Source organism: Pipistrellus hanaki (genome assembly GCF_964339955.1).
Source record: "Pipistrellus hanaki genome assembly, chromosome: 2".
NCBI lineage: Eukaryota > Metazoa > Chordata > Mammalia > Chiroptera > Vespertilionidae > Pipistrellus > Pipistrellus hanaki.
In genome coordinates, this window is record NC_140504.1 from 2,852,125 (window position 1) to 2,986,418 (window position 134,294).

A 134,294-nucleotide genomic window follows, 5' to 3' on the forward strand; every position below is an offset into this window, starting at 1 on the left:
AGTACTATATGCCCTTGACCGGAATTGAACCTGGGACCCTTCAGTCTGCAGGCCGATGCTCTATCCACTGAGCCAAACCAGCTAGGGCTAAAACTTTTTAAAATTAAATTTATTGGGATGAGATTGGTCAATATGGTCAATATGGGTCTCAGGTGTGGGTTTCTATATTGTACCGTGTGGAACAATTAGTTTGCATCACTTTTTTTCTTTTTTTCTGTGCTGGGAGGATATTTCTAAGCGAGAAAGACTGCCAGACAGCGGAGGGAGAATGTAGTCCGCCCCTGCAGGCGTGAGTCACCTGCACGACTCATGGGTGTAGAACTGCTGGTGGAAGACAGAGGCAGAAACAGGCACTCTTTTACCAGGATCATGAAAATGGTGGAGGCTTCTAAAGATCATCTGACTGCCTTAGAGGTTGCTGGGCAGATCTGAAATACGGTGTTATTTTAATAGTCATCACACAGTAATCCTTACAGGCAGATTTCACTTTACAGTTTCAGATATTTCACAAAGTTGCTCAACATCATGAGTCCATATGGAAATGCAAATTAAAACCTCAGTGAGATACTGTCATGCACCCACCAGAATGGAAACCATTTTAAAAGACAGGTAATATACAAGGATCGACAGGGCTGTGTGAATGTAAAATGCTAAGTAGACGGTGTCCCCCAAAATCCATACACACACTTTGAATTATAAAGGTCGGGTTCATGAGAATACATTTCACACTTTAACAACCAATTTGGGGGGAACATCCTGTCGTTTGGAAGAGTTTGGCAGTTCCACAGAAAACGTAAACATAGCTCTAGCCCGGTTTTCTCAGCGGTTCGAGCGGAGACCCAAGGACTGAAGAGTCATGGGTTCAATTAGGGTGAAGGGCATGTGCGTGGATTGCAGGTTCCACCCCAGGCCTCAGTCCAGGGCGTGTGCAGGAGGCAACCGATCGTGTGTCTCTCTCATACTGATGTTTCTCTGTCTCTCCCCCTCCCTTCCACTTCTCTAAAAATCAATGGGGAAAATATCATCAGATGAAGATTGACAACAACAAAAATTAAACATAAATTTACCATATTGCTGTGGGGTCGAACCCTGGGTTCAAAATAAGACCACCGGAGGCTGATGACTGATTAAAAAAGCAGGCAAGGATTTATTGAACTGGCCAGGACGGCCGCAAGAGCACCAAACGCAGGCGGCCACACTCACTGTTTCAGGTGGAGGCAGTCCTTTTAAAGGTCTAATTCACAAGGATTTTCCTATGTTCTAAATTCTAAATTCTAAAGGCTGGGAACAGCTCGCAGGGACATTGGAATGTGGCCCTGTCTTGCGACAGGATAGCCGATAGTACAGAAGCAGAGTTCAGTGGTTAATCTCTAAAGGTTATCTCCAGTTTCTATCCCTGAAGCTACTGAGTCAGATGGAATCAATCTGTAGTTCTCATCCCAGGCCCAGGAAAATTGCCTTAGCCTCCAGGTCTCCACCTGGAAGCTGAGGTAACTACCCTATGTTTAGGCAAGTAAGCGAATGCCGAAGCCAGAATAGCAGGGTTAAAATTCAAACAGAATTTTTACCCAAGTATGGTTGCTACCATATTTCACATACCACCTAGCAATTCCACTCCTAGGAATCTGCCCAGGAGAAACGAAAACACATATTCACGCAAAGATACACACACAAATGTTCATAGCAGCTTGATTCATAATAACCCCACACGAAACAGTCTACATGGACATCAACTGGTGAATGGATAAAAAAAAATGTGGTATATCCATGCAATGGGATATAATTCAGCAATAACATGGGATGGAATGAAGTCTTATTACATGCTAAAGCATGAATGGGCCTTGAAAACAAGCTAAGTGAAAGAAGCCAGAAGCAACAGACTGTATTGTACAATCCCATTGGTAAGAAATGTCAAGAAAAGGCAAATTGATAGCAGTGGAAAGCAGAACAGAAGCTGCTTTGTGCTGGGAGTGGGGGGTGGGATTAACTGTTCATGGGCACAGGAGAAGTTTAGGGGTGATGGACATGCTCTAAAACTGGATGATGGTGATCGTTGCACAAGTCTATACGTTTGCAAAATCATTGAATCACACAGTGCCAAAGGGTGAATATATAGTATACAAATTACAAGACAATACAAGCTGTTTTAAAAGCTTAAAGTCTTACCAAAACCTGTTTGGCTCAATGGATAGAGTGTCGGCCTGTGGACTGAAAGGTCCCAGGTTCGATTCCGGTCAAGGACACGTGCCTTGGTTGCAGGCACATCCCCAGTGCGGGGTGTGCAAGAGGCAGCTGATCAATGTTTCCAATTCTCTATCCCTCTCTCTTCTTCTCTGCAAAAAATCAATAAAATATATATTTTAAAAAATAAAAGCTTAAAGTCTTCAGTTAAAACAATATTTGTGGCCCTGGCCGGGTAGCTCAGTTTGTTAGAATGTCTTTCCAATATGCCAAGGTTGTAGATAATATCTCTGGTCAGGGCACATCCAATGAATGCATAAATGGAACAACAAATCAATGTTTCTGTCTTTCTGCCTCCCTTTCTCTTCCTTCCCTCCTACCTTTCCTCCTTCCCTCCCTCCCATCTTCCGTTTCTAAAACACACACACACACAACACACACACCCCACACACAATATATGTATCTGTTTCTTTAGCCACTGAGTCACTACAGGCATAATACAATCTTTGTGGCGTGACAACAACTTTAATTGAAAAAGTAACCCAAAGGACAAAGTTCCAAAGAAATCCTTTAGTTTCTTCCCCGGCTCTTGGTTTTTCCTTTCCTGGGTCTCCCGGGGCCCGTCTCTGTGCCCTTGCAGTGACCTCGGGGCCATCCATCACAGGAGGAGGTGCAGGTGCACTTTCAGGATGAAGACTTCAGTTCCAAAGGGAGACGTGGAGGGAAGATCAATCGCTGGATCCGGGTCCTCGTCAGCTTAAATTATTCCACATCCCAGGGTTGTGTCATTAAACAACGCCCAGGCTTGTTAGGTGTAAAGTTTGGGGCTTCAGTTATCCACAAGATCAATAAATAGCGGTCACCAACTGTCATAACTGGGGGTCTCTCCAGATACATCAGATACTAACATGCACATTTGGAAGTTTTACATAGCTTTCTACAATATATGGTCCCTAACAATAGTTATAGCTACCATAGAGGTCATTAAAAGACATCTTAACAACATTTATTTAAATACATTTCTTTTTAAAAAAATATATTTTATTGATTTTTCACAGAGAGGAAGAGAGAGGATAGAGAGTTAGAAACATCGATGAGAGGGAGTCATAGATCAGCTGCCTCTTGCACACCCCCTACTGAGGATATGCCCGCAACCAAGGTACATGCCCTTGACTGGAATCGAACCTGGGACCTTTCACTCCGCAGGCCGACGCTCTATCCACTGAGCCAAACCGGTTTCGGCTAAATACATTTCTTATCGACATACGTCAGATACAAAAAAAAGTGAGCAAATTATAAGTGCTTGATGAATTTTAAAAGATAACATACCTGCCCTGGCTGGTGTGACTCAGTGGTTAGAGAGTTGACCTTGGGCCACGGGTTCAATTTGGTCAAGGGCACATACCTGCATTTCAGGTTTGATCCTGTGCAGGAGGCAACCAATTGATGTGTCTCCCTCACATCAATGTTTCTCTCTCTTTCTCTCTCTCTTCTCCTCCTATCCCTCTTTCTAAAAATAAATAGAAAAAATATCCTCTGGTGAGGCTTAATTTAAAAAAAAGATACCCTTGTTACATCCAAAATTAATGTAGTAATATTGTATGTCAACTAGACTTTAATTTAAAAGAAATAAGGGGGGGGGAGGAGAGAGAGAGAGAGAGAGAGAGAGAGAGAGAGAGAGAGAGAGAGAGAGAGAAGGTAATGCTCCCTTTAAGAAACAGCCAGGTTAACAAATAGGTCACCGTCACCCCTGAAGCCCCTCTGATGACCCTCCCAACCCCACTCTCTTCCCCACGGGTAACTATTTTGACTTCTGGTGCCACAAGTTCATTTTCCCCAATGTTGCACCTTATGTAAATGGGCTCACACGGTCTATGTGCTCACGTGTCTCTGGTTTCTTTCACTCAACACTGTGCACACAAGTCCCTGACTGTTCAATGGCATCTGGTTGTAGGACTGTGGTCCCACTCATTTCTCCACCCACGGCCGGTGGACATCGGGGCTGCTGTCCGTGTTCGGCTGCCACAAAGACGGCTGCTATGGACATGGCCGAGGATGCCTCTGGGCACATGTGTACATTCCTGTCGAGGAGATAACCAGGGTGGCTGCTGGGTCAGGGGCATGTGTATGGTTGGCTTTGGTGTAAATCACTTTATTTTGCTAAAATCTAGAAAGCCACCTGCAGTGGTTTGGCAGTAAACATACTAAATGCAGGACTTTCCTCCATGCAAACAGGCGACCGTCCTTCTTCAGCGTCGCCTGCACAGACCCTGCCCCGGCAGGACAGCTGAGGGCCGGCCAGGAGCTGTGGAGGGCGGTGTCTGCCGAGCGGGACTGAAGACACACGGCCTGTGCGTGTCCGGTGACCTTCCTGGCATTCGCTCCTGCAAGCTCAGCCCGAGCCTGGTGGGCATGGCTGGGGTCTGACCCAGAAGCATTCCATTTGTTCCGTTTCCCCCCGGGAGCTGGAGGCCAATGCACTATCATTATTAATTTAAATGTATTTTTATTGATCTCAGAGAGGAAAGGACAGACAAACATCAAAGATGAGAGAGAATCACGGATCAAGGTGGGAACCTGGGCATGTGCCCTGACAGGGAATCAAACTGTGGCCTCCTGGTTCAGAGGGTGACGCTCAGCCACGGAGCCACCGTGGCCAAAGTCATTATTGCAGAGGCTACCGGGCGGATCCTTCCCGTTCCTCGGCGGCCCTTCTCTGCCGTTTTCGGGGGCTCTGTGGACGTCACCGAGGAGGGACACAGGCTCTCCCCTATACCCAGTGCTTCTGGGAAAGCTGCTGGCTCACAGTCCATCGCTGACCTGTCGCCTCGGTATTGGAATTCAGGCAGCAAACCGGATCAGCCACGGCGCTCCGGGAGAATGTTTGCAGGCAGAGGGGAATCTTAGGAAGGCAGGGAGGCCTGCTGGAAGCTGGTGGAGCATCCACATCAGCTCCCTTCCTGGGGGCCGGCTCTGCACCTGGGCCGAGGAGCTGTCTCTGGGGACGGCCCCGGGGGCTGGCTGCCGTGGGAGGGGGCTCCCCGGAATTCCCGGCCTGTGACATCCGTCACGCAGCTGTGGACCAGGCTGCGGGGGGGCCTCCGTCTTGTTCTCTTTCAACTTCTCTTTTTATCCGGCTCCTCCAGATGTTGCTTGAGCTCAGCCAAGCCCCTGCACTGTTGTTGGATCCAGAGGAACTGTTTCCGGAAAGGGCCTGGGTCTCGCTTTCCCTGGGGAGCAGTGGCTGCAGCTTTTACCTCTCCTCCCCAACCCTGGGCCCGCGGGAGGGCTGCCTCCCAGCTCTCAGCTTTAAGGGAGGTTACCATATGCTCTTGAGCATCTGCTGTGGATTGCTTTAAAAATTGCCACAATTTTTAAAAATAATGTGTCTTTATTGACTTCAGAGAGAGGCAGGGAGAGGGAGAGAGGTATAGAAACATCAATGATGACAGAGAATTGATTGGCTGCCTCCTGCAGGCCCCACACTGGCTGGCTGGGCTCCCATCCCCTTGTTGAAATGGATTGTTACAACCATGACCCTTTCTTACTCTTCTGCAGGCTCTTTTAAATAAAAGTAAAATAGGACAGTCCGACGGTGTGGCTCAGTGATTGAGCGTCAACCTATGAGCCAAGGGGTCCCGTGTTCAATTCCTAGTCAGGGCACGTGCTCTGTTTCAGGCTCGGTCTTCGGTAGGGGGAGTGCAGGAGGTAGCCGATCGATCAATGTTTCCATCTCTCTATCCCTCTCCTTTCCTCTCAAAAAAAAAAAAAAAATCAATAAAAACAAACTTTAGAAAATGATGGAGAAATAAGAGATGCATGGAAGAGTTCCTTGATCAGTCCTGAGAGGGAGCACAAGTCCTGTTGTGCACACAAGGGCTGGCAGGAAGCTCATGCGCATACTGCTTCCTGTGTGGGTCACTGTGAACCCGGAGTGCTTTCTGGGTGTCTGACCTTCGCCAAGCATGTCACTTCAGGAAAACATCACACTGGCTTTTGGTCTTTACCTCACACATTCAACAAAGTATTTAAAATGTGGTGAGAAGATAGCAATAGATACAATAAAAGTAAAGTCTTGCCGCCGAAACCAGTTTGGCTTAGTGGTGGAGCGCCGGCCTGCTGAAAAGGTCCCGGGTTCGATTCCGGTCAGGGGCATGTACGTTGGTTGCGGGCACATCCCCAGTAGGGGGTGTGCAGGAGGCGGCTGGTCAATGTTTCTCTCTCATCGACCTTTCTAGCTCTCTATCTCTCTCCCTTCCTCTCTGTTAAAAAAAAAAAAAAAAGTCTTGCCTGGCTGGTGTGGCTCAGTGGCTAAGCATAGACTTATGAACCAGGAGGTCACAGTTAGGCACATGCTGTGTGACCAGGCTGCCAATCAATGATTCTCTCTCATCATTGATGTTTCTCTCTCTCTCCCTCTCCCTTCCTCTCTGAAATCAATAAAAATATATATATTTTTAAAAATCTCAACATAGTTTCTAAATAGTCAAGACCCAAGGAATCAGGACTGTGCCTTTTTTGTTTTTGTTTTTTTAAATTACAGTCTGCCCTGATTGTTATTTAAAGTGCAATCCTTCAAAGTTCAGGTCCGAATAAAAGAAAACATTGCCTTGCGTTAGCACAGAAGCGCCCTGAGTTAATTCTAGTGACCTTCCTGGCACCTCCGCCTCGTCCCAGCAGCCCCTACCCATTTCTCTCTGTCCTGTGTGTTTTGCCAACACTTCTCCTGGCCAGCCTGACAAGTCCAGGAAAGTTCAGTTCCCTTATCTGCATGGCGGGTTTATGTCTGAGCCTGCTCTCTCCTGAAGTCATGTGTCCCTAGCCAGCAGGGGCCAGTCCAGGCTGGACTGAGCTGCTCCTGTGTCCTTCCCCTAGCCCAGGGCCCGGCAGATGGTCTCCGTCTCAGGCCTGAGTCCCCACTGGCCTCTGTCTGGGACCGTGTTCCATGTTTAGGGACCACTCACCAGCAGAGAACTGAGGACCCCATCCCTACCCAACTTGACTCCCACCGTCTCTCTGAATCCTTCCTCAGGCAGCTCCTCACCCCCTCTCGGGTCATGTCAGCAGACTCAAACGGAATTTCCCACCCAGGTCCTCACAGTGCATCTGGGCAGAGCCAGGGGGGCCACAGAGGGGGTCTGGGGCCAGCTGGGTCGCTGCTCAGCCCCCATGATGCCTGCAGACTTCACCCCTGCACCCAGCCACTGGGCCAACAGTGACCAGCCCGCCAAACCGCCCTAGGGCCCTCTCTCTGCGCAGTCTTCCTTTCTTACCGACGGTGGCTCATGCCACTGCTCACGTCAGTCAGTAAAAGTGCACAGAACACGCCTACTCTCCAGGCACCGCTCTAGGCCTCAGGGAGATGTGAATCAGACAGACGAGGTCCCTCCCCAGGGAGCTTCAGACTAGTGGGGACAAGCCAGTGATTATCACAGTGGGGTCTGTGGACGAGGACTGGGCCACAGCCTGTGCCACCAGCCTGAGCCGAGGTGGGGAAGTGTTTCTAAACTCCTAGAGCAACGTGACAGTAATTTTATGTTAGTTTAGTAAAAAAAAAAAAAAAGAAAAAAGAAATCAGGCTTCTGCTATTTGTCTTCTTTTCCATCTCACGTTTCTAATAATAAATTTTTAGGATATTTTGCAGAAGTATAGATCTATAATGAACTGGAAATTTAGAAAAATTCACCCTACACCCCATTTTGAGAAGCGTTTTTCTAAACTACAAATGCAATTTGTGCCCGGGAAAACATGATGGAGAATAACGAGGACAAAGCTGGTCCAAGGAGGGTGGTGCTTGATGGGGCCTGAAGGAACCAGGCAGGCCAAGAGCTGGGGAAGGAGCTTTGCCTGTGCAAAGGCCCTGAGGTGAGCGAGAAGCTGCAGAGCTGGCAGGAAGGAAGCCAGCGGAGCTGGAGCAGGAGCAGGAGCAGGAGCAAGGGGGCGCGGGAGGGTCAGCAGGCAGGCAGGCAGAGGCTTGGTCCGTGGGTGCATTCTGAGGGCAAGGAGGTAGTGAAGGGCCCTCAATGGACACACACTTCCTTCGGGCCCTTTCTGATAACACACGCACAGGGCAACCTCATCCTGGACTCTCTGGGGCACTTACTCATGAGACCCGGGACACTGTGACAGCAGCACCTCAACTCAAGTCCAATCCCAGGACGGGGGTTTGCACGCAAACCCTTTTAAAGAAACTTCTGTGCCTTGACACCAGATGTTGCTGAGATGGAATTTGACTGAAAGACTTCCTCGGGGATAAAATATTTGTAACTTGGGAAAAAGCTATAAGGAATGTAAAAGAGAATTCATAATGTCTTCTGAGAAGAGTAGAGACTGGGTAATAAATTGGCTGATCTGGCCTTTGATCAACAATGGAGTGATGATGGGTACCCTTGACAATGATGCTCAGGCTCTATAAGTTTCTGAATCCTTACCAGCAAGATGATGTGATTTAAGCATGATTTTATTTTATTTTATTTTTAAAAAAATATATTTTATTGATTTTTTACAGAGAGGAAGGGAGAGAGATAGAGAGCTAGAAACGTCGATCGACCAGCTGCCTCTTGCACACCCCCCACCGGGGATGCACTCGCAACCAAGGTACATGCCCTTGACCGGAATAGAACCCGGGACCTTTCAGTCCACAGACCCACGCTCTCTACCACTGAGCCAAACCGGTTTTGGCTTAAGTATGATTTTAGAACTGTGCTTTCTGTATCCCTTTTTTAACAATGTGGCAAGCTGTGATTGAGACGTATTTCACAGGGAGGTCTACGTCTTCGTTAGCTGGTACTTGCCGCAACCAGACCACAGATCTTCTCTGCACCCTGTGCTTTCAACAGGCGAGTTCTCTGGGCACTGACGCTGAGGAAAATGTGTATTACAGGAAGTTGCTGCAAATTGCTTACAGAGATGCCTTAATTGCTGAACCAGCCCCATAATTATTTTTATTTTTGCAAAAGAATCACTCTGCATATGAAGGGAGTTTTCTAGATGAGTTTGAAAGTTTGAGTCATGCCCTCCAAATAAGGGAGGTCTGCCTCCTGCGGCTACTGGGCCGCTCTTGATGTAAATTTGCATATTTAATAAGTCTCAGGAAGTTCAGTAGCTATCCAAACTATACCAAACGACATTTCTCAACTTCTTTGAACTTATCGATATTTTGTTACTCTTGAAATTGAAATATGGTAGCAACCATACTTGGGCAAAACTGCTGTTTGAATTTTAACCCTGCTATTCTGGTTTCTGCACTTGCTTAAACATAGGGTAGTTACCTCAGCTTCCAGATGGAGACCTGGAGGCTAAGGCAATTTTCCTGTGCCTGGGACCAGAACTACTGGAGATTTATTCCCACTGACTCAGTAGCTTCAGGAGTAGAAACTGTAGATAACCTTTAGAGATTAACGGCTCAGCTCTGCTTCTGTACTATCTGCTATCACAAGACAGGGCCACATTCCAATGTCCAGCAGGGTGTGGCTAGGAACGACCCTGCAGGCTGTTCCTAGCATGAAGAATTTAGAATTCAGAACAAAGTAAAATTTTTCTTGTTTAGACCTTTAAAAGGACTGCCTACACCTGGAATGGTGCGGTCATGTGGACTCCACCTGTGTGTGGTGCTCTCGTGGCCATCCTGGCCAGTTCAATAAATCCTTGCCTGCTTTTTTAAATCAATCATCAGCCTCTGGTGGTCTTATTTTGAACCCAGGGTTCGACCCCACAACAGAAATGATCATGGAGGACCCACTGTCATGGTCATGAATAATTATACATGATGCTGAGTAGTGAAAAGTCATGCTTTGCTGGGCAAAGTATAAAATTAAGCATACCTTCCTGGGCAATTTGGCAATAGGTGATCACTTTTAGAAATTTTATATCCCTAACCCTTACAGAAATATTTCCTAAGGATATAATCAGCGATAAATACAAATTTTTTGCACAAGGATAATTGTTAAAATAATACTTATAAAAATGAAAACTTACAATTCATCCTACAATCCAATAACAAGAAATTTGTGAAATAAATTAGTGCATCTATTATATATGATATAATATTATATAGTTGTTAAATGCTCACAATATGATGTTATTTGAAAAATAAGGCAAACATATTTACAGTGTGACTCTGTTGATATTGTTAAACACATCCTTAAAAGGGCTTATGCAAAACTATTCAGATTATCTTTGGGTGATGGATTATAAATAACTGCTTTTTGTTGTTTTCTATAGTTTTAAAATGCTCTACAATGTATTTATATTACTTTAAAAATAAGTGATACTTATTATTTAAAACATTAGTCCTTAGATACTGTTTTATATTATTAATGTAGATTTAAAATGTTATAATCATGAAATAACCTTAGCCATGATCTTATACACTTTTAATCAAGAGTATTTCTGAAATAATCTATAACTAATCCATAGAATGTATGGTTGATGGGCTCCTCAATACCTTTCAATCACCCAAGTTGTTTGGCTCCTGGCATTTTCATGATTTATCCAACAGGAAAACTCTGATTTAGCCCAATGCACTAGCCCTGTTGGTGACAAGAAGATCCTGATTAGGATGGATGGAGAGGTGAAAATGAGGGCAAGTTTTGGGATCTACCTTCACTAGACCCATGTTTTTTGAGGGATTGGATATCTGATCTGATTTCATTTAAGTCAGATCTTTGAACAAATGACTACACAGGTATGTTTGTGAGGGAAGGGGTTAAGTCTGGAAGCAGTGCTTGATTTAAGATTTGTTTTGGAACCACTTATCTCTGGGGTTGCTGACAGCAATGAGCATTTTTTAAATACCTAAAGTAGACTGAAACCTGGTTATTTCTCTATCTTCATTCAGATGAATGTTTGAGTTAAAAAACAACCCAAACCAACACAAAAAAGATCAAAGTTACTTTTAAATTTGTCATGCATCGGCACCAGGTGTGTGGCCTGTTCTAACTGCCAGGATGACCTAAGAAAGGTATTTATTTTGTAAAATAAAGTTCAAAAAGGCAAATACATCACTGACTTAGACCAAAAACACCCAGTAACTCCTGCAATTGGATGGCCAATAGGCATTGACATACATTCCTTATTTTGCCCAGAAAGGGGTAAGAGTTATTCCCAAGGTTAAGTAAAGGTCATCCCTCTCTGCCAACTGCCACTCGGTGGTGATGGAAAGGCAAAGGCGGAGGTGGGGTGACTGGAAATTTCACTTAGGAAACAAATGGCCCCAGTCTGTCTGTTCACTCAGGTCATTTCTGTTAGTTTTCCCATAATTGTACTGGATCAGCAGTCAAGTGAAACGACGGATTCATCACTGATAGAATCTCTGTCCTGGCCGATCATTCTTTGATTTGTGTGTGTGTGTGGCCGGGGCCATTACTCCTCACTGCCTTTTGATCCTGCAGCAGGCCATCTATCTTTCACATTAAACTTAATCTTCACGTTAGATGCTGATGGGGAATTTGACCTGGAGTGGCTATTGGACTAGTTTCACAAATGTTAGTAACTTCAAAAAAATACCTTAAAAGACATTAAAATTTGAAAGTAGAAAGCAAATAATGATGGCTTTCTATTGTAGTAATTTAAGGTTGTTACAAGATCTCCAGTGATAATTCTGATTATTTGGGTTCTTCAATTATTCAACTCCTTAAAAGATGAAAAGTATACACCTCCCTCTCATTACATCATCAAAACAATTGTAATACTTCTTATGATTTCAGATATGAGCCTTTGAACTTTTTTCATTCACCAACTATATACTAGGTCAGTGGCCGGCAAACTCATTAGTCAACAGAGCCAAATATCAACAGTACAATGATTGAAATTTCTTTTGAGAGCCACATTTAAAAAAAAAAAAAAAAAAAAAAATATATATATATATATATATATATATATATATATATATATATATTATTGATTTTTTACAGAGAGGAAGAGAGAGGGATAGAGTTAGAAACATCGATGAGAGAGAATCAATGATCAGCTGCCTCTTGCACACCCCCCACTGGGGATGTGCCCGCAACCAAGGCATATGCCCTTGACCGGAATCGAACCCCGGACCTTTCAGTCCAAAGGCCGATGCTCTATCCACTGAGCCAAACCAGTTTCAGCGAGAGCCACATTTTTTAAACTTAAAACTTCTTCAAACACCACTTCTTCAAAATAGACTCGCCCAGGCCGTGGTATTTTGTGGAAGAGCCACACTCAAGGGGCCAAAGAGCCGCATGTGGTTTGCCGACCACTGTACTAGGTCCTCTGTGCTAGGAGCCAAGGGCCAAGGATGACTCAGGGAAACAGAACTAATGCGATCTATAAAGATAGATGAGAGATTTATCATGGATTTACTGTGGATCGAGCCCACAGCCCCGGCATGTGCCCTGGCCGGGGATCAAACCTTGACCTCCTGGTTCATGGGTCAACACTGAACCACTGAGCTATGCTGGCTGGGCATCCCATACGATTTTTACCTATAAAAGATGTTCGCTGTACTAATTACTTAAAATTGGGGGAGGCAGACAACCAAAGTGGCCAGTGTAAGGGAACGATCTGAAGTATGGTAGCAACCATACTTAGGTAAAAACTGCCGTTTAAATTTTAACCCTGCTATTCTGGCTTTGGCACTCACTTACTTGCTTAAACAATAGGGTAGTTGCCTCAACTTCCAGATTGAGACCTGCAGGCTAAGGCGATTTTCTTGTGCCTGTGGACCAAGACCACAGGAGATTGATTCCCAGTGACTCAAATAGCTTCAGGAGTAGAAACTGTAGATAACCTTTAGAGATTAACCACTCAGCTCTGCTTCTGTATTATCTGCTATCGCAAGATAGGGCCACATTCCAACCTCCAGCAGGACGTGGCTGGGAACGACCCTGCGGGCTGTTCTGTTCCCAGCCCTTTTTAGAATTTAGAACAAAGGAACATTTTTGTTGTTTAGACCTTTAAAAGGATTGCCTACACCTGGAACGGTACGGTTGGGAATGTGGCCACCTGCGTATGGTGCTCTTGCGGCCGTCTTGGCCAGTTCAATAAATCCTTGCCTGCTTTTTTAAATCAATCATCAGCTTCCAGTGGTCTTATTTTGAACCTAGAATTCAACCCCACAACAGATCATCTTTCTTCTCCTGTTTCTGCCTCAGTGACTGAAACCCCCTGCCTTCCTGGGGAAGACACCTCAACCACTCTCTCCACCCCATGCTCCTTATCCTCAGGGGAGATGTGATTTATCAGACGGTGAGAATGGGCACAGGTGACTGGCTGCACACCGAGTTGCCTGCTATCTGCCCCGACCTCCCAGGTTGCAGCCCACCCACCACAATGTCTGTGCATGGCACTGGTTGGGCGAAGTCTCTAGATCAGCGTTTTTCAACCGCTGTTCCGCGGCACACTAGTGTGCCGCGAGATGTTGCCTGGTGTGCCGTAGGTGCAGACAAGAATTTTATAATTTTTCACTATTTTGTTTACTTAATATTTCATAATAAAGTAATTATAAAATACTTTGTGTTTATTTGATTCCTATTCAAGAGAATTACTTTATATATAGTCAATATAGGCACAGAGTTAAATTTTTTAACATTTTCTAATGGTGGTGTGCCTCGTGATTTTTTTCATGAAACAAGTGTGCCTTTGCCCAAAAAAGGTTGAAAAACACTGCTCTAGATCTGCAGGCCCAGCCTCCTCATACCAGATTTAGGGAGGAGAGCCTGGTTTTGGCTTCCAGAACATGCCCATCCATGGTGCATTAACTGAGAAACCAGTCAGAGGGTTGGATGGGGCCTCAGCAGCTGACACAGGTTGACTCAGCTGCTCCTGATATTTGGGAGCCAGATAAATAGGATTTATAACTCGTGGGGCCACCCTGGCTGATTAGGGTGCAAGGCGACATCTGAGTCACTGTGCGTGTTTGGCTGCGTCATCCAGCCCTGGCCACGTGACTCTCTGTGACTACAATCTGTGAAAGCAAAGCTTGGGTGCTAGTGCTGCGCTAGCCCGAGACAGATATTTTATTATTGGCGAGTGTTATGCAAAGTGCTGAGGTCCCAGAAAACCAGCTCCCTCCCACCTGAAAGTCAGTGCTCCGGCTGCTTCACAGCTCACTCTGCCCGCCATTCTTTCTATGACTGGCTCCTGTTTTTGCCAATCAAATCTCAGCCTCATCTGCCACTAACTGAGCGGCCTACTTGAACACATCTAAAGCAGTCACTTTATAAAATTTGTACTATCTTAATTCTCTGCACAGCACTCATTTCCTTATTTGCTTGGTGTGTTTCCACCTGCCTCTAAAATGTAGGCTCTTTGATAATCTCATTGCAACATCCCGTCTGATAAATACCTGGTCCATATGAGTATTCAATAAATAAATATCTGCATCTGAGACAAGAATCTGATGGAAAGGACACACAGTAGATGAACTCTTCCTCCAAACTGGAGTCTGAGTTCTGGGTCTCAAGAATAAACAGTGAGAAAGACACAGCTGCTCTCTGCAGTCAAATGCTCCAGCACTGAGCTATACCCCCCACAGTTGCTCTCTGGAAGTGACAACATGAATGACTCTCTGGAGGGACCTCCTGCTTCTACGGATACTTATTTGGTAAAAACGCCTGCTCTATGGTAATGATCAATGTTTTATTTATTCTGTCCATCAGTAACTAATATTGGAGAACTTTTACAATATTAATGGAGGTCAATCTAAGAGAAGTTCAACTTATGTTTTTCAAAATATTTTAATACTGGGTAATAAGAGAAATGATTATGGTCAAAATTATTATGCCAAAACCTGCAGTAAATGTTTGATGGTAGTGTACATACAACTCAGTTTTTGGTGTAAGATTCTTTGGTAGTCAGAAAGAACATCTGATTTACTTCGCTAATAGGAATATCTCTTAATGCTGGGATGGCCTCTTCCTGGTATTTCTTCTGCTGCTGATTTTTAGCATAGTTATCTGCAAGAGGACAAAAGGCTATGATTACCCAGTGAGTTCTTCTACTGTCATTATGGAGACCCAGTACATTATTTACGAGGCTAATGCTTGGATAATGACAAATACGTTTAAATGTCATTAAAGGATTACTTGAAAGCTCTCTTTAGAAGAAATGTCTCAATTACACTAGAAATTAGCAAAGTACTTTTACTAGAGCCTCGATGCATGAAATACATGCACCAGAGGCAGGGGGTGGGGAGGGGGGAATCCCTCAGCCCGGTCTGCACCCTCTTGCAGTCTGGGCCTAAGCCGGCAGTGAGACATCCCTCTCACAGTCTGGGACCCCTTGCTCCTTAACGCTGCTGTGGAGGCAGAAAGGCTCCTGCCATCGCCACTGCGCTCATCAGCCATGAGCCCAGCTTCTGGCTGAACAGAGCTCCCCCTGAGGGAGTGCGCTGACCACCAGGGGGCAACTCCTGCATTGAACGCCTGCTCCCTGGTGGTCAGTGCATGTCATATCGACGGTTTGTTCTGGTTGTTCCACTGTTCACATAGACTTTTATTATATAGACAAGTGGCCTGGTGTATGAAATTCATGCAAGGGGGGTGGGTATCCCTAAGCTTGGCCTGTACCTTCTCCAATCCGTGATCCCTTGGGGGATGTCCGACTGCCTCTTGCAATCCAGGACCTCTGGCTCCTAACTGCTCGTCTGCCTGTTTGTCTGCCTGTTCGCCCCTAACCCCTCTGTCTGCCTGATCACCCCTAACCACCTCTGCCTGTCTGCCTGATCGCCCCTAACTGCTCCTCTGATGGCCTGATCACTCCTAACCGCCTCTGCCTCACCCTGCACCTGGGACCCAGGATTCCCTCCTCCGGCCAGTCACTGGCATTGGGGACCCGGGCTTCCCTCCCTATGGCCAGCCTCACCTGGGCCAGACGCAGCCACAGGGGACCATGGGTGGGTGGCTTAGCCTGGGCCGCAGCCCCAGGCGCTGGCTCCTGGGACCAGAGGGCGTGCAGCTTGTCCCTTCCTGGGCCGCAACCTGGCTTGTCCCCTTTCCTCTCTCATGAGCTCATTTGTGCCTCGCTGGTCCCCATTCTTCTCCCCCCAGTGTTGAGTGTCTGAGCCTTACTGAGGATGGCATGAGGGTGTAATGATCATGTGCATATTAGCTCTTTATTATATAGGATTGATTTCAAAGAGGAAGAAGGGAAAGGGAGTGATATAGAAACATCAATGATGAGAGAATCATCCATCGGCTGCCCTCTGCACACCCCCTATTGGGGATTGAGCCTGCAACCTGGGCGTGTGCTCTTGACCGAAATCAAACCCAAGACCTTTCAGTCTGAAGTCTGTGTTCTATCCACCGATCCAAACCGGCTAGAGCTAGCAAAGTACATTTTTATGTCGCTAACATGGATAAGAAAGTAATATTTCATTCATCAGTACAATGATGTGTTAAAGTCCCATTTGCACATTTCTCATAGGAACATAATCCTATTCAGGCTGACAGACTATATTTAAATCACCTAAAAACTATTATGTCATTTGGTACAATCATTCATAAAACTCAACACTTTCCCCTTCTGCACAAGTTGTCTTTTTGCCGTGATTCAGTCAAGAGGACAGAAGGTACCAGAAAAGAAGCGTCTTGGTTCGATTCCTGGTCAGGTTGTGGGCTCGATCCCTACCCAGTGTGGGGCATGCAGGAAGCAACCAATCAATAATTCTCTCTCATCATTGATGTTTCTATCTCTCTCACTTTTTACCTTCCTCTCTGAAATAAATAAAAATATATTTAAAAAAATAAATATAAAAGCTATAACTTCCCTAGCTAGTTTGGCTCAGTGAATAGAATGTTAGCCTGTGGACTGCAGGTTCCCAGGTTCGAGTCTGGTCAAGGGCACATGCCTGGGTTGTGGGCTCAATCCCCAATGTGGGGCGTGCAGAAGGCAGCCAATCAATGATTCCCTCTCATCATTGATGTTTCTATTTCTTCTTCTCTCTTCCTCTCTGAAATCAATATAAATACATATTTAAAAACCCCCACTATAACTGATTTGCAGAATACAATGTATAGGCTCATACACACACAAAAATGCTTTAAAAGTTAAAAAATTCATACCTGGAAACTTAAAAAATACTTTACTTTGTAGAATCTAAGCAAGCTTAGGAGTCTCCTATTTTAATCATTAGATTTGAAAAAAAAAAAAAAAAACTTAAAAAAAATAAAACTGCAAAAAACATGCTGTGCCTTGTCTACCCCTTCCTGGAGTCAGGTGTACAGAGATTCTGAGGACCCCGTCCCTCCAAAATCCCTCCTCCTGGACAAGCTCTGCCTGGGCCTGCGTGCACCCCATTAACACTGCCTGCTGAGGAGAAAGGAAGTTCCTGTCAGGGAAGCTCTCGAGGAACATATAATAGACTTGTGGTTTTTGTGGGCAAATGCACCTGTTGACTAGTGTACGAACAGGGTATTCATCAGAACTTACTTCCCACGAAACCTGCCTCTGGTATGACTCTGCATTATGTCTCCCGGTTGGTATGCAAGGTGTCATTTTTGCAGCCTGTTCTTGGTAGCTTTTCTCAATAAAAGCACTAAGAGCCCACTCCTCCGGCCCCCAGCACCGCCCCTTGGTATAACTTACCTGTGACTGTATGAATGGAGTTGAGTGGCGAGGTGCTCATCATGTTTATTCCAAATAAGAGGACATACCCGATGACTATGGTAATGAGGAGGTAGACGGGCAGTGCGACTGCCCAGTACCTGCAGAGGACAAAATTCAGTGGGTAACAGACTTTCCCCAAAGCCATACTTCTTGTTTCAAAGTGATTTTCTTCTGTTCCTTCCGTTAGCTCCCTTTCTTTCAAGTTCCTTTTCTTTTCTTTTCTTTTCTTCTCTTTTCTTTTCTTTTCTTTTCTTTCTTTCTTTCTTATTTCATTTTAGAGGCTTTTATAGAATGGTAAGTTATGTTTGTCCACCGACATTTAAAAATGAAGTACTAACAAGGTTATTGGGAGCCCCGTGTATATGTGGGCCAGGATGGCGAATTGGCGAGTCTCACTGTAGGAGACCCAGCCATTTCACGGGGACCGCCAAATGTCAGGGATTGCAGAAGCTTTCCTTGGGGAGGGGCCTCCGGTTTTGCTGGGAGGAGAGGGCGGTATAGGCTGGCAGCCACAAGCCTGGAGCGTAGTGAGGAAAGGTGCTTGGGGGCATCTTATTAGTCAGCAGTGCAGGGTTTCCATCCTCCTCCCTGTCCTCAGTGAGGGGCCTCATTCCCAGGATCAGACCTCAAGTCTACAGACTCTTACTCAACGTTCCAGAGAGTAAAACTGTCTTCTGCAGAAGAGACAGGGCCAGTCTCCCTGCCTTAAGGGAAAAGGAGGAGGTTTGGGGGTACTGTGCTCCTTAAACACTGTTTTCAGTTCAATCCAGAGTGACCACGTTAAAGAGGTATCTGTACGTCCCATTTCTAGCCTTTCTGGAATTCTAAGGCACAGATATTCTTGCTGGCTTCTCTGCTTCAGCAATGCGAAATAGTGCAAACCACCTCAGTTACGTCTCACCTATGTACAACGCTAAAATTTTGTTACTTCTTACTTGCTATCCCATTATTTGTTACCTTTAAAAAACCTATTTTTTCCCTACAGAGTTACTTCAGCAAGGTGTTGGAAGGACATGCAGACAAACATGCATTCAACACGTCCTTTTTAATTGAGATACATCTACAAAGATCTTTAAAAAGCTTCACATTTCTGTTTGGCTTAAAAGGGTACTTAAGGTTTGAGTAGTCTTAACAAAAAATCTGACCCTTCAAAACAGCATTAATATACTCTTATTTTTATTTAAGCAACCTATTAAACTTACTTTTGAGGCCAATAGGTCAAGCTTAAGGCGTTCAGCCAAGACTCGGGAACGAAGGCCCACACGAGATACAGGACTGTAAGGAGGGGAGAAAAGGCCAGTGAGCTTGCATCTCATCCTCCACAGGTCACATGAAGCAAAAAGCTCCCGAAAAGCCGCCCTGACTCGCTCAGAAATGACTGTGCCCTCCCTCCATCCTCCTAGCTCCTTATTTGCACCACTCTTGCTATCACAATTACCTCATATCTTTTCATTGTGATAAAAAAGTGACAGAAGCCCCACTGGTGTGGTTCAGTGGTTGAGCGTTGACCCATGAACCAGGTCAGGGTTCGATTCCTGGTGGGAGCACAGATTCTCCGACAAGAGGGGCCCCCACAGGCAGCATTGTGAAGTTCACCCAGGGTCTGGGTTCACATGCTAGCTGTTTTTTACGGACGGTGCCTGTCAGTATTCTCATCAGTAAAATGAGGGTAATAATAACAACATCCACCCCACAGGGCTGTCTTGAGAATGATAAGCACTGAATAAACACTGTCCCCAGCTTCTTTACACCCGGAGAACCCGAAGGCTCAAAGAAGTAAATGGTCTCAGACCACACAGCTAATCCATGGAAGAGCCACACTCCAAACCAAAGTTATAACTTCACTGCACAGACTTCTCTACCCAACAGCTTGGCTGATGCATTAAGGTTCACATTCCCCATCTTCCTAGTTTCCACAAAATTCCAAAAAGTTGGACGATGGGTACCCAGTTCTCTCCCTCTTGTCCCCTCATAATTCTCAACTCCTTCAGGGGAGAGCTGTGGGCCTGGTGTGTGTGGGATGTGTCTCCATGAGCATCAGTTTCTTTTACCCATGCAATGGGGTCTTACAGGGATGGAGTGAGAGCCAGGCTATGAATGCACCTGACCTCTCCAGCCTCCTGCCTTCCCTTCACTCCCCAGCTGCCACAGCAGCACAGGAGCCGCGTCCAAGGCCTCATCCGGGGCCTTCCCACTTTCCTCCTCCTTACTGTTGGGAAGAAAGCGAACTGACTCCTAGTCCAGTGGTTGGCAAACCGCGGCTTGAGAGCACATGCGGCTCTTTGGCCCCTTGAGTGTGGCTCTTCCACAAAACACCACGGCCTGGGCGAGTCTATTTTGAAGAAGTGGCATTAGAAGAAGTTTAAAAAATGTGGCTCTCCAAAGAAATGTCAATCGTTCTACTGTTGGTATTTGGCTCTGTGGACTAATGAGTTTGCCCCCCCCCCCCCCCCCCCCCCCCCCCGTCTTAGTCTGTTTCATGTCTCTCCCTGGGCTCCCATGGCACTTCCCACCCTGAGTGTTAAGTGTCCATGACTTGTCTTGTCCATGAGACCATGACCACGGGCCCCAGGTTCTGTTCCCTGTGCAGTCCTACCTGGTGCTGCATAAACAGCAGCTGAGATTAAACCTTTCGGGTTACTACCTGGCTCACAGAACCCTCTGAGCACACATGAGTCCCCTTCAGGTTTTCTCAGAGAGAGGCATAGGCAGAAAGAATCACAGCTCATGTGAGCACCCTAACAGCCAAGGCGGTCATTTCCTTGTCCTTGAACATCAGGGGAAGGCCGTGCGTGGCCATCCATCCATGGGGAAAACGTACTTACTGAAGCCAAATTGGGAGCTTAAGAAAAGAACAAAGCCATAAATGGCTCTTTCTGGCAACGGCGACGGTGAATTTTCCACCATTTTTCCCTTTGAGAAGATCTGTGGGAAGGAAACACAATCTCCGTTAGGGATGTCCTCCCCTCATGGGTCTGTGATACCCTCATGGCTTCGCCACGGGCCGCGGGCGCAGCCTCAGCAGGGTTTGTTTTTCTCCGGCTCACAAGGCGGCGAACGGCCGTCCTGCGCACACACCCCCTCCCGGCGCCCGCCCGCCCGCCCCCCAGCGCCCACGCCGGACCCGCCGCGCACAGCGCTCCAAATCTCGCGGGCTCACGCGCGCACACGCCGGCGCGCGCACACAGGCCGGCGCGCGCACCGCCCGCAGCGGAGCCCGGGGGAGGGCGGGAAGGCGGGGTGAGAGGGCGGGAGGGACGACGCCCCCGCCGGCTGCAGACTTCGCCTCTCCGCGGACGGGGAAGGAGAGCTGCGCCGGGCGCGGCCTCCCCGGGCCTGGGCCGCGGCGCCCCGGTCCGAGCGCCCGCCTCGGAGGGAGCGGCGGGAAGGCCAGCGACTGTCTCACGTACGAGGGGCCAAGGGGGTCCTCGACTTGGACTCCTTCGGGCGCCCACTTGGGCCCCTCCCAGCAGCTGGGCCTCTCGGCGAGGAGTCTCCTGCGCAAGCGCCGGCCCGGCCGTCGCAGAGGCGAGAGAGGAGAAGCCGAGCGAGGAGCCGAGGGGCGACGGCGCCCCCCGCCCGGGCGCAGGCGCGGCGCGAGTTGGTCCGGCCGGGCCTCGCGAGCGCGGGGTCCCGCGGGATCGCACGCTCGCCGCCGCCGCGGAGGAGGGGGCGTGGCGTGGCGGCCGCGCATGTGCAGCGCTGCCCACGTGATGTTCAGCCGCCCGTGCTGCTGCCAGCTGCCGCTCCTGGCTGACGTGGAGGGCCGCAGGCGGCAGCGGCTGCGGCGGCGGCCCTCCTTCGAGACTGGCAGTCGGCGGTCCCGGCACGCGGGGCGCGGCAAGGCCGCCGGATGCCTCACCGTGTCGCAGAGCGGCCGAGATGCCCGCTACGCATCGCCGTGGGTGTGTGGTGAGTGTGGGTGCGCGCGCGCCGCTCGCTGAGGTGCCCGCGGCGGCGTGTCTGCGCGGGAGGATGGGGCGCGGGGGAGGAGGAGGTGCGTGGGATGCGGGTGCGCTGGGGGTGTGGCCGCCTCGGTCGGCCCCAGTGGGTGCGTCCCTTTTGTCTGGCGTCCCCCCTCCTCCCCGGGGTGTTTGTGTGAGGGGAGGAGCAGCCCTTTGTGTGCGCATCCCCCGGCCGCCCGCGCGCCCTCGTCCGGAGGGCGACCCCGCTGCTGGGCGAGGGGCCCCTGGGGCGCCTCCAGCCCTTCGGTGGCGGGCGAGCTCTTCCCAGGGACGGCGTGGCGCCCCCGGCCGGGTGGGTGACCCCGCTTTGTGTCACTGCCCCTCGGGGGGGGGGTGCGCGTCCCCCGCGCGCGTGACCGCGCTTCTTGCGGTCGCTACCCCCCTCGGCCTGCAGCACCCCTCGCCCGGGGGTGCGTTCTCGTGTGTCTCGTGTGCGCCTGGGTCCCGTGGAGTGCGTGGTCCGTGTGTGCGGGTGTTCGGGAACGTTCGTGCACGCCTCGTCCTCCGCGTCTTGTGCCTCCTGTGTCTGCGACACCTGTTTTTCTGTCCGGGCCGGCCCCTCCCGTCCCCGTGGAGGGGCCTGGGGAGGGGGCTGAGCCCCGAGCCCTCCCCTCTGACGCCACCGCGGAGCATCCTCCGCCCCCCGAGGCCAGTGGGGCGGGGGGCTGAGCGGGTCTGGCCAGCTGCTGCGCGGTGCTGACGCCATCGCCTGCGTGGAGCCAGCCCCTGCAGGAGGGGGCCAGCGACCCAAACTGAGCGGAGGCGTGGGTGCCTTTCCCAGAGGCGCCCCCCCCCCCCAAAAAAAAGACTTTCGATTGCAGACTTTTTCCAATATTTGCAAAACCAATAACATTTTAGCCTACCCTGGCATTCTCCATAATGCTTAACGGTCCACGCAGTGTTTTATGGCGTTCACAGAAATCCTCTCTCTTCTTTCTGCCCAACTTTTAAGATTTTACTCCTCCTCCTCTCCATCCGGGAGCAGTTTTCTCATTGTTACAGCTCTAGCTAGGTCTTTTTTTTTTTTATTACAAGAAATTTGCATTTTTATTTTAAGGGAAATGGCATTTATTAATTAGGTATAAGGATATGCAGGGAAAGAAATTTAAAAACCTATTAGGGACCCAACTATTGTGCAAAGGTTCCTGCTCTCCGCTCAAGGGCTGCGTTTTGGTGTTCATTTGCTCGATTGTCTTATTCTTGCCTAATTTTCCTTTTTTTTTTTCTTTTTAACTTATGGTATATTTCATATATGCAATACTAAGGGGGATCTAACCAATCCATGACTCAGATTTACAGATGTAAAAAATTTACTTTAGATCCGTGGTTTTTTTTAATAAATAAAATTGGAGGTATTGGAGATGGTTTCATTTCCTCTCCTTCCTTCCGTGTTTAGGTTTGTGAACATCATTCCTTTGCATATTTTATTAGTATACTTGGATCACGGTGAATCCATAAGCAATAATATAGTGTGTTTTTAAACTTCAATGGTATGAAAAATATGTATCTTTTTGCAACTTGCTTTTTTATCAATCAGCATTACCTTTTGATATTTATAAACAAATTGGAAATTTGAGCTATCTTTCGTTCATTTTAATTGCTGGTATGCAAAACCATTGTATGAATATACCATTATTTATCCATTTCTCTGGTGATGGACTTTTGAGGTGGTTTCTGGTTTTTTACCCTAAAAGCAAACCCACAATAAACAGCTTTGTACTTCTATGCTTGTGCACACATCTGGAAATTTCTCCGGGAAATACACCCAATCCTTTGCTGGATAGTAGTGATATGTGCATCTTCAGCTTAACCAAAAATCACAGAAGCTCTCAAAATGGTGGTTCTAATTCTGACTCTCACTGGTATTGAGTGAGGATGCTCATTTTCGCACATCATTGCTTTGCTAACTTTTACGTTTTTGCCTTCTCTTTAATGACCAGCTACCTTATAACTTGAGCTTGCGGCTAAATTTGGCTTCTCCTCTAGCCGGGTTTATCTCGAGCAGCTAACTGCCTCAGTCTTCATCTAATTTGTCCTCATAAGATTAATTGCAATAAACATTTACTCTGTACCTAAGGTATGTCAGTTCCTATGGTTGATATAAAGCTAATAATTTCCATCTTGTACCTCTCTAGTGGCAGGTGAGGTGATTTAATTACTTTTTTTTATATGAATTGTCTTTAAAAACCTTTATTTTCTTTATTTAATGTCATATTTAATACATTCAGGATATATATAATTTATTTAGGTTGTGAAGCAAAATAATAAAATGAACACCTATTAATCTACCACTGTTCCAAAAACACACACAAAATAACCTGTATTGAATGTGCTCACCTCCACAGTGACTTCTGAATTGTGTCATTCATTGCTTGTTAAAAAATAATTTTATCAGAGATGTATACATCTCTCAACAGGGTATGGTATTGGTTGTTTTTGAGTTAAAAAAAAAAAAGAATATTGGATACAGTTTTCTTGGGCTTGCTTATTTCTCTCAAAACCAAGTACAGATTTAAATGACCAATTTTCTTTGCTGTGTAATATTCCGTGGGTGAATGTAACACAGTATATTCATTCTTCTGTTAATGGGCATTTTGCTTTTAGGTTTTCTATTAATGAAGGTTCTTGTACGTACATTCTAGTACACAGTTGCAAGAATTTCTCTAATTTTCACACTGGGTACCGGTATATGCTCCCCAGGGAATGATGATGATTTTCTAGGGAGGATTTGGACACACGTGATGTTTATGAATCAACTTCTAGGTCAAGTTTCATATGGACTCTCCTGAACTTGGTAATGCCTAAGGCTTATCACAGTGGCCTCCTGATTCTAGTTTCCCCCCTTTCTTTTCACAATACCACTCACCCACATGGAATCTGCCTAGGGCATTACCCCAAGTGGGAAAATTCCACCAGGGGAAAAAAAAAGGATAATTTAAAATACAGTGTTTAGTGTTAGGGAAAGCCTCTTTCAATGCAGGCACTTTCCATCTCCTTAAGAGCTGCATTCCAAAAAAACAACTTTTTATGTGTAATTGTCACTGTATATAGTTAGTATTTTGATTAACTCTGCTGCATTAATTATAACAATTTAAACCAGTGATGTCACTTTTATTCTAAAATGTCACTGATACTCCAAAAATTTATCCTTTGCAGTTAAGTTTAGGCAAAAAATTTTCATTGTCTTCTTAAACTATGAAGAGTATGTAATTTTTAAAAGCATTTTGATGGTTTGTGAGTAAAAAGTGATAAGCTATCTGGTAGAAGTGAATTGTGGGTTATGGGTCATGAATATTGGACTTTACAAGGTGATACCAAATTGTTTTCTGAAGTGGTTGTACTATCTTATGCTTTGGCCAGCAGTTTGTCAAATTATATACTTTGCTTAGCAGTGTGTAAGAGTTCTAATGGACCTATATCCTCTGCAACACTTATCGTCAGTCTTCTTAATATTTGCCAATCAAATGGGATGAAGTGATGTATCATTGTGGTTTTAATTTGTATTTCTTTGATTATTAATGAATTTTCTTTTCATGTTTACAAACCTCTGTTTTCCTTTTGTGAAATACTTGGCATATTTTTACTCATTTTCTATTGGGTTGACTTTTAAAACTAATAAACTGTAACTTCGATCCTTTATTGATTATATGCACTGTAAATACCTCTGTGACCTATTTTTTAACTCTTGATGTTTTTGCTTTGGTGAACAGAAGTTCTTAATTTTAATGTAGTCTAATTGGAAACTTTCCGTAGCCCCGGGCTTGTAGAGGCACTCCTGGGTTCCTTTTTAGAAGTTTTAAAATGATGCCTCTCACATTTAACTTCATGATCCATCCTGTACTGACTTCTGTGTGTGGTGTGAGGTAGTGATGCTCATTCCACCCTTCTCGCCCCCATGTGGCTCCAATTGTCCTCTGATCATCTATTGAAGCGATTGTCTGTTCACCAGTGATACCCTGAACCCCTCTTTTTCATGTTTACTCACTACATGCATGGCTTTGTTTCTGGCTAAGCTTTCTTGCCACTTGTCCACTTGTCTATCTATGTGTTGATACCACTATCTTAATTTTTAATGCTATGGTTTAACCAGAAATCTTTATAATTGGGGGAAGGGGGTACTTGAGTCTCAGCTGTTGGATCTTTGTTCTTGTTTTAAGAATCAGTTTGTATGTGACATGAAAAATTCTTTGGGAATGAATTGGAATTAAGTTTGGAGATTGAAACCTTCCTGTCTGAGAACGTGGTATTTCTATGTATTTATGTTTTAAATGTCTTTTAATGGTGTTTTGTAATTTTCTCCATACACATCTAACAGTTTTTAAATGTTTCGATGTTTCTATTAGGGTTTTTGCTACTATAAACTGTTGTTTTTTTAAGATTTTGTTTTCTGTTTATTGTTGGTAAATGGAAATTTAATGGATTTTAAAATATTGGTCTTTAGTCATTCATTTGATAAACTATTTCTAATATTTTCTGTAATTTTGTGTTTCTATGTGGATAATTATATTATTTACAAATAATAACTCTTTGGGTTCTTTTAGTTTTCCCTTTTACTTATTTTTCTTGTCTTAATATGCTGGCAAGCTTTTAGATCTAGGTTTAGTGGAAGCTTATTTTTCTAGTGGAAATATGTTGTGATCCCCTTCATGTCTAATGTTTTGTCTATCCCACCTTTCTTTTGGTAATAATTTACAGAATTATTCTTTTCCTCTTTGTTTTACTGTCACTTAAAAAAGTCTTTATATTTTATGTCTCTCTCATAAAGAACATAGTTCTGGATTTCTCTTTTAATTCACCGAGACCATGTCTTTGGTATTTTCTAAGAAGTTAGTTCAATCTCTTGGTGTCAACTCTGGATATCTTGGTTAAATCCATTTTTTTTTTCATCTAAAATTACTTTTATTTACCCTTGTTCCTGAGAGATAATTTTGAGGCATATACACTTCTAGATTGATAGTTTGTTTTCTGTCTGCATAGTGAAGATGTTTTACATGCAAGGTCTGCTGCCAGTTTTACTCATTAAGCTTTGAAGAAAGTATTCTTTTTCTTTTAGCTACTTTGGATTTTCTATCTTTGATGTTATGACCTTTTATTTCTAAGTCTAGAGGGAGATTACTTTTTAATTTATCCTCTTTTATATACCCATGTTTTCTGATTCTGAATTTTGTCTTTCATGGGATGTAGAAGATTCTGAGGCATGTGTTCTTTAAATTTTGTCTCTCTTTGGGTTTACCTTTTATTTCATTCTGGAAATTTAATGAAATATATATGCATTAGACTGTATGCAGATTGCTTATTTTTTATCTTTCATATTTTTATTTCCTTGTCTTTTTTCCAGAATATATAGTGGTGGGTAATCTCATCAGGCACATCTTCTAGATCATTACTTTTTTCTTCAACTGTGCCTAATCTCTTTAACCCATCCGTTTTTTTCTTCTTACTTTTAACAACTATATCTTAAATTTCTAAAAGTTTTACTTCTTTTAAGATATACCCAGTTTTTTTGTTTCTTGTTGTTTTTTTGGTCTAATGTTTCTTGTTCAATTTTTTTGAATCCCTTCACATTCTATAGACTATATTGGCAATCCCAATGTCTGATATACTTAGGTCTAAACTTGTTGCCCTTTTTTTTTTTTTTCTTCCCTATTGTGTTCTCTCATGGTGGACTGTAACCTTCTGCATTTAGTGAACTTCAATTATGAACTCCTATCTGATCTTTCTCTGGGACTCTTAAGAATCTGGTTGGGGGGGTGCTTTCCTTCTGATAGGATTTAAATATCAGCTTTGACTGGAGTCAACGAGTTTTGGTGGGACCACTTTTCAGTTCCCTCACTTTGTTTCTGGTCCAGAGCTCAGTGTCCTGATCCAACTCCTGATCCAGCTACTGTTCTTGGCATTACTATGTATAGCTCTTGACTGCCAGGTTTAGTTCTAGCAGAGGGTTTGTTTGTTTGGTTTTGTAGGGTGTTTTTTCAGGGTAGGGGTGGCTTTGAATATTCCCTATTTCTATGAACTCAGCAAAAAAAAAAAAAAAAAATGAAATAAAATCTAGGGCCCACTTTTTTGGAAGTGATAGTCAGGAAGTCAATTCTTTAATATTTAATATTACTCAAACACAATATTTTAGTTTGTACTAGAAAAATATTGTCATACCAAACATAAGATTTCTTGGTAATATCAAATTTTCTATTAAAACATGTTTATATTGAAATTATTCTAAAGGAAAATATTAAATATCAGTACAGGCGGCAGGTGATTTTGCAAAGTTTTCTACCTTGGGGAATGTGAATAAAAATTTGGGAAACACTGAGCTAAGGAATGAAGATGGGTAAGACAGTTTGCCCTCTGGACCCAGAATGAACCTACAGAGATAAATCTGTGATGACCCAACTGTGAAAACAGCTGTCAAAGGATATGGGCTGGGTGCTCCGGGCTCCTAGAGAAGAAGTACAGCAGTAAGCTTGGTGGGAGCAAGAAGATCGGAAATGCCTCCTGGAATCTAGTAATAAGGACTGGTAGGCCTCAGGTGGGCAGCAGGAGGTTTGTTTGGGAATGCAGGTAGTTGCTGAGTAGGATTGACTTGTAAGTTGAGTGCCATGCAGTGACTGGAGACAAAAGCAGGAACAGGATCACAGAAGACATTCTATGCTAACATTAGAGAGTTTGGACTTTATTCTGAAGATGAAGAGAAGCTGTTGAATGTATTATGATCGGAGTTTTACCGGATGCCAAGATGGAAGGCATGTCACCAGTTAGGAGACTTGCTTGCTAAATCAGTTCAGAGAAGTAAGATGAAGCTACAATTTTGGCAGCAGCCCTGGGCATGAAGAGGTGTGTGTGCGCTAATTTTAGATTTCTTAGGGGAGTAGAGACTTCGTGGTCAGTTGGGTAGAAATGTTGAAAGAAACTGGGGAGTCTAGATTGACCCCGAGGTTTCTGGTCTGGATAAACAGGTGACATGTAGAGCAATTAACTGATGATATACATGAAGAGGAAAGAACTTGGTTTCCTCAGTTTTTGAGGAAAATGATGTTTCTCTTTCAACTTACTGAATCTGAGAGGCTTGGGGGTCATTTAGGTTAAATCGAGTAGCAGTTGACAGGTTCTAGAATCATGAGATACAACCCAGTCTGGAGAGCTTTGAGAGTCTTGAGCATTCTGCTGTTGTGTAGTATGAGATAACCGAAACTGGTTATAAACAAACACAATTTTTTGAATAGTTAAGAATTTAATGTGTATGAAAGCATACATTGTACACCAAACCTATGACATCATGGATATTACCAATTAGGCCAAGCGAGACCAATAAAAGAAATATCAAGTAAATAAAAATACGTGTGACGTGGAAAAGGCAAAAATCATGATGAAGCTATGCAAATGATGGAAGTTCAGAAAGTGCTGTGTGAAGCCATGGGTGTGGTGGATGAGCTCACCCAAGGAGAGTAAGTGTGAAAGAGAAGAGAGTTGGCATTTGGGTGGCAGGGATGGAGAAGAAGAGCCCATGGAGACTGAGGAAGCGCAGCCAGAAGAATAGGAGGAGAACCAGAAGAAGGTCTCGAGTCCAGATGAAGAGTTCTGAAAAGGAGGAAGTGGTCAACAGCGCCAAGTAAGTTGTAAGCTGAAAAGTGCTCTTTGGACTTAGCAATTAAGGGAGACCATTTAGCTGGAAGCATCCAAACAATGTGTAAGAAAAAATACTCGCCTAGTATTAATGTTACTGATAAGTTGATATTTATAGCAGTCACTATATGCTGAAATACTCTTCTAAGCACTTACAATCTATTAACTGGTTAATCAGGTAGGTAGTCGGGCTATCTGCATTTGATGTGTGAGGAAACAAGCACAGAGAGGTTAAGTTACTTGCCCAAGATCACACTGAGGAAATGGGAGAGCCAGGGTTCAGGCCCATGCAGTCCGGTTCCAGAGTCCATGCTCTTAACAACTATGCCATATCGCCTTTCTGGTTAAAACAAAATAGAAAATTAAAATTAAACCAGTGGTGTAAGTACAGTATAGTTGGTGTGGGGTATGGTATTGGTGAGATCTGCAGGCTGAGATGTCACAGTGGCTCAGTCTGCGGATGTGAGCCGCAATTAATTGTATTGTAATCGATGCCATGACAGTGAATGTGGGCTGTAACAGTTTTGGCTTTCTGTATTTACACACACAAAACGTTTGTAAAACAAATGAGTTGAAAGTGTATATATTTCCCACGATAGCATAGGTTCCGTATTATATGGCCACTTTGGGTGCCAAATATCTTTTTGTTTTTTTCAAGTCAGTGTTCATTTTTGGAGTTAAATGCTAAACTCACAATATTGTTGACCTAGAACAGCAGTCGGCAAACTGTGGCTCGCCAGCCACATGCAGCTCGAGAGCCTCGGTTTGCCGCTCTGTCGACTAATGAGTTTGCCAACCACTGCCTTAGGGAAAAACACTTAAAAAACATTAAAAAAAAATACTTTATTGATATTTTACAGAGAGGAAGAGAGAGGGATAGAGAGTTAGAAACATCGATGAGAGAGAATCATCTATCAGCTGCCTCTTGCACACCCCCTACTGGGGATGCGCCCGCAACCAAGGTACATGCCCTTGACCGGAATCAAACCCGGGACCTTTCAGTCCGCAGGCCGATGCTCTATCCACTAAGCCAAACTAGTTTCGGCTTAAAAAACATTTTAATAATGTACTAATGTCTTTAACCTGAAGTCAAAACTTCTGGGTGAGGGTAATGCCTTACACAGCAGTCAGCAAACTTATTAGTCAAACTTATGAGGCTCGTGAACCGCAGTTTGCCGACCACTGACCTAGAATAGGTCAGGGTCCAGACATTATATAGAATCAATCTGTTGTAGAAGGTCATTAATGACCGTATCAGAAGGGGAGACGAGCTGTAATGACTCTTGGTGGTTCTCAGAGGAGCTAATGAGAGTTAGATTTAGAAACCGGTTAGATCTGGGCAGTGATCTGAGTGTGACCTTGGGAAGGAGGCACTTCGGGGAGGTGGGCAGTGCAGTTCATCTTAGCTGAGAAGGTAGGTAAACTTCAAGGCGAGGTCTTGAAGGGTCATCTGCATGGGCCTTGGTGTGTCTGTGATGATGGAATTTGCAGGAGAGGGGAACACTCTGAACTACTGTCAGTGTTCTTAAACATGACAAGCAGGAGGTACCTAGCTGGCAATGACAAGGAGAAGTGTGTGTAGTACAGTGTAGCGTTTGAGAGGAGAGGCTATGGAATCAGAGGGCCTAGGTTTGAATCCTTCCTCGTTTGGTGACCCTGAGCACATTACTTAATTTCACCGGGAATGTTTCTCATCCGAACAGTGGGTGATGGTAATGGAACTCAGAAGACGTGCTTTGAGGATTGAGGGGATGCATGTGACATGCTTGAAATAACGTGACAAATAGTACACAGTTTGCTAGGAAGATTGTTGTTCTTCGCTTCTGAGATTGTGAGGTCTTTTCATACAGCAAATTGGACGTAATAAGAAGAATTAAAGAAATGATTTTTGTTTCAAGACCTGATAGTGGTCTCGCCTAGGAAAACAGAAAGTTGGTTTGTCTTAGCAATAGTGAGATAATAGTGGGGAAGCAGAAGGTGTAAAAAATGGCGCTGATGATAGGAAAAGAAAGCCATTACTTGGGCTAGAATTAGAAGTAATAAATGTGGCATTTTTCATTGATGTTTAGGTTGTGCAGCTTTTCTTCGAAAGCTTTACATTTTATTGAGCTTTCTTCAGGAGAAAAAAAACCTTAATTTGAAAAGGAAAGTCCTAATTTCCTTTTCCCCATTGAAATAGTTATTTTTAAAACATGGGTGTTAACATGAGGGTTTTTGCCCACCTTTGCAATCTAGCAGAGCTGACTATTGTAGTTGTAAGTGTTGGAGCACTGATGGTTAGGAAGCTCTGGAGAGGGAAGGTCTGGATGTGGCTGTGGGGATGAAGAGACTGATAGACTCTCTCTATACCACTCGGCTGTGCGCCTTTGCCCAAGACATAAACGCATGGAGGGGTGCATAGGACAATCTGAGCAGCTGCAATGAAGTGTTTTCTGTGGAGTCAGGGGTTAGCTCTGGCCAGAAGGGTGAGAATGTAGCAGTGTGGGACTGTGAAATGATGGTTTTCACAGGATGCAGTAATAGTAGATAGTGTAAAAGGACAACAGTGGGAAGATGGCTTGTTCAGTCAGCACTTATTTGAGGGCTTCCATGTGCTCGGCACATAAAAGATGAATAAGGTGCCCATAATTACCCTCCTTCTGAAGGAGACGTGTAAGCAGATAAATTCAGAGTAGAGGTTGGTGGCTTGGAATTTGAGGAAAAGAAATAGATTAAACTGATATCTGAAGACAGTTGTGGAAGGTATTGCAGAATAAGGACAAGAATCTCTCCGGGAGCTCAGTGTTCTTTCTTATTGGAGTTACTTCCTTGGGGCATAAGTTCCAGGAGTTTTTCTAAAATGTCCTAGAAGCCAGGCAGACTGCTCTCGTATACTGAGGGATTTAGTCACTGACTTGGGTTTGTGTTGTCTCCTTAGGACGCTGCGCCATGGACATTTTGGCCCTGGGAGAGTGCACCACAGCTGATTATGCGTGGCTAGACGATTGCCCATATGTGAGCGATACTGTCTATACTTCTGAATTTATTCCCAATGATTATGTTCGTGTGACTCAACTCTACTGTAATGTGGTGGTGAGTAGATTAGTTAACTTTTTGTTTTTCATATTATGTTTTCTTAAAGGATTTACTATAAGGTTTTTAAAAATCGAGTATAATTGACATATAACATGATTTCAGGTGTACTGCATGATTTGATATATGTGAAATCACCGAGCTAACATCCATCAACACATAGTTACAATTGTTTTCTTGTGATGAGAATTAAAGATGTTTGACTTAGAGCTATCTGAGTATAGGTGTTTTGTGCTACATGAGTTTTCACGAAGAGCTACCCGGGCTTTAGAAGAGGTGATTTCAGAAGGGAAAGGAAAGCAGTGCCTCAGCAGCAAGAGGGTGCAGTGTCAGACCTGAGTGAGGGAGGGGGTTTCTCAGGGAGACACCGGGAAGGCCTAGCGACGTGTTGGTTGAAGATGCTGCATTCCAAGAGTATAAATGAATGTGCACTGAACGTTTTTTAGTTCAGTGCTAGTAATCTTAAAAAGTCAAGAACCATGCTTTTGCATCTTATCAGACATCAATCAAATGTGTGTTTTTTTTTGTCTGTGTTGTGTGTGTGTGTATGTCTGTGTCTGTGTGTGTGTGTGTGTGTGTGTGTGTGTCTGTGTGTTTTGTTTTTTTTAGGGTAGGCAGTATAAAGATCACGCCGAAAGTGAGAGAAACTTGGGTAAGTACACTGGTATTTTAATTATAATTGTTAAAAGACTATCACATGAAGTTCATCCTTTCACATTAATATAACAGACTTAAATAGCTCTTAAAATTGTGTTTTTTTAGAGTAACATATTTTGCTCAAGAGCATTTATTTATTTATTTATTTATTTTATAATTGATTTTAGAGAGGAAGGAATAGGGAGAGAGAGAGAGAGAGAAACATCAATGATGAGAATCATTGATTGGATGCCTTCTGCACACCCCCTACTGGGGATTGAGCCCACAACCCAGGCATGTACTTTTGACTGGAACCAAACCCGGGACCCTTCAATCCTCAGGCTGATGTTCTATCCACTGAGTCAAACCAACTAGGGCTAAAGATATATTCTTATTAGTATTCTATTTCATTAGAAGCCAAAACCTTTTTTAAAATAGAGTTTTAGCTCACTTGAATATTCTTAATATCTAACAGGTTGAAATATTTTATCCATTCATTTCTTACTTTCCCATAATCTGTTTTTCCTTTTTCCTATTAACACTGTGATTGATTCTAAAACAAGGCACTAAATATTAATTTAAACAATTTTTAAATTAAGAATTCGACATCTGCAATATGTGGTGTACTAAACCAGTTTCTGTCCTGCGAGATTACTGTGATGCCATTAAAATTCACATCTTCTGGCCACTTCTGTTTCAACATCAACACAGTTCCATAATATCACGGCTGTATCCCTGTGTGGAGGCCAAGTAAGTTCCTACGTTATTCATTTTGTATAAACAGTGGTAAACACATGCCCAGTACTGAGGAATGCCAAGTACAGTGGAAGGATAGGTCTCATGCTTATATACTTGTTCAGCTGTATTCTTGTTTAGTAGAGTGGGAAAAGTTGGTACTTGGGATTTGGATGTGAATGAATAATCATGATAACATTCTATCTAATAAAAGAGTAATATGCAAATTGGCCATCACTTCAATACACAAGATGGCTGCCCCCATGTGGACACAAGATAGCCACTTCCAGATGGTCAGCAGGGGAGGACAGTTGGGAGGGACCAGGCCTGCAAGAATGGGCAATTAGGGGTGACCAGGCCAGCAGAGAAGGGAAGTTTGGAGTGATGGGGCCTGCAGGGGAGGGCATTTTTTTTGGTGGGGGGGGGGACCCAGGCTTGCAGGGGAGAGGATTTGGGTGGGACTAGGCCTGTAGGGGAGGGCAGTTGGGAGGGACTAGGCCTACAGGGGAGGGCAATAAGGGGTGACCAGGCTGGCAGGGGAGCAGTTAGGCATCAATCAGGCTGGCTGGGGAGTGGTTAGGGAGTGATCATCTGGCAAGCAGAAGCAATTAGGGGCATTCAGGATGGGCAGGCAGGCGAGCAGTTAGGATCCAGCAGGCCTGGATTGTGAGAAGGATGTCCAACTGCCTGTTTAGGCCCAATTCTACCGGGATCAGGCCTAAACAGGCAGTTGGACATCCCTCAAGGGGTCCCAGACTGGAGAGAGTGCAGGCTGGGTTGAGGGACACCCCACACACACAAATTTCATGCACTGGGCCTCTAGTTATATATAATGATTGAAATTCTGAAGAGCATTAGATGATAAATTTGAAACTGTGTAAGGAAAATTAATATGATTTTTAAAATAGATATCAGCATTGTATACAAGAAAAGAAAAGGTGTAATATATTATCCGTTAAACTTATTGTTACTTAGAACGAAGGAACAGAACTTAAAGGAGTAATATGCAGTAAAGTGTAAAGTTTAATAACTTCTTATACACAAGAACCTAATTTAAAAAAAATTTATTCTTAAAGTAGTTTTCATGCTTCTGAGATAAGTTTGAAGGAATTGCAACATCTAGAGTTGATGGAAGATATTGTGGATTTGGCGAAGAAAGTTATGGTAAGTGGTAGAATATGGCTTTGTTGTCCTCTCATTAAAGATTATAAGTATATGGTGTCAGACTGCGTGACTAATTTATAATGGTTGGGGGCTTCAGTCCTGATTAACCTGAGCTGGTGCTGCCTTCCCTGAGCCGGTGATGTGTGTGGGAGAGATCAGGCAGACGGCGGCTGTTGTGGTTTTGACAGGACATATTGAGAACCAAGACAGCTTTCTGTCACTAAGGATAGAAGTTGGAATTTGTCACAAATGACAGTTTTCTCTTGATTCACAGAAACTTTTGTCCCAGGTTCTGAAAGTGAGGGGTTCCGTTTTCTAACTAGAATCACGCCACTGCCACCACCACTGCCACCAATATTTTTCCGTTTGGGTAATCTTATGTCAGATTTGAGCAGGTGTCCTTGTGCTGCACTGAGGGGTTTTTCATTGAGAGCCATTGAATAATTTTTCTTTAGTTGATTATGGAGCCATCTAGGGTTTTTAAAAATTCTTTATTGTTGAAAGTATTAACTAAGTGTTTTTCTTGGTATTATTCTGATTGCAAACAAATTTAGAAAGGGCATTTGCTGTCTATTCTCTGTTGGTAATCCTTTGCAGTAACTTATATCAGCCCGATGTATTTTTATAAAAAATACAGGTGTCATTAACTTTAAAACTCATATATCTAGAAGTGACACTAAATCTTTTTATCATTAGATCCCAAGATGGGACTATTTCTGAATTCTTGTTTTAGGGTCCTTCGGCGGTAAATTGAGCATGAAAGTGCTTGTGGAAATTGGACTACTACATATTCCTAAAATGTAGGATTTTGTTGTTCACTGGAAAATCCATGCATAATTGGCCGAATAAAGATGAAAAATGGTTTTGTGCTCTTTTCTTGCAGAACAATTCCTTCTTTATTGGAGGCTTACTGAGAATTGGCTATAAAATAGAAAATGTAAGTGTTAAACACGGGAACCCAGCATAAGCACTGTGAGTCCATGGCAGTTGTCTTGCTGCTTGTTGCCCACGTCTGGGTCTCCATAGTCAACATTTTATGTGTAGTGTTGGCTAGTTTTAATTTCTATGTTTTGTTTAAGCACTCTCCTTATTCTATGCTGTTTACATAATTTTCATTTCCCCCCAAAATTATGCCTAGTATAATTTTGAACCTCTTTTACAAATTGATTCTTTTTTCCCCTATAGATTATTTACCTGGCATATGTTCTCCCAAACGAAACAATTAGGTCCCTGGTATGAACATGTTTTGCTATATAATTACTAGATAATCGTCACATACAATGATAAACCATTTTTAATGCTATTGGTAACATAAGCTTTTACACGTTTCTCTTAAGCCTAGCACTTGCACTGATAACTCTACTGTTTAATTTCTGAAGTTATTTCAGACACAAGTACGATTAAAAGTTCTGTGAAGGTCATTGCATTCCGTGCTCATTTGCCCAGCTACACCCTCTTGTTTACCTCTTATTCTTCTATTTGCCACAGACCATTTAAAAACCATATCCCTTTGGTGAACCTTAATCTATACCTTTAACCTTGAGACAAGGATGGAAGTTCTAATTTAGATGAGCTCTGAGACGCCAGGTTCATCTTGTATTATTACACTCTTCTGCTACCCAGGGCCGTCTCGGGCTGGGCTGTAGACTTCATCTGTCAGGTCTCTAATCATTGCAGAGCATCTTGAACTCTGAGGGTGGTCCAAGGTGGCCTGAAATGTAACATACACCAGTCCATGGTGTCTGTTAACTTGTATGTTGGGGTCCAGTTATTCTAAGTTCTGTGCTAGGTTAATGAAAATGTGAGGTTAAAAGTTTTATATTAAGAATCTGAAATACTATATAAAATAAATATATAATGCCAATGTGAATTTAGAATTAATAGTGAAATCACATTCTATATCCCTCTTTTTGAAATAGAATATATTGGCAATGGAAGAAGCTTTGAATTGGGTGAAGTACACAGGTGATGGAGCAATTCTATCTAAATTAGGAGCAGTTGAAAATTGTTGGCCTATGTTAAGTATTTTCTTTACTGAATGTAAGTATAAATGCTTTAGATTATTATTTGACTCAGTTTTTGTCTAGATTTTATGGTAGAAATAGAGGGCCAGTATCATGTATTGGGCACCCATGTTGGCTCACTTTTGACTCTTTGTCTCTGTTCTCTCTTCTTCTGAAGGTAGCTGTTATCCCTATTTTAGATTTTAGCAAACTAAGACTTTGAGAGGTTAAGTGGTATTTCTGTAGTCTAGTAAGTAGTGGAACCTAGATGAGAAGTCGGGTCTCTTAAATCTTAAGGTGGCCTGAAATGTAACATACACCAGTCCATGGTGTCTGTTAACTTGTATGTTGGGGTCCAGTTATTCTAAGTTCTAAGTTCCGGATTTTCATTCTGTAATCTCAGTCTGACCCTTAGCATTACTTTACTTTATTTGGTGACTTGCCCAAATCCTTTCTTGAATCTTACGTTTTAAGTACTATTTTTGCCATTGGAATGAATGTTTGTCTAGAGGGGTAACTACATTTTTGTTGTAATAAAATTATTATTTAACACCTTAAAAAATCTTTTTATAGAACAGCTTAAAATACAGAAAATGAAGCCTCGTAAACTTTTAATGTAAATTTTGGTTATTACAGCATTTTTATTTTATTAAATTTATATAAGAATAGTCTTTCAAATAAAGTCTAATTTTAACATTTCATTCAGGAGAGTCAAATGTTGAATTAAGACACTTAAACTTTTCATTTATTATTAATTTAGAAAGTGGTTTTACAGGATTTTCTCATTTTTATTCAAGTTGTGCCAGGTATACTACAGGAGCTCAGATATATTTGTTGAATTGACTTAAGGGTTTATGAAGCCCATTTGGAATATATTATGATGGAGCATTTGTTGTAATTACAGTTAGAACTGATATAATAATAAACAAGTATTTTCTTAATGCTAGAAATGTAACTGATTAAATTCATAGCATTAATGAATCTAATGTTAGTTTTTTTAAAATATACTATTTGATACATGTAAAAGATTACAACAAATATGTTATTTATAAGTACAATATAATGAACTTTATAGATTCACTAACCTAAGAATTAGAACATTAACAATACCATTTTTAAAAAATAAATGTCCTCTCTCTCCTAAAAAATAAAAAATAGACAAGTACCACATAACTAAAGTTGTAACAGAAAACTGCAATATACTTGAAGAATTTGAAAGACAAACTTGTTTGGAGTGTATACAGGTAAGAAAAAATATTTATTTGTAAGTATATTTCAAGATTTTCTTGTTACACTTTTTATTAACACTCAGAGAAAGTTCAGTAGAACTGCTATAAAAATCAATAACATGTTTGAGGGAAATTTTAATAAATTTTGACTGGAATACTTATTTTTTTGAAAGAGGAAAATAGCATCTTGATGAGAATTTTCTAGTGTTACAGGTTTTTAAAAGAGTTAATAAAATATTAAAATTTGATTTTTTTAATTAAAAAAGTTTTAATTAGTTGAGTAAATACAATTTTCTTTGTTAACAGCATTATTGAGATGTAATTACATGCCATACAGAATTACTCATAAGAAAGATGATTTTAACGAAATTTTTAAAAAAGGACTTAGAAGCATATTTAATGTTCTAGTTAATTATCTAAAGTCATTGATGTGATCCAGTTTATTTCAGTGAATTTATTTTGAAGATTTGAGTGTTTAAACTAAGTTTTAGTCATATCTGGACCATCTTTGATAACCTTTTAATGTCATTCTTCCTGACTTTGTTGCCTCTTTTCTGGCAATTAATATAATCAGCATTGCCTATATGTGTTAATGAATTACATATTGTTTTGTAAGCACCCAGGTTTATTGAACAATATCACATTTTCTAGCCTAAAATTAAAGTTCTACCTGGCATCTGTTTTTCCCTGTCACGCAGCAGGCTTACTGAGTACGTGTAAACATGGGCCCTCAAGCACTGTACAAGGGGATTGGTGGTTAGCAGTCACCTGTGATGTAATGGTTTTGTTCACTTTTTAGTTTCCTTTAACAGAGTTAGCGCTAAGTCCTTAGAGACAGGTTTCTTTACATACATGTACCAAAATATTAAATGTTGCATCATCATTTTCTACATAAGTGACCCCCCCTGGGTTATTTTTGATAGCAAAGATAGAAACATAGGTTCGTTTTTCCTAGGTAAGGGATTCTTAATTGTCTTGCAATTAACTGATGGGTTTTCTTTCACCTTGGTTTTTCAGCAAGGAGAACTAATGAAAATGAAAGGAAATGAAGAGTTTTCCAAAGAAAGATTTGATCTAGCTATTCTCTATTACAGCAGAGCCATTGAATACAGGTAAGAACTAAACAGAACAGTGAAATCCTTTTTATGTGGCAGATCAACTTAGAATGTAGTCAGGAAATAAAAGAGGAGGAGCTGGAAACTGTCTTGAGCTTGCTATGCAGAATGGAGTTTCTCATGCAGGCACTGGAAGCATTAGAGGTGGTCTGAGTGTATGGACTTAATCAGATAGTATAACTCAGGCAAGTCTTACAAACTTGTGAATTCCATTCTGCCCAGCTCTGTTTTCTTTAAAGTTGTCTAGACCAGTGGTTCTCAACCTGTGGGTCATGAAACAGATATTTACATTACAATTCATAACAGCAAAATTAAATTATGAAGTAGCAACAAAAATAATGTTATGGTTGGAAGTCACCACAACATGAGGAGCTGTATTAAAGGGTCATGGCATTAGAAAGGTTGAGAACCACTGGTCTAGACAGACTCATATGTTCTTCCTTATTTTCATTTTGCCTTCAACTAATTTCTCTCAAATTATTAATCACAAAGGGTTACTTACTAGTTCTTAAGATGTCACTTATGAAGGATTTTTGCTTTCTAAGAGGGAACTTTGAAGGGATAATAGTTGGGATTGTTGAGAGTGCATGCGTTCTCTCCATCTCGTCTTCCATTTGCTCAGCTGCTAGGATTTGGTAGCATTTTTGCAAGTGTGCTTCCCTTGGCATCGTAGCTGGTCCACCTGATATTGTAGCCGCGCTTGGAGGATGTGCTGTAGATGGCTACTCCTACCTTGCCAGTCTCCATGGGGAACGAGCGGATCAAGGTAGCATGGCACACTGGGAGGCTGCTGTCAGTCCCCAAGAGGTAGAGGAAAGGGAATGAGGCTTCACCACGAGTGATCAGATAAGATAAAGAGGGCAGAATCTGAAGGGAAGCTATTAAGCTACTGTTAATTTACAGACTTTTTTTTGAGTTCTTTGTCAATGTGTTTAGTCCTGACTTAGATATGTAATTCTGTCCTGCACAGTTACAGCATACTTGTAGTTTTAGCTTGTTAATGTGTCCTGTAATCCTCACAACAGCTGTATGAGGTAGGCTGGAAAAGTGGGAATCTTTATTTCGAATACAGGGAAGTTGAGGATGATGTTACTCAGTTACTCAGGTAGGGAAATGAAGGAACCAGGACTTAGTTGGGACTTCAAATCCTATATTTTTTCTGCTCTGCCACAGACATAAAGTTTTTGAAAAAGTTTTCGTGCTTTAGGTTTTCTGTATGATTTTTGTTTCACATGTAATTTCCTTTACTGACTGAACATTATTTTTTTTTTAAGTCCTGAAAACCACCATCTTTATGGTAATCGAGCTCTTTGTTTTATTCGCACGGGACAGTTCAGGTAAGTTGGTTAGTGTTGTTCCCTAATTATTATGCTATATGCCCATTTCTGTTTTGCAGGCTTGCAAGAAAATTGCTCAGTAGTTCCTTGGCAGAAATAGTTAAACGATTAAAAGAGAGCTTTGTAAGCTATCTATATAACAACCACAGTAACAGCAGTAATTATTCTGATTGAGTGGGTGACATGTTATACATTATTTGAAGTTCTTATGTTATTTAATTCTCACAATACCCTAAATAGGTAGGTAATGTTATTCTCCACATTTATATTTGAACAAACTCATACTATTAGTAAGTAGTAATGCCCAGATTTAAACACAGATCTTATCTGATGATATAAAAGTCTGTGTTTATAACACGTTAAATTACCTCCTTTTGCTCTATGAATTAATCTAGAAAGTTCTGGAGGAAGCTGTGCTTGTTTTCTCCATCCTGCTAATAACATGATTCAGTAAATGTCCTTCATAAGTGAAAAGGAAAATAAATTCAGTGGTTTAACTATGAGAGTGAAATACAATGAATTTTTAGTTCCTAATGTTGAACTTAGCTTTTATTTATTGAGAAAGATTGTTGACACTATGCTATGATTTTGTTGTTCCTTGGTTTATAAAACCAGGACATAAATTATCAGCATTACTATTGAGCAGGGTAAGCGGTTTCATTTAATTATATCCTGCCTTACAGGAATGGTTTAGGTGATCTTCAAGAATACCGTCACTCAGCCTGGCCAGCGTGCTCAGGGATTTGATTCCTGGTCAGGGTACATGTCCAGGTTATGGGCTTGATGCCCACTAGGGGGTGTGCAGAAGGCAGCCAATCAATGATTCTCTCATCATTGATGTTTCTGTATCTCCTTCCTTTTCCTTTCCTCTTAAATAAATAAAAAAATATTTTTAAAAATGAATACATTCATTCAGTAGAAGAATAACAAAAACAAAACATACTGAAGAACCAGGTTAGAGCCTAGGATCCTCATAATAAAGTGGCATAGGCAGGAGATCCTGCTTATTATTTGTGTCTGGCCTTCCAACCGAAAGGTCAAAATAAGAACATTTGACAAGTGATAGAATTCTCTCTGTCTTTGAAGAAAGAGGGCCCTGGTTGCTTAGGTGAAGCGGTGTTTTCCTGGAGTTTGTGGCTTACGGGTGCTACGAGTTGAGCAATGGAATAGAGGAGAACTGCAGCAATATTCTGTTCATCGAAAAGTCTCCTGGAAAGTGCTGTCTGGGGTTTCACAGTTTCTGTTACTTTTTCTCAAGAAAGCAGAGTCAATGTCAGTTGTTTCTCAGTGAAAGCCCTTATGTTGGGATGTGGGAGGGTGGGGAGTGGGAAGAAGTATATTCCAAGTTTGTAGCTTTAAAAATAACATGTTTTTCTTTTGTCATAAACAGAAAACATTCTCATGGTAGAAAATTTGGAAAATACAAGAGTTTAAAAAGAAGAAAATAAAAATCACCAGTAACCCAACCACCTTGGAGAATATCGCTGTATTTTGTTATGCAGCTTTTAGATGTCTTAAGCTTTGGATAAGCCAAGGCTGTCTAGACTAGAGGAATGGATGGGCTTGACACAGTCTTCCATCACTACCACTGTCCTCAACTGTTCTGACAAGGAATGAGCTGCAAATGTCTTTAGGTTATTGCTTCTGGCTATGTCCAGAATTGCAGATATCCTATGCTGTTTGAAGGTGAATCTGAATGTTTTCAACGTGAATAGGTTGGCAGCGTGGCTAGCTGCCTGTGAAAATGGAGGTGGCCGATCTGAAACCTTGAGTGGGTGGAAGGTCATTCCCTCTGCATGGGGGAGCGCTGAGAGCTGAGAGGCAGACCAGGGGTCTCTGCCCTCTTCATGAGTGCTGAGTGCTAGACACTCAGGGAGGATTCTCTGAGACTCCACTGCAAAGATGATTGGAGTACAATTACAGAAGCCAGGTAGCCTGGTGAGGTCAAGGCCAAGAGCATGCTTGTGCATCTGTCCCGTGCTCCTTCCTGATAACCTAGCTTGTGGTTCAGCACCATTGAGGTTTTCGCTGGAAGCAGGTCAGCCGCATTTTCTTAGTTAATCACCAAAATGCATCGGATGCCTCTTTAATGGCAGAATGCTCGTGCCATGCTGGTCTTGGTGGTGGTCCCCACCTCGCACATTCCTGATGCGCCGGGCTCAGTAAAGTAGGCATGATGTTTTCTGATCAAGAAGTAGATGATGTGGCTTCAGAAAAGAACATGTTGCCAGAAATGCCGTTGACATAGGACACCTGTCCTGTAGCTAAGTTGCCGAGGTTGAGATGTTTTGAAGCTCACATGTGTTGGGGCTGGTAGATCTGTTGTGGGAATTTGGCTGAGCAACTCCAGGGAAGGTGGGGTGAAGCATCCCCCTCGGGCACTGTTCTGAGCACTTCACACCCGTTAACTCAGCACGCGCATGCCTGTGAGAGTGGTGCTGCTGTCTGCTGATGGGGGAGCTGGGCAGGTGGGACAGTGTCCTGGGACACTAGGGGATGTGATGAAGCCAGAGTGTGAATCCAGGCAGCCTGGACGTAGAGTCTAGTAGTCACCACAGAGAGGTGGTGACAGAACCAAAGGGCAGTGTGAAAGGTGAGGAAAATTAAATAAATGGTCCAAATAGTCAGTGAATGCGATCATCTTTACAGGACATGCAGGCTAAAAACTACGAGTCTTTTTTTCCACACCCGTCAGATTGGCAAAAATGTAAAACGCTCATTATACCCAGTGTTTGAGAGGATGTGGAATGAAGGGAACTTGCATACCCGCTGGAGAAAGTGTAAATTGGTGCCACCGCGTTGGAGAGCAGTTTGGCAAGCTGAAGAACATGCGGCCTCCACAGCCCCCGCCAAACTCACAGACGTGTGCCCAAGAAGAGCTGTGCCAAGCGTCACTGTAGCCTTGTTTGTCAATGTAAAGAATGGAAACAGCCTAAATGTCCATCAGTAGGGGAATGGATACATCAGTTATGGTATATGGTATATTCATACAATGGAAACCTATGCAATTGGTAAAATGAATACAATGCTGAGTGAAAACGCAAGTTGCAGAAATGATTTTAATGGTCTCATACCGTTTATATTTTGTTTAAAAACATGCAAAATGATATGCATTTCCATAATTATTATGTGTCAAAATGTTTTTAAATGCATGTGGCTGTCTCATGGGAGGAAGGGAGGAAGCGAGGGAGGGAACAAGGTTGGCAATGGGAGGGAGGTACCCAGGACGTCCACTGTGACAGGCTTCTGCCGAGAGATCTGAAGCAAACACGGCAAAACGTTAAGATCTTGCTAACCTGGTAGGTGGTGTGCATTATGTTCATGTTATTTGCTTTTAATTGACTTGAAATACTTGCTGAAAAGCAATACAGTGTAATTAAAAATGTACATGTTAAGATGAAAAAAACAACAGTGATCACTGAGCATTAAGGATGAAACAAGTGAAAAATAATCTTGAAAGGAGAGAAATGTAAGGAAGACCAAGGGCAGGGAACCCGAGGTGAGGCAAGTGTGGGAAATGGGTCGTTCTGAAAGGGTCCAAATGGCGGAGGCAGTGGTGGTGTCGATGCCGGTCGCACCGTGTGTAAGTTACCACCACGTGGGAGCAGGGTGCAGGAGATCTCACTGGGAATGTGGGGAATGGGCCTGGAGTGAGGGCGGAGCGGTGAAGACGCCTGCTTCCTGTCACAGCTTGTCCCTGCCGAGTCCTGTAGCCAGAGGGAGGTGTGCTGTGTGTCCCAGGACCCTGGGCTTGGATGGCATGCCTTTTATTCTGGTCTGGAAGTTCACGTTTCCAATACAGTTTGGTAGTTAAAGGGCGTTTTAGAATGATAGTTGTAACTGAAGTAATTCGAAATTTTCAGTTTAGTTACTCATCATATAACATAAATCTATTAATTAGTACTCAGCTTGTGAAATAGTGGGCAGATAGAGTTTAAATGACTGCACTCTCTCATCTGAATTTCTCTGAGGCTAGAGGTATAAATCAACTCAGTTGTACGTTCTGAGATTTTTTTCTTTTTTGGTAAGAGAACATTTATTTGGTAACTCCCAGAGGTAGAAGTATTTCCTAGAAGAAATGAGCTTAGAAAACAAGTTATAGTCCTGGTTGGTTTAGTCAGTGGATAGAGCATCAGCCTATAGATTGAAGGATCCTGGGTTCAATTCCAGTCAAGGGCACATACTTTGGTTGTAGGCTTCTCCCCAGCCCTGGTTGGGGCCTGTGTAGGAGACAACCAATCATTGTGTCTCACATCGATGTTTCTCTCCCTCTCTCTCTCCCTCAAAATCAATAGAAAAATATCCTTTGGTGGGGATTTAAAATATATATATGAAAAGTTATAGAGGTAAAGGAAGGGCCTTTGGAGCTTGGGAGTGAGGAAGCCAAGAGAAAACTAATGGTTAAGTGCCTGATGGGGAGGAGGAGAGGAAAAGGCAAGGAAAGGGAGAACACCAGGGTCTGAGATTTTTAAAAATCCTAGTGTGTGGGAGGAGCTTAGTGCGAGTGTAGGTTTGTTGACTTAATACTCTTATCTGTGTGGTTTATTTATTTTCACTTATTAGCTGTTGAATTTGCTTTTGAAGAAAACAGTTTTTTCAATTGGCCCTGATCACTGGCCAGGCCAAGGGACCCCACCCATGCACGAATTCATGCACCGGGCCTCTAGTAATGAATAGAAACTGCTAGAGGCCCAGTGCACAAGATTTGTGCACTGGGGGAGGAGGGCTCCTCAACCAGGCCTGGGGTTAGGCCCCAGGGATCGGTCGTAAGCTGCAGTCAGACATCCTTCTTGCAGTCCAGGACCCCTCACTCGTTACCACCATCTTGCAGCAGAGGCCGGAGATGCTCCCGCCACTGCCACTACCTTCACCAGCAGTGAGCCCGGCTCTGGCTGACAGTGCTCTCCCTGTGGGAGCACACTGACCATCACGGGGCAGCTCCTGCATTGAGCGTCTGCCTCCTGGTGGTGAGGGTCATAGCGGCCAGTCAGTCGATTTGCAAATTCTGCTTTTATTATATAGGATAATGTAGTAAACATTCAACACATATTATTGGGTTCAGTTTATAAGTAGATAAAAAATGAACCAAAACAGACATTATCCCTGTGTTCTAGACCAGCGGTTGGTTGCCAATCGATAGTCTGCGGACCACTGGGGGTCCGTGAGGTCCAAAAGGTTGGCGACTGCTGGTCAGACAATGGGCCAGCAGTGTGAAGGCCTGTGGGGGAAGGGAGCATGTTGCATTCATAGGGTTAGTGGTGCGCCCACTGAACTGAACACAGAGACGGAGGGGGGAGGTGGTCAGGCTAGACCAAGGAGGGTCTCGTAGGCTACGTTAAAGCTGCCAGTCCTTACGAGAAGGATTGAACTGAGAGGAGCTGCATGATCAGTACCTTAATGAGGCCAGTCTGGCTACAGTGGGCGAGTGTGTGGAGGGGATGCAGCGTGGTGAGCAGGAGGCTGCTGAGGTGCTCCAGGCGGGAAGTGGTGGCCCAGAGAGGGGAATGTCAGTGGGAATGCAGAAGAGGGAGGATTTGAAATATTTTGGAGGTAAAAACAAGTTGCTTATAGTTTTGTGTTTGGATCTATTCTGAGGTTTCTGCCTCAGCAGCTTCATGAATTATAGGCCCACTCCCTGTCACTGGGGTCTCTGGAAGAGAGAAATTTGACTTCACTCTTGAACATACTGAGTTGAAGTGCCTTTGAAGGATCCATGTTGGAATGTACCAACCATGAGTTACGTGTGTCTGGAAAGGATGGATGGAGACAGGTGTTTGGGACAGTTAATCTCGGTGGATTTGTGGAGATGGGTGACATTGCTCATAGAAGTGGCTCTTAGCATAGACTGCACATTGGAATCTCTTGATTGTTGAAGAAATAACCTCCTCCCCCTGGCTCTGCTTTAACCAATTGGGTGTTGGGCTTCTAGAAGCTCCCAGAGAGTACTGCTGTGCAGCCAAGGTCGAGACCCACTCCTGGAGAGCATGAGCTGAGAGAGGAGAGGGGCTAGGGCTGAGCCTGGGGGCACACAGTAGAGACCAGTTAGGGGAGGAGGAACCTGCCAGGAGACTGCTCTGCTGCCAGAGAGGTGGCAGGGAAACAGTGTGGCTTCAAGGAGGTAAGTGTGGCCAGCAGGGCCTGTTGCTGCTTGGAATTTGGATTTAGCAATGTGGGCGTGGTTTAGTTTCCGGCGGGGGGCGGTGTTAGTTGGAAGCTTGGAGAGAAGCTGGATTAGAGCAGATTGAAAAATGAGAGTGAGGGAATGGAGACAGCATAGGCAGCTGTTGGAGGTATTTGAGGAGAGGCAGTGAGGAGCAGAAAAGGTGTGCTGTTGTATTGGGATGTTTTGGCTACAAATAACAAAACTCTGATTTAACTGGTTTAAATGGTGAAAAAAAATTACCTTATTCAGAGTTCCAGAAGGAGTTTCAACAGTGTTACCAAAGACCTAGGCTTTTCCCAGCCCACTGTGCGACCTGGACCTCCGGCTGCCACCGCAGGATGTGAGAAGCTACTGTAATTCAGACATCAAACCGGATAGTACAGTCTCCAGCAGAAGGATGACTTTGTTGTAATCTTCAAAAATAAAAATAAAAAATACATACTGAAAAGTGTACAGTTCATTAGTGTGTAGGTTGAATTTGCAGAAACCAAACTACCATAACTAGATCACCACCCCAATATCCCAGAAGCCCCCTTGCTCCTAGTCACCACCCACCTCCCCCGCAGGATAACTGCTATGCTGACTTCCAGCACCATTGGTTATTTTTGCCTGTTTTTGTGCAATATAAAAAAAATCATAGTATGTATACAGTATGTGCTCTTTCATGTTTGGCTTTCAGCATTGTTTTGAGATCCATATTGTTGCATGTAAAGTTGTAAGTGTTCATCTATTGCATGAATATACCGCATTTTATCCATTCTATTGATGGGCATTTGGGTAGTTTCTACAATAGTATTTGGGTTTTATAGGTGGTGTCATTGTGAACATGTGTACTCATTTCTGTTGAGTGTATAATTAGGGGCAGGGTATCCTTATATTTAGCTTTAGTACAAAATTTCCAATATGGTTGTGTGATTTTACACTCCAACCAGCAGCATATGAGAGTTTCAATTCCATGTCTTCGCTAATAATTATTTTGTGTCATTTCATTTGGACATTCTGGTGGGTGTGTAATGATCTAGTGCTGTGATCTTAAGTTGATTAATGATATTTAAGTTGAGCATCTTTTCATTTGCTTATTGACTACTTGGATTTTCTCCATTGTGAAATGCCTGTTTGGATTTTGAGTTGAAAGTCTTTATTTATTAGTAGTTGGTTTAAAAAAAAAAAAAATTGGATATGAGTCATTGTCACATATTTGAATTACAGATATTTTCTCTCTGGCTTGCCTTTTTACTCTTGATGTTTTCACAAACAGAAGTTACTAATTTTAATATAGTATAGTTAGCCAATTATTTCCTTTATGGTAAGCATTTTTGTGTTTTGTTTCTAATCTCTGCCAGCACAAATCACCAGAATGTTCTGTTTCTTCTAAAATCTCGACTGTTTAATTTTGGTATTTAGATTTATAATCCATCTGCAGGTGGTTTCTATATTTAGTGTGAGGTGGGGGTCATATGACATGAATGTCCCATTGACATAATACTGTTTCTTAAGACTACCTTTTCTCCATGTCGTGTGATGTTACCTTGGTTGTATAGATCAGGTGACTGTAGGTAAGGGTCTGTTTCTGATTGCTATATCCCATTCTGTTGATCAGCTCATCTATCTTTAGATAGTGTTTTCTTAAAAACAAGTATATAGCCTTTTAGTGGGTATTGTTATGTAGTAGTATGTTACCTAGTTTTGTTCCTGTAATCTCGTTTTCAGAGTGGTGATTCCCCCCAGGTCTCATTTCCGATGAGAAAGCAGGCTGGAGAGCTTTTAACTTTCTACAGCCCGCAGGGATTGGGCTTCCAGGCTCTGTCCACTGTAGCTTAGCAGAGGTGTTGTGTGAAAGATCTGGGAGTTTATTTCTGGAGTCTTGCTAATACACAAAAATAGTGCAAAGAACTATACAACGAGTAACACGTCGGGCATAGAGTGAGGTGAAGATAAGATGTGTGCAGGAAATGCCCTAGAAATGTAGTTATTCCTGAGGAGCTGTGACTGTGACTCTGGATGCCCTTTTCCCTTTGTTTTACTTTTCTGTATTTTCCAAATTTCCTATAATGGACATTTATGGGTGCTTAAAAATTAAAAAAACTTTGTTTAACAAGGTTATATACGGAAAATTCAAAAAGTACAAATAGAAATGTAAGATGATATATATGCTATATTAAAATAAAAATGAATATTTCTTGTTTTTCTTCTTAGAAATGCACTTGGTGATGGCAAGAGAGCCATTATTCTGAAGAACAACTGGTCAAAGGTAGGCTTCTTTCATATTTTACCTTGGGCAAATAATGCCATACAACTTGGAAAAAAAATCTAATCACAGGATGTACATTTGTATGTAAAGATGTGGATAAAATAGGAACTTTCAGTTCCATAGTCAGAAAGGAGGCGGATTGTTTTACAGAGTTAGAGAATGGGTTCAGTGAGGCTGCAGGTGTCTGAGGGCACAGGTTGCCTGTAGGCATCTTGAGGCCCTTGAAGGCACTTTAATCATTTAGCTGTCAACATTCCTCTGGATGTGTTACAGACCGACTGAAAAGTGAAACGTAAAGCTTAGAAGGAACTATAGAAGATGGTGTTTGTACATAAATTCTTAGAGAAAACATAAATTTGACTTTATCAAACTTAAAAACTCTTGTATGTTAAAATACCATGAATGAAATCATAATCTGGAAGATCATTTGTCATATATATAACTTATATAATTGATAGGATTTATATCTAGAATATGCAAAGAGCTAAATAAAAAGCTTGGTAGAAATAGGCCAATAAACAAGCATTTCACAGAAGAATTCTGAATGGGAAATAGAAAAACACTAAGCCCTGTTTTCCAGTCATCAAAAAAACGAAATCAAGACAGCAGAATAGAGAGCCTCCAAACAGACGTACATGTACATGAGTTAATAAAACAATGTGATACAGTTTGGGTCCTTCAGATTGGCAAAAATTAATGAGACAATAGCCTTGAGTATTGGTGAGTGTCTGTACCAACCGGAAGCCTCGATAAACCAGTGGGTTGAATTGGTTACAAGCACATTGGAGAGCATTATGATGTGCGTACACAGTCATTACTTGATTCCAAGTGTGAACCCAACAAACATTCTTGCTTATGGGTGTACAGTGAGATGTCCAGGTTGGTCATTGCACCATGTTTTAATGGTGCAGAAGTGCAAATATCTTAAGTGTCCATTAATGAAGCAGTGATGATTGTGGTTTTTCACTTTGTTACTGGGATTTATCAGATCTGTCCCCGTCTTGAACAACCATTATTTCTCTGACCTCAGACCTTCTGCTCTCCCCTTTTTTCACTCCCTCGTTCACTCTTTGTTAGTCTGTTGCTCTCCTTTCAGTTCCTTAAACATGCTAGGCCCACTCCCCACTTGTACTTGCTCTTCCCTGTGCCTGGAATGAGAGTACCTTCCCCAGAGCATGAGCTGGCCCTACGGCCCCCTTTCTTCCTTTGGTTTTCACTGCGGGTCCTTTTCACAGTGAAACCTGCCCTGGCCACAGTGCTACACGCCAGCCTGCCCTTCCTAGACGTTGGCTCTCCTCTTTCCATGCTTGACTTTGCTTCTTGGCATTTATTGTTAGTAAACATATTGTACTAGTATGCACTATTTACAGTATGTTGCTTATGGTGTGTGTGTCTCCAGTACAATGTGAGCTCCATCAGGACAGGTTTTTTGTTTGGTTCATTCTTGAATCTGGACTGCCTGACACATACAGGCACTCATTGAGTAATATTTGTTGACTTAGTGATGAATGAATTAAACACTGGATCGCAGCTTAAATGAATTAACTGGCTTATCAATAGATTTAAAAAACAATATTGAATGAACAAAGCAGTAAAAGCATACTATTCTAGAAAAATATTTATCAAACTCATGATAGTGTTTGCTTCTGGGCAATGAGAGACAGGAAAGATTAAAGGTACAAAGGAGAGTTCAGCCTTATTTGCATAGTATTATTTCCAGCATTAAAGAATCTGAAGCCAGTACAACAAAATGTTAACAGTTAATTCTGGTGTGTGTGATAGTAATTTATGTTTTCCTAAATTATAAAAATAGTCTGAATTTTTTAAAAGAGTTTCATTAAGACTCAGAAAGATTCATGTTTCAGACTTCATTTCTGGCTTTTCATAATTTGCTTTTATTTATTACTAGAGACCCGATGCACGAAGATTCGTGCAAGAATGGGCCTTCCTTATTCTCTCCGACACCGCCTTCGGTCTGGCGGAGCCCCCTTTTCGCTCCGGCATGGAACTGCCTTTCCGCCTTCCCACACTGCCCAGAGGCCCAGAGCAGCTGGGGCGGGGCGTTCGACGCCTGCACATGCAAATTACTCCGCCATCTTTGTTGGGTTAATTTGCATACTCGCTCCTGATTGGCTGGTGGGCGATTCGCAGGTACGGTCAATTTGCATCTTACTCTTTTATTGGTGTAGATTATTTTTAAGTTATTATTTTTTAATCCTCATTCAAGGATATGCTTTTGTTGATTTATTTTAAAAATATGTTTTCATTGATTTTTAGAGAGAGGGGAATGGAGAGGGAGAGAGAAAGAGAGAGAGAGAAACATTGATCAGTTGGCTCCTGTACATGCCCTTTGGTGAATGGGATGACACTCAAACCAACTGAGCCACACCAGCCAGTGCCATAATTTGTTTTTAAGCCAGAGTGAGTAGAATCATAGAATTTTAGAGCCTTCAATTTGTAATTCAGGTTGTTTAGGGGTGTAAAACCTGGGGATTATGAAATTTCTCAAGTGGACTTCTGCATCCAACTTTTGGAGTCACTTTCTAAATACATTATTTTACAGATAAAGAAATTAAGTCTCAGAAAAGTATAGTGACTTTGCAAGTAAAAGACAAAACTGGATTGAGGGTGATGTTTGTTGCTGTTTTCAATATATTGGGTCGGCAGCTAAGTAATTGCGGATTTTTTAAAGAAAATCAAAGACAATTTTTTCATGGAACTAAATAACTTTATTCTGTAATGTGTTGCCCATTTTGATCAATGATCTTTTGCCATCTTTCAGGCAGCATCATAATCCCACGTTCAAAAAACTTCTGGTTTTTATTAGCAAAAAACTGAATCAGGTACGATTTGACATCATCATCATTATTGAAATTTTTACCATTCAAGGAGTTTTGTAAAGATCGAAACAAAAAGTAATCAGATGGTGCAAGGTCAGGCCTATATGGTGGATGTGGCAAAACATCCCAACCAAGCTCCATTAATTTTTGCCGAGTGACCAAAGATGTGTGTGGCCTTGCATTGTCATGATGGAATACAACACCTTTTCGATTTGTCAATTCGGGCCGCTTTTCTTCAACTGCATTGTTTAATTTCGTTAGTTGTTCAATGTAGACATCAGAATTGATCGTTCGGTTGGGTGGTAAGAGTTCAAAGTAGACAATTCCTTTGTAATCCCACCAAACTGATAACAAAACCTTCTTTTGATGAATATCAGCTTTTGATGTTGTTTGAGTTGGTTCACCTGGCCTGCTCCACGATCTTTTCCGCTTGATATTGTTGTAAACAACCCATTTTTCATCGCCAGTTATCAGTCGTTTTAAAAATGGATCATTTTCATTACGTTTCTTTAGCAAATCGCAGCTGCTAATGCGTTGCGTTAACTGTGATTCTTTAATTTCGTGAGGAACCCATGTATTGAGTTTTAAAACATAGCCAAGTTGTTTTAAGTGATTTTCAATGCATGTATGTGATACATGAAGCTTCTCTGCAATCTCACGTGTTGTACTGTGACAGTCCGAATTGATTATTGCTTTGATTAGGGCGTCATCAACTTCAACTGGACGACCAGAGCGTTTTTCATCTTTGAGTGAAAAATCACCAGAACGAAATTTGGCAAACCAATTTTGACACTGCCGTTCTTTTAAGGCTTCGTCACCATAAACAGCACATAACTTTTTATGAGCTTGCGATGCGTTTTTCCCTTTGAGGAAATAAAAAAGCAAAATATGACGAAAATGTTCCTTTTGATTTTCCATTTTTTAACGAACGCCAAACGAAAACTACAAAACAGATCAAAAAACTTTTTTTACTGATTAACAGCTGAATAGCCAACTATCAAATAACAAAATGTGTTTTACATTTGTACTACGTCTGCAAACCTAAAAATTCAACTGAAGCCATATATATGTGAAACCCGCAATTACTTAGTTGCCGACCCAATAAGTCATTGTTGTGCTTGAACAGTCTTTGCTGACCTCTGCACCTGGCATTTGGCAACTGCTCCATAAATATTTTCAGAATGAATGGATGGTAGAATTCTTAATACTAAAACCTAGACCATGCTATTGGTTTTCCAGAGATATCTTTTGCTATTTCAACTTAGAAAAAGAGTACTAAAGTTTTAAAATTACTTTGAGTACCTTATTTAGAATGTTTACTCATGACTTAGTTTATCAAACAAAATATTTACTCTTCTTTTTAGAACAGTTTTAGATTCACAGCAAAATTAATAGAAGGAAGGTACAGAGATTTCCCATAATCCCATTGCCCCACGCACATATACCCTCCTCCATTGCCAGCATCCCCGATAGAGTGGTGCAGTGTGAAATTGATGAACCTCCACAGGCACATCATCATCACCCAAAGTCCAGTTTAACTTGGGGTTCATTGCCTTGGTGTTGTACATTCTATAGGTTTGGACAAATTTATAATGACATGTATCCACCATTGTGCTTCATAAGGTGTATTTTCATCAAATGAAAGAATAGTTTTCTTGTTTTTTTCCAAATTAGTATTTTTTGTACATTCCTTTGTATTGGATTTATTAGGATGGCATTGGTTCATAAATTACATAGGTTTCAGGTGTATAGTTCTCTAATACATCAACTGCATATTATATATTGTGTGTTCCCCATCAAGTTTCCTCCCATCACTATACTGTTTACTCCCCTTTATTCTTTTTGCCTCCCCTACCTCCCTTTCCTTCTGGTAATCACCATACTATAGCCTGTATCTCTGAGGTTTTTGTTTTTGTTTTTTTATCGCAAAGAATCAGAATGGTCTTTGTAAAGTGTGCAGAAAGAGGAAAGAGCTCTGGCCCCAGAATAATAGATCAGGGTTCTTTGGCCTGTGAGTGAGTGACATTAGGCAGTTCCTAACCTTTTCACTTGGAAGGCACTGCTCATGGGGAGATGCTGAGCCTAAAATGGGAGCTTGGTTTGTGAGTAGCTGGCTAGAGGAGAGTTTGTTGCATTAGCCCAGGTTTGATCATGTTAGCTCTCTAGATTAAAATGTTCATGCTTGATACAGAAGATGTCCCAAAATGCATAAGTGGGGCCAACCAGGGCTGTGGTTCTGTAACAAAATCAAAACAAAACAAAAACCCTGATCATTAGAATTAAGAGAAAATCAGTGGTTTGGGACCTTTTTTTCTTAAAGCCAACAAGTGCACATAGAGGGAAAAAAAGAATGAAGAGCTGATAAGAGAGCTATGGATAGAGGGCTAGCTTAGCTTAACTTGGGCCCATGCTCCTCTTCAGAGGTGGGAAAGCTGCTGCACTAGCTGACTGTCCGTCCAGCTCTCAAATTCCATGGGTTTCCAAACTGTAAGGAATGTAATCGCGTAGAGACTACTACTGCCTTGAAGTATTGTGAAACCAGTTTGAATTATTTATATGAATGAATTTTATACTTCATTTGGGATAAAATTATTTCACTCTGTAGTAAAATATAATATAGGTAATATTTTTTTCTTTGGGCATACAAAAAAATCTCTTTAAGTGAAAATGCTGATCCCTAGGCAGTTGTTAAACATTATTATGAATACTGTTCATCGCTTTTCACTTAGCTCATTTCAGTAATTTTATATCCTGGAGGTATTAACATTTTTATTTATTTTTCATTGGTAGGCTCTAATTAACACTTTAATCAGATTGCAAATGAAATATTTTTCCTTATTGATTTCCTTTAACTTAAACATATTTTTGAGAAAAATTAAATTTATCTTTTTGGAACAGGGTCATTATCGTTACTGTGCTGCTCTTTCTTTGCTGGGAGAATATGACTGGGCCCTGCAAGCAAACATTAAAGCTCAAAAGCTCTGTAAATGTGACCCTGAGGGAATCAATGACCTAATTCAGCAGCATGCTAAGTTACAAAAACAAATGGAAGATTTGCAAGGTATTTCACCTAAGATTCTTTTCATTTCAGTCGAATTCTTTTAAAACTTTTGAGGGTGGGCTTCTTGGATTAATGGAGGACCATAAATCAATGCTCAGGTGATTTGAATTTACTTTGTTATCTTGGTTGAGTCACTTAAGTTTCCATTTCTGTCTAGAATTATATTAGTGTTATATTCCATTAGGTAATTATAAATGATTGATATTTTAATTTGAAATATTCAGCAATGAATTATTATATACTCTTGCATAGAAAATATTCCTTCTTGAATTTTGAAATAAATTACATCCTTTCTGAAACAAAATTGTTTTAAAATTATCTCTTTTATTATTATAGTTATTTCCTGAAGAAAAGTCCCTTCAATAGCATTGTTTGGTGTTTTTGCACCAAATTTGTGGCTGATTTTATGTATCTCAGAAATTTGCTGTGCAGGCTAAGAATTTACAATCCCTTACTCTACACTCTCAGTGTAGGTCTTTCCAGTCTTTTCTTCTCTGGGTATTTGATGTCTTATGGAGCAAATGTCATCCAACATAACGTGATCATAAGATTGTGAGCTCCTTGAAACAGGTACCATCTCTGATTCACGTTTCTAGAGTGCTGCATCTAGTCAGTGATCACATCCAATGGGATTGCAAATAATGGCTGTAGAACATTTTAACAAGCTCATCAACTAAAGCATCTCAAAATGTAAAATTGGTTAGGCTTACTTGTCAGTTTTCTGAATTTGAAAATCTTTTACAGTATGTGTTATCGATGTACTGTTTACTGTGTATGTGATTGATTTTTATAGGCGGAACATCAACTAGGAATCCAGTTAGAGTCTTTTATGAAAGCAGGTAAGTTATTAGGAATGGCTTTGCCCTGTGAGTTTAAGAATCTCTGTGTTTGATGCTTTAGTAGCTAATAGCAACCACAGTGAGGTTGGGGGTGGAGGATGACAGGTGGTTTTTAAAGTGTTCCTGGGAAAGAAAAGGTGACCTGTGAATTGTCAAATGTATTTGCCCCCTCTTTTACTGAACTATTTGCATATGTGTGTATTAGCGATCAGTAGCTTTAGCCTATGGAAAGGAGTGGAGTGATTATAGGATGTTACTGTGTTTGAATGGGACCGATTTTGGTCATCTGGATGGTCCTGGCAGCGGAGAACAGGGACACAGCCGTTGCCTTTTAACCCTTAGCCTCTTCTGGAAACGTTGCCTTGAGACTCCCAGTATTTTTTGCAAAGGCTGAGGTGCTTCCTGTAGAAATACTAGTAGGCAGCGGATAGACTCAAGTATACTTGCAGTAAAGCCAATAGCACCCAGGGTCTGCATTTGTTACTGAACAATTAAAGATTAAGCTTTCCCTCACATGCTTAAGATACTGAAGCTGTTAATTTAAAACAAGGAGTCTTACTTATTTTAATATTAGGAACCATAATACACTTCTTGAGCTGTTAATCTATTTTAAGTTTTTTAAATTATATTATGGGTTTTAATATGAAATGTAAAATAATGTTTATGTATAAGGCCCACTCTCGGAGATAGGGATCCTTTATATATATATATATATTTGCTTTTAGAGAGGAAGGGAGGGGGGGGGAGAGAGAGAAACATCAATGATGAGAGAGAATCATTGATTAGCTGCCTCCCGCATGCCCCTCACTGGGTATTGAGCCCACAACCCAGATATGTGCCCTTGACTGGAATCAAACCGGGGACCCTTCAGTCGGCAGACTGACGCTCTATCCATTGAGCCAAACCAGCTAGGGCAGTAGGGATCCTTTTAAAACAATCTTGTTTTCAAGAAAAAAAGGCTGAATTTGCTGGAATTTGTTTCTTTGAAAGTTAACTTTTTTTAAAGAGCATACTAATCAATAGAAATAAAATAATTATTCCTTTTATCCCCACTCAGAGTCTACACACCTAGTCTAACATCACCTGCGTTTAGTACTTCACTTAACTTTGTAGAGATCGAAAGAGATCCCGAAGAAAGCTACCACGAAATGGCATACGGTAGCAATCAGCATCTAACGGTAAGCTCAGTTAAAAACTAAAAATGAAATTATTTCCAGTATCGTCTTATGTTTGCAATAATATTTTGGTAAAAGGTAAAATTGAATATCTTGTTGATATGAACCTTTTTTTGCCTATTGATATAAAGAGAATGATTCTATCTTTTAAATAAATATTTGGGCTACCTCCTATAATTACATAAAAATAATATTTTATCTCGGCCCAAGGTGTTTCTGCAGCCTCTGCTGCTCCTCACCGTAGCCAAAGCCCTTGGCTCTGCTGTGCTCAGCTGAACCTTGGTCTGATGGCTTCTTAGGCACTGCTAGGCCTCTGGCCTGGTCCTGGCACCAGGGTCCGAGGCAATCTGCACCTGAGTTTTTTTCTGAACTGTAGTGTGCTCAAAACTTAGCAGATATCACCAAGTCCATATTTACATTCCCTCCAGTGTATGATGGGGAAAAGGAAAATGGTGTCTTGGGTTATGTGGGAGCCCCTTTCACGTCCCGCGTGGTTCAGGGTTCCGGTTCAGGGTTCGGGTTTGGGTTCTGGAGAAGGCCGCACACAAATGAAAGAGACTAGAAAAGTATTAATTTGGGAATATTGGGGTCCAGGTGGGAGTCCACCTCTAGTGGGAGGACTACACACTGCTCTGGCCTAGCCATCCTTTTTATTGAGACTTTGGGAGACACCCACAGCCCTTGGGCAGGGAACTCCAGTAACAGAAATACATAAGACAACAGAGGTGGAGGCTGCTTCAGCCGGCAGTATTTCAACTAAACAGTGAGTGGTTAGAGCAATTAAGGTTGTTGACCAGCTTCCCGGCTTCCTGTCCACATCTCTCTATTAGTGAAACAGTGATTGGTTTCCGGCAGGGTTGATGGATAGTAGTCATTGGAGAGAACTTTTTAAACCCACTTTGTAGTTATATTTGTTTGTTAATAATATCCGAGGATATTATTTTCATTGATTTTAGAGAGAGTGAAAGAGAGGAAGTAAGGGAGGGGGAAAAGAGAGAGAAATATCAATGTGAGAAAGACACATTGATTGGTTGCCTCCCGCCAAGCCCCAATTGGGGCCAGAGATCAAACCTGGGACCCAAGTACATGCCCTGGACTGGGAATCAAGCCCATGACCCTACAGTGCACAGGCAGATGCTCTAACCACTGAGCAATACCAGACCAGAGCATAGTTCTTTTGTTAATAATGAAAATCTCAGAGAAGCTGTGTTCATTTAGGGAGAGCAGCCTCAGGAAAGATGTGATAGTACTGACTCAGTACTGAACAGCTGCCCTGCCTGGCATCATGCTAGGTGTCAGAAATGGAATTGTCATTGGAGAATTTATCATACCATAATCTGTTATCATCAGTTATCATTTTGTTTGTTTATTCACTTAAACTTAATAACCACCTGGCTAATTTAGGCACTTGAATAAATTTTGTTATAATCCACTTTTATTATTTAGCTATTCATGTCTCTGTTTTTCACTTTTTTTTCTTTTGTAAGTCTCACTAATTTTATTTTCATGGGTAGGTGGTAGATGAAGCTTTGAATATAGATGATTGTGACTGTCATCCTGAATTTCCACCACCATCAGGTGAGTTTTTCCCTGTAAATCATTGCTGAGTCCATGTGGTGGTGTCTAAACTTCTGTGCCCCCAAATTCGCACAAGCCTCACTTATATCTGCTCTTGATGTCCTTTTACTTTGCAGTGCTTCTGTGGTAAAACATTGATTATTTATTTGAAACCAGTATTCAGTCTTTTCATGTTATTTAATCTAACTTTGGAGCTCCAACTAAAATTGATGGAAAGGAAAGATGAAACTCTACGTGGCTTGCTATCTAATTTCTATTTGGCAAGATGTTTTTTTTCTAAATACATATTTTTATTGATTTCAGAGAGGAAGGGAAGGGAAAGAGAGATAGAAACACCAAAGATGAGAGAATCATTGATCGGCTGCCTCCTGCACCCCTCACCCCCAGTAGGGATCATGCCTGCAACCCAGGCATGTACCCTTGACTGGAATCGAACTTGGGACCCTTCAGTCCGTAGGCTAATGTTTTATCCTCTGAGCCAAACTGGCTAGGGCAGTGGTCAGCAAACTCATTAGTCAACAGAGCCAAATATCAACAGTATAACGATTGAAATTTTTTTTTGAGAGCCAAATTTTTTAAATTTAAACTATATAAGAAGGTACATTGTTCTTAACTTAATTAAGGTACTCCTAAGCTGGTCTTTGCTAAAAACTATAGGAGCCAAAGGGCCGCATTGGCTCGGGAGCTGCAGTTTGCTCTGACTTGCCTCTCCGTCTCTCCCCAAAGCTCCCATCCGATCCCCCGACCCCATTGCTCTGCCCTCTTCTGCACAACTTTGCATGTCTGTCCCCACCCAGCAGCACAAGGCTCCCTCCTCCTGCCAGGGACAAGGCTGAGCTCATAGGGCTGGAGGAGCAAGAGGAAGCACGGGGCCTGTAATTCAGTATTTCCTTTTCTTCTTAATGGGATTGCTGTTTAATTATTGCAAGAAATGTCTTTTCTTGTCATCTAATTGTAAACTACCTGAAAACAGAAACTTAGCCTATCTCTCTGTGTCTGCTCTAGGCCTACATAATAATGACCATTGTAATTTATAATTATTTCATAGCATACATAGACAAACATCATCAGTAGCTTATTTTTTTGGCTTACCTGTTTGTAGTTAATGCTCACAATATTACTTCCTTTGCTCTCTTATGCAATTTACTTAGTTTTTATTTTACTTTCATGCTCATAGATTTTTATGTCCAGATTTCAGGAACAAATACTTTTGTATTCACAGGCCAGTCTCCAAAACATAAAGGAAAACAAAAATCTCGAAACAATGAGTTGGAGTTCAGGTATGTTTTTATCTAAGATACTGTTTTTTCTCCTAATGTCCTCCTTCCAAGAAAAAAGAAATAAATCTCTTTCAAGTAGTAGCTACCTTTATGTATGTATATTATATTGAAAACTCAAGTCCTTTTCAAATACCAAAGGCATGTCTTTTGGAGACCATCATTTTTTACTAGAGCAGTGGTCAGCAAACTCATTAGTCAACAGAGCCAAATATCAATAGTACAATGATTGAAATTTTTTTTGAGAGCCAAATTTTTTATTTTATTTTTTAATATATTTTATTGATTTTTTTACAGAGAGGAAGAGAGAGGGATAGAGAGTTAGAAACAACGATGAGAGAGAGTCATTGATCAGCTGCCTCTTGCACACCCCCCACTGGGGATATGCCCGCAACCAAGGTACATGCCCTTGACCAGAATTGAATCCGGGACCTTTCAATCCACTGAGCCAAACTGGTTTTGGCGAGAGCCAAATTTTTTATTTTTTATTTATTATTTATTTATTTATTTTTTTAAATTAATCTTTATTGGTCATATTATTACAAAGGTTCCTCATTTCTTCCCCCCTCCACCAGGTTCCCACCCCTCCCTCCGCCCCCTCCCCATCCCCCATTGTCCTCATCCATAGGTGCACAGTTTATGTTCAGTCTCTTCCTCCCTCCCTTTCCCCGATAGTAAATCCCTTTTCAGATAGTAAATCTGTTACTTAGCATTTTCTCATATCAATAATACCTCCACATGCCCAATGATACATTTCACACAAAAGACATTTCCAAATAGGTCAACCAGCCTCATCCAGGCCCCACCCAAGGCACTCACAGATCAACACCCCAGCGCTATACTAACTCAACACATCCAGATCTAAGCCTTCATCACTTGATTCAGCAGACCCTCAAGTTCCCGCAAAAGTTTCCAGCCATGTCTGAAAGGCAGCCGTGGGCAGGGACAGGCGAGGAGCGAGCTGTTTCGGGCCTGGCTGCTCCGGGCCTGGCCTCTGTTGAGAGCCAAATTTTTTAAACTTAAACTTCTTAATGCCACTTTTTCAAAATAGACTTGCCCCGCCCATGGTATTTTGTGTAAGAGCCACACTCAAGGGGGCAAAGAGCAGCATGTGGCTCATGAGCCATAGTTTGCCAACCATGAACTAGAGAATTCTGAATCCTGGATGTTAATACTGATTTCTGAAAGTCACATTACAGATATATTAGTATTAATTTTTTAAAACTCCAAAATACTTGGTCATAAGAGGAAACAAATATTCAGAGAAGTATAAAGTACAAATTAGTTGCCTTCCTGTTCAACTTACTGCATTTCCCACACATCTCCAGTAGCTTCCTATAGGAACTCACTGCTAGCCATTTGTTGGCCACTGGGAAGCTCACTCTGCACACATAGGCATGGGTATGTGTACAGTCTTAGCCCCTTTGGAGCAGTTATCACTAGAGGAAAGTATTTATTAATGAACCAACCACTTATAAAATCCATTCTACCAAACATGCCCCTTAAAGTTAATGGTAGGAACTCTCACCACTTATCTTTATAGTTTATCTCCCATCGCCTACAAAATAGGAATTGCCTGCAGAGTGGAATTGTCAGTCGTACAGTAGATACAGAAGTTTGTGAAGTTAATGAAAAATGATGCTGGGCAAGCTGCAAATCCAATTCTGCCAATTATATCAGTTGTCAGTTTTTTCTTCATTTCCTAAGGCTGATTCCTCAATAGATTCTTCAAAGAGAATGATTTGAATATCAAAGCACTAAGAGAAATGAGTAAAGCCCAATTTTTTTTTAAAAAAAAAACCATTTTTTCATGCTGCTGCAAAGTAAATACAAAGCAAAGGCATAGAATATTATGTAATTCTACTAGAGGCCTGGTGCATGAAATTTGTGCATGGGGTGGGGGTTGTCCCTTAGCCCAGCCTGCACCCTCTTCAATCTGGTACCGCTCAAAGGATGTCCAACTGCCTGTTTAGGCCCAGGTCAGGCCTAAATGGGCAGTTGGACATCCCTCTCACAATTCAGGACTGCTGGCTCCCAACCGCTCACCTGCCTGCCTGCCTTATTGCCCCTAACCGCTTCTGCCTGCCAGCCTGATTGCCCCCTAACCACTCCCCAGCCAGCCTGATCAACGCCTAACTGTTCCTTTGTCGGCCTGATTGCCCATAACTGCCCTCCCTTGCCAGCCTGGTCCCCCCTAAATGTCCTCCCCCTGTAGGCCTGATTGTCCCCAACTGCCCTACCTTGCAGGGCTGGTCCCTCCTAACTCCCCTGCCCCTGCTGGCTTGATCACCCACAACTGCCCTTCCCTGCAGGCCATCTTGTGGCGGCCATCTTTGATCACATGAGGGTGGCCATCTTGTGGCGACCATCTTTGATCACATGACGGTGGCCATCTTGTGGCGGCCATCTTTGATCACATGACGGTGGCCATCTTGTGGCGGCCATCTTTGATCACATGACGGTGGCCATCTTGTGGTGGCCATCTTTGATCACATGACGGTGGCCATCTTGTGTGTGTGCATGAGGCTCACGAGCTGTGGTTTGCCATCCCCTGGGCTAGGGCAGTGTTCGGCAAATTCATTAGTCAACAGAGCCAAATATCAACAGGACAGCGATTGAAATTTCTTTTGTGAGCCAAATTTTTTTAACTTAAACTTCTTCTAACGCCACTTCAAAATAGACTCACCCAGGCCGTGGTATTTTGTGGAAGAGCCACACTCAAGGGGCCAAAGAGCCGCATGTGGCTTGCGAGCCGGTGTTTGCCAACCACGGTTCTACGGAATTAATCTGAACTGGGGTCACGGGAACCCTGAATTTGTAATTGGCTCGGCAGAATTGTGGATAGCTTTAGCACCCTGGTGTGGATGGTCTGAGGTGAAGGCATCTGTGGGGCCTTCATTGACTCCAGAATTAATGTCAGAATTGAATGGAATTGTTAGACATTCAGTTGGTGTGGAGAATTGGTGTTAAAAATGATAGGCATCTGGTATCAGAAAAACACACCCATTTGGTGTTAGAAGTGGTGTCAGAAGACAGGTAGAGAACTGATCTTTCTTCCCCTCACCAGCACTGGGTCCAGGCTTTCTGAAAGGTTCTCTCTTATTAGATTTCCCAGGAGAGGGTCGCCTTGTGCAGCATTTATAGGGCACACTGCTTGTTTCGGGGCTGTATTGTCATAGATAGATAACTGTAGATTGGTAATAACTGGAGAGTCAGCACACACACATTCCCCTTCATTTGTTTCTTTTTTCAAAAGTTCTTTTTTCTCTCTTATCACAATTAATTTATCTGGTCTCTCTCCACTTGTAATTTTATAGGGGTTTTTATTGAGATTTCATTGGATTTAGAGATTAATCTGAGGAGAAATGGCAGGTTTTTATTGAGATTTCATTGGATTTAGCGATTAATCTGAGGAGAAATGGCATCATAGTTACATTTTTGTTCAGGATCTTGTGACTTATTTACTCAGTGTTTAAAATGACTTCAGTAAAAGTATTTTTTTTTTATCTAGCAGACTTTTATTTTAAATAATTCAACACAACACTCTTCTCTTTTAGCTGTAATTCACAAGGGAACTTTCCAGCAGATTTGAAAAACCTCTTGGACAAACAGTTCTCTAAATCTTCCAAAGCTGCTCACCAGGTACAAAAAGTCTTTTCCCACGGAAAAAGCAAACTCTGGGACAAACCGCTTTTCGGGAGAGCCCAGTCTACCCACGTGCATCTCTAAGATTTGTTTGTTAGACTTTTATTTGTGGACAAGTTATTTAAGATGTGATTGCTAAGTAACTAACTTCATTAATTTACAAACTAACTTTTCAGTTATGTTAACCAGAGATTAAAGTAGCGATTGACACTGGAATTGTTGCTTCCCAAAGGAAACAATTTGTTTCTTGTCCTGTTTGCAGGACTTTGCTAATATAATGAAAATGCTGAGGAGCCTGATCCAGGACGGGTACACAGCTCTGCTGGAGCAGCGGTGCCGCAGCGCGGCCCAGTCCTTCTCGGAGCTGCTCAACGGCCTCGATCCGCAGAAAGTAAAGGTAGGATTGCCTCTCCTAACTCCACAGCAGTGCTGAGGGCTCCAGATGCAGGCGGAGGAGAACCAGGGCTCTCACTTCCCCGTCACCAGGGACCTTTGCCGCGCGGGAAGGGCGTGAGGAACATGGTGCGCGCTGACCCAGCCTGCATGCCTGCACTCGCCGTGCCACTCCCTCCTTGCTCTCCAGTCGGTGTCCCTTGGGCCTCCTGCCTTCTCTCTTGATAATCTATGAAAGCAAGGTTTTGGACCAGTTTTAATCACATGTTCTTATTCAGAAAGAAAGTGATAGCGAGGCAAATACTTTATACACACGCCTTGTAAGGCAGCAAATAAATGTACCCACAAACATTCAAAAGAGAGTCACTTCTGTTATTCTAATCTATTACAAGCCACGCCTTCAAGGAACTCTGAGACAGTGAGTCTGTGTTTTAGATACTTGATAGCAGTCTATTTTTGCAAAATCTATTTTCTAATTCAGTTTGACCTATATCTCAATCATAGCTGTGAGATTTTATTACACTTTTTTTTTCTGTTGTGGCTCATAGGTTGGTATGATGCAAATTGGGCAGAATTATCTTCAGATTTTTAATTGAAACATTTTTATTGACAGCAATTGAACCTGGCCATGATTAACTATGTCTTAGTGGTGTACGGACTTGCTATTTCTCTCCTTGGAATAGGACAGCCTGAGGTAAGATTTGTAACAGAAATAATAACTTAAATATGTCATTGATTTTATAAGATATGTAAACACAGTTGTTTTCTCATATTCGCTTATTTCCATCTGTATACTTTCTTGCTGATTTTTTCTGAAATGCCTAAGTTTAATTTAGTTTGTGTTATTTTTTGAAAAGAAATTTTATTTTGTATTCTCATTAGAAAAAAGCTGTCAGATAGCCAGCAGAAATCTACTTTTTGTATGAAAAGTAAAGGACATAATGATAGATTTCAGAAACATGCTGAGGGATAAAGGCAAGTTGGAGAACATAAACATCGTGATACCACTGAGGTACTATTTAGAAAATACACATCAAGGGCTGGCTGTGCATCTTGTAACGGTTACAAACATGAACTAGCCCTACATCAAATTTAAGGTAATGCCTGCTTTTAGTGATGGAGGAAAGGAGCGGGCCTGGGGAGGTTAGGAAAGAGAGTTCAACTTTGTTTTATTTTTAACATAAAAATGACAGTACAGTATATTTTGTTCTGGGTGGTGAGTACTTGGATATTTTTAATTTTCCAGATTGTAGTCTTTCCATAACCACATAGTTATACTGGGTTTTCCAGGTGTTTTTTTGTTTTTGTTTTTGTTTTTTTAAATAAAGATTGAAATGGCTCTAGAATTATCTCAGGTGTAATATTCTTTTGCTACCAATATGGGCTCCTAACTTCCTTGGCTAGATGAAGGCTTAACTCTAATTGCTACCTAATGAGGAGCAAGTCATTTTTTATGTTCACTCGCCCAGTGGCCCGCAGTGCCTGCAGTTCATTTTCCTAGTGGCCTGCTGCTTTCCTTGTTCTGGTTGTGACAGGTGAATATCTTCCATTAAGACCCGCCCATTGTTTAGATTGTTGGAGACAAATTTCACAATCTCAATTCTTTTATTCTTGGAAGAGCAATAATAAAGATTTTATGTTTGCCTTTTTGGAATTGAAGAGATAGTTTATTGCATTTGTGATTTACTTTGAAGTAGTGAGACTGATCATAGAAATAAAACAATGTGATGAAACTTGAACCTTTAAAAGAATTTAATTATTCAGAGTAGCGATATACTTACTCCAGTACAGCCCTTGCTTAAGACACGTTTGCCATGCCTCCATTGGAACTGGCCTCAAAGCTTCTAAAGAACTCCATTTTGTGGTGACATTTCTTTTCTCAACCACAATGCGGTTAGCAGTGTTGCCTGGATCTAAGTGTCTTTAGATTTTTTTAAAAACAAAATTCATGTAAAGCAGAGGTTTCCACAGTTGAGAATATTCAAAAGAACACACTTCTGTCTCTGAAAGTGTTACTAAAGGGCTGGTTTTACAGTTGAGCATTTATCTGCCTGATGCCACAAAGCATGTAGCAACCTCACTGGCATGCTGTTCCCCTAAGGAGACAGCACTCACCAGGATACATGCACTGTGTCATTGTGCACATCAGTCTCTTCACCGTGCAGCCACACTGTGTGGTGTCTGCCAGCCCCGCGGGCCTCTGTGTGTGGGTGGAAACGCTCAACTGGTTTGTGATTTGATGTGTTCAGTGCCAGCTTTTCATTCTGGAGCTGAATCACTTTGGGTGTGAGTATCGCACATATGGACACAATTTATAAATTGCTAAGAAAATGAAATCTGGAAGGTATAATTTTGCCAAAGAAGTTTTGGACAGATAGTTGTTTTTAATGTTATACCAAAAGAATCAGCCTTCAGATAAAGTCACTTCCAGCATTTATTTTTTGAGTGATTATTATTCTTACTGCCTTTGAAGGAATTATCTGAAGCTGAAAACCAATTTAAGAGGATGATTGAACACTACCCCAATGAGGGCCTTGATTGCTTGGCCTTCTGTGGAATTGGAAAAGTGTACTTGAAAAAAAACAGGTTAGTAGATGTCCTAATAAAATAAAATAAAAAATTTTTAAAGAATTTCTATATAGTGATTTTCTATAGTGAATTTCTATGCAGTGATTTATCAGATGTATTATATTGATTTTATTGATTTCAGAAAGAAAGTGAGAGAGCAAGAGAGAGAAACATCAATGATGAGAGATAATCATTGATTGGCTGCCTCCTGCATGCCCCCCGTCTCCCCCAGGGGGATTAATTTGTATGTGCTCTGACCCGAAATTGAACCATGACCTCTTGGGTTCATAAGTCTACAGTCAACCACTGAGTCACATTGGCTGGGCTCAAATATACTCTTATTAGTTACCTTGAAATCTCTGACTTTTATTGTGGGAATGAAAATTCATGTAACATGTTTAATACCTTTTTTCTTCATTATTATGACTAGGTTTCTAGAAGCTCTTAATCACTTTGAGAAAGCAAAAAACCTGATTTGTCGACTCCCTGGAGTGCTAACTTGGCCCACAAGTAATGTGGTTATTGACGAGACTCGGCCGGGGAAAATAAAGGTAACCATTTCTTTCTGCAGAGAGCTTCTCACCAACTGCAAAAGCCCGCCTTCACTGGCTGGCTCAGGAGTCAGAAGGCAAGGAGACAGCATTCTGGCTCCAGCTCCCCCACGGGTGCTTCCCCTTTAAGGACTAGGAGAAGTACTAACATTTACAAAACGTTTTCTATTGCCAGTCACACACCGGTCACTTTCATTGCCTTCAGTCCTCACAACAGTCCTACAGATGAGTACTATGATTTATCCCAATTTTATGGAGGGGGAAGATTAAGTGTAGAGAGGTTAGGGAATGAGCTCACGGTTAAACAGCTGGGAAATGGTGGAGCTGGTCTTGAATCCAGGTGCTCTGACTTCATTGTGCATTCTTAAGGCATGCAGTCCTTCAGAAAGGGGCAGCATTGCTGTTTTATCATAGTTACTGCTGTCACTGAGGGGTACTTAAAAACTCAGAAAGTGTAAATTTAGTCTCAAATCCAGAAGCAGAGGATGCTTTGCTAGCTTTTGAGAGACTAAATTATACGTAAATTGATTAGGGTAGGCCTTTGGTTGTGGGGAACCTTGTCATGTACTAAGAACTGGCTTTTGACCAAAGCTTTTCAAAGAATAGGGGTCAACTCTCACAACTCAGTGATAGAAAGACAATTAATCTCGCCAAAACTGGTTTGGCTCAGTGGATAGAGCGTCGGCCTGCGGACTGGAAGGTCCCAGGTTCGATTCTGGGTCAGGGGCATGTACCTTGGTTGCGGGCACATCCCCAGTACGGGGTGTGCAAGAGGCAGCTGATCGATGTTTCTAACTCTCTATCCCTCTCTCTTCCTCTCTGTAAATAATCAATAAACTACTATATTTAAAAAAAGGACAACTAATCTAATTAAAAAATAGCCTAAGGATGTGAGTTGACATATCTGTCAAGAAGCTATACAAATAGCCAATAAGCACGTGAATGGTGTTCAACAACATTAGCTACCAGAGAAACACATTAAAACCTTAGTGAGATACGATTTCACACCCATTGGGATGATTATCCTCAGAAAGCAGCTAAGAATAAGTGTTGACAAGGATGTGGTGAAGTCAGAACCTTCCTGCGTCGGTGTGGGCATTTAGAACCGTGCTGTTGCTTTGAGAAAATAGTCTGGCACTTCCTCGTGGGTTAAAGAATAGTTATCCTGTGACCCAGCAGTTCCACTCCTGGATATATACAGAGATAACACGTTTTCACAAAAACTTGTACATGAATGTTCATAGCAACATTATTCACAGGAGGCAAAAAGTGTTCCATCAACTGATGAATGGCTAAATAAAATACAGCCTATTTATACAATTGAATGTTATTCATCCCATAGAAAGGCATGAAGTACCCACATGCTACAACATGAGCGAACCTCAAAAACATTATGCTAAGTGAAAGAAGCCAGACATACAGGCCACAGATTGTAGGATTCCATTTATATGAAACTAGAGGTCTGGTGCATGACATTTGTGCACTGGAGGGGGTGTCCTCAGCCCTGCCTGCACCCTCTCGCAGTCTGGGACCCTTGGGGTATTTCTAGCTCTGGGGAGTGGACCTAAGCTGGCAGTTCGACGTTCCCTAAGGGGTCCTTAGCACTACCGCAGAGGTGAGAGAGGTTCCTGCCACTGCTGTTACATTCGTCAGCCGTGAGCCCACTTTCTGACTGAGCGGCGCTTCCCCAGCTCATTGCAGAAGCTGCCCCCTGGTGGTCAGTGCACGTCATAGCAACTGGTCATTCCACCGTTTGGTCAATTTGTATATTAGGGTTTTATTATATAGGATCTCTAGAACAGGCAAATCTACATAGACACAGGAAGTAGACTAGTGGTTGGGAGGAGCTAGGGATTGAAGGAAATGGGGAGGAGTCTCTTGTTAGGTGATGAAAATGTACATTTATTTATTTTTTTTTAAATATATATTTTATTGATTTTGTACAGAGAGGAAGGGAAAGAGAGTTAGAAACATCGATGAGAGAGAGTCATCGATCAGCTGCCTCTTGCATACCCCCTACTGGGGATATGCCCACAACCAAGGTACATGCCCTTGACCAGAATCGAACCCGGGACCTTTCAGTCCCCAAGCCGACGCTCTATCCATTGAGCCAAACCAGTCTCGGCTGAAAATGTACATTTAGACTGAAGTGATGGTCGTACAACCCTGTGTATGTACTAAAGACACGCTTTAAATATGTGAATTGTATGGTAAGTGAATGATATCTTACCCCAAGCTGCTATTTTTTTTTTTTTTTTGAAGCTGCTATTAAAAAATTGTAAAACAAATGATCATTGGATATTTTTCTTTAAACTTTAAATTGGGATGGAGGCACGGGAACTATTGATAACAAAGGTTTAGGAGCAGTGGGGTCGTTGTCAGGGCAAGAACCTGCGCAGGTAGCAGGGGCTCTGGGAGGAGGCAGGTGCTAGGATCTCAGGTGAAGCAAGCGCCTACGGATCAGGAGCAGAGTAGCGTCTAAGGGGGTTTCACCTTAGGATTCCCTCTGGAAGCACACAGTCAATCGTATGATTAAAGGAGATTCCTAAGAGTTACATTATACAGTGAGGTTTGATGGTTACAACAGGTAAGATTTTGATTCTGACTTTGAAATTCTGAAGACCTTTTTTTGTTCTTGCCCTCTTCTCTCCCCCATTCCATTTTCTTTTTAAAAAAAATATATATTTTATTGATTTTTTACAGAGAGGAAGAGAGAGGGATAGAGAGAGTTAGAAACATCGATGAGAGTCATCAATCAGCTGCCTCTTGCACACCCCCTACTGGGGATATGCCCGCAACCAAGGTACATGCCCTTGACCGGAATCGAACCCGGGACCTTTCAGTCCGCAGACCGACACTCTACCACTGAGCCAAACCGGTTTCGGCTCCCCCATTCCATTTTCTATGGACATGTCTCTGTATCAGCCTCCATTAAAAAGTGGTATGTAGTTTGTTCTTGGCTAAACATTTAGTTATTTCTAGAATGAAAATATTTTGACAGCAAGAGGTTATTAAAATCATATGCATTTTGATTGATGAACAAGTGTTATAATAGTATCTTTTTTGTTTTAGATGATCTTAGATAAATTTATTGAAGAATGCAGGTTCCCTCCAGTGCCAGATGCTGTTTGTTGCTATCAGAAGTGCCATGGATATTCCAAAATCCAGATATACATCTCAGATCCAGACTTTAAGGTAAGGCACGACTGTGCACTGGGACAGTAACTTGCACAGTTGTGCCTCACAATGAATTTAGAACCAGTCCTGTAATCAGAGGCACCCAAGTTCTCCGGGGTGCCAGCAGTTTATGTCCTGTGGTCCACCCCTTCCCCTCGACTTCTTTAGGTCTGCATCATCTCACCTGGGAACCCAGAGCCACTGAAATCAACACTGAGGGCCGGCTGGCTAATTCTGTTTCTCCTTTCTAGCCTCTGTGCCATCAACTGCCTGCACCTAGGGGCACAGGAAACAAAATGAGATTATTACCTCTGATTTGTTGTAATTCTCTCTCTTGTAAAATTGGACTCCAATAATCCAAAGGCCATTGTTGATCGCTGAATTGACTCTCAGAAACATAAATTTGAGATCAAGTCTGGCACATAATTAAGTGAATAAGTTACTGGGCCTTAGTTTATTCAAGAAGATAATAAGCTGCCCATTGTGGCACTGTCCCTGATTAAGCTGAGATGGAATATTGTTTATAAAATATTTTATACACTAAAGAATAATGCAACTGTAAGCTATGAAAGAGAATATGTCAGTCAAGCATGTATCTTTGGCATTAGGCATTCTGGGGTACAGAAGTAGTATGCTTCCCCATGAGGAAATGTGCTATTTAATTGTGTGTACCAGGTGAATGCAAACAACTTTCTCTTTATCTTAATATGCTTAGTGAGTTAGAGGTGGGGAGGGGGGGAGTGTATGTGTGTGAGACAGCACCTTTAAAATGTGAATTAAACATTTTTTTAACTCCCCCAGGGTTTTATACGAATCAGCTGTTGCCAGTACTGCAAAATAGAATTTCACATGAACTGTTGGAAGAAGTTAAAAACAACAACCTTTAATGATAAAATTGACAAGGTAAGACTAATAAGATTGGGTGTTTTGTTTTTTTAATATGTTTTTAATGATTTCAGAGAGAGGGAGAAAAAGAGGGAAACATTAATGATGAGAGAGAATCATTGATAGGCTGCCTCCTTCACACCCCACACTGGTGATGGAGCCCATAATCCAGGCATGTGCCCTGACTGGGAATCAAACCATAACCTCCTAGTTCATAGCTTGACACTCAACCACTGATCCACGCCAGCTGGGCACTGTGGTGGTGGTTTTTTTTTGTGTGTGTGTGTCTGAATAGAAGTTGCCTGGTACATGTTCTTGTGACAGAGGATAAAGATCAAGGGCCTTCAGCATTTCTTCAGCTTTTTTGGGGACGTGCTTGGTGTATGTCCTGTCAGCTCTCCTTGCATTGACCAAGCAAGTCATTCCTTCTGCAGGGAGGCTCTGCAGCTCCCATGGCAATGAGCAGGGACTCTCAGTGTGCCCTGGAGGAGGTTTCTGATGCTGTTTTAACCATTCCTGATGGTTATAATAGTATACATATTTAGATTTGTTGTGATATACAGTGCTCGTTTTTTTGTTTTGTTTTGTTTTTAATCAAATAGGATTTTCTACAAGGAATTTGTCTTACCCCTGACTGTGAAGGTATTATTTCTAAGATTATCATCTTCAGCAGTGGTGGTCAAGTTAAATGTGAAGTAAGTATCTAATTAAGGGGAAATCTTACTAAGTTGACAATGAGAATGCTTATACCTTTTAAAAGCATGATTTAAATTTATGGAAGTTGTATGATTTGGATTTTGTTTTTTCCAGGAAGCAGTTACTTAATTCAGACAATATACGAATGATTAGGATGTGAGAATGCTTCTTTGCCATAAAGGATTCTGACATTCTTTTATTTCCTAACAGGAAAAGGAGGCTTTTACAGTTCAGTTTTACTGTTGTCACTCCTTTTATAACTTTGTTATCTTTATTCCTGGTAAACTTATGGTATTTGAGGGTGAGGGTACTTAGAGAGGGGAGGAATGTCTTGAGGGATTACCTTTATCTCTTCTATATGGAAGTGGCAGGAGTAGGTTGTTATAAAGATACTAGGGGCCCAGTGCACGAATTCATGCACCTTGAAAGCAACTGTGGCCTGCGAGGCTGCGGTGGGCACAGGGCAGGTCTTGGCCCATCCTCTGTACCCCTGCCAGGCCCTCCTGCTGTGTATGTGTGCCGGCAGCCCTGCTCCGGCACTGGCACCGACAATGGGTGCAAGCAGGCGCTGCTGTCCCGATCGCCCCACAGGAGCTGGGGGAGGTGGAGAAGCCCACAGGGGCGATCAGAGCAAGCATTGGGTGCCAATGCCTGGCAGAATTGTGTCACACGGGAGCAAAGAATTTTCAGTAACCATCAGAGGCTCTCCCTGATGACAGCAACTGGTGCCCTGCCTTGGTTTGGCACCCCTGTTCACCTGCTCCACCATCCCGCCACAGCCAATGCCCACCATGTTTCACATGCACCCCCTGGTGGTCAGTGCACGTCATAATGACCAGTTGTTCGGTTGTTCCACCATTCAGTCTATTTGCTTATTAGGGTTTTATTTATATAGATTTGTAGTTTATTTTATCTCTGCTTACTTTTAATTTAAAAAACATTTCTTGCTAAAGTGTATGTACTCTCATTTCTCTTTTTAATACATTATTTTACTAAAGTTTTCTGGGCTTTTTGTCTGGGTCAGAGCATCATCACTGTTCTCTGCCAAACTGACCATTGACTGTGCTTCTGAAGTGCTTGTTTCTTGTGGTTTTGTGCTTTATGTCCTGAAAGTATGAGACAAATTTCTGGTATCTTTGTTTTATTTAAAGTTTGAACACAAAGTCGTAAAAGAAAAGAAGGTTCCTTCAAAACCTATTCTGAAACAGAAATGTTCTAGGTAAGATTTCTAACAATCCATCACTAGCTTTATGATGTCTTTTACAATATCATTCTATTATGTACAGATTTCTAAATTATGCTGTTTTTGAATTGGCTATACACACATGTCCAATTAAGTGGTTTTTAAATGCTTTTTATGGATATTTAAAATTTAAAGAAAACTAGCCTGGAATGGTTAATACTGAAACTTGGATCATAGCCTTATTTAGTGGTTGAATTTACAAGTAAAATTGTGACATTTGATGTTGTAAAATTACATATGATTAATAGATTTAACATTTTGATAAAAATTGCATACTTAGCTCTCAGTTGTTTAAACTTTAATTTCAAAAGCATAGTTTCTCTATTCAGCAAACATTTTGAACCAGTAACTTATTTCTCACACTGAAATACTTAATGTACTGTCAAAATTATTTCCTTCTTTGTATCCTCTTGTTCAGATCAAATAATTTCTATTTTTTTTTGCTTCTCTTTTTGGTCCTACCTCTTGTTTTAAATTCTAATAAGTGATTTTTTTCATCCTTGGTGATCAAGAAAAAGCAAAAGAAAAGAGGAATAGACTTATTTGTTGAAGAGAATTCATTGTAACCATATTAACCAAATTCTGTAGTTGTGGGCCATTATTGGGAAGTGAAAATAATAGTTTACTGTGGGATCTTTTTTTTGAAATAAGTGTGTTCATGTATTATCTTGCAGAATAATTTTTTTAAAATATTTTTTTTATTGATTTTTTATAGAGAGGAAGAGAGAGGGATAGAGAGCTAGAAACATCGGTGAAAGAGAATCATCCATCAGCTGCCTCCTGCACACACCCTACTGGGAATGTGCCCGAAACCAAGGTACATGCCCTAAACCGGAATCGAGCCCAGGACCTTTCAGTCCACAGATCGACGCTCTATCCACTGAGCCTAACTGGTTTCGGCGCAGAATAATTTTTATTTTTCCTATTCACCTTAAGCAGTAACTTATAAACATGGAAATAATATCTGCGCCATATATACATGCCATCCTTAAATAAGTCACTCAGTCCCCTTAGGCCCTTGTTTTCACGAAACAAGTGCCATTAGTTTGACTGCATTGACCACATATCAACAGCTTTTGATACTGAACAGAAGGTGCAGACTGAGCTCTGACTAGAAAGGAACACTCCTATCTTACTATTTAGAGAATGCTTTCTATAGAAGCCAAAGGAAAATAGTTGCGTTTATAACAGGTGAATTATCACTAACTGTAAATGTTTATCAGCCTAAAGAAGCTAAGACTGAAAGAAGACAAAAAACTGAAGAGAAAGATCCAAAAACAGGAAGCAAAAAAATTAGCACAAGAAAGACTGGAAGAGGATTTACGGGAAAGTAATCAACCCAAAACGGAAGAGCCTAAAGGTATGCTGGAGTCCAAGGCATCATAACGATAATGTATTCTCGCTTCCACTATTATAGAAATGTGAATACTCATCTTACTGGGACTTGGTTAATTGTACTGAATTGAAATTTAGGTTTCAGTTAATACTTTAATACTGTCATAGGTGCGGATGGGACACAGGGCACTGATTTTGAAAGCGGCACACAGGGATTTAACACTACATGCCACGAACCTGGGGCAGACTGTACCTTTACTCATTGCTGAGCTGAAGGTGGAAATAATGTCTGACAACAGTCTGTGGGCTCCACTGTATGGATTTAGGTTCTGAAAGTGTAAACTATGAAGTCACTAATTATCTGAAACAATGCTGAGTTCAAATGAAGCTGTTCGTAAAAGATGCCATAGAGATTGCCTAGTATAGCCTTTTTGTTTTATGTTCATCTTGTCATCATTCCATGATCAACATGGGAACGTCTCTGGTAATTTCACTGTTTCTGTGGACATACTGGTCTGTATGTATACTTCCAGATGATTTGAAGTAAGTTATTCTCATTTTCTGCGATGGCCATCTATAAAATAAATACTTCCTCTTGCTATCTTATTGTTTCATCTAGTATTCCATTAATGTTTCACAAATCAACCAAAATGATCTTTCTTACAGAAAAGGTTTCAGTGAATGTTGGTATTTTAACTTTGGGTGCTTCAAGAGGCTACATGGCCATCCTGTAGGAAGATGAGTGGGCAGGATGATGAACTTTTTTTTTTTTTTTAAATATATATTTCATTGATTTTTTTACAGAGAGGAAGGGAGAGAGCTAGAGAGCTAGAAATGTCGATGAGAGAGAAACATCGACCAGCTGCCTCCTGCACACCCCCTACTGGGGATGTGCCCGCAACCAAGGTACATGCCCTTGACCAGAATCGAACGCAGGACCTTTCAGTCTGCAGACTGACACTCTACCACTGAGCCAGACCGGTTTCGGCAGGATGATGAACTTCTGAGATATTTTCCCACTAGTAGTCAGTGAGTCCACAGGTCTGCAATTTAGGATCCAACAATAGGATGAATAATATAATAAGAACTACCAAATATTAATTGAATCTGTAACTGAATAAATGATTGTATGTCCTTGTTTAGCTCCAAAAAAAACCATTGGTATTCTTAATGACTAAACATGTTTATTGGATATAACCATGTTATATTGAATATAAAATTTATAATTTCAGGTAGTTGATGAAGCTGGGTTAGCATGGTAGAGGGAAGTAATTTTATTTGAGAGGGACTCAAATTTTAGATGTTCATGAGTGGTACAGAGTGAATGAGATAAGGTACCTTTGCTGCGTTTTGTTGAACGTGAACTCTATTTTTTCAAAGGTATTGTTAAACACAGGGTGGAGCAAAAAACATACCCTTATGATTGAGTGAAACAGAGTTTATTCTTCCGTTATTATTTATTAATTATTGTGTTATCTATATGAGCAACTATAAATGTACTTTTGCCCCACCCTATATTTATATTCCTAATTTAAAATTTCTTGAGTTGTTTATTTAAAACATCAAGACTCCATCTGCGCCATGTTTGTATTGCTCTGTGAGGTTACTGCATTTCTCTCTTAAGTTTCTGTCTGCAGGTTCGTCCTGTTTCTCACTAACTGATGGTTGTGGTTTATCCTCAGAAACTGTCTCCCGTGCTGAGAGCTGCCAGTTCCTGGACGACAGGATCTTGCAGTGCATCAAGCAGAACTCCGACAAGATCAAGTCCGGGGTGCTGGATGCGTCCAAGCTCCTCAAAGAGCTGCTCTCCTGGAAGGTTTTGAGCACAGAAGACTACACCACCTGCTTTTCCAGCAGAAATTTTCTAAGTGAAGCGGTGGACTACGTCATTCGTCACTTGGTTCAAGAAAATAATAGAGTTAAAACAAGGATATTCCTGCATGTTTTGAGTGAGCTGAAAGAAGTGGAGCCAAAGTTAGCCACTTGGATCCAGAAACTTAATAGCTTTGGTATGTCATTTACTTTTAGAGATGCAGTTTAGTAGAAAGGACACCTGGGCCTCCAAGTCTTCTGTTTTTCTGTCATTATTTGTGTGTGGTTGTTTTTTTTAAGTAGGACTACAAATGGATAAGGTTAAAAATACTATTTTTCCAACTCACAATTTATAGTTTACACAAAGGTTATAATATACACTTTCAAAAGTTATAAACACAAAAAAGCTCAGTCAGTTAGAAATCCAGTCCCATATTATGCTAAATATTTGTAAACGTGTAAAATGTAAGGACTGTAAATACTGGGCCCAGGCATGGTTACATAGCACCCCCTGTCGTGCCCTCTGGGATTGTGTGGTTCGGAAGTCTGATTCCTTAATGGAAAAGTTAGAGGGAGGAATAGATGGAAGAATTGCTTAGGATCATCTAAGGCAAATCTACCACAGGATCATAAAACTGTTCTTCTCTTCTGGTTTTCCTGGTTTGGTTGAGGAAGGTTCAACCAGTCTCTTTGCCTAAGGCCCTCAAGCAGGCACAAGATGTGAAGGTGAAGGTGATTTTAATGTAAGTAGTTTGCCATCTGATTTGGGTTTTGTTTTTATCACAGGTTTAGATGCCACAGAATCTTTTTTCTCCCGTTTTGGAGCATCTCTCAAGGAGCTTGATTTTAGCATCATGACTTTTCTCTGGAATGAGATGTATGGTCATAAACTAAGCTCTATAGAAGGAAAGCAACTTGACTATTTCTGCGAGCTGGCATCATTGAAGGAAGCCCGGTGTCTGATTTGGCTCCTGGAAGAACACAGAGACAAGTTTCCGGCCTTGCACAATGCGTTAGATGAATTTTTCGATATCATGGGTATGTGGGTCGAGTTTCAGTTTATACCATACCTGGTCTTAGGGGGGAAATCTGTATCTGCGGAGGGTAGTGATTAAGAATATTACTTTTTATCATGTTCAAACTTATTATATGGAACTCAGTGTTGTGGACATATTTAGATCATTGTTCTCATCTTAGATATCTTGACAGTGTTGTGGCAGAGATTGCTCGTTGACAGAATTTATTACGAAACTAGAGGCCCAGTGCACAGATTCGTGCACCAGTGAGGTCCCTTGGCCTGGCCTGTGCCCTCCTGCAATCTGGAACCCCACCAGTGCATACTCGGGGCCAGGGAAGGACAAAAGAAGGTTGGCTACTGGGGAGGGACCTCAGGAGGGCTCCAGGGTGTGTCTAGCCCCTCTCTCAGTCCCAATCGGCCAGACCCCAACAGCAAGCTCACCGGTTGGAGCGTCTACCCCTGGGTGGTCAGTGCATGTCATAGCTACCAGTAAATCAGATGCTGTCCCGGGACTGAGCTTGCACAACCACAGGACAACTAAAAAGGACACAGTTCCCGCTGTGTGCATGTTCCTGATTCTGGTATTCTGAACCTAAAATGCAGTCCACCGGGCTGCCACCCTTTCTCTGCTGAGTAGGAAGCCAGCAGCCAAATGACTGGCCAACAGATTTCCAAGCCCATAGCTCTGCCTCTCACCTTTACCCTGACATTTTCAGTTTTGTCTCCTTTCATTAGAAGTACTAGTATTCCTTTAAAGTGTAAAAAGTCCACGGATCTTGTAGATAAAGATAAGTTGGGAGCCCCAACCTGCCTCCTGAAGTCTGCGTGCATTTTCCCTGTTGGAATTCCTGTGTAGAAGCCAAGAGGTCCCTTGAGAGCAATGTGGCTGAACTCGTTTACGTCCCACTGACTGAATTTATCCAATCAGTAACATTGTGTATATGGTTTTTAAGAGGAAACCTGGATTGGTCTGGATTCTTCCTCTTCCGTATTACTCCATATCTCGTTTGTCAGCAATTAATATGAGCTTTATCTCGGACCTGTCCTTCCCTGTCCATCCCCACTTCTTAGCCAGGAGCTTGTGGTCTTTCCATGCAAAAGTCAGTAGCCTCCAAACTGGTCTCCATACCTAGACCCTCCCCCTCCCAATCTTCCTCCTGCGTTGCCTCCAGGGACTCTTGAGGAACATCTCTTTGATCCTGTAACTATTCTCTTTGGGAACCGCTTGCTTAGTTTTGCCTGTTGATTAAATTCACATCATGTGTTGAGCTCATCGTCACTCTGCCCATCTGCCTTCTGAATCAACGCCACACCAGTTACTGTGCCCCAACCTGCCCTGTCCTTTCCTGCCTCCTGTCTTTGCTTATTCAGTTCCTCCAGCCTCATCCCACCCCGTTGAGTGTTCATTTCGAGCCCCTTCCTCCCCAAAGCCCTGATGATCCCTCTGGGCCTCTCCCCTCGAAGACTTCTTTATTCTGTCAGCTTCGTTCCTGTGTATTTATTGTGGGACTTAGTACACCGGGTGGCAGGCATCTGCCTGCCTGTCTTTTTTGTAGAAATAGGCGTGTGGGTAGCAGGGACTATTTTGTGCACCTCTATTCCCAACACCTGGCATAGAGTTTGGCCCCTAGAAGGCACTCAGATTACGCTGAAATGGATTGAAATTTTGTGGTTCTTTGTAGTTGGCTTCCCGTTTAGTTAGCCATTTCACCCTTGCCTCCTAAACTAGACTTGTGTCAAAGCCAAATGAGGCATAGAGCATAGTCTGTGTCAGTGTACCTGGGGTGGTTTTCTTTAAAGCTATACTACAGGGTGGGGAATGTCTGGCCCGCCAAGGCCCGAGTAATCATGTGATCAAGGCATTAGGGATTAGTTAATTGAATGTTTGAACAAATATAGCAGCTAATTTTTAAGTTGAAAATTTGGCATGGCCCATGAAAGATGTTATAAATACCCAAATGGCCCTTGGCAGGAGAAGGGTTCCCCACCCCTGTTTTGGTGTATTACATGGCGATGTTAATGCTTCGCTTGCTCACAAAACTCTCTCTCTTCCTGCAGACAGCCGCTGCACAGTGCTGAGGAAGCAAGACAGCGGGGATCTGCCAGTAAGACATTTGGTCACTTTAAATGTTGTGTTCTGGTTTGTGTTGGCCAAAGGAAGGGGGAGGCCCCAAGCCAATAGTTCCATCCTAGGTGGCACTCCAGAACCCAATCGGGAGGACTTCTGGTAATGCCTACTATTTCATTAGGAAGCGAATCCCAATTTGCCCCTCAGAATCAGAGCAAGTCAGCAAACGCTGAGGCTTTCGTTACCAACTACCTTAAAGTCCCACAGCTAAGAAATGTTAATCTTAGAAATAGGAAAGCAGTTCTTGAATAATCTCCTGGCATAAAAATGAAAAGTTATCAGTAATTGTGAAAATTTTCATGTTTTGCTCTTTAAGAAAAATAAAGGGACATTGTTTGGAGTGCCTCCAAATTGAGTGAAAATTAGAATGCCAGAGTTGTCTTCCTCAGTAGGTTGTGGCAGTTTTCAAACAGAAAATTGCTTGTTTGCTGACTTTATAGTATCAAGTCATCTGTACTTGGAAGTTTTGTCTTAATCCATTCTATCAGGTATTGCCTAGCTACTTATGCAAGCACAGCTAAGATACCTGAAAGGTTAAAGCTTCTCCTAAATGCACTGTCAGTGCTCCCCTGTCTGGCCAGATGCACGTGTCTAGTTTGTCTAAGTAAAAGAAAAATCATTAAAATACTGTTAGCGTATAACTGGAATTACCTTAAAAGTCTGATATAGTAAACCTTACTAAAAATGAGTTCAGCCGAAACTGGTTTGGCTCAATGGATAGAGCATTGGTCTGCAGACTGAAAGGTCCCAGGTTCGATTTCGGTCAAGGACATGTACATTGGTTGTGGGCACATCCCCAGTAGGGGATGTACAGGAGGCAGCTGATCGATGTTTCTCTCTCATGGATGTTTCTAACTCTCTATCCCTCTCCCTCTCTGCAAAAAAATCAATGAAACATTTTTTTTTTTTAAATGAGTTCAAAATGTTGGAACAATGTAATTTTAGTTATAACATTAGGCAACATTAAACTTTTTCTTAATTTCTGATATAAATTATAACAATAGGGCTAACACACCATAGTGTTATTTTTGTTAAACATTTTATATAATTCAACTTATGACCAATCTCAATATCATGGTATAATATATGGTAGTTTCATAATGCTATTATTTGAGTGTTCAGTGATTTTTCTCTCCATTTTTTAGTTTAATTCTCCCAAGATAAAAAACAAAGGCAAGAAAAAGAAGCCAAAAGATTTAAAGGTATGGAGTATTTTGTGAGTTAATTATGTAAAATAATTTAATATGTAAATTAGAATTAACCAGTTCTTGGGATATTTTGAAGTATTTTGTTGAAACAACTTTCTAGGCTTTAAAGATATTTTGGCAGTCTTCTACATTTTGAATAAATTCAGGGTTCATGTTGTATATTAGTAACCATTAAAAGAGACTTTTATTTTTATTGCCCTTTTTATTTCCTGAAAATTTTTGAGTAAAGACAATTGTCATAATGTGGAATTTTATCTGGGTAGTGATAGAACAGGGTGACCAAGACAGCTTTGTGGTCAGATAGACCTGAGTTGATAGCTTGCCTCTTGACCAATTACTGTGATTTTTATTGCTGTTTCTATTATCTCTGTGATCTTGGGCAAGTTACTTGAATTTCCTGTGCCCTAGTGTTAACCATTTGTATGAGGAGATGATACCCTTATAAATAATGAAAACTTTCAAAATAAAAGTGGTGAATCCTAACCACAAAGCAGAATCTCCCTTCCTTCCTCTCACACAAGGTTGAGCTCTAAACCATGAGGTCATGAGGGGCTCTTCATAATGCTCATGTATTTAAGGGTCATGTTGGGGGCAGGTGTGGAAACTGAACAAGTGTTAGAGGAGGATGGAGCAGTCAATAAAACTAATGGGAATTTTGAACTCATTTTCAATTTTTTGGAGTGTGGTAAACTACCTAATGTTAATTTGGGCCTATTTATGGTAGTTGAAACTTTTATTATTAATATGTTTCTATTCAAAAGACAATTTAGGTAAGTCTCATATATTGTCAATCTGCATGCATATTTATGGAAGCATTCATCAGTGTTAATGATAATTTTAAGATAGAACATTATTTTCATTATTTTGTCTTTTAAAACAGCCTATGTTAGTTGGGTCTGGAACAACTTCAATAACACCTAATAATGAGAATATCACTTCAGGTGAAGACCATAAGTAAGTACAGTTTTTAAATTTTGCTTCATTTTAACTCAAGTGTTTTAACTTAAGCAGTGATAATTTAATATACTTTACATTTGTGCTTTCCCTAACTTCTCTGTCTAAAGATCTACATCTTGGACGACAACCTTATGTGACCATCTTGATTGAATTTATAGCATGACTTGTCAATGATGAAAATTTATAAAAACTGCATTAAAATCACAAAGTTGCCCTGGCTACATGAATCCATTGGTTGGAGTGTTGTCTCATACACCAGAAGGTTGTGTGTTAGATTCCCAGCCATGGCACCTACTAAGGTTTCGGGTTTGATCTCTGGTCAGGGTGTGTACAAGAGGCAACTGAACAATGTTTTTCTCTCCCTTTCTTTCTAAAACCAGTTAAAAAACATACCCTCAAGGGAGGACAATTTTACCTAATAAAAGTAATATGCAAATTAACCACTCCCACCAACCACACCCACCAGCCAATCAGAGAGGGTATACAAATAAACCTAACCAAGATGGCTACAGAGCAGGAGGGAGGCTTGGGTTTCCCAGGCAACGAAAGAAGCCAAGCTTTCCGCCTGCCCTAGCCAGACTAAGCCTCATTCAAGGCTACAAAATTTCAATTATAGAAGGTAAACAAATCCAAACAAAATGGCTGCTGGCCGCAGAGCAGGAGGCTTGGCTCCGCTCCAGGCTACAAAGTTTCAACTATAGAAGGTAAATTCCAGATACCAGGGCCTCCGCTTGGGTCACCAGGGGACGTGGCTGGCCTGCAAACCACCACAGGCCCCTCACTCAGGCCACCCCATGCCCCAAGGGAATCCCCATCCTGATCCGGGACACCCTTCAGGGCAAACCAGCTGGTCTCCACCGTGCACCAGGCCTCTGTCCTATCTAATAAAAGAGTAATATGCAGATTGACCATCATTCCAACACACAATAGCTGCCCCCATGTGGTCAAAGATCCTGCCCCTATGTGGACACAAGATGGTCACTACAAGATGGCCAGCAGGGGAGGGCAGTTGAGAGGGACCAGGCCTGCAAGGGAGGGCAGTTGAAAGTGATCAACCCTGCAGGGGAGGGCAGTTAGGAGTGACTAGGCTGGCAGAGGAGGGAAGTTGGGGGCAAACAGGCTGGCAGGGGAGCAGTTAGACATCAGTCAGGCTGGCAGGGGAGTGGTTAGGGGGAGATAAGGCTGGCAGGCAGAAGCGGTTACGGGCAATCAGGAAGGCAGGCAGGCGAGCAGTTGGGAGCCAGCAGTCCTGGATTGTGAGACGGATGTCTGACTGCCGGTTTATGCCCAGTCCCACTGGGATCAGGTCTAAACAAGCAATTGGACATCCCTCGAGGGATCCCAGATTGGAGAGGGTGCAGGCTGGGCTGAGGGACACCCCTCCCCCTGCCCCATGCACGAATTTCGTGCACCGGGCCTCTAGTCTGTGTGTGTGTGTGTGTGTGTGTGTGTGTGTGTGTGTACATATAAATAAATAAAGAGCTAAAGTCCATAACGTCCAAAATGACCAAAGGCTCAACCGAACACTGTAATTCAGCGACCCACACTGACTGCTGAAGGAGCTGCGATCAGGCCCGGACAGAGGCCGCAAGAGAAAAGCAAGGTCTGATTGCAGCCCCCATGGCAGTCAGTCCTGCAGTCAGTGAACATAGAGTCAATTAATATCTCCTTGAGAGGAGTTGAGAATGTAAAGTACAATGTAGAGCACTTACTTACATTATTTCACATAAAACTCTTTTCAACTAAAACTATTTTCCTTTATTTAAAATGTATTTTTATTGTTGAAAATATTACAGATGTCCCTTTGTTTTAGGTCGTGTGTGTCTCCCCCCCCCCCCCCCCCCCCATTGATGTCCTTCACCCTGCACCTGCCCTTTCCAGGCCTTCGCCAGACTGTTCATTAGCTATTTCTATCTAATACATAAAAATCGATAAAGATTTAGAGAAAATAAAATAAAAGATATGCCTAATAAATATTGAACAGAAGAGGTAAAGTTGCTGCATGAATACTGGATACAAGCTTGAAGCCAAAACACAGCTCATGATATAAAGTTAGTCATTGTAACATAACAAAAGGTTCCTCTCACTAAAGAGATAAGATGGTTCCCAATACTTACACACATAATAGAACAGTGTGGGGGTTCAGAATGAACCTCATTAAGATGTGTCTCAGTGGTATGCAGATTTTTTAGCTAAGGGCAATTTTAGCTTCAGGCTCAAGTGAAAATTCTGCCCCTTCCTTTAACCACCTAAAAAATATTGAATTAGAGGCCTTGCCCATAATAAGACATTATCCTACATAATAAAAGGCTAATATCAAATCGACCAAACAGCAAAAAGACCAGTCACTATGACATGCAATGACCACCAGGGGGTAGATGCTCAATGCAGATGTCCCCTGGTGGTACTTTGCTCCCACAGGGGGAGCATCGCTGAACCTCTCCTGCCTCCATGGCAGTGCTAAGGATGTCCATCTAATGGCTTAGGCCCACTCCCTATGGAAAGCGCGAGGGTGCAGTCTGGACTGAGGGAACTGCCCCTCCAAGTGCACGAATTTCATGCACCAGGCCTCTAGTAAAAAAATAAAATCACAAGGCTGATGATATCACTTGATAAATGTGAGAACCCACTATGTGCAAGATACTATAGGGCAATCCTAGGAAATGTTCTTTAAAGTGTTTATTGAAGATAATGTTCAATTGATAATTACTGGCATATTTGCTAAAATAGGAGAAATGGAGATGTTTTGGAAGTTATATATATATGATGTAATAGTTTAACCTTAAATGTTAGTAATTTTTAATAGCATCTGGTTGTTGAAGCGATGTTTTGAAGAAACCAATATAGACGTAAGTAGAAATAAAACTAATATGTAGCAATGACCTTTTTATATCTTATTTTTTCTGGGCTAAAAAAACAAACAAAACAACAACAAAAGTTTTGGGTTTTTTTCTACATTTCTTAAAGAGGTTGTATAACAGTTGTTTTGCGCAGTCATTTTCATGGATTCTTAAAATGGATAAATTGTTTTAAATTAAAATTGTAATAACCTATGCTTATATTACACTTATATATACCAGGCAGTATTCTAAGAGCTTTCCATATAGTACAACTCCTTCAATTCACTCTTTCACCTAGGAGGTAACTATTATTCTGTTCATTTTATATGTAAGGCAACTAATGCACAGTGTTGCATGATGTGCCCAAGGACACAGCTTGTAAACAGCAGAACCGAATTTAAGCCCAGCAATCTGGTGTAGAGCCCACACGAAAACTGCATCTTTTTAGAGTGCTAAAATCATGCCCCCCCCTTTTTTAATCTTTTTATTAAGTACGAGTCTCAATTTCACTTTAAATGAATAGCAGTTATAATAAAACTTTTCATTTTTCTCTTTAACAAGTTGCAATCAATGCAACATTGAATCTTTTTACTTTTTAAACCCGGGAGTTTTAAAAAATTTGCTTGGTAGCAAGAATAAGTAGGGTAATCTAAAGTGCTTATTCAGTAGTCAGATCCATCTATTGTACTTATTGACTAATTGCGGAAGGTAACTTCTCTGAATTAAATTCTTTGGTAGCAGGTTTTTATTTTTTTGCATCATAATACCACATAACTGCGCAGCGCCAGCACAGCCAAGGGTTTCGGCGAGCCTGAGGGAGGGCTGGTGAAGGAAGAATAAAATGACAGACAAAGAGAATAAGCTGGGTCTAGGTGGATCTTCTGGGCCTGGCTGAGGCCACAGAACTGATCCAGACTGCAAAGCTGATGCTTTATTTATAGTCAGGGGTAAACAAGGTAATTTACAATGTTCTTGTAAGTTTTACTTGTTTTGCAGCATTTTTTGCCCCTCCCACAGCCCATTAGTTACCCCGGAAAGATCTAGGGAGCAGTCACAAGATCAAGCTTAATTATGCTTAGAGGACTGTGCTCTCTAAGCTGGGACTTGTTTGCAACTTTGCCAGCAGGTCAGTCTGAGGCTTAACCCTATAACCGCTCCCTACATATAGCATGTTACTATCTTTATGTTTACTTTCATTTAATGTTAGTGAGACAAAAGTAGATTTATACTTGTGAGTACATGAAACAGTTTATTCTTGTATTTATTAATTGCATTATTTTCCATACAAACAACTGTATACCTACTTTTGCCTAATCCTGTATTATTCTTGGTCGCCTAAAGCTGGGTCAATTATTCACAGAAAATTTTTTTTAATCAACAGGCGCAATTCAAATTCCACAGGCCCATTTGTAGTGCCTGACCATCTTCGGCAAGACGTAGAAGAATTCGAAGCTTTGTATGGACAGCACAGCAATGAATATGTTGTCCGTAAGAAGAAGGTGTGGGACATTAACCCAAAGCAAAAAAGTTCAACTCTGTATGAGTGAGTAGAATGTTTCTGCAACTACTATTTTATATGGAGGCTGCCAGTTAAAGATGTTAAGTTGTTTAATTTGTATCCCAAATGATTATTTAATGAGTCGTTTATTGGCTTGTAAACTCTGGGGAAGCAAAGTGTTTTTATAGCTTTTGTTCAGTATTCTACAAATAAAACTCAGGATTTTTAATTATTAAATTTAAAATTCTAATGATTATTTTTTTAATCTTTATTGTTCTGAATATTATAGATGTTTCTCTTTTTTCCCACCATCGCTCCCCTCCACCCAGTTCCGACCCCACTCCAGGCCTTTTCCCCCATGCCCCACTGAGCTCGTCCATAGGTGTGAGCTCTTTGTTCAATCTTTTCCTGCACCCCCCATAATCCCTTCCCCTGAAAATTGTTAGTCTGCTCCCTTTCCACACCCTGATTCTATTACATTCACCAGTCTGTTCTGTTTATCAGGTTTTTTACTCATTTGATTTTTAGGTTCACTTGTTGATAGATAATGTATTTGTTGTCACTTTGTTCATAATTTTTTATCTTTACCTTTTTCTTCTTCTTCTTCTTCTTAGAGAATACCCTTCAGCATTTCATATAATACTGGTTTGGTTGATGAACTCTTTTAGCTTTTTTTTGTCTGTGAAGCTCTTTATCTGACATTCAATTCTGAATGATAGCTTTGCTGGGTAGAGTAATCTTGGTTGTAGGTTCTTGCTATTCATCACTTTGAATATTTCTAGTCATTCCCTTCTGGCCTGCATAGTTTCTGTTTAGAAATCAGCAGACAGTCGTATGGGTACTTGCTTATAGGTAACTGTTTTTCACATGCTGCTGTTAAGATTCTCTTTTTGTCTTTTGCCCTTGGAATTTTATTTATTTATTTATTTATTTAATATATTTTATTGATTTTTTACAGAGAGGAAGGGAGAGAGAGAGAGAGAGCTAGAAACGTTGATGAGAAACATCAACCGGCCGCCTCTTGCACACCCCCTACTGGGGATGTGCCCGCAACCAACGTACATGCCCCTGACCGGAATCGAACCTGGGACCTTTCAGTCCACAGACCAACGCTCTACCACTGAGCCAAACCGGTTTCGGCAGCCCTTGGCATTTTAATTATGATGTGTCTTGGTTTGGTCCCAGTTGGATTCCTGTTGTTTGGAGTTCTTTGCGCTTCCTGGACTTGTAAGTCTACTTCTTTCACCAGGTAGGGGAAGTTTTCTATCATTATTTCTTCAAATAGGTTTTCAATATCTTGCCGTCTCTCTTCTTCTGGCACCCCCATAATTTGGATATTGGTATGCTTGAGTTTGTCTCAGAGGCTCCTTACACTACCTTCATATTTTTGGATTATTTTTTCTTTTTGCTTTTTTGGTTGGGTGTATTTTGCTTCTTCGCATTTCATATCTTTGACTTGATTCTTGGGATTCTCTCGTCTGCTGTTGGATCTCTATATATTATTCTTTATTTCATTCAGTGCATGCTTAATTCCTGATTGGTCCTTTTTCATATCCTTAAGGATCTCACTAAATTTCTCAGAGGTTTCTAGAAGATTCTTGAGTAACTTTATAATTGTGGTTTTTGAACTGTATATCCAGTATTTTGCTTTCCTCCATTTCTTTCATTTGTGATATCTTTCTTTTTCTCTACATTTTGGCTGCTTCCCTGTGTTTGTTTCTATGTCCCTGGTAGCTGCTAAGTCTTCTTTAGTTGATAGAGTGGCTTTGTGTGGTAGGTGTCCTATAGGACCCAGTGGCTCAGCCGCCTCAGTCACCTGAGGTGGACACTCTTGGTGCACCCCTTTGTGGGCTGTTCGCACAGTTTTGTTGTAGTTAGCCTTTGATTGCTGTTGGTATCACTGGGAGGAATTATTCTCCAAGCCAATTGGCCGTGATGACCAGCTGTGTCTGCACTGGAAGATCTGTTACACAGGAGACACCCTTACGGGGCAGGACTTGCTTCAGTGGGGCTTTGGTGCTCACTGAGTCTGTCTCTTGAGTGTGTCATTTATGGATGTGAAGGATTGTAATCTGGTATGGTTTATTTTGACCACTGGGTACACTGGCTCTTGGATCTCCAAGGAGGTGCAAGGTCAGCCACTATCTGGGGCTGCCCAGCAGGAGCTACAGAGAGATCTGCAGATTCCTCCTCTTTGTATGGGGTTTGGGGGTGCCCAGACGAAGCCCAGCTGTGAAGCAAGGCTGGCTGCTACTGCCGGCCTTGGACCTTCTTTTGGAAGCCCTGGGGCCCTCCTACCCAGCTGTAATTTGACAGGTTTTAAAAGAAAGGACAGGCCATTCATATGCAAAGCCAATGTGCACAGCTTGGGTGGGATTGTAAATTGGGTGGGGCGGGGTCTTAAGAAATCACCAGGGCAAAATAAACAGCAATGGCAGCCAGTCAGCCCTGCACAAGTGAGGTCCCTGCATTTCCATGTCCCCCGCCCCATGCAGGAACAAAGATCGCTGGGAGCCCCTTTGAAAGCCGCCCTCGCATCCCTGCCCCATGTCAGACAGTCCAGTTTCTCCCCATACGTATCTCGGTCCCCCAGAGTCTCACCCAGAACTGAAGTTTAGAGCAAGCAGGAGCTTGTATCTCCCTCCCGGTTAAAAGAACTGCACATCCAGGTGCCAACATTTTCCAAGACTTTGCACATCTTACCAGTCTCACTGCACTTTCTTCACCTCTCTTGTTATGGAATTTTCACTCAGCCACCTTTCCTGCTGATCTGGGTGGTAGTTGTTCTGCATTTTAGTTGTAGTTTTGATGTGGCTATGAGAGGCAACAAGTGTTTACCTATGCTGCCATCTTGGTTCTCTCCTAATGATTATCTTGTCAGTTTGAGTTGCTAATGAAGATACTTTCTACTTCCAAAACTGTCCTGCTATGTCCTGATAGGACTAATAAAAGTTTCCAGCCATGCCCTATTTGGTTTGGCTCAGTGGATAGAGCGTGGGCCTGCGGACTGAAAGGTTCCAGGTTCATTTCCAGTCAAGGGCAGATGCCTGGGTTGAAGGCTTGATCCCCTGTAGGGGGGTGTGCAGAAGCCAGCCAATCAATGATTCTTTCTCATCATTGATGTTTCTATCTCTCCCTCTCCCTTCCTCTCTGAAATCAATAAATATATATTTTATACCATAACTGGTTTGGCTCAATGTATAGAGCATCTGCCTGTGGACTTGGGTCCCAGGTTCGATTCTGGTCAAGGGCCTGTGCCTTGGTTGCAGGCACATCCCCAGTGGAGGGTGTGCAGTAGGCAACTGATGTTTCTCTCTTATTAATGTTTCTGGCTCTCTGACTCTCTCCTTCTTCTCTGTAAAAAATGTAATTTTATATATATATATATATATATATATATATATATATATATATATATATATATATATATATATAAAATAAACATCGATGAGAGAGAAATACCAATCCGCTGCCTCCTGCACACCCCCCACTGGGGATGTGCCCTTGACCAGAATCAAACCTGAGACCCTTGAGTTTACTCTATCCACTTAGCCGAACTGGTCAGGGCTTATTTCCTTTTTTCACTTAATATTTTTGTTTTTATATTCTGTTTGTTTGTTTTTTTCCCTCAGATAAATTTTTTTTCCTTTTTAAATAGATTGTATACTTATATAATTAAAAACGTATAAAGTAATTTTTAATCCCCTTTGTTTTTTTTACTAAAAGTTATTTTTTGTGGGGGTTTTTTAAATATATTTTATTGATTTTTTTACAGAGAGGAAGGGAGAGAGAGAGAGAGCCAGAAACGTTGATGAGAGAGAAACATCGACCAGGTGCCTCCTGCACACCCCCTACCGGGGATGTGCCCACAACCAATGTACATGCCCTTGACCGGAATCGAACCTGGGACCTTTCAGACTGCAGACCGACGCTCTACCACTGAGCCAAACTGGTTTCGGCTTTTTTTTCCTAAAAGTTTTAAAAATTATTTTCTGAGGGAGAAACAAAATTTTACTTACAGTATTGTTGGTTATACAGTTAGCCTTTCTCAGATTTAATATGATTGTAACATTGTTGGGGAAGAGTTGAGATCAGCTGGAAGTGAAATAGTATTTGCTTTGGGAGAATTTTTTGGGAAATATACACTGACTGGCCAAATTATTATGATCTCTGAACGCATAATTATCTGGCCACTTAGTATATATATTAGAGGCCCGGTGCATGAATTTGTGCATGGATGGGATCCAGCCAGCCTGGCCAGGGGGAGGGGACATGGGCTGTTGACGGGCCTGCCTGCTGGTCAAATTCCTGGTCGAGGGGACAATTTGCGTATTAGACTTTCATTATATAGAATATACAGAGTGGCCAGATTATTCAGAGATCGTAATCTGGCCACTCAGTGTATATTTTTAATGAACATGTACAAATACTTATAACAACTTATATAAATGCAAATTTCCCCCCAGTTATTTCTCTCAGTTGTTGGAAGAGCATGGTCCCTTGGATATGAGTAACAACATGTTCTCTGAAGAATATGAATTCTTCCCAGAAGAAACTCGTCAGATACTAGAAAAAGCCGGAGGTTTGAAATCTTTTCTCCTAGGATGTCCTCGTTTTGTTGTGATTGACAACTGTATTGCTTTGAAGAAAGTTGCATCACGGCTCAAGAAAAAGAGAAAGAAGAAAAACATCAAGACAAAAGTGAGAGAAGTATCAAAAACAGGAGAGTGTTTACGAAGTAAACTGCCGCTGAATCCAACCGCTAGGGAATTTAAACCAGATGTGAAGTCCAAAGCAGTGTCCAGTTTATCTTCAGCACCAGCTCCTGAAGATGTAAAGCCCCAGCCTGCATCTGCTGATGCTCCCAAACCAGCCTGTGAAGCCGAGAAGCCACAACCAGTGTCCGAGAATCCTCCCAGGCCAGTCTCAGAGGGCGAGAAGCCCAAAGAGGTCTCTGCCAGTCCTCCCAAAGCAGCCTCTGAAGATGCGAGCCGCCAGCAAGCAGCCTCTGAGAATGTGAGCCACCAGCAAGCAGCCTCTGAGAATGCGAGCCACCAGCAAGCAGCCTCTGAGAATGCGAGCCGCCAGCAAGCAGCCTCTAAGGAGGCGAGCCACCAGCAAGCAGCCTCTGAGAATGCGAGCCGCCAGCAAGCAGCCTCTAAGGAGGCGAGCCACCAGCAAGCAGCCTCTGAGAATGCGAGCCGCCAGCGAGCAGTGTCTCAGCATGCGAGTCACCAGCGAGCAGCATCTCAGAATGCAAGCCGCCAGCGAGCAGCATCTCAGAATGCAAGCCACCAGCGAGCAGCTTCTCAGAACGTGAGCCACCAGCGAGCAGCATCTCAGGATGCGAGCCGCCATCGAGCAGCCTCTCAGCATGCGAGCCGCCAGCGAGCAGCCTCTCAGCATGTGAGCCGCCAGCGAGCAGCCTCTGAGGAGACGAGCCGCCCACGAGCAGCCACTCGGGAGGTGAGCCGCCTGCGAGCTTCCTCCGTTTCCCCCAGGCCAGCTCATGAGGACGTGAAAACAACCTATTGGACTCAGGCCCCAATGGTCACAGGGTACTGTACATACCTTCCCTTTGGGCCATTCCAGGTTGCCCCACCACCACCAGCATACATAAGCATGGTGCCGACGTTGCCCCAATACACTCTTTACACCCCGATGGCCACCATCTCAACTGAGTATCAGCTGCAAACCTCGGTGACAGTGGTATCCTCTTACATAGCCAATGACAGGCCAGGTCAGAGTGCTGCTGTGTATTGTGAGGGGCGCCGTCGTCTGAATGCTGAGCGTGCCCCTGGCCACCAGATTGCCTCAGAAACACAGATCCCTCCGAACTCTTTGGAGATGTCAGGACAGTCACAGTGCGGCACAGGTGGTGCTGCCCCAGCCCAGAGTGAGCCCAGCAGAAACCATGGTCACTGTGCAAATGCTGCCCACAAGCAGGAAGCAAACCCAGAAAGGACCGATGAAGCAACGGATATTCCACATACACAAGTGTTTGCCACACAGGTAAGACTTAAATAGAAAGAGGTTGTCTTAGTACTGAAGTTAAACTTTTTTCCATTTTCCATTGCCAATATATGTACACTAAAATGATTGAACATATATAGTTACTAATGCTTTCACCTGAAAATGTCTTGAAAATATGAGCCCTTTGGATAATCCTGTCAAGAAAGAATTTTGGGACCTAGTAAATAATACCCTTGTTTTCTCCCCCAGTTTTACACCAGTGGAGAAATAAACTAGAGGAATCAGTAGATGGAAACAAACATCACTTTAGTAACATTAAGGCACAGTAGGAAGATGGGGTTCTCTCTCTGAAGTGGAGCCCCTGCAGCAGCGCTGGACTGGAGGCCTCCCATCGTGCCTGCCCCATAACACTGGATAGAGGAGGAGGGACAGTGTGCTCTCTGCACACACAGCTCCCAAGAGGGAGGGAGAGAGAGTCCAGGTTACACGTGCCCAGTTTCTCCTACCGAAACGGGAGAGGAGGGAGTTAAGCAACCAGATGGAGAGAAAGAGGAGGGAGGTGCATAAAAGTTCCTTCCTAACAAGCATAAATTTAGATTCTTCTGTAGTTAGCTTTACTGGGCATGGATTTATTAAACCCTGATTGGATTATCTCCTACTCACCAAGTTTTTTATTTTCTAGAAAGCTTTGAACAAATAAGAGTAATGAGTCAAAACCATTTAAAAAAAAAAAAAAAAACCCTACAAAAAATTGTGAGCATGTTTTTAAATATTACTTAAAATGGTATTACTTAACGGACCTATTTTACTAGAGCAGTTGACATAGATTGAAATTGAGTGTTTGTTTTGCCCCAAAGGTGTCTGGGAGTGTAGCACATCAAGAAGTCAACACTGAGCCATATGATCCTTTGGAGGCACAACAGGTGAGTCAGAATTGCATTACATTGTGTAAAGGTTCGAATGACTGACTAGAACTATTTTGGAGCCATCTACTAGTAATTCATATGAAGTGTTATTATGGAATAAGCTTTAGAAAATAACCAAAAAAGTCCTGTTTTGTTTTTATTGTTGGAATTGGGTAAGGAAAAGCAGAGGAATAGGTAAGATTTTTTCTAATTTATTTATTTTATAGTATAATGGCTTTACTGTTTAACTGCTATAATGAGCCGGTATTGATTGATAAATAGTGCTTATTCCCATGAATGATATAGGTCATATTATAAACAAGAGGTCCAGTGCACGAAATCCATGCAGCCAAGGGAGTAGGGGGGATTGTTTTTCAGCCCGGCCTGCACCCTCTCCAATCTGGGACCCCTTGAATGATGTCCTACTGCCAGTTTACAGGCATTGGGCCTAAACCGGCAGTTGGACATCCCTCTCACAATCCAGGACTTTTGGCTCCCAACTGCTTGCCTGCCTGCCTTCCTAATTGCATCTAACCGCTTCTGCCTGCCAACCTGATCACCCCCTAACCACTCCCATGCCAGCCTGATTGATATCTTACTGCTCCCCTGCCAGCCCATTTGCCCCCAACTTTCCTCCTCTGCTGGCCTGGTCACCCCTAACTGCCCTCCCCTACAGGGTTGATCGCCTTCAACTGCCCTCCCTTGCAGGCCTGGTGCCTCCCATCTGCCCTCCCCTACTTGCCTGATCACTCACAACTGCCCTCCCTTGCAAGCCTAGTCCCTCCCAGCTGCCCTCCCTGCTGGCCATCTTGTGGTGGCCATCTTGTGTCCACATAGGGGCAGGATCTTTGACCACATGGGGGCAGCCATATTGTGTGTTGGAGTGATGGTCAATCTGCATATTACTCTTTTATTAGATAGGATAGAGGTCTGGTGCACGGGTGGGGGCCAGCTGGTTTGCCCTGAAGGGTGTCCCGGATCAGGGTGGGGGTTCCCTTGGGGCATGGGGTGGCCTGAGCAAGGGGCCTGTGGTGGTTTGCAGACCAGTCATGTCCTCCAGCAACCCAAGTGGAGGCCCTGGTATCTGGGATATATTTACTTTCTACAGTTGAAACTGTGTAGCCTGGAGCGAGTCAAGCCTCTTGCTGGTTCAGTGGTGGCAGCCGTTTCTGTTTGGATTTGTTTACCTTCTATAATTGAAACTTTGTAGCCTTGAGTGGAGGCTTAGGCCAGCAAGGGCAGGCGGAAAGCTTGTCTTTCTCCGTTGCCAGTGAAACACCTCCCTCCTGCTCTCTGTGGCTGTAACCATCTTGGTTGGGTTTATTTGCATACTTGTTCTGATAGGCTTATGGGCATGGTTTGTGGAGTGGAGTGGAGTGATAGATAATTTGCATATTACTCTTTTATTAGATAGGATACCTTCGCTTTCTAAAGAATGATTGAATTAAAAAATATATTAATATAATTTACCGTGTTAATACACCTTACGATAAAAGTTATTTGATTGACTCCATAGTTGCTGAAAAAAGGTACTGGATTCTTTCCACTATGGCTTCTGGTTTTTGTTTGTTTTAAAGCTGATTTAAGACAGTTATATAACTGAAAACAATTCATTGATAACATTTTAACTTTAAAAAATCATCAACTATCCATTTAAAAGACTTTAAAGTAGGGCCAAAGTAAAAAAAAGTTCTGTTCTTATCTAAAATATGCATAATATACACACCTTTTAAACATAAATAGTTCTTGATGTTAGAGAATGACATTAACATCAAACTGTTGATTCAATACTAAACCCTTCTAAGACAAATATTCAGACATAGTTATAGTACAGATCGAAAGTTTCATTATAAATTTCAGTAATATGAATAACTTTATTTTAAAAGAGCTGGCTTTGTTTAACAGTATTCAGGGGGTTTTAATTATTGAATCATTGTTGCATTTCTTTCCCTTGAAAATTTTCACCTGCCTTTTACACTCCTTTATTTTAAGAGGCAGTTCAGAACAAGTTCAGAAATAGGCATTTTTTTTGCCAAAACCGGTTTGGCTCAGTGGATAGAGTGTCGGCCTGCAGACTGAAAGGTCCCAGGTTCGATTCCGGTCAAGGGCATGTACCTTGGTTGCAGGTGCATCCCCAGTAGAAGGTGTGCGGGAGACAGCTGATCGATGTTTCTAACTCTCTATCCCTCTCTCCTCCTCTCTGTAAAAGTCAATAAAATAAAAAAAATTAAAAAAAGAAATAGGCACTTTTCGCTATTTTAATAGGAAACTTTGTAATTTACTTTTAGGAGGATATTTCACAGATTGAAAAGGAGTCCCACGTTTTACAAGAGCAGCTTAAAGAAGCCCGTGAAAATTACGAGAAGAGAAAACTCCAAGGCTCAGAAGAGACCAGGGACCTGGAAGAAAAGTTGAAAAGGAACTTGGAAGAAAATAAGGTAATAGTATCTGGTACCTCTCTTTAAAAGCATGTGGCATCATTAGGAAAATGTGTTTGTGCAGCTCATGAGCTGAGCGTTTGCATGTTTAGAACCTCTGCAAGTTACCATAGAAGAAAGGGGCTGTAAACCTGGGTTTTCATTTACCTACAGTTCAGTCCGCCTGATTAACCAAAACTATTTCTGGTGACTAAGTTCCAAGTTAGCCTTGTCTGTATTGAGAGGCAGTGGAGCATTAGTGGTTAGGAGTGTGAGGCCTGGAGTCAGACTGGCTGGGGTCAGATCAGGCTTGGCCCTCTCCCAGTTCTGATTTGGAGCAAGTTACTTAACTTCTCGGTGCTTTAGTTCCTTACCTAGAAAATTTGGGGTTAGATTAATACTTGTAAAGTACTTAAAACTGATGCATGGGAAGGGCTCTGTGAATGTTGGCTGCTACTATTCTTACTATTATTATCGTCATTTATTCCTAAGGAAGGATGAGAATAACACGTAGAACCTATGCACACCAGAACTGCAAAGCCACCCTAGGGTGTCTTTTCTGAACCTACTGATCTTGAATTATGTTGGCTAAGAGTATCAGTTATATGTAACTGCTATTGGAGTAATACTAATTAGTGGCAAAGTCAGATTGAATTGGGGGAACGTGGAATTACAGATGTGAGGAAATGGTGGTGCAGTCTTCCATACAGAGGTAACAGGGTGATAGTCCATTTAAGAAAGGAAGAGCCTGTCGCAGAAGTCGGGATCAGTAGCTGGAGCAATGTATTAAATAGAAGAAAATTAAATAGAAGAAAATTAGCTCCGTGCGACTTTAATCAAGGAACTCATTTATTTTTTATTTATTTTATTTTATTTTTCCCCCCATATAGATTAGTTTTTTTAGGAACTCATTTATTGAGGCTGGCCAGTGTGGCTTGGTGGAAAGTACCTCAAATACTTATTTTGGAATAAAGTTGAGGTTTTAAAAAAGAGATATAGAAACCAAATTTTCTCTAATTGAGGAAAAAAATCAACAAAAAGTGATGATAATTCTCTCTCTAAACTGGTACATGAAGAGAATGCAGTTACATCCTCTGGGATGTTCCTGCTCTTATTCTGATATTTTCAGGAAAAGTATTCAGATCGTTGTCCTTGGTGGAGTCAGAGACAAGTGTGTGAGGGCGCCCGATTAGCATTGTGAGGCCCGTGTCATTGGAAGGTGGTCGGTACAAACAGCTCATGCGCTCACGCAGCGTATGTTGTGGTTGAGCTATCAGAGCGTGTGCTTCTAATACTTAGTGCATTTTGTTACCTGACCCTTTAGGTACTCGTTGCCAAGTTGGCTCTCATGCTCCAGTATAACCTTTGGTCTCACATCATCTCCCAGCCAAAGGGTTGGTTCAGAGGTGAAATCATTGGCTTAGAATAGAAGCACAGGTGGGTGAGAAACAAGGTTGGCATGGCTACCAGCAGCAAGACATGCGAATGTCCTTTGCTCATAGTTGTAGGAGTGATCCAAGTAGAATCAGGATTTTGTAAATGGAGTGGGTCACCTTAGTCATTGTAATGACTTGGCAAATCCAGGGTCAGCAAGATTGCAGCAAGGGAAATGCGAGGAGAGCATCCCCTGCTGAGGGGCGGGCATTGAACTGTCACTGAGCCTCTGCTGCCCAGGAACAGTTGGCTGTGCACCTGCAAGCCGCTGGGCCCAGCCCCACCATTGCAGTCGGACTCGGCAGTCTGCCTCCCTGGGCCATTGAAAACCAAGTGCTGGCGGGGTCAGGAGGCTGCTGGGGACAGACACGAATCTTTTCACAGCTTTCTCAGAGGAAATACTCCGATTTCCTCATCTTCCTGCACCACAGGTCTCTGCTTCCAGAACCCAGCTAAGACTTTCTCTGTAGTCGAACTGAATCCCATGGTCTAGGAACTTGCCCCCTTATACTTGAGACCTCGTAACCAGTTTGACACTGAAGCCATTTCTCCCTGCCCTGCCTTCCGTACGTCCTCTTGCTTTTGTGCAGACGTGCCGTGGCCTTACTCTTCTGTGAGAGTTGTGCTTCGAGCGGTGGGCTCATGTGGGAGTCCGAGAGCAGATAGCACTGGTTCTGAGAAGCCCTTTCTGAGCACCATGGTCTGTTCTCGGTGTTACCTGACAGTCTCGCCCCTGCCTGGTGCCCTGAGAGCAGAGGAGGGCTGCGGGGGCTGAGGCCACATACTGGGTCACGTGGTAGCCCTGGCTCAGCCCAGAGCACAGCCAGCTGTGACAGTCCTGCTGAACCCGAGTCAGCCCTGGGGCATTGCCAGCACAGTTCTGATCTCTCAGGCTCCTTTGTTTGGTGAAGTAAATCTTTCTAAAATCGTTTTAGATCTCAAAGACAGAATTAGATTGGTTCCTCGAAGATTTGCAAAAGGAAATTAAAAAATGGCAACAGGAGAAAAAAGAAATACAAGAGAGACTAACAGCACTAAAGAAGGAAATGAAAAGGGTTTCAGATGCCACTGAAACGTAAGTTAGGCTCAGTGCAATGATTTCTGTTGTTTGTTTATTGGGGAGGGAGTTGTTGATACTGAAACATTTTTGATATTCCCTTTCAAACTAAATCAAGTGAAGTGAAAATTGTAAATACTGTTTCCTCTAATTTTAAAAAACATCTGTTGTTGAAATATGTCACCTGAAATGTTTTCTAAACCTGCCATGTTTGCAGATAGAGTGAGACTGAATTAAAGAGAGGCATCCTTCTAGTCTGAGCATTCCCTCTGCGGTGGCCATGACCTTTGACACACACCACACACACACACACACACACACACACACACACACTGCATCTGAAATGAGCGGACTAGTCTAGATCTTAAGCTTCTTTTCAGCACTAAGATTCTGTGGTGATTATTTTATTTATGATTACTTTCACCCTGAATCCTGAAAGCATTAAATTCCGTCCTGCAGTGTGAGGGATTTGGAAATACATACAGGCCTTACATTTATCTGCTGGGCCAAACTGGTGCTAAGATTCTCCATGACTGATTCTTCCCTCACTTCCTTAAACAGTAATATGTCCTACGATTCACTTAGCTTGTTACCTCCTGTGTAACAAAACACCCAAAACTCTGTGGCCTAAATTAGCAGCCACTTCAGCTGATGTGATCCCACATCGCTGGGATGGGCTCCGCCGGGATGCTGGTGTCCGATTCTCTCCCTCTCCCTGTGGCCTCCCTGTGACTTCTATCTACACGCTCTCTCCATCTGGTCTCCAGCGTGGCAGCCAGGCTCCTGTGTGGCCCTGGGAACTTCCAAGAGTGCAGAAGCAGGAGCTGCCAGGCCCTGCAGGTCCGCGCCAGAGCTGTCAGGCTTCCTTCCACCACATTCTCCAGTTTCAGGCGGGCCTCATCCGGAGCCAAGAGCTGCACAGTGGGGGCCGGGTCACCAGGGGCCACACCACCACACTCATCTTTCAGGGCATTTATGCGTTTTCCATTTGCCGTGCCATGTGATCAGATGGCTTTCATTATGTCTTGCTAGTCACATCTGGGCAGTTTCTAGGCAGCCCTTAAAAGAATGGTGAAACATAAAACACTGCCTCTGTCACGTCCAAGTAGCTCCAGGGAACACGTTTGCAGAAGAGATAATGTCTGTACAGCTCTTTTCCTCTTCATATTTGAGCAGGTCTAGTCTTAATCATTGTTATCCAGAAATTGAGAAATATTTATGTTGAACATGCTCTAATTAAACAAAAATAAATTAATCTGTTGATAGGAAAATATTTTTTCTCTGCTAGCATAAAAATTAACCATTTCTGCTGGGGAATAAACTTTTTACTGGTCCCCCCTCCATACCCTTCATACACACACTGTATTAATATATGTATTTCTTTGCCTCTTTTGGTCATTGTTTAAAGATACAGATAGGCTTTAAAGATAGGCTTCTCTGTGCTTTTTATACTTTCCAAGTAAATACTTTATATTTAGCTTTTAAAGCAAAATCTTAAAACTATTAGATCTCCTAAAGAAGCTCAAAGGATATGAACAATGATGTGATTTTTCTACACTTTAGATCACACTTAGTATTAAAAGTGGCTGGGGCATAGGGAGCTCCTGCCTGGTGCAATGGGACCAGTGGCATCTATGGAAATGACGCAGGTTCCATGAAAGAACAAGGCACAGTGGAGTGCTTAGAGGAAGGTGTCCGCACAAGAAGGAATGGCATCGGAGCTGGTTCTTAGTGGAAACTCGGGGTGTTCCGCCAGTAGAGATGACCGAGAAGGTGTGTCAGGAGCATGAAGAGGGAGAATCCTTTCCTCCGGGCGTTGCTTAGGAGTCACATTGGCACTTGGTTTGGAAGGGTTGTCAGTACACACATGAGGGTGTGTGCGTGTGTGTTAGACTTTAAGTTTTATTTTTTTAAATAATATGAGTATTATTGATTTCAGAGAGGAAGTGAGAGGAATAGAGAGATAGAAACATCAATGATGGGAGAGAATCATTGATCTGCTGCCTCTTGTACTCCCTCTACTGAGAATCGAGCCCACATTCCAGGCATATGCCCGTGACTGGAATGAAACCTGGGACCCTTCAGTTCAGACACTGATGCTCTATTCACTGAGCCAAACCAGCTAGGGCTTAAGTTCTATTTTAAAGAGCAGAGGCTGGCCCTGGTCAAGTAGTTCAGTTGGTTGGAGCGATGTCCCATACACCAAAAGGTCACTAGTTTGATTCCCAGTCAATGTACATACTTAAGTTACGGGTTCAATCCCCAGTCAGGGCACTACGGAAAACAACCAATCAATATTTCTCTTTCTCTTTCTCCCTCTCTCTCCGTCTCTCCTCCTCTTGCCCTCCCTCTCTCCCTCCCCCCCCCACCCCCTTCCTCTCTTTCTCATTGTGACTCAATAAAAACAGCCACCCCAAAATTTAAAAAACAACAACAAACAGCCCAGTTGGTGTGGCTCGGTGATTGAGCATTGATCAATGAACCAAGTGGTCACAGTCGAATTCCTGATTAGGGCACATGCCCAGGTTGCAGGCTTGATCCCCAGTGTGGGGTGTGCAGGAGGCAGCCAATCAATGATTCTCATCATCGATGTTTCTATCTCTATCTTCCTTTTCCTTCCTCTCTGAAATAAATAAAAGTATATATTTTAAATAAATAAGTAATAAAAGTAAGAATCAATTTTAAAAAATCCTTAAAAAAAAAAAGGGAAGAAGAAGAAGAGAGGCCATTTGCATTTTGAATGAGAACCAGTGGTCAGACTGTACTCCTGTCTTAAACCTCCCAGAGGTGCTCTTTGAAGTGGACTGAGATAGAAAGACATATGCGACAGGCATATGACTTAGTGATCAAATAAAATGGCTGAAATCCATGATCTGCCCTCCAAGTATAAAAGGAAAGCTTCCAGAAAGGAAAATGACCCAAATTCTTTGCTTGTTTTGAGGATACTAGAAGTGAAACAAAGTGTAAAAACTTATAAGGAATTCAAGAATTTTTGCATGGCTGTGTTTGAATTTATTCTAAATCAAGTTTGTAAAAAAAAAAAAAAAAAAATCTTGAAAATGGAATTAAAATTTGGTGATTATGCTTTCATAGGTACACCCAGAAAAATGATGGACAGGAAAAGGAACACGAATTCCTTCTGGATCAGTCTTCTGAAACCAGGCAAATTAAGTTTAAATTTATTTGTATGTCTTATTATACTTTTAATAGCAGAGGCCAAGCACACTGGACATCTAAACATATTGTTGCTTGTCTGTCCTTTAAATGATTGTTTCTGTTTTTATTTTCTATTTTATTTAATATTTAAATAAATTTATTCTTTTTTTTTTTAAAGAAATACATTTTATTTAACACAACAATCCAAAGTAGTATTTTAGCATGTAATCAATACAAAATTTGTTATTGAGGTATTTTACATTCTTTTTTTTTTCTATACTAAGTCCTTGAAATTCAGCTTGTATTTTGCATGGAGCATACCACCCCGTTTGGACTGGCCACATTTTAAGTGCTCAGAGCCCTCTGTGGCTAGTGGCTGCCCTATCGGACAGTGCAGCTCTAGACGATAACCCTTTCAGAAACTTCGTTTCTCAAATCTAAGCACCTGCCAGCTGCCAAATAAATTTATTCTTCAAGTATTTTTATGTTATGTTACTACCATATTGTTTCACATTGTCAGTTAAGAAATCTCAATTTATAGTTGATCATTACACCTCTTTTTCCTTGAGTTAACTGGAAACTAAATGTGTATTTTAAAAACTTTTCTTCTGTGTTACTTGAAATACCAGTCTCAACTACGTTATGGTAGTTTGTTGCTCTGATTATAGGTTCATTGAAGGATTTTCAGTATGAACCTATAAAAAGTTTCCTTTTAACCTTTATTAAATGGAAATAATATTTTCACATATTGGTTACCAGTCTATTCAGTAGTAAGCAGTTGTATTTTGCTTTTTTCATATATTATTTCATATATAAATTTCCATTCACATTATGGTCCATGCCTGCGTTATTTTAGCTGTTACAGATATATTGCCATGAACAACTTTCTATAGATCATTTTTGCCTTTGGTTATTTTCTTATAATTTGTGTCAAGATAGAAGTTCTGACTCAAAGGATGACGGATATCCTATAAAGTTTATTAATATGACTGCTTATACGCCAGGTGTGCTCATAAAAATGGTAAACCAGTTTTCCACCAGTTCCTCACTTTCAATTTCATATCTTCCTCTGATCATTTGTCAAGTGCAAAGAGCACGTGTGAGTCTGTATTACGTAGTAAAATACTAGGCAAAAAGTTACTCTGGAAGATGTATGTCTTTTCGTGGCATCATCTCAGAGTTACCCTAGCTTTAGCCTTTGTAATCTCAGCGGTAAGATTTTTTTTTCCAAAAGGTGTTTCTCCTTTACTGTTTGCAGTAATACTTTTACAAATGAGAAAACGAAAATAGAAGAGCAAATAAGGAGAGGGAAGGAGCAATATGAAGAGATTCTTCAAAGAGCTGTGGCTGCAGAGGTGAGCCAGGCGCGGGCTGCAGAGGGTAGGGGCGGGAGAGGGGGCCTGGCATACAGGCGGCAGCCTGGTCTGCTCTGTGCTGACAGCAGCTGCAGCACAACGGCCTTGCCGGGAGCGGAGGCCGGTGTCCTGTCTCTGGAGCAGCCGCTCTCCTCGCCTGCAGCTGCTTCATTGCTGGCCCTGACGCTCTAAGTGTCACGCAGCTGTGCTCAGTGTACACCAGATTCTGTAACCTGCTTTTCTTACGTAACATGATAGCTCAGCCATTCTTTATGCTCTCCACTTTGTATGGCTTCATTATACTAGTCAAGAGTCAGCCATAAGCACGTTCGCCAATACTAGAAAAGGAATTTGAAAATCATCCATTTACAAGAATATCCTTGCCCTTGCCCTCCCCCCAGAAAGATAGATACCAGGGTAAGTATATTGTTTGAGAAAGTAGTGAGGCAAAAAGTAAAAGTGATGACCCCTGGCTGCACTTCATTTAATTCTAAAACTAATTAAGAAGTTAATGTTGTTTATGAGTATGTGTGTCTGTAATTATCCTGGGCAAATAAAAAAAAGACTTAGCTTGTTCAATCTGCAAACATAGTCTTTCAGTTAAATATCAACTGTGTAGCTGGTGCTAAGGAAAAGAGGGAAGGAAAAGCCGAGCACCTGTATTCTGCGGCGCCCGTGCTTCTGCCCATGTCCCCAGCTGTCAGTTCTCACCACCACCTGGCAAGCCTTTTTGCCAGTGGGTCCTGGCAAGGTGCTGACACCGGAGCTGAAGCAGGCAGTTGTACACTTCCTGCAGTGACCCACAGAAACCACTGGTTGGCTTGTGGGGAAACCAAGAGTCCACTGCTTTAAAAGCATGCACCAGGGCTTCCGACACCTGTGAGGTTGAGCACAGCATCTCTGCGGCCTGAGTCGGACAGGGGGCAGCGGTGGGTGCTCGCCCGGGGTAGACAGACACAGGGAACGCCCACCAGGGAATGCACACAGGTAGCCTGGCTCTGTGCTGTAGCAGTAAGCCACGTGGGTGTGTCATCTCTGAGAAAAGTGGCATTTAAGATATATCATTTTACTGTCATTTTGTTATTCTAGTTTCAAATCCAAAAGCTTTATTTCATAGTCACCTGAGTGACATTACAGCATGAACAAGTTCTGGCTTAGCATGTTTAAGTTTTAACAAGTTCAAATAGTTTCTTATTTTCAGTTTTAAAATACTTAAACGTTCTCTCATCTCATGGTAGATATCTGTGCTTGAAAACCAGAAAGAGATGGAAGTGTATAAGTTACAGATCGTGGAATCACAAGCTGAAGGGTATCTGAAGACCCTGAGCCAATTGCAAAGGTACTGTGGACATATGGGTATATTTCCCAGCCTGTCATTTAGCAAATGAAAGCTACAGGTGAGGGGAAAAATCTTACATTAGGCAGAACCGTTTTATTTATTTACTTACTTATTTTAATACTAGAGGCCCAGTGCACAAATTCGTGCACCAGTGGGGTCCCTCGGCCTGGCCTGCGGGATCGGGCCAAAACCAGCTCTCCAATATCCCCTGAAATGTCTGGGATTGCAAGAGTGCACAGGCCAGGCTGAGGGACCTCACAGATGCACCACTGGGGCTGGGAAAGGATGCAGGAAGTTGGCCAGCCAGGGAAACACCACAGAAGGGCTCCAGGGCAAGTCTGGCCTACCTCATTCAGTCCTGATTGGCTGGACCTCAGCAGCAAGCTAACATACCAATCGGAGCATCTGCCCCCAGGTAGTCAGTGCACATTATAGCGAGCAGTTAAGCAGCCTTAGCATATCATTAGCATATTAGGCTTTTATTATATAGCATATTTTTTTATCAATTTCAAAGAAGAAGGGAGAGAGAGAAACATCAGTGATGAGAGAAAATCACTGATTGGCTGCCTCCTGCACAACTCCCACTGGGGATTGAGCCTGAACCCCATGCATATGCCCTGGCTGGGAATCTAACCTTGACCTCCTGGTTCATGGGTCAGTGATCAACTACCAAGCCACACCAGTTGGGCAAAAATATAGTCATTTTTTTGGGTGTGATCATATGAAATATATCTTTCATGTTTAAATGTTTATTTTCATTTGTACTTTCCATTTTTAAAAATATTAAAGTGGACATTAACAGTTTCATGTTTTTCTCCTTTTTCAGTGATCCTGCAGCATATCCTGAACTAGAGTCTGACATGGATTCATGGGAATCATTTCTTTCTGATGTTAGAGAAGAAATTGAGAAAACAGAGGTAAGTTGTAAAACATTTTATAATTCTGTCAAAATCTATATGATGGTTATAATTCCCAAGTGGCTAGAGTCAGATGGAAACCGTTCCTTTTTTGAGCTGTTAAAAGCAATATATATTTTTTGTTGTAATTTTAAGAAGACTTTTTCATGAAAATAATGATATTTCTTAACCGTCCAGCTCCGCCCTGGATGCTGAGAGCAGCATGTTGATGAGGCTGGAGAGTGTCTGTCAGTGAGGTCTTACTTGGCACTTCTGTCCTTCAGGAAACAGTTGTCGTAATACCCTCATTTCATTCATGTTTCTTGGAAGATGGTTGGCCATGTTTAATGTATTGTAAGGAAAAGAGCATGCATTGACGATTGTGGTTTTCTCTTGGAATTTGTTAGGAAACTTGACCCTTTTCTCCTACCTACAGTCTCAGTTTGAAGAACAAATTAAGGCCATTAAAGCTGGCTCTCGGCTCAGTGAGCTTTCTCCAGTGCAGATCTCCGAGCTTCCGTTTCCTGCATGGAGCGCAGTAAGTCTGTCCTCTTCTGTTTGAAGGGAAGAAAACAAAGCATAATGAGCCAATATCTTTCTTAACTGGCAAAGTTGGCTGGGAGTGGGGGTGGGATGGATGAATAGTTGCCCTCATGTTTTCATTAATGGTGCGGTGGTTAACCTTTGGGCGTTACAGTAAACATTCTTATATAAATAGAAGACTTCCTCTCCACATCCGGGTCTGAGGAGGGACCTGAGGTGGTGAACACACTGCTGCTACACCTCCCCTTCCTTTTCTGGATGCCGAGGAGTGTGTGTGTGTGTGTGTGTGTGTGTCCCTGCACTTAAACAAGTATTCCAGGTGTAGCAGGTGCCTGTGATTCAGGTGTAATTTATTCTGTGATGCTTAGAGGCAGGAGACCACAATCTGAAAGTTAAGATTTGTTTTCTTGGGAAATACAGATGGAAACTGCCATCTGGGAGACACGTGGGCTTTGTGGTCTGGCATCTCACATTGTGCTTCTGGTTTGAGTGAGGAATGTGCTGAACCTTCTGAGTAACAGTGATTGCCAAGCCTCATCTTGTTTTAAATACGCACAGTCACAAAGAGCATTACCTTTACTTGTTGACTTTAGCACGTGGCTACACCCAGTACCGCTTTATTCTGGCATAGGTGCTTCTTATTTGGACACAGCAGATGCTCAGTAAATACTCCACTGAAATGAACTCAGTCCTAGGAAGCCCGGATCACAAGAAATCCAAGGACTCCATTGGAGAGTTTCCTGGAGCCCTGGCGGCACTCAGTGCATTAGAGCGTCATCCCGATGCTGAAGTTTCGGGTTCAACCCTGGTCAGGGCTCAGCTAGGAACCACCCAGTGAATAAGTGGAACAAAACGATGTCGCTCTCTTCTGCTCCCTCTTCCTCCTTTTTCCTTTTCCTCTCCCCGTTTCCTTTCCCATCCCTTTCTCTCTCTCAAATAAAAAAGAAAAACAAGCCCTAACCAGTTTGTCTCATTAGACCAAGTGTCAGCCCATGTCCTGAAGAGTCCCAGGTTCGATACAGATCAAGGGCACGTACCTGGTTGTAGGCTCATTTCCTGACACTGGTCGGGGCATGTGCTGGAGGCAACCAATCAATGTGTCTCTCTCACTTTGATGTTTCTCTCTGTGTGTCTCTCCCCTTCCCTCCCACTCTCTCTAAAAATCAATGGAAAAATGTCCTCTGGTGAGGATTAACAAAAAAAAAAAAAAAAAAAAAAGAGTTGATCAGAGAGAGATTTCAGAATGTTTTGCCACAATATTGAAATCTCCTGGTTCTGACATGGTCTTTAAGGCCACCATTTCCCCAGCACTTGATTCTCACCTTCCTGCTACTGCCTAGCTCTACCCCACCCGGAGCTCATCCTCCCTCTGCGTCTTGCCTTCCCCTGAGCCCGGTCAGGCTGCCTCTGCCCCGCCCGGACCCTCTGTCAGGTGCGTTCCTCTCCTTCACTCGGGTGACAGCTCCCTGCAGGAGCTTTTTCCCATCAGAACACGCTAAGCATTCAGACAGTGCATTCATCTCACAGAAAACACTTAGCCTCCTGAACTGAGGAAAACATTCTGTTGAGATCCAAAGTTTTGTCTCCACAGCATAAGTTTTTCTCTCCAATAAATGAATAAGAAATAGTTTTATGTAGAATTAAAGATACTTATCATTTACAGTTTTCCAAGTTCTTATAGCAGATATGGAAGGGCAAGAGTTAGATCTCAGTAGAATATTTTAATGTTTAACTCTAGCTCATGTGGTTTTATAAATACTCAAACTAATTTCACACGCAGAACCTGGGAGCTCTCAGTGGGCCAGGAGCTTTCACAGTAAGGGTCCCTAACCCACCTCCTCTGTCACCGCCCTTCATCCATTGGGCATTAATGGAACCAAGATCGGATGTGGGCTTGGGAAAGAGACAGTAGTTACAATTGCGTGTGCAGGTCTCCCACCCCTCCTGGAGGGTGCAGCGTGTCAGTGAGGGCACTGAGCAGAAGGAGGCCAGGCCGCAGGGAGCTGCCTCGGAGAGTGAGACCTGGGATAGTTAGCAGGAGGCCGGGGTGGGGTGTGAGGGCGTGGGTGGCATATGGAGGCTGGGAAAACATTCTAGACCGCAATCTTTATTTAACGAGGGGCACTTGCTGCAGCAAGCGTGCAGTCACCGAGGCAGGAGAGGATAAGATGGCCTGGGGAGGGGGCCGTGAGGAGAGGTCAGCCTCGGGGACAGGAGGAGCTTCAGGGTGGCCAGGCTGCAGGGACTGGGAAGGGAGGCGGTGGCAGGCAGAGCGTGCAGAACACGAGAGTGGCCCGCAGCATCGGCGCCCCGGGGTCTCAGTGGAGATGCTGGGGCCTTGGCAAGGGCAGTTTGGGGGAGTGCTGGAGCAGCTGTTTGGTTCCTCTCCACGTGCAGCTGGGACGGGAGTGGGTCCTGTGAGGGGACGGAGGCAGGTGGGTGTGATGTCCTTCCTCAGCGGTGTTGCAGACTTCACAGAGGGAAGGAATCTAGAGGGAGTTACTACTGAGAAGTCAGAGTCCAGCCCTTTCTCACAGCCAACAGGCATGTTTCAATAAGTAATTAAAAACAAACATTTAAATTGTATTCTGATTTTTTCCATAGTCATGCTTCACTATCAGTCTTGGCCATGGCTGTTTCTCTCAGTCCCACTGTGCTGTGTCCCTTACAGATTTGCCCGAAGTCACCTCCTGAGTCTCCAGGCCACGATGAACAGGGTTCCTCGACGTCTGCAAGTCCCACAGCAGTTCCCAGGGATCCAAGCCTGGTCTCTGCCGGTGATCGCCCAGTAGGGGCTCCCTCGCCACCCCTGCCAGCACCACCCTCCGCTCAGCAGGAGTGTGAGAGCGCCGGCCCAGCAGCTCGGCCAAAACACAGCCTCCCGTCTGATCAGAAGCCGCCTGCGGCTCAGGGACGCGCCGCCCGTCCCAGCCCGTCTCCAAAGAAGCCGTTCAACAGCATCATCGAGCACCTGGCGGCGGTCCTGCCCGGTTACAGCAGGTACGGGGTCAGAGGCTGGCTGCGCAATGTTGTCACTGAACAGGCTTCCGGAGCCGGTACGTTGGGCCAGGTAGGGGCTGACGTGGAAGGATCGCACCGTTGTTTTATTCAGAAAGGCGGGTGCTGCCTTTTCTTTTTAAGCATAGAGGTGTGCATTTCAAATACACTTTACTGTGCGTGTCTAGTGATACCTCTGAGCACCAGCAGAACCGACCCTTTCCTAAGATGCTGATGAGGTCAGTGACATGCGCGGCACTAGTTAGGGAGTTGCCTAGTTAGGGAGTCGCCTAGTGATGTAGCACTAATTACAGAGTCCCCTGGTTAGGGAGTTGCCTAGTTATGCAGCACTAGTTAGGCAGTCCCTGGGTGAAGTGCAGATCACTGGTTTCATGTGGTTCTGGAAAACAAGGCCCATAAAAGGAGGAGGCGGCAGCTCCTGTGACCCTCAGGTGTGAGGTTGGAGAGAATGGTGTGATCCATTGGTGAACCAGGGGTGTGGCAGGTTCCATAGGGAATCCGAGTGCTCTTTCACCTGAGCTCCCAATCCACACGTCAGCAGGGCTTCTCCGGACCTTGGCCTTGCCCTCCAGGTTGGTACGAGGAGATGGAGGCGCCTCTTGTCTCAGATGAGGTACAGGAGTGTCTCCAGAATACAGCCGGGAGGAGAGGACTCCCCTCCCAGGACGGCCCTCTGCACCCCCATGTTATTTCTGCCTTGGATACGCCATCAGTTGGAGTCTCTGATTTTATGCTTTTGAAACAAATAGTCCTCGAACTGTGACTGGCCAGAATGGATATTTTGCATCTACGGGAACAGACAAGCCTGCCCTCGAGAACTGAGTGTTCGGTCTGCACGGGGTGTCTAGCCCGTGGGCCCCAGTGTGAGAAGCGTGGTAGATTCTCTCAAGAGCCATAACCCCGTCAGTTATAAGAACATTCAAGTTGAAACTACTAACAGTACCTTACAAATAAGATTGTTTGCAATCCTGGCTAAATTTGGCAAAGTTAAATAATCAAATAGAAAAGCATCAATTTTCTGAAAGTTCAAACATTTGTGCTCTTCGTGGTATATCAAATCAATTATTTACATCCATCTACACCCACTGGTGCTTGTGAAACAGGCTGTGCAAACCATGTGGTGGGTTAGGGCGGACGTCAGCCAAGCTGGTTTCCTCCTAGGTAGAGGTTTTGTGTTGGGTCAGACCAGTGGTGCCTGGTCATTAGTGGTGCTGCCTCAGCGGGTGCCTGAGCCCGGTGTCTGCCTAGGGATGGCTCTCCTCCCTGACCCCGCAGATAAACTGCTGTGTGACACCGATTGCAATGAGTCTTTAGACACAACGCGGGATTTTCACTGCCGCTTGGATAGGCTGATGCTGCTAGTTTATATACAATTGCTATTGTCTGCCTGTTCCTTTTGTCTGGGTGTATTTGTTTCTCTTGGCTGTGGGTTGATACTGGCACCTAATACTTTTTTTTTTTTTTTTAATATATTTTATTGATTTTTCACAGAAAGGAAGAGAGAGGGATAGAAAGTTAGAAACATTGATGAGAGAGAATCATTGATCAGCTGCCTCCTGCACACCCCCCAATGGAGATGTGCCCGCAACCAAGGTACATGCCCTTGACAGGAATCGAACCCGGGACCTTTCAGTCCGCAGGCCAATGCTCTATCCACTGAGCCAAACCGGTCCCGGCCTAATACTTTTTCAGCAGTAGAAAACGGACTTTCTGCTCTCATTTCTTTTCACTTTCTCCTTCAGCACCGAGCTTGCTGGTTTCATTAGAAAAGTGCGAAGCAAAAGCAAGACCTCGCTGTCAGGACTGAGCGTTGATGAAATCGTCCAGAGGGTGAAGACACACGTTCTAGGGGCACAGCAAAGCCAGCAGGTCAGTGTCCACCCAGACACAGGCAAGGCCCGTGTCCTTCTGGGTGTCCCTGTGAGGCTTGTAAACCCAAGCAGGCTTCCCACCAAAGGTGCTGAGCAGGTTCCTGGCGACAAGGGGGCCAAGCTTTTGGGTCCCCAACCTTCTTCCCCACCCCATTATCTCTGCAGCCGAGTCCGGGTCAAGACAGCCCCGCTGCCTCGGGGCCTGGGGCCGCCCGGGGCCTGCCCGCCGTGATAGCTGGACCTTCGCCCAAAGCCCGCCAGAGGACAGGAGACGCCCCTGTGAGTGCAGCATGTGTGACAGCTGTTTTCCTGTCTGTGAGTGCATGTGAGGCCTTGGGAGCATCGGGGTAGCCCCAGCCTTCTTATTCTAGACCCAATTCATGGTCCTGCAGAACCGGCAGTGAATGGCAGGGCCCTTCTCTGCTTTTTCGACGGCACGTATGTGCCGAGTGAGTCGTCCATTTTGATTTGATTTGCACAAATAATCCACATTCAGAGAAACTTCAGAAACTAGCAGAGAAAAACTAACACTCTGAACCAGAAGGAGCCGCTGTTAGCATTTCACATCTTTGCAGGCTTTTCTAGGCAGCTCTGCACCCACATTCTCTGTTGCTGCTGTTGTTTTAAATAAGTTGATGGTCATTTGAGGCTTACTGTTCTGTGCCTGCTTCTACTCAGAGGGCTTTGTGACCAGCTTTTACGACAGGGATTATGGATTTCCGTTAAGATTTACTCAACCAATCGCTAAGGGTTAGGGAATTAGATGCATGATTAATTTGTGATATTCAGCTGCTTCCAAACTTACCAGAAAATTAGTTAATCATAGAAAACATTTTTTCCTCTGAGAAAATTAGAATTTTAAAAGTATTCTTTCTGTACATTTATATTTTTTTCCTAAAAAATGCTATTTAAAAATAAGTGTTTTACCTAAATCTGAAATTTATATGCTCATGTTTAAAAATGAGAATAAATAAATATTTTTAATATATTTTTTATTGATTTCATAGAGAAAGGAGAGGGAGAGAGAGAAACATCAGTGATGAGAGAGAATCATGGATCAACTGCCTCCTGCAGGCCCCACACTGGGGGTTGAGCCCACAACCAGGCATGTGCCCTGACTAGTAATTGGGCAGTGACCTTCTGGTTCACAGGTCAATGCTTAACCACTGAGCAACACTGGCTGGGCAGTAAATAATTTTTTTTAATAAAAACAAGTTATTTTATCAGTGGGCTCAGCTAACTGTAGGAATAATTTTCCAATTTAGTGGCAGCAGTGAAAGGAACTTAGTGACTTGTTATTCGTCCACTTTGGTTTCCGCAGACACTGGGTGCACAGTCCTGTGAGCTCTGCCATGAGGTGTTCAAGTCCAAAAACGTGCTTGTGCTGAGCTGTGGGCACAAGTTTCACAAGGGGGTAAGTGTCACCCTCAGAGCGGGCATCTAGACTAGGAAGTATTTGGGAAACAAATGGTTTTTTTCCCTGGGTTTCTGTACTTCCTGTGTTTCCAGAGACTTCCCATACCTGTGCAGCATCACTGTGTCAGTTTCCAGTCTGGTGCTGTGGGAGGGGACAGGCTCCTGGGCCCCGGCTGTGTGCCCTGAGCTGCCCGTCCGCCCCTCACTCCGAGCCGGCACACAGGCTCCCTGGGCCAGGCAGGTGCGGACATTGAGCGCGGGGACAGGCGGTCTCTTGCACATGAACCAGACTCATGCTGGTCAGCTTAGTGCAGAGCGCGAGGCAGGAGCAACGTTTCAGAGGAGAAACACTCCCCTGGCTGGTCCCTGTGCCAGTCTGGCAGACTGACCTGCACCCTCCGGGATTGGTGGGGGACTGTGCTGGTGTTTGGGGTGCTGTGTCTGTCCTGCACCCCGGGTGCTGGTTTAGAAGAGATCAGGGCTCTGCCACGTGGGCTTACGAACCCGGGGAGGGGGTAAATGCAGGGTTCCCACTAGGGGCCTGGGAGGCTTGCAGCCTGGCGCCCAGCCTCGATCTCAGACCTGACACACACCCCGCTGGAATTGGATGAGTTAGTCCAAGGGCCATGAAATGCCAGCTCTGGAGGTCAGGACTGCTGAAGGCCTGGACTGGAGCTGGGGTCGGGAGACCCAGAGTTCACGGGCAGGTTCTGGAGTGGGCGTTTCCCCAGGCTCGGGCCCCGCTCCCAGCCTGAGCAGCCGCAGCGGCCGTGTGTGCGGGGCGGCGAAGTCCGCGCTGCCTGCCGAGGGCAGCACAAAGCGCTCAGCCTGGCACTGCTGACTTCCTTTCTCCCTCCAGTGCTGGAAGCAGCATCTGAAATGCCAGAGCACCTGCCCGGCCTGCCTCGGCCGCGACCTCCCGTTAGGAAAGTAACGCACCTTCCGGAAGAGGCCTGCTGCTCAGGTGGTCACGGCCCCCCACGGGAATTTGGCGGTTAGTCGAATTGGAAGAACAACAACATACACTTCTGATGTAAAAGGCAAACATTTGAAGATTCTTTGCACTGTGTCACAGTGCTAGTAAGTGGAAATCTTCAATGTAGTTGATAGTAATTTCCCCGCTCTGATTAAACACTTCAGTAACAGCCTGAATTGGCGTGACCACATTCTCACGCGGCTGTGCTGCCGCTGGGACCGCGGCTCTGCGTGACACCCCAGAGCCGTCCTCTGTGCGTGACCTGTCCAGGCACCCAGGTGAGAATTCCGACAGGAGTCATGTTCCTGGAAACACGCCAACAAGCTTCCTCAAAGATTCTGCGTTTTAAAAAGGGGCTTAAGCAAACCAAATTTTAGTCATATTATATTTCTTTAATATTGAAATTTTGGCTGAATTAGACCAAAAGATTAGAATCTCATGTGAAACATCGTGTGTTTCATATTAATGATTTCTTTTTCCAAAAGTAGATTTGTAAAGTGCTTATTTGTCCTCTTCTAAAGATAACATCTGACTTTTAAAAATTGATTATCAACCACTTTCTTGGATCAGCCTCTTTACCGCTGAAATCGAGGCTGTGTTCACGGTCCCATCCCCCAGGTGGCGCTGCCCTTGTGGCTCCTCCTCTTCTCCTGGGCCTCTTCCTGCTTCCTGGTTAGACCAGGTGTCCAGTCTCTGCTCTGCTCGCGGCATTGTGGGGAGCAGACAGCACCATCCCTTCCCAGTCCCACCACCTAAGACAACCTCTTGGTAACTGGCCACCCACGGTGTCCCTGCTCCATCCTTCCGTGTTTGTGCGAAGTAGCTTCTGCCTCCTGGCTAACTCCAGTAAAAACAGAAAAAACTATTTCTCGATACTGACATACCAACAGTGGTAAACAGAACCACAAATTCTGGACACATTCCATTTCTCTCAAACAGGAAGGAGCAATATATTTTTCTGTGTTTTTTGTACCCTGGAAGCTCAGTCCCAAGTTCCTGAGCCGGTCTGTGCCTCCTCTGCCTTGTTCCATGTGTTCGATGTCTCAGTGGCGCCTGTATATGCTTACTGCCTATTTTGAAGAAGATTCTCCTGCCACCTTGCCTACATGTTCCTAATGCCCGCGCACTGTCCGCAGGCAGGTACACAGGGACCAGTGTATAGCAGCAGGTACCGAGGATAAAGCAGCTGGGAAATGAGACGTGCGTTGTACATAATTTCAGACTTGTGCACATGCCTTACACATCTGTGAGTGTCACAATAAAGAGTATTTTAAATGGCAGCCCACCGTGTGCATGTCCGTTCCTTCTCACCAATGTTGGAGAAGCATTCTACTTGAAAACTCAAGACACCTGTGTTACACTGACATTTTAAAATATGTTTTTGTTTTTTTGTTTTTTACTTTAGAGAGAGAGGAAGGGAGAGGAATAGAGAGAGAAACTCCCCCCATTGTGGATTGGGCCCACAACCGGGCATGCGCCCTGGTCTGGGATCAGCACTCCCCTCCCAGAGCCGCCGCCAGGCTGTTACACCCACATTGTTTAAAGGGATTTCATTAGGGGAGGGGCCTAACCAAGGTCTTAGGGCAGGGGTCTTCAAACTACGGCCCGTGGGCCACATGCGGCCCGCAGAGGAGTCTGATCCGGCCTGCCAGGTTTTTTGGGCAGTGAGCGCAGCCGAGGTGTTACAGTAGGAATTAGTAGTTCATATAGTCCGGCCCTCCAGCTCTCTGAGGGACCGTGATCTGGCCCCCACTTTAAAAAGTTTGAGGACCCCTGTCTTAGGGCCTTTTAGAGTCCAAATAAAGGCTCATGAGATTGGCTGTTTAAGTTTATGATGGGAGCTTACACAGGTGACAGGAAGTTTATTCATGAGAGTACATCCACGGGTGGTGACGTGCCCTCCTCAGGACCCATTTCTTCTTGAGGCCTATGGATTCTTGGACTGGAGGCCGATCAGTGGGCTTCCCTTTGCGAGGACCGTGGATGCTGACACTGAGGTGATTGAAGAAAATCATGTTTTCCATCTGATGGCCTTTTGTTGAAAATAGTGTATAATTTAGCCAAAACCGGTTTGGCTCAGTGGATAGAGCGTCGGCTTGTGGACTGAAAGGTCCCGAGTTCAATTCCAGTCAAGGGCATGTACCTTGGTTGCGGGCACATCCGCAGTAGGGGGTGTGCAAGAGGCAGCTGATCGATGACTCTCTCTCATCGATGTTTCTAACTCTCTGTCCCTCTCCCTTCCTCTCTGTAAAAATCAATAAAATCTATTTGAAAGAAAATAGTGTATAATTTAAAGCAAGGACTTCCTAAGCGTCTAGATTCTTGTCCCTGCCTAACACCTTACACTGCTTGAAATAGTGGGTAACCCAAAGTAAGTGTAAAATCCTGCCCTCACAGTGCAAAACATTACTGTGTTTTTAAGGTACTTCACAGCCTAGATCACATGTGTCAAACACAAGGCCCACGGGCCAAATCCAGCCCGCCAGGCCTTGCAATGTGGCCCGCACCGCGCTGTCATCACTGCACTCCGCTGTCAGTTTATGACATTGTCAGTTTATGACTGTTCAGTAAACCATTCGGCCCGCGATTTAGGCTGGATTTTAGATTTTGGCCCCTTCTCTGATTGAGTTCGACACCCCTAGCCTAGATAGTGGAGGCAGATGGCCTTGAGCACGCACCACAAAACTGAAGCAACAAACCTATATATTTTCGGTGGTTTTTCAGGTTCTCCTGGAGAAGGGGGTTAAAGGAGGCAGGTGGGAAACGGGAACAGGATGGGGATTCTCTCACCCACAGAGGGTGCTTGCTGGGAGGCTCCTGAGAAGCAGGCTCCTGGGGAGCGGACGAGCTGGGCTTGTCAGAACCAGGACCTAACGCATCTCCAGTGTCACCCGCACGAGAGTAACGGGAAGTGTGTTTAGGCGGTTTAATCTGTATTAAACTTTAATAAAACTTTATTGAAAGAACTAGAGGCCTAATACACGAAATTCGTGCACAGGTAGGGTCCCTAGTGGCTGCCAGCTGGGACCTCCCACAGCTGCCTGCCCCATTGCCAAAGTTCCGCACCACCCGCTGGTGGTCAGCACATGTGTAACTCCTGGTCAGTCAAATTCCCACCCCTGGGGACAAATTGCATAATAGCCTCCTATTATATAAGATTAGAGGCCCAGTGCACAAATTCATACTCTGGTTTTCGGCCGCCCCAGCCCAAACAGGTCAGATCGGGGCTGGGCCTGTAGGGAGGAGGAGACGGTGGGAGGTTGGCTGGCAGGCCTGCCCTGATTTGGGTCCGATCTGGGCTAGGCTGGCTGGGAGGAGGGGTCGTGGGCAATTGGCCAACAGGCCGCACCCCCAAACCAAGTCACCTCAGCCATTCTGGAAAGTAAGTTCGTTCCTGAAATCTCCGCGAGTTGCCATGGGGACCGTGTGACCGCGGCAAAGGACGCCTGCCTCTGTGGCTCATGGCGGCCTGGCGGGCCGTGTGGGTTCAGACTGGAACTATGGGGCGCCTCGCGGAGAAGGCGGGGTGCCCAGCCCCCCAGGTTGGGGTGAGGACTATGGTTACTTCATCATCGCCTCCCGGTTGTACCGGTCTTCCTATTCCCCCTAAAAAGGGGCAGGAAGGGACAAAAACAAAACCTGAACGTTACTCAGCAGAAACTAAGCAGCGCTGGTGAACTACACAGTCCTAAGGAGACGGCCATCGGTCATCTGAAAAGACATTTTTAACTCCATTAAGAACAGTAGTTTGGGACAGTGGTCAACAGAGCCAAATACCAACAGCACGATTGAAATTCCTTTTGAGAGCCCAATCTTTTACACTTAAACTTCTTCTAACGCCACTTCTTCAAAACAGACTCGCCCAGGCCCTGGCATTTTGTGGAAGAGCCGCACTAAAGGGGCCAAAGAGCCGCATGTTTGCTGACCACTGGGATATACAAGTGGGAAAAATGAGCTTTGGCCTCACTTTGTACATAAACATGAACTCCACGTGGGTCGTGGTCCCAACCAGGAGAGAAAAGCAGTCTCCACGCACGGTCCTGGCCAGGGTCCTCCGGGCGCAGAGAGCACCAGCCACAGGACAGACGTCAGGAAACGGAACTCACCGCAATGCAGGGCTCTAAGTCAGTTACTCTGAGTAAAAGTCAAGCCACAAAGGATTCCAGAAGCATCTCCAAGGAAAAGGCAGTGCGTCTAGACCAGCAGATTATCTGAATAGGCGCTTCACGGGTGTTCACAGGCCGATGGCATTTGAGAGCCCACTCTGCGGTGCCATCAGGAGGGACAAGTGAACCGCCATGAGGTGCCCTGCTGCCTGCCAGGAAGGTGGAGGTCATACGGGGCCAGTGCCGTGTCGGCATGCGGAGCAGCTGAGCTTTCAGACTCTGGTGGAGTGGGTGCAGTCGCGTTGAAAGTGGTGACTAACGCTGGCACGGCACCGATGACGTGGCCACGCACTCACCTGCCAGGCGCGCAGTGCAGGTATTCGCCCGCGCCTCTTCCAGAGCAGCCTCCAGCTAGAAACAGCCCAGGGGCATCGCCATCCGGGCAGGGGAATGCTGCTCACACAGCAGACGTGAGAGCACCGAGCACCAGCGAAAGCACGAGCCCCGTCTGTGGAAGTCCAGGCCAGGAGGCAGGTGGGGGGAGGCCAGGAGGCAGGTGGGGGGAGGCCAGGATCCTCGCCTCAGGTGGCGCTGCGGAGGCGGGGGCTGGAGGGGGCCCCCGGCGCTGGCTGTACGTCTGCCACAAGGGATGCTCTTCTGAACGTGTCAGCTGGAAAGGTCACGGAGCTGTACGTGTAAAGCCCGTGCGCGTTTTTGTACGGATTGTTTTCAATAAAAACAAAAGCAGTTTGGCCAGCGTGGCTCAGCGGTTGAGCATCAACCTAGGAACCAGGAGGCCACCGTTCGACGCCCAGTCCAGGCACATGTCCAGGTTGTGGGCTCGATCCCGTGTGGGGCGTGCAGGAGGCAGCCGATCAATGGTTCTCATCAGTGTTTCTCTCTCATTTGCGCTCTCCAATCAATAAAAATATTTTTGAAGAAGTCCCAAACAAAAGCAGAAAAATAAGGGTGTCCTGGGTCCAGGAGGCACAGCGGTGCCCACGGTCCCTGGGCAGAGCCCTCGCCTGTGAAACCAGATTCCAATGGGGGCTGGGGCTGGGAGCTGGGGAACGGGGGCTGGGGGCTGGGGGCTGGGGGCTGGGAGTGGACCTGACACCCCGCAGAACAGGCCTCCCGCCTGGGGTGCAGCCCCCGAAGGGGCCTCCGCCAGGCGGGCGGTTCAGGAAGCTGCTCGGTGGGGAGTGGATCAGAGCCTGAGGCCAAACCAGCTCTTGCTGCCAAGCCCCGAGGAAACACCAGAGCCAGGCCTGGTGCAGGGCAGCCTGGTGCAGGGCGGCCGCTGTCCTGGGTTGCTGGCGCCGGCAGTGGGACCGTCCGCCTCGCCAGGACCCTGTGGGCTGGGCCCGGGCGCGGGGGAGTCTGGGTGCTCAGTGGGCTCCACCGGCCCCAGGAAGAGCCAGCCGTTCACCGTGCGGGGCCTGGTGAGCTGGCTGGTTACAGTGGCTGGAAGGAAGGGCGGGCACGACGGGGAAATGAGTCCTGTAAAACCAAAGGCAGTGTGCCTGCTGCCGTGCGTGTCTGTGCTTCCGGGGTGATGGGTGCACCACGCGTGCCCCGTGTTGTGGGAACGCTGTGTGGGTTCTGATCGAGGCAGGGAGTCGACACCACGGAAATGGACCAGCGCTGCCCGTACAGACCCCCACGCCCTCCGCTCCGGCTCCGACCCCCCACCAGAGCGTGTGGGGGCAGGAGTGTCTGGGAGAAACAGCCGGGCTGATGGTGCTGAAGTGCCTGGGAGAAGGGGGGCCTTCCTCGTGTCACGTGTCACGTGGTGGGTGGCGGGGGGACCAACCCTGACCCTGCCGAGGTGACCGCTGCCCAGCGAGCGCCTTCCCACTGCTGCCGGGCCGGGGTCCTGCCCCGCTGCCCGCGAGTCTGCCCTCAGCCTGGCCTCATCCTGGGGTCCGGCCCTTCCCTGCCACCCGGGAAGCGGCACTGTGGTGCTGGCAGCTGCCCAGGGACAGGCCCCTGAGGGGTCCTGGCCGGCCCTCCCGCAGCCTTGGTGTCTCAGGCCCAGCCCCGCAGAGGCCACCTGCTGACCCATCTGGTGGAAGGCGTTGCTGCCCTGGGGCCCCTCCTGCCAGAGCCGGCCCAGGGGGTCCTTGTCTGCCAATACCTGGGCCTCTGAATAAAGGCTCTTCTGTGCTGACTTCCCCCGCTGGTGGAAGGTCCGGGGAAGGCACTTTGCCGATCCTCCAGCCTCAGCTGTTTATGCTGGGTGCCCGAAGGGCTTAATTTAGACCCCGCTCCCGGTCCAGGAGCCTGCTGCCCGCTCCGCCGTGTCCTGACGTGCCACCGGCGAGGGCGAGCCAGGCCCCGGGCAGCCAGCCTGAGCAGAGCACACTGTGCTGCCCGCTGGCAGCCGTCCAGCCTGCCCTGGCCGCCGAGCTGTCCCGGGGCCGAGCCTGTGGGAGACGCTGAGCTCACGCCTGCCCTCCCGTGCCCCCTGGGCCGGGCACCCTGCCCCTTCACGCCGCCAGGAGCCTCTGTGCCAGGGAAGAGCCGCAGGCCTGGCAGTTGGTGGGACTCCAGCACACCCCCGGTTCCCAGTTCACTCCATCCCCTTCCCATCCAACCAGCAGGGGCCGCTGATCTGGGAGCTGGCAGTACATGCACACAGAGAGGGAGGCCCAGCCCAGCGTCTTCAGCTTCCCATTGGGGGGAGGCGCGGAGGGGGAGAGAATACTGTCAACTACCACAGTCAAGTAGGCGTGTCAGTGGGAATGGGAGGAAAGCACAGAACTGGGAAAGGGGGGAGGGAGGTGGGGGAGGCCAGGGAAGGCAGCAGTGGAGTGCCAGCCCTGGGGGCAGGAGGGAGAACACCTATAGAGGAAGGAGGGGTCACCTGTGGAGGTGAGGGGGGCGGCCTAGGGCCCAGGCAGAGAGAAAGCAGAACAGAGCTTGCCGGAGGACAGAGCAAGAAGGTCAGGGTGGCCCTAACCAGTGTGGCTCAGTGGATAGAGCATCAGCCTGCGGACTGAAAGGTCCCAGGTTCAATTCTGGTCAAGGGCATGTACCTTGGTTGCAGGCACATCTCCAGTAGGAAGTGTGCAGGAGGCAGCTGATTGATGTTTCTCTCTATCCCTCTCTCTTCCTCTGTTAAAAAAAAAAAAAATATCTATCAAAGATATATTTTTTAAAAGAGGGAGAAAAGAAAAGGGTTACCTTCATCGGGTGAACCCTGTAGGGGTAGGAGGCCCCCAGGAGGGACAGGGCATCCCGGGACGGGGTGAGCCAGTGGGCCTTGGGCTTGACTGGGAATACTGGACCGATCAGGCCCCACAGACCTACATCCGTGGGTCTGCCCCACGGGGCTGCAGGACACCAGTGCACCCAGTATCACTGCCACTCCCAGCCCAGGCCATCAGCCCTGTCCTCAACATCACTCCTCACATCTGGTCTTCCTGTCGCCCAGACCCAGCCACAGGGAGCGGCCAGTCTCTCAGTTGCGGCCAGAGGAGTGACTGCAGGGTGTCTGGCATCTTGTGCTGATTTGCAATCCATGCAGCTGCTTAAATCTTGGACTCGTTTTAAAATTGGATTATTCTTAGGATTGAGTTGCAATAGTGCTTTATATACTACAGATACAAGTTATTTTTTAAAATATGCTTATTGATTTCAGAGAGGAAGGGAAAGGGAGAGAGAGGGAGAGAGAGCGGGAGAGAGAGAGAGAGAGAAGCATCAATGATGAGAGAGAGTCATTGATCAGTTGCCTCCTGCACACCCCCCACAGGGGATTGAGCCTGCAACCCAATCAGGTGCCCGGACCAGGAATCGAATCATGACCTCCTGGTTCATAGGTTGATGCTCACCCACGAGCCATGCCAACTAGGCCGAAACAGGCAAAGAGTTTAATTTTAATGGAATCCAAGTAATTTTTCCCCTTATACTTTGTGCCTCTTTTCTTTAAAGAAATCTGCCAAACTAACAAAGGCCAGTAAGATTTTTCACCTAAAAGGTTTATAGTTTTAGTTCTTACAAGTAAGTCTGTGATCGGTCCTGAGTTAATTTTTATGCGTGGTGTTCCCTGAAGATCAAGGTTCATTTTTCTTTTGCACACAGCTAACTGGTTATTTCAACATGGAACTTCCTGGTGCATTTGTTGAAAGCCAATTGGCCATGTAAGTGTGGCTCTGTTTCTAGACTCTATTCTGTTCCATGGACACAGTTTTCTGTCTTTATGCTGCTGTCCTAATTATTGTGGCTTTATAACAAGCCTGGAATTTAGTAGGCTTTCAACTTCATTTCTTTTTTTAATTTGCTTTTTGCTATTCTAGTCTTTATTTTCATATTTGAGGATTAGCTTGTCAATTTCTTGAAAAATAGTCAGCTTAGATTTTGATATGATTGCATTAAATCTATAGAACAACATGGGGAGACTTGATGTCTTAACAATATTGAATCTTCTACTCCATGAACATGGTATATCACTTTATTCGAATCTTCTTTGATTTTTCTCAGGAATGTTTTGCAGTTTTCAGAATAAAGATCTTGTACATATTTTGTCAAGTTCATCTGTATTTTTCATTTTTTATGCTATTGGTAATTATTTCATTTTAATTTCTGATTATTTATAACTGGAGTATTGGAAAACAAGTAGTATTTATATATTTATTTTATATCCTACACCTTGCTAAACCAGCTTATTAGTTCTAGTAGCCTTTTTTTTTTTTTTTAATGGATTCTAAAGAATTTTCTACATAGATAATCATATCATTGGGGAATAAAGACAGTTTCAATTCTGCCTTTCCAATCTGGAAACCTTTGGTGTCTCATGTTATTGAACTGCATACAACAGAATGAAGCAAAATGTGGAACAGAAGGGTGAGAGCAGTCAGTCTAACCTTAGTCCTCACCTTGGGCTGAAAACACTTAGTAGTCTACCACTAAGTATAACGTAAGCTGTAGGTTTTCCATAGCTGCCCTTCGTCAAATTCAGCGTTTATATCCCTAGTTTGCTGAGAGTTTTTATATCAGAAATCAACGTTGGATTTGTCAAGTGCTGTTTCTGCATTAGTTTGGATGATCGTAGAGTTTTCCCTTTTTAGTCTGTTAATATGGTAAAATTATATTATGTCCATGGATTTTCAAGTAAATCCATCTTACATTGGGATAAGCCCAGTTGGCCATCCTTTTTGTATTATTGTTGAATTCAGTGTTTTAACTTGTCTTAGAATGTCTGCATGGATGCCCATGAGGAATATTAGTCTGTATTATCTTTCATTGTGATGTCTTCCTCTGGTTTTGAAAACGGTGGTTTTTGGCCTCAGGAAGTGAGTTCAGAAGTGGTCCCTCTTAGTGCTCACGTGGGCAGCACATGCCCTAACACCGAAACAAGACGGAGAAGATTAGCAGGCCCCTGTGCAAGAAAAAAAGTCCCCTCTTCTCTGCTTTTCTGAAAGTGTTTGCCTAGAACCGGCATCACTTCTTTCATGAAGGTTTGGTGCGATTCACTTTAAACCCATCTGGGCCTATACTGTTGTGTTTTCATTTTTATTTAACTCAAAATATTTTTTTTTTAATTCTGATTTTCTCTTTGACCCATAGGTTACTTAAAAGGACATGATTTAGTTTCCAAATATTTAGGGGTTTTTAGCTATCTTTCTGTTATTGATTGCTACTTTAATTCCAGGAGTCAGCATACATACTTTGTATGATTTGATTCCTTTAAAAATTATGAAGAATTGTTTTATGGCCCACAGTATGTTCTGCGTTGGCAAATGTTCCGTGTGCACTCAGAGTGTGTACCCCCCCAGCCAGCGGTTTAGCATCAACCTATGAACCAGGAGGTTGTGGTTCCATTTCTGGCCAGGGCACATGCTGGGCTGTGGGCGCCATCCCAGTAGGGGGCGTGCAGGAGGCAGCCGGTCCATGATTCTCTCCTCATTGATGTTTCTGCCTCTCTCTCCCTCTCTCTCCCTCTCCCTTCTTCTCTCTAAAACCATTAAAAACATTTCTTTAAAAAGAAGAAAGAAAAGAGCAGGTGCTCGCTGGGCTTGCTAGCTGTGGGGTGTGGGCTCCGGCAGGGCTGGGATGGACACCTGCCTCAGGTGTGTCCCGGCGCCTGGCGCCGCCTGCGGGGGCAGGAGCGGGTCACCCAGCCCCGTGAGTGGAAGAGGCGTCATGTCCTCACTTCGAGGCCGGAGGAGGCCCTGCGCGTTTCCACGTTCTTTCCCCTGGAGCAGCCCACTGAGGATTTTAGATTTCTTCCCACTCCGCGGTCCTGGAGTTCCACCCCCACCCCCACCCACCCCCACCCTCACCCCCACCCCCACCCCCCTCCCGCAGGACCTGCTGCCCGGGGCAGAGACAGCTGCACGTGCAGGACACCGGTGTCTGCCGCTCAGGCGGGCCCTCCACCGGGACCAGGCCCCTCCGGGAGCCAGAGCGCCTGATACGCTTTCCCACCGGGCGGCGCCCGCACACCCACTGGGGAGGGGACAGCGGAGGCTGGACTCGGGCCTGGGAGCTGGCCCCGTGCTCTGCGGCCGGCCCCTTCCCTCTGCTCCCCAGCCCCGGCCTCCCTGCCTCCCTCTCTCCCTCCCTTCCTCCCGGCTTCCTTCCATCTCTGCCTCCCTCCTTTCCTCCTCCCCTCCTTCCCTCTCTGCCTCCTCCCTCTCTCCCTGCCTCCCTGTTTCCCTTCCTCCCTCCCTCCCTCTCTCCCTCCCTGCCCCTCTCCCTGCCGGGGCCTCCTCTGGACGGCTGCGCTGTGGCCAGTTTGGGGGAAGCCTGCTCATTTGAGGAGACAGAGCCAGGCCTGGAGGGAAGGGGCCGGAGGGGCTGGCCCACAGAACGGAAGGGAGAGCACAGGCTCAGAGCGGTGCTGGACACACACACACACACACACACACACACACCCCGCCAGCGGCACCTCACCCGCCCCAAACAGGCTCCTCCTGGGGAAGCGGCAGAGGGAACTGGCTGTGGCCACACCTGACGTGCGTAGGACGCCCGTGGCTCCTGAGGCCTCGTGGCTGTGGCTGTGGCTGCGGCTGTGGAGGAAGCAGGAGGTGGCGAGGTCATCACGCGATGGCCCTGGGTCGCACACGCCCGAATCAACGGCAAACGCACAGGGACTTTACATGACTGAACCCCGGGCAGCCACGGCCCTGGGTCTGAGCTGTGCCTCCCACAGCCGGCAGAGGCGTGTGTGTGCGTGTGTGTGTGTGTGTGTGTGTATGTGTGCGTGTGTCTCTATATGTGTGTGTATGTGTGAGTCTGTGTATGTGTGTGCGTGTATGTGTGTGTGTGTCTCTGTGTGTGTATGTGTGTGTATATGTGTGTATATGTGTGTGTGTATGTGTGTGTGAGTGTGTGTATGTGTGTGTGTGAGTGTGTGTCTCTGTGTGTGTATATGTGTATGTATATGTGTGTGTATGTGTGTGCGTGTGTGTACATGTGTATATGTGTGTCTCTCTGTGTGTATGTGTGTGTATGTGTGTATGTGTGCGTGTGTCTCTATATGTGTGTGTATGTGTGAGTGTGTGCCTCTGTGTGTGTGTGTATATGTGTGTATATGTGTGTGTATGTGTGTGTGTGTGTATGTATGTGTGTATATGTGTGTGTGTATATGTGTATGTGTGTGCGTGTGTGTACATGTGTATATGTGTGTGCGTGTGTGTGTGTATGTGTGTGTGTGTGCGTGTGTGTGAGTGTGTGTCTGTGTATATGTGTGTGTGTGTAGGTGGGGGGGTGAGAGCTGAGTGCCTAGCGCTTCTGTTGAGTGAGCGTCACTCCGGCCCGAGGTGGCGCTGCCCCAGGACCAGGCAGGCCCTCGAGGTGTCCGAGGGTCCATCCAGGTGGGAGCCAGCGGCCGATGGCTCTGTGACTCAGTGGGACTCAGTGGGACTCAGCGCACACAGGCGGAGTCAGGCTCGGTGCTTCTCAGCGGGACCAGGATCCCGGGACCAGCTGGGTCGGACTTCGGGGGTGAGATCCATGTAACAGACTGAATCCTCCCCCCACATTCAGCCTTCACCCCATGTGACTGCATTTGGAAACAGGGCCTTTGGGGGCAGTTGGGGTTAAGACCCTCGTCCAATGGGACCCTGGTCTCTTACGGGGCCGGAGCAAACCAGTACAACCAGCACCAGCTCTTCACCTTTTTAAAGGAACTGTGCCCTAACCGGTTTGGCTCAGTGGATAGAGCGTTGGCCTGCAGAGTGAAGGGTCCCAGATTCGATTCCGGTCAAGGGCATGTACCTTGGTTGCGGGCACATCCCCAGTAGTGGGTGTGCAGGAGGCAGCTGATCGATGATTCTCTCTCGTCGATGTTTCTAACTCTCTATCCCTCTCCCTTCCTCTCTGTAAAAAAATCAATAAATATGTTAAAAAAAAAAATAATAAAGGAACTGTGGCTCCTCATGAGCTTTTTGCATCTTCGAACACAATGCAGAGCCTGGGGTAGCGGGAAGCTCTGGGTCAGTTTTGGAAGCATAAACAACAGTTGATGATTGTAATCTCCGGACGAGATATAGCTCTCCATAGAGCATTTTACATGTCATCAGTATTTTTATAGTTTTCACTTGGGCTTTCAAATCTTTCATCCAGTGTAGCCCTAAATATTCTATGTATTTTGATTCTATTGAAAATGCTATTCTTTAAACTTTATTTCCTAGTGTTTTTGATGGCTCACAGAAATATAACTTTTGTATTTTGACTTTGTATCCTGTAATCTTGATAAATGATATTAATTCTAGTATTTTTTTTTTATTCCTTAGATGCTTCTATGTAGACCATTGTGTCAGCAAATAGACAATTGTACTTCTTCCCTTCAATCTTATGCCTTTATTATTATTTAATACCTTGGACCTCTGGTACAAGACAGTCTGCCCTTGTTCCCTGTTTTAGGGTGAAAGAAGTCAGCTTTTCACCAGTAAATATGCTGTTAGCTATCAGTGTTCCACAGTTGCCCTTTATCCAGTTTATCCAGTTAAGGAAGTTTCCTAGTTTGGTGATAGTTTTTAAAAATTATTAATACATGTTGCAACCCATTGATTTTTTTAGTGATCGTTTGATTTTTTGCCTTTTAGTGTGTATGTACATTTTGGGGGGATGCCCTGTATTTAATATATATAAGACCTTTCCCATTTTCCATTTCTTTTTGAGTCAGTTATGAGAATTTGTGTCTTTCAAGGACTTTTTCCGGTTCATCTTAAGATGTGGAATTTATTGGTATGAAATTATTTCAATATTTTCTCATTATCCTTTTAATATCTAAAGAGCCTGTGGATGGTTTATTCATGTCTAATATCGGTTAGTTGTCTTTTCTTCATTAGTAATGCCAGTTTAACAATTTTTCTCATCTTTTCAAAGAACCAGCTTGTGACTTTATTTTTTTCTGGTGTTTATTGCTGCTCTTTTCCTAGCTTCTTTGGTTTTGAACAACTGGTTTTGAACTAAACTGTCTTTTCTACTTGCATTTAAATTATAAATTCCCCCTAAAGTGATCTGTTGCTCAGTTATTGAATTATTGTGATCTACAGGAATGTAATCCCATTGTGACTTGAGAGCGGACTTTGTGTGATCGAATCCTTTCCGACGTGCTGAGCTGGAGGCTGCGGCCGATGAACAGGCTTGGGGAGTCACCGTCACGGGGATGGGCCTCCCGGGGTGAGGGTGCCCCGGAGCTCAGGCCGCCGGAGCGGAGTGTGCGTGTGAGGCCCAGAGGCAGCATGGAGGCTGGGAGCGGGCAAGGAGGCAAGAGTGCCAACCAGTGGGAAGGGTGGTGCCATGACCCCTCCCAGGAGGTGTTCTGGAGAGAGATGAAGGTGTTTTTGGTTGTTACCACAGGAGTCAGTGGTGACAGCCAGGGGGCTGAGAGACGTGCCGGGAACCAGGTAATTCCGGAGGGAGGACTGGCCCCTGGCCCCCGAGACGCTCCAAGTCCCGCCAAGCTCAGCCTGAGCATCAGTGCTTCGGGCCCCGGTGCAGGCAGCATCGCCTGTAAAACTGTCTAGCAGCCATGTTACAAAGGTAAAAAGTAAAGTTCTTTGGGTGATGTGTTTTATTTAATCCGGTTTATCCAAAGAATTATTTCAACATACAATCAATATAAACATTCTTAATGAGATTTATTACTTATTCTTTAATAATCGACAGTCCAGCCTTAGCCTATTTGGCTCCATGAATAGAGTGTCGGCCTGTGGACTGAAGAGTCCCAGGTTCGATTCCAGTCAAGGGCACATGCCTGGGTTGTGGGCTCCATCCCCAGCAGAGGATGCGCAGGAGGCAGCCGATCAATGATTCTCATCATTGATGTCTCTCTCTCTCTCTCTCTCTCTCTCTCTCTCTCTTCTCTCTCTCTCTCTCTCTCTCTCTCTCTCTCTCTCTCTCTCTCTCTCCTCCCTTGCTCTCTGAAATCAATAAAAATATATATTTAAAACAAATGTTCCTTATTGAGGAAAAATTCTCTCCTTAAATGCGTACTACTGGCTACTGTATAACTTCCTAACATAAATTAAAAAATAATTGTCAGTCCAGCCAACAACACCCAGAGCAGCCACATGGCCATGCCGTGGCCGTGGCCGCTGAGCGGCGGGTGCAGGCGGAGGCCTGCTTCATGGCTGTGTGAGCACCGCCTCCGGGCACTGGTGTGCGTGGGTTCCAGGAACGTGCTGCTGCGCACAGGGCGGACTGAGGTCTGGCTGCGCTGTTTTTTCTGGAACTTCACCAGGAGGAGCCACGTTTGGGGAAGTGAGGTCGCCCCACGGCACCCCGTTTCCGCGGTCTGAGTCCCAACGCAGCCCACGCCCCGGCCGGCCGCTGCGGCTTCAGGTCCTGGTGGTCCTCCCTGTGGGGCAGGCTCCACGCCGTTCCCTGCCGGTCCTCTGGTTTACCCGCCTCCAAACGCATGACCTTAGCACACACCCCTTTTACTTCCTCCGTGGATTGGAGCTGAGCATGGTGTCGATTTTTTAAAAGCCAGGAGTGTAGGTAGGTTGTATATGTATACATTTCTTTTTTAATATATTTCATTGATATTTTTTACAAAGAAGAAGGGAGAGGGGTAGAGAGTTAGAAACATCGATGAGAGAGAAACATCGATCAGCTGCCTCCTGCACACTCCCTACTGGGGATGTGGCCGCAACCGAGGTACATGCCCCCGACCGACCGGAGTCAAACCTGGGGCCGCTCAGTTCAGAGGCCGGCGCTCTATCCACTGAGCCACACCAGCCAGGGCTGTATACATGTCTTACCAGGTTACTATAGGAAATATTGAACAGATCCAGCTAGTACTAAACTATTGCTAGTCATGAAAATAGTGGCTATAAGTAAGAATATAAAACTGCTTGTGATAAGAAGGAACGTGGGGTCCGCAGTAGGGAAGGGCCCTCGCGAGGTTCCGCCCTCCGGCCCGGATGCGATGCAGCCAGAGCTGGTCTCCGCCATGGGGTGGGGAGGCACAGTGGCTTCTTTATCTGAAGGTCACACCGGACGCCCCCCGGATGGGTACAAGCTCAGCGATGCCACCAGATCAGCCTCAGGAGCTCTTCTCGGGAGAGGCTGTCCTGCAGAACGGCCTTGTGAATGCCGCCAGCCACACACTCACCATGAAGTACCAGCCTCCTTCCGTCCGCTCACCTGGGACCCTCTTCCTGGTCCCAATCTACTGACCCACCTGGTATCCCTGCGGGCGGGCAGGCCCTGTGGGCACCGGAAGGCGGAGGTTAGACAGTGAGGTCCCGTCTGTGCGGGGCCGCGCTCCGGGGAAAACATGGTCATGCTTTTACATCTTTCTCAGCGGAGAGACCGCCCGATGAGCTGGCACAGACGCAGTGACGAGTCCGATCCAGTGGAGCTGTTGTGGGGGTTCCAAACACCGTGCAGAAATCCCCAGGCCTTTCTCCCTGGCTTCTGGGCGTCTTTTTCCCTAAGGGGATCTCACGGCCACGGAGGCACCTCGGCCCTGGCACAGGCGGGCACATGCCCTGAGTTGTGGGGTGAGCAGGAGGCAGCCGATCAACGATTCTCTCTCATCGCTGATGTTTCTATCTCCCCCTTTCCCTTCCTCTCTGGAATCAATAAAAATATATATTTGAAAAAATAAATGTGGGTTGAGCTCATTTAGATTTGAACCTCATCTCCTTTTCTTTCTTTTTTAAAATATTTCTATTGATTTCAGAGAGGAACAGAGAGAGAGAGAGAGAGAAGCATCGATGGTGAGAGAGAATCATTGGTCGGCTGCCTCCTGTAAGGCATGCCACACACTGGGGATGGAGCCCGGAACCTGGGCATGTGTCCTATCCAGGAATCGAACCGTGACCTCCTAGTTCATAGGTCAACACTCAACCACTGAGCCACACGGGCCGAGCTGAACCTCACCCCTCCGGGTACGGCCCAGGTCAGTGATGTCCTCGTCCTCCCCGGCCGCTGCTCCTCCTGCTCAGCAGGCACGGGAACGCCGCTCTGGGCCAGCCCAGCACGCGTGCAGAGCTCACATGCTCTGGCGCCTGGGCCCAGCGTGGGCCGGGCTCGCTCGTGCCCACGGATGTCGGCTCCGTGTCTGCGGTGGGAGCCGGAGAGCTGTCCGAGGGCAGCATCCTCCGGGAGCGGCTCCACGCTCAGTGAGGCAGGCCCTGCCGGCTCCCTCCCCCGTGATGGAGTGACGGTCCCTCCGTGGCCTGGTCCCGCCGCGGCTGAGGAGCGGGGGCCGGGCAGGGGCTCCCATGCAGACCCTGTGGACACTGCCGTGTCCCAGTGGCCCCGACCTCGGCTCCTGACACCCGGTGCCACCGCGTGTCAGGAGCCGAGGTCGGGGCCACGTGGCTTCAGCCGTCGAGGGGGCGTCAGGAGCCGCGGTCGGGGTCCGCGTGGCTTCAGCCGTCGATGGGGTGTCAGGAGCCGCGGTCGGGGCCATGTGGCTTCAGCCGTCGATGGGGTGTCAGGAGCCGCGGTCGGGGCCACGTGGCTTCAGCCGTCGATGGGGTGTCAGGAGCCGCGGTCAGGGTCCGCGTGGCTTCAGCCGTCGATGGGGCGTCAGGAGCCGAGGTCGGGGCCACGTGGCTTCAGCCGTCGAGGGGGCGGCTTTCTGTCCTCCCCGCCTGCCCGTCCCCACGGCGGAGCCCTCTCCGCTGGGGCTGGTGGGCCTGCTGGAACCACGTGGCCTGGCGCCTCGTTGGTGCTGTTTCTTTGGCCTTTTCTCCCCCGGTGCTCCCATAGCCACGTCTGTACTCGGGGAACAGACCTTTATTGGAGTTCCTCTACACTTTATTAAAGCTTGCAGATCTATTGGCAGGAAACATACTTAATTTTATATTATAATTTCTTTTCTTTTTTTTTGTTTGCTGTTTAATTTTTTTCAGAGAGGGATTTTTTTTACAGAGAGGGACAGAGAGTTAGAAACACTGATGAGAGAGAAACAACCAGCTGCCTCCTGCACACCCCCACACCGGGGATGTGCCTGCAACCAAGGTACAGGCCCTTGACTGGAATCGAACCTGGAACCCTTCTGTCTGCAGGCCGACGCTCTATCCACTGAGCCAAACCGGTTAAGGCGTAAATAGCTTTATTGTTTCCCTTGGGTCCAAGGTTGGGGGAGGGCCCAGGGGGGTTAGCGGGCTGCCTCCTGGCTGCAGGGAGAGGCCCAGGCATGAGTCCGCAGCCGTGGAGGGGACCAGGTGGGGCCCATCTTCTCCCTGAGCTTCCCCTGCCCAGCGGGGAGGGCTCTGCAGGGAGTCCCGGAGTGGGGGTCGGGGCGGGCAGAGCCCAGGCTGCAGGTTCACAGGGGCCTGGCCAGGTCCCCAGGGCCACACGGCTCCCCTGACCTCCCCCTCGGGGGCAAGGGGAATCATTCTGACGAATCTGGGAGCTCGTGGCTGGTTGCAATCAGGAGTGAAGGTAAGACACGGTGTTGGCTGGTCTCAGGCGGAGAAAATCCAAGATGGTTCCGAAAGTGGTGGCTAGAAGAAGCTGAGGCTGGAAGAAGGGGCGTCTTGATTCTGTTCTGTCCGAACACTGCTAGACAGTGACAGACCGGGGACACGGAGGGCACTCTGCTATAATCCCATCCAGCTCCTTCCCACCTGACATCGTCCCAGAGTTACCTATTTCTCTTTGTTTGTAGTTGTTTGTACTCTTTATTGTTGAGATTGTTACAGATGTCCCTCTTCTCCCCACCACAGCCCCCATCCACCCGATCCCGTCCAGCCCCAGGCCTCCGCCAACCTATTATCTGTGTCCATAGGTAATGCAGACATGCTTAGAAGATCTTTAATCTCTTCCCGTCCCCACCCCCCATCTCCACCCCCCTCCCTCTGAGAATCATCAGTCTGTTCCATTTCCATGCCTCCGATTCTATTTTATTCACCAGCTTATTCTGTTCATTAGACTTATTCATTTATTTTGATTTTTAGATTCAATTGTTGATAGGCATGTATTTGTTGCCATTTTGTTGTTCATATTTTTTTGTCCTTTCCTTCTTCCTCCTCCTTTTTAAAAAAAAAAAATGATTTCAGAGAGGAAGGGGGAGAGAGAAACATCAATGATGAGGTGGGTTTGTAAATTAGATGAAGCAGGTTCTTAGGGAATCAACGGGATGGAGCAAACAGAAATGGCTGCCGGTCAGCCCTGCGAGTGAGGAGGTCCCAGAAAGGAGCAATTAACCCTGAGAGAGAGCACCTCCCTCTGGGAGAAAGCCGCTCCGGAATTCTTGACCCGATGTCAGACAAACCAGTTCCTCCTCGTATGTGTCCGTGTTCCTCAGAGCCTCACGCTGGGGCTGGAAGCAGAGGAAGTGGGACCTTGTAAGTTCAGTTCATGGTGCCGGCCTTTTAAGAGGAACAGCTGGGTCTCCAGCAGCCTCTGTGTCACTGAGCCCCAATCGCACTGGCTTCTACAGCCCGTAGTTCTCACTGCCCTTAGGGGTTTCTCTTCCCAGCTCTGGGACCCTGGGCTGGGGGGCTGGTGCGGGGCTGGGAGCCCCTGCTCCTCTGGGCTGGCCGCCACAGAGATGGTCTCCCTCCCAATTAAGAAAGTGGCACACCTGGGTGCTGGACCGGCCAGTTCTGTGCCTCCTGCCTCCTGCCAGTCTGTGTGCTTTCTTCTTTACTTCTCTGGTTGTAGGACTTCCCTTCAGCTGGCTTCCCAGTGGTTCTGGATGGTTGTTCTGTATGTTAGTTGTAATTCTGATGTGGCTGTGGGAGGCAGCGAGTATAGGTGTTCACCTACGGCACCATCTTCCTGTGTTTTGTTTTGTTCTAATAAAGATCTTTCAATTGAATTAGTCTTTTCAAAGTGCCAACTGATGGACTTACACATTTTCCTATAGTATTTCTGCTTTCAAATGAATTCCTGCTTTTATCATTCTTTTCTAATTATTTTATTGTTTCATAAGACATTCGAATGTCAAACTCATTAGTTCTCATTCTCTCTGATGTAAAAACATTTAAGGCCATGAATTTGGCTCTGGCCACAGCATTGGCCATAGTGCAAATCTATTACTGTATGGTGTGCTCGTTTTCACTAAGTTTAAAAGGGCCCGTTAATGAAGTTTTGGTTTCCACTTTGATGAATGCTGTATAATTTACAAGTGCTTATATTGTATTCGATTTTCCTTTTGTTATTAATTTCTAATTTTATTGCACTACAAAGGAGTGTGTAGCATTTGGGCAGTTTCTATTTGTTAAAATTTGAGATTTCTTCTTTGTGGCAAAACATATAATTGTTGCAAATTTTCTATGAATTAGAAATATGTATTTTTAGAAAAATATAAAGGAACATGGTAGTAAAAATGAGGAAAAGCTCATTTCTTAAATTTGAGCTTTTTGATGTATTGAGCTTTGAATTTGGGTTTTCTTAATGCATACATACTGATGTGAAAACTTAAAGAATAATTTATTTAAGAATTTATTTTTCTGGCCGAAACCGGTTTGGCTCAGTGGTAGAGCGTCGGTCTGCGGACTGAAAGGTCCCAGGTTCGATTCTGGTCGGGGCATGTACATTGGTTGCGGGCACATCCCCAGTAGGGGGTGTGCAAGAGGCAGCTGGTCGATGTTTCTCTCTCATCGACGTTTCTAGCTCTCTCTCTCTCTCTGTGTGTGTAAAAAAATCAATAAAATATATTTAAAAAAAAAAAAAGAATTTATTTTTCTGCTCCTTCCCACTGGGAAGCCTGAGCACACCTCTTCACGGCGTGTCCACACACAGAGCCGTGTCTGGGAGGCCGGGCCTCCCCTGGCGGCCCCACCAGTGGCTGCCCATCTGCAGACAGAAAGTCCGTCCCGTTCCTGTCACTTCAGACCCAGAGGCTGTGGTCTTGAGGTGCTAGTCCTTGCCCACGGTGGGAGACGGGGACCCCTGAGAATGGGGTGATGGAAAGGCCATGGTGGTTCTCGGAGGCTCCTCTCTGGGGCTGCTGTCTCCCAGGTTACCCCTCGGGGCTTTGTCTTGGGAGAGGACAGCCAGTGCAGGTCACTGTACCCTTGGTGTTGGCTGAGCAGGAGCCCCCAAATATGGTGTCTTAAAGCAGGAGCAAGTTATGTCTTCGCAGTCTCCCAGGTGACTTAGAACCTGCCGAGTGTTTGCTGTGTGTTACACGGAAAGCACCCCAGGCTAGAATGCTGCAGCTGGGCAGGGCCACGGCGTTCCTGTCTCCCCGGGGCAGTCACAGGAGGGACCCCTCTCCCCGGGGCAGTCACAGGAGGGACCCCTCTCCCCGGGGCAGTCACAGGAGGGGCCCCGTCTCCCCAGGGCAGTCACAGGAGGGGCCCCCTCTCCCCGGGGCAGTCACAGGAGGGCCCCCTCTCCCCGGGGCAGTCACAGGAGGGGCCCCCTCTCCCCAGGGCAGTCACAGGAGGGATCCCGTCTCCCCGGGGCAGTCACAGGAGGGATCCAGGTAGGGGCTCCTCAGAGTTGTCAGTGTGTGGCTGCCTTTTCCTCTCATCAGTGACCTGCTCCGGGATCTGACTTCGTTGTGTGTGAGCGCCGTGGGATCAGCTTTGCGGCTGTAAGCTCGGCGCCTTGAGTTTTGTGTGGAGCCGCAGTCTCTGAACGCTCACCGCTCAGCCTGACAGCCGGCTCCGGGGGTCGGGGTGTGGCTCGGGCCTGGAGACAGACTCCCTCCCGCTCAGACCACGGTGCTGTTCCTGCTCGGGCGGCGGTGGAGCCTGGTGTCCGGAGTGATCTACAGTGCGAGGGGCTTCCCTGCCAGCGTCCCCGGGCCTTCGCGTCGACGGTCCCTCCCCGTCGGAGTCAGTGAGCGAGCACAGCCCTCCCCTGGAAACAGGTCCTTCGCGGGCTTCTTCCCCTCCGAGAGCCAGTGGGGCCTGGAGGGCCATGGGCCACGAGGGCCGTCCATCCAGCCCGTCCTCCCGGGGGCGGCAGGAGGCCACGGCCGGCACACGGGGACGGCGGCCTCGGCTCCCTGCGCGCGGCTGTGAGTGGCCCTCAGTCCTCCTCGCCCCGACACTGCTCCGCGCGGGAACCGGCACTGGACACGGTTTGCCTGAGATGTCTGGGTCTTCAATCACGTCATCCCTCATGTCACCCCTCCCAGAAACCTGTCCCACAACCCCAGGCTCAAACTCTCCCTGTGTCCGGACTCACCCGCCTGACCCGGCGGACCCACGGCGGGGACGGGACTGGGGCGGAGGGCGCAGGTGTGACAGGCCGTGGTGGGGACAGGACGGTGGCAGGCCCGTTAGATGGCCGCTCCCCGGGACCAGCAGGGGGGTGGGCGACCCTCACCGGTCACATGACCACACCTAGAGGCGAACAGGAAGTGAAGTCCCTAGCCAGGCGGGTGAAGTCCTGGCACCACCACCGTTTCTGGACCAGAGGGGGAGCAGGAGGGGGGGGGGGGGTGCTGTGACCTGCGTCAGCCAGCCATGCTGGCCAGGGGCAGCTCAGCGTTTCCAAAGGCCAGTGGCACTCAGGACGTGAGACTCCCCGGGGTGAGGGCAGGTTCTGGCCCCAGCTAGCGGACAGCGGGCCTGGGACGGGCTCACAAATCCAGGCGCGGGGCTTCGGTTTTTACGTTTTATTCTGCTTCACCGCTCCGCCGGCTCTGGAGCGCAGGGGCTGGGCACTGAGCCCCGTCCTG

At 44.5% G+C, this 134,294-nt stretch overlaps 2 protein-coding genes across 9 annotated transcripts; one reads left to right on the top strand and one right to left on the bottom strand.

The window, feature by feature from the left end:
- Positions 1-14,869: 14,869 nt before the first annotated feature.
- PIGP (phosphatidylinositol glycan anchor biosynthesis class P) lies at positions 14,870-20,676 on the bottom strand. 2 transcript variants are annotated; one of them, XM_084873693.1, is made up of 4 exons: positions 20,583-20,676; positions 18,960-19,032; positions 17,737-17,855; positions 14,870-15,107 (listed from the first exon to the last, which is right to left on the bottom strand). In XM_084873693.1, the coding sequence occupies exons 1-4, from the start codon at positions 20,662-20,664 to the stop codon at positions 14,977-14,979; spliced, it is 405 nt and encodes a 134-aa protein (XP_084729819.1). In that variant the 5' UTR covers positions 20,665-20,676; the 3' UTR covers positions 14,870-14,976. The 2 variants fall into 2 exon arrangements, with proteins under 2 accessions (XP_084729819.1, XP_084729820.1); XM_084873694.1 differs by lacking the exon at positions 14,870-15,107 and adding an exon at positions 17,333-17,457.
- A 741-nt stretch (positions 20,677-21,417) lies between these two features.
- Positions 21,418-113,407, top strand: TTC3 (tetratricopeptide repeat domain 3). 7 transcript variants are annotated; one of them, XM_084873578.1, is made up of 47 exons: positions 21,509-21,669; positions 32,260-32,414; positions 33,024-33,066; positions 33,650-33,800; positions 34,865-34,949; positions 35,833-35,886; positions 36,869-36,989; positions 38,111-38,196; positions 39,199-39,293; positions 40,571-40,633; positions 48,993-49,047; positions 50,957-51,198; positions 54,786-54,948; positions 55,742-55,787; positions 56,845-56,965; positions 58,477-58,540; positions 59,763-59,820; positions 63,375-63,459; positions 63,725-63,859; positions 64,469-64,549; positions 66,329-66,441; positions 66,854-66,974; positions 70,047-70,169; positions 70,953-71,054; positions 71,639-71,731; positions 72,884-72,951; positions 74,199-74,335; positions 75,993-76,319; positions 76,909-77,160; positions 79,199-79,245; positions 80,414-80,470; positions 81,357-81,430; positions 85,655-85,816; positions 90,238-91,783; positions 92,602-92,667; positions 94,938-95,087; positions 97,436-97,575; positions 100,651-100,719; positions 101,972-102,068; positions 103,307-103,407; positions 104,234-104,324; positions 104,740-104,841; positions 107,518-107,846; positions 109,607-109,733; positions 109,901-110,014; positions 111,057-111,149; positions 112,011-113,407. In XM_084873578.1, exons 12-47 carry the CDS (start codon positions 50,986-50,988, stop codon positions 112,083-112,085), a joined length of 5,742 nt encoding a protein of 1,913 aa, XP_084729704.1. In that variant the 5' UTR covers positions 21,509-21,669; positions 32,260-32,414; positions 33,024-33,066; positions 33,650-33,800; positions 34,865-34,949; positions 35,833-35,886; positions 36,869-36,989; positions 38,111-38,196; positions 39,199-39,293; positions 40,571-40,633; positions 48,993-49,047; positions 50,957-50,985; the 3' UTR covers positions 112,086-113,407. The 7 variants fall into 7 exon arrangements, with proteins under 7 accessions (XP_084729700.1, XP_084729701.1, XP_084729705.1 ...); XM_084873574.1 differs by lacking the exon at positions 50,957-51,198 and having other exon boundaries at positions 21,418-21,669; positions 34,862-34,949; XM_084873575.1 differs by lacking the exon at positions 50,957-51,198 and having other exon boundaries at positions 21,418-21,669.
- Positions 113,408-134,294: the final 20,887 nt, after the last annotated feature.

Bases quoted from the DNA above. Each gene is read 5' to 3' on its own strand.
- TTC3 (XM_084873574.1), top strand. From the start codon at position 21,450: ATGTGCAGCGCTGCCCACGTGATGTTCAGCCGCCCGTGCTGCTGCCAG. The intron at 72,952-74,198 runs GTAAGATTTCTA...AATGTTTATCAG, and splicing joins CTGAAACAGAAATGTTCTAG to CCTAAAGAAGCTAAGACTGA. The intron at 79,246-80,413 runs GTAAGACATTTG...TCCATTTTTTAG, and splicing joins AAGACAGCGGGGATCTGCCA to TTTAATTCTCCCAAGATAAA.
- PIGP (XM_084873693.1), bottom strand. From the start codon at position 20,664: ATGGTGGAAAATTCACCGTCGCCGTTGCCAGAAAGAGCCATTTATGGC. The intron at 19,033-20,582 runs GTAAGTACGTTT...CCCTCCTTACAG, and splicing joins AAGCTCCCAATTTGGCTTCA to TCCTGTATCTCGTGTGGGCC. The intron at 15,108-17,736 runs GTAAGTTATACC...GTCCTCTTGCAG, and splicing joins CTCCATTCATACAGTCACAG to ATAACTATGCTAAAAATCAG.